Raw genomic sequence first — 137,551 nt, forward strand, 5'->3', positions numbered from 1 at the left:
TGAATACCCTCTGGGACTATGTGATTATAATCCCCAAGATTTGGAAAAGAAGCTATCTGGGTATCAAAGACACTTTAGTTGTCAAGGGGCGATCCTTAGCAGGATCACGAATGAATTCAAGACTCAGACTGGACAAATCAGAATGGATACAAGAATATAACAAATGCTTCACTGGTTATTCAGGTTCCCAAGCAGACAGACTTGAAGAGGCAGCCAGGGCAGGCAATGCCACCTACTGGTCAGCCAAGGTAGAAAAAAGAAACAGCCTAGTGAATTAATTTCTGCCATACTAGGCCATTTGGTGTTGTGACACAGTGGGAAATCTCCTTCTAATTAGTGAAATAAACATTAGATCATCTGCAATAATCTTTCTGGAATATAGCTACTTAATTTTAAAAGAATAAACCAAAGTGCTTATGTTTATCAAAAAAGTCAAAAAGAAAAACCACAGAAACATTCCACAGGATTTCAGAATGAGCCCTCTTTAGAATGCCACTGTCTCTATTTCAGTCTATCTTCCTATTTCAGAATTTCCCCGGACCTCATTCAAATTGGAATTCAATAAACATGTCCCCATTACAAATGAATATTTGATTCTCTGGAAAGGAACATGATTGATTTCATTTTTTAAATCAACACAGTTACAGTCTGAGTTCAATATTGAGGGAAGCCTCATGAGTATTCCTTATTCATTAACTCACAAGTTAATATGTTGAAATTGACTGACTTTATGTATAGGAAAGCATTGAGTAGGAAATATATTAAGGGAATTTAGAATCATCTCTACAAACTCACCCCTTCAGCATACAAATTAGAGTTTTAGTCCAGAAGTGGGCTTCTGAAGCAATATAACTTCCCAATTCATCTCTCAGAACTTAAATATCTCAGAATTTTATAAGTGGTTAATAACCTTCCATGGTCCATGAAACCTCAAATGCTAATGCCATTTTCAACTGGTAAATGGCACACGAAGTATTTGATAACAAGCTGCTACTTCTTAAAATTTTCTTTCATAACATCATAAAAAAGCCTAAAGAACACAGAAATAATCCTTTTCTGAAACATAAACAATAATGACTCCAGAAAGCAAAATACCCACTGTCCAAGTCAAATCAATTAAACTATGAAATCACCTTAACCAGAAGAAGCTTGGAAGGATTCTAAGGCCAGGCCTCATCCTCATTCTCCTAGAAATGGTCAGGACCTTTCTTGTGTTAATCTTTTTCCTTAAGCCATACTAGCAAGAATGTTTTTAAGAAAATCCTGAAAATAATTACTAATATTCATATTTTCAAACCTAAAGAATCACTGAAGTCCTTGAGCATATGATTTCTAACCTAAAATCCATCACATAACCATGTAAATCTACTTTGTGTTGGCCTGACCGCTGTGAAGCTATTCCCTTACTCAGGCTATAGAGAGTAGTTAATTGAATCTATAACTTTGGTCTCCAGAGTTTAATCCCCTACCCAACCTTCTTAGTCAAGTGAGTAGTACATTTTACATTGTTCTGGTAAAATATTAACAGAATCAACTTTGGAGAGAATTCAGGACTTAAAACCAGGTTCAAATCCTGTCTTTGCCACTAACCAAATATGTGCCCTAGAGCAAATAATTTAATTGCTCTGGACCTGTTTTTTCACGTTTAAAGTGGGGGTAATCCTTACCTACTTCAAGGGTTAGTAAAGATGAGGTGAGGTGAGCCATTTCCTGTGCTGGGCACTCAGTAGGCATTCAACAAATATTTGAGTTCCTCATCAACAACTTTTTAAGTGTTCAATATACACCAGGCTCCATGCTAATTGCTGCAGCTACAACAGTGAGGAAGACAGAAATGATCCTATCCTGAGAATGATATTCAAGTACAGAATAGCACAGAAAGCCTACTAATAAAATAATTACAAACAGCGATGTGTTATGATGGAAACAAACAAGGGCTGAAATCGAGAACACAGAGAACAAGGGAAGGGAGAAAATCAAGAAAGCCCTCTCCAAAGAAGTGGCATTTAAACTAACAGCCGAAGGAAGACAAGGACTTGGGCATGCAAAAAGAGGAAGGGTGTTCAAGGCAAAGAAAACAGCAAGTGAAAAAGCTCTAAGAAATGTAAGATTTTGAAAGTGAAAGGAAGTTCAATGTAACCGGAGCATAGAGCTAGGGGGAGTGTGGCAATAGGGTGGACAGGGCTGTAGAGGCTACTAAAGAAACTTGAAGAGGAGGGATGTTATCCCATTAACATGTAGCAGAAAGGATCATTCTCTCATGTCCCAGACAGGGTTCTCATGCTAGTTTAGGTCAGTCTCCCAAGCACAGGCACAAAGGTTTCCCCACCATTCCACCAGGCGTCCAGGGAATCACCTCTTTTTTTCTAAGTCTTACGAGTGTTAGGTCATGTCATTGCAAATAAAGAGGCTGGGAGTGGGGCATCCACAGATATAAGCCAAAAAAGTCTAGGCTTATGGGGTGACACTCCTGCTGGGCAGTTAACAGGCAAGGCTGCTGACAAACAAAATCCTCACCTTTATTCTCAGGTTTTAGGACTCACATTGAATTACACCACTGGCTTTCCTGGTCCTCGGGGCTGTAGACAACAGACTTTTGGGGACTTAGCCTCTATAACCAACTCCTATAATGTTCATATTTATATATTTGTCTTTGTGTGGGTATATATGTGGAGATGTATGTGTATATCTATATTATGTACATCTATATATACACGTGTGTGTGTGTGTGTGTGTGTGTGCGTGTATCTCCATCCTATTGTTTCTGTTTGGAGCTGTATGTGTATCTCCACCCTATTGCTTCTGTTTCCAAGAACCCTAACAGTGCTCAAATACCACCCCTCACTGTGGTCACTACGGGTCTTACTGCTTCTGTTCCATGCCGTGCTGAGAGATCAGGAAGCTTTTGCAGACTTTTGTTCCTGTCTGTCTAAACACTCCATGTGGCCACAATATGCCTATGAAAAAACAAGAAACAGTCTTCCTCTATTTGAATGTCTACAGGCATCATTCTCTCTCCCCATCCTACACACACACACACACACACACACACACACACACACACACACACAAAGTTATTTATAGCCTTTAGCCTACACCTGTGAAAGTTCTTCCTTTTGCCTCCTCCGTCCTTCCAGCTTTCTCACGGTAGATTCTGTGCACCCTACAGTAGCAGAAGATGAATCATCCAAAAACAAGAGTCCCTTCCCTCAGAGACAGAGGGGCTTAATATCAAGCCCTTCCAGAGAAGAAAGAAATGAGACATTTACATTCTCACTTAGGGAAAAAAAAAAAAAGCTGCACCCTCATGTCCTGCCACAGCATTTTCACAGTCCAAAATGGAGGAGGGCAGGAGCTAAAAAAGGAGCAGCAGCCCAGAGATGTGAAGATGTGACAGTGAAACCGAGAGGAAGGGCCATATTGGGGAAGTAGTTTGGAGGCACAATGAAAAGAATTTGCTGATGCATTTGGTGCAGCAGGTGAAGGAGCAGTGAGGGGAATTGTGATGCCATTTCCTGTCAGAGAAAACTGAAGGAAACAAAATTTTTAAGAAAAATCTAAAGTTCCATCCTGGACAGGCTAAAATTTCAAGACAACGAGCGGAGATGTCAAGGAAGAAGTGGAATTGAGTTCAGAGCTCAGAGGAGAGGTCGGGACTGTGGATATATACTGTGGAGTCATAAACATAAAGATGTTAGGCCGGGCGCGGTGGCTCAAGCCTGTAATCCCAGCACTTTGGGAGGCTGAGACGGGCGGATCACGAGGTCAGGAGATCGAGACCATCCTGGCTAAGACGGTGAAACCCCGTCTCTGCTAAAAAATACAAAAAACTAGCCGGGCGAGGTGGCGGGCGCCTGTAGTCCCAGCTACTCGGGAGGCTGAGGCAGGAGAATGGTCTAAACCCGGGAGGCGGAGCTTGCAGTGAGCTGAGATCCGGCCACTGCACCCCAGCCTGGGCGACAGAGCAAGACTCTGTCTCAAAAAAAAAAAAAAGATGTTAAAAGCCATGGGAATAAATGAGTCACCTAAGAGGGTGGGGTGGGGGAAAGGAACCCAGGTCAGAGGCCTGAGGAGCCTCCATAGAGGGAAGTTGAATAAAGAAGAGAGCCAGCAAAGAAAAGAGTAAGAAAGGAGGGATGTTGCTGGAAGATAGTTATGATGTGCCTGTGGACCTTCTCTCAAATATCACAGCGTTCTTTCACCATTCCATGAATTTGCAAGATTTTATTTCTGCATTTTTCTCCAGTGCTACTGCAGAAGAGGTCATGTTTTGCTTTATGGAAAAGAAAGTACTTGGTGTATTTCATTTTTATATTTCCATTTACTTTTCACTGAATAGTTGTTAAGAATTAAAACTAATCAAATTATGTATATAATAACCTATCTGAACCGCAAGGGGGTAGAAATTCTAACTTTTAGGGAAACCACTTTCCAAGGCTAAACTAATTCATTGAATCTATAATTTTTAAAAATCAGAAACATTGTTTTTCAGATGACATATAAGATAAAGCATAAATCGTGTTCAGTACCCTATCTCATACATGAAGGGATGCTCGCTAAGCGAAAATCTAGACAAGGAGAATTAGAGTAGCATTTTTATAAGCTTAGCTTTTTCCAAATCAAAACCACAGCACTTATTATCTCTGAGAGAGGCCAGTTTTCTTAATTGTGCATACCAAGTCCATTCCACAAAAAGCAAAAATGTTCTTTGAAAACCATCGTTTCAGAAGATCCTCGTCTGCAAAACTAGAAGAGGATAAAATACCTAACAAGGGTAAGTAAATAGCTAATATGTATTGGTATCATTGGTAAGCATCAAACACTGCATGTAAACTGATGGGTTAATCCAGAGTGTGTCAATCAAGAAGTCTATTTCACTAAGGTAACCAATTATTCCAGCATACCAAGTTATATTTAGAAAATTGGCTACTTTGTAAAATTAAGAGCTATCCTACTGTCATAGGCAGCTTTTTGCTATACTACCTTATAGTCCATGTTAGCACTTCTCTGATTGTATTAGAAATCTCTTCATGTCTCTGCTTACCTTGATAGATCATAAGTTCTTGAAGTCATGTCTATCTTCTCACCGTAGTGCTAGGTCAGGGCCTTCAGAGACCTCAAAGTAAAGGTCCAGGATTCACCTCCATTAGGATCACCTGGAGGATGTGTCAAAATGCAGATTGCTGGGCTGCCCCCTTAACATATGGAATTAGCATAGTATTTGCAAGGATTTCCAACAGCTCTAATAGGGCTTTCAAGCTGTACCAATGAAGACAATAAATCCCAAAGGCATACTACCTAACAACTATAGGTTGACATTTCTTCTACTTATTGACTTACACTACTGTTTGGAAACTACTGCCACAAAACTTGTTGAATGAAGGAACAAAGAATAAAGTGTCACCCTGGGTAAACCTCCACGTTATAACAGAAACAGCTTATGACTATTTTATATTAAGAGTATTATGGCAGTGCTTATCTATGCAATTTTACTGAATCAAGGCAAATAATTTGGGGATTTTAAATAGAACTTAGAGGTTATACTTTGTATAAAATATGTTAAGAAAAAATACACCAAAGAATGTTAAAAACGTAAAGGCCTAAACAATCACATTTGTTATCCTTATCATTTATTTAAACAATATGAAAGAGTCCAAAATTATTAAAACCCTAACTCTATAATGAAAATAGTCATCACTTTTTTCATGAAAAACTTCTTATTTTAAGGAGTCATATTTTAAATATAATTAATTAGTCAGGCATGGTGGGAGGTGCCTGTAATCCCAGCTACTCGGGAGGCTGAGGCAGGAGAATTGCTTGAACCCTGGAGGCGGGGGTTGCAGTGAGCCAAGAATGCACCACTGCACTCCAGTCTGGGCAACAAGAGTGAAACTCCGTCTCAAAAATAAAACAAAACAAAAATAAAAATAAATAAAACTTTAAAAATATATATATATATAATAGCTTTACAAATAATTCACTTTTTGATCAACATATGACTAAATCTGTACACCTATCAATATAAATGTGGTAAACAATACATTTTAGAATGGTACCAAAATATAATTTACAATTTCATATATTGAGACCCTCAAATTTCAATCTCAAAATCCATCAGTGACAGATTGGATTAAGAAAATGTGGCACATATACACCATGGAATACTATGCAGCCATAAAAAAGGATGAGTTTGTGTCCTTTGTAGGGACATGGATGCAGCTGGAAACCATCATTCTTAGCAAACTATCACAAGAACAGAAAACCAAACACCGCATGTTCTCACTCATAGGTGGGAACTGAACAATGAGATCACTTGGACTCAGGAAGGGGAACATCACACACCGGGGCCTATCACGGGGAGGGGGGAGTGGGGAGGGATTGCATTGGGAGTTATACCTGATGTAAATGACGAGTTGATGGTTGCAGCACAGCAACATGGCACAAGTATACATATGTAACAAACCTGCACGTTATGCACATGTACCCTACAACTTAAAGTATAATAATAATAAATAAATTAAAAAAAAAGTTTAAGTAATGATTTTCATTAAAAAAGAAAAACCTTTTGTTCCCACAAAAATAGAATAGAATATAGTCAATACTATTGCATGGCACAAACAGTTCAAAACATTAAATATTGACTCAAAACTACCTTTAAGAAATTTTTCCAAATTTCTCCTTTTTGTTACTGCTTGAAAAATATCTATGGTTATATTTAAGTCTTAGGAAGACTGTATCCATTTGAATTAAAGATGTCACATTCAATTTTCACACTCCTAGCAGATAATAACCATGAGTCATTTCTTAGAACTACGTTTTCAGGTAACAGAGTAGGAACAGGCTGTGCCATTTTGTACACTTCACAATTTTAGAAACATTTTATCACCATGACATGAGTAAGAACTTATAATTACTTTATCTCCTTCAATCTGTGTCAAGAAGATAATAAATGTGCATTTTATACAGGGCACTAATACTTGGAACTGTGAATTGAATAGCATCTCCTATGTCTTTATTCACTAATAGCTTGGGTAAAACACTTACCTGTCCTTCTAACCTAGTATCTCCACCAGAGTAATGGCAATGCTATTGGTATCCATATATATATTTAGATGTCTCACAGAGCAAAAGGGCCATTATATGATCAATCTTTTACATCTTTGGTTGATAACTGAACTCTTTTTAGAAGAACCATTATGTTGAAAACTCCATTTTGCTGATGAAATTCATTTTGCTACTATGCTAGACAGGCAATGATAACTGAAGGAGACCAGGGAGTCTCTCGAAGTGATGAAGGTCTAGCAATAAATAACATGGAACTGGCTGGGTGCAGTGGCTCATGCTTGTAATCCCTTTGGGAGGCCAAGGTGGGAAGACTGCTTGAGCCTAGGAGTTTGAAACCAGTCTGGGCAACATGGCAAAACCCCATCTCTACAAAAGTACAAAAATTAGCTGGACATAGTGGTGCATGTCTATAGACCCAGCTCTTGAGAGGGTGAGGTGAGAGGATCACATGAGCCTGGGGAGGTTAAGACGGCAGTGAGCCATGATCAAACCCCTGCACTCCCGCCTAGGCAACAGAGTGAGACCCTGTCAATAATAAACAAATAGATAACATGGGACTAAATAAAGTTTTACTTGGAATATGTGTATTTGCTAAAGTTACAAGGGAAAATACTGCAAATTATATATCATTTGAAAAATTATCTCTCTTTAGTTAATTTTCAGTCACAATATTGGATATAGCAGCTCCAAATAGAGGTTACCTGATTATTGCTTTTATGTTTGAATTCTTAAAGAGTTTACATCATAATTATATAATTATATTTTTGAAACATCACAGAAACCCAACATGTACCTATTTGTAATCATCAGACTATGTACACCTGATTAGGGCTCAGCTATGTTCAAGGCCTCATCGAGCTCAACATTATCATTTGCATTTTCTGCCACAATCAAAGAAAACACATTGTGTGCTCCTAGTGGCCACTGCAAGAAGGAAGATGCTGTTTCAATAAAAGGAAATCAAGAACAAACAAAATAATCATCCTCCATTGAAAAAAAAAGCCTACAAAAAAGAGAAAAGGACAGGGTCCTAAAAACATCTAGTGATGCCAATAAAATGGAATGTTTTTTAAAAAGTGATTTGTCTCACTGAAGCTGCAGAAGGGTATCCCACACTTATATGTGACTGCACTAAAAGCAGACCCTTTTTGTGCACTGAGCATTACAAAAAGGCAGAAAGCTCACAAATAGATGCATTTTCAAGTATGGGAATAAAATGACATACAGAAACTAACCTTGTTATCAGTTTAGCCATAGATATGAAAGATAAAGATATTTCAAGGAAAAACCTATTACAGGTAGTATATAGAGTACTTGGGCCCAGTTGAAGCCCAGGTAATGTGATGACAGTAATGATAATGGTCCACTGAATGCTAACAGACAAGTATAGTTACAGCTATACAAGGATATCACAACCTTACACACAAATTCTAGAAAGATCATTGTGAAAATGACATTCCATAAATCACAGGGAATCAACACCAAGTGTGTCTTTATGCATGCCCAAAAAGGAAGGAGAAACTGACATCCATCAATAATGAACAATGACTTATTTCAAATCTAATATCTAGTGCTGATAAATTTATTTTGTTGTTGCTGTTTAAACTAGAATGTTTCTATGGGCCTCCTAAGTCATCTTATGCCTAAAAATAGTAGGTCTTTTTTTGTGTCTTTCCAAGAGAGGTAATATTAAGAATTAATAAGTATTTCAGAGCCTCCAAAACGAACTCACTAAACAAGTACCAACAAGTTACAACCTGAGCTAGATTTTATTTTCAAATGATGAGCAACAGCAATAAGAAAATCCATATTCTATAAGCTACTTTTGTTACACATTAATGACTAAAACAGCTTCTGTGCAGATTTCAAATTAATCAGACAAAGAATATCAGCTTTATGGCATTAAACTCATTTGACAAAGGAGTGGATGGTAGTAAAACTAAAGTTTTATCAGAAAACAAGAGTTATCTAAGCAACAACCCAGCAAGAAAAGAGAACTACTTCTGATTTCCTAGAATACATCCCTAACCGCTTATTATTTCCGATTACCAAGGCAGCACACAGCATTTTTCATCTAACACTTTACAAAGATGCTTGGTCACACCATGCTCTGCTGTATTAAATTATCTTTGTTGAAACCATTCATTTCCATTTCTCTTACACCTATAAAATGTCAAATAAGAGTGATAAGACAGTCATTTACCCTCAATTTTCTCTACAATGTAAGGTTTAGAGGAGTGCATTAGAACTCTAAAATAATAGACTAATATATTTTCTCAATTCTCCCTTCCTCCTTTCTTTCCACTGGAAGAAAATCTATTTCTGACAGTCTCTCTTCTAAAGTTTAAGGAACTAAAAAGTGCTGATGTTTAACCAAAAAAAAAAAAAAAAAAAAAAAAAAAAAAAAAAAAAAGTTCTAAAACAGTTATTTTGAGTAAATATCTTTCCAAAAACTCTACAAAAAAATATAAAATCTTCCCTGGAGTGCTTATAAAAGTAACATAAAAGTAGCTATGGGTGAAAAAAAGAAATAATGTTTTAAGGACTGAAAAAAATCAAATTCAAGTAGTTCTACCCTACCTACTTCTTTTTTTACCCTTCTTTTACACATGCAGAGACACAGCACAGATTTCAACCACAAGTTTTAAGAGCTTGTATAAAGAAGCATACAAGAAAATCAATCAATCTTTGTTTTACAAAAAGAGAAAGTTGGCCATAGAAATCAACATGCCACAGGAATCTTCCTTCCCTTACTCAGAAAATCAAAAAAAAAAAAAAAAAATGCTTCTAGAACAATAAGGGGCATCATTCACCTTTCATTGCCTGAACATATCCTGTTCAAACTAGGATAACACCATGAAGATGCTATGAGGTAAATCATACTCCAATCCTAGTTTACATTAAGGTTTTGAAAAAAAAAAAAAAAACTACAAAGCTATTGAAATCAACTATTTATATGTGAAAAACAAAGCATGGGTATTAATGGAGAAGAAAATCATCTATCTAGAAATACTCCTTAAAACTTACTTTTAAAATCCTTTTGAATGAATATTACAATTTATCCTTATTTAGGTCATTTCTCTTAAGCATACTACATCAGTAACATTAAAAAGTGCCCAGAAATCAAAATTACCAAAATTATATTTCAAAGAATATATTCCATACACACGAAATTAAACCACAGTTAGTAAAGGTGTCCAAAAACAGATCTTATGGGACTTTTAAAAAAAGAAAAAAAAAGAACGATAGGTCGTTTCTTCAGAGGTGGAGTGTCCACATCATAATCCTCTTCGTTTGGCATCACCAATGACTCCCCAAACATCAAAGACAAATTCGTCTGGGAACGCAAAGTCTCCAAGAGTTTCGTCAAGCGCCACAGCAAATTCATCTGGATTAACTTTGTCCTTTCCAGCTTCAAACATTGTGGTGGCTATCAAAAATAATATTAAAAAATTAACGATAAATGAAATAGCATCAAAGGACTGAGAAAAATGGCAACAGGAAAATTATTTGCTAAAAGTAACATACATAAGTATATTTCAAATTAAATGCAAAATTAAATGCAAATTAGAACAGTAAGATACCCTCTCTCACACGCACACATCAAGGTGGCAAAGATACTTTTCAACAGTCTGTCCACTGCACCCAGGTTTGCAGCTGCTACCCTTGCCCTCTACCCAATCTTAGAGCCTGTCAGTTGGGAACCTCTGGCATTCCCAAGAGTAGAACAATATCCCCTGAAAGAAACCCTGTGGCTGTGACTAACCTTAGCAGGAAACTTAAAGAACACCCCTTCCTCAACCTCCTAATAGTCACTACTCTCCCTCCCTCCTCCACCAGTCCCCCACTCCCAGCTGAGGCGGAGTCCAGTCCTCCCTACCCAAAGACAAAAAGACAAAGGATGACAGTTTGCACTGCAGCAGTCAAGCTGGGGAGAAGCAGAGGAAGACATAAGTCCACCTGTGGAACCGAGGTACCTTTTCTGAGCCCCTCTCCAGTTTGGGATAGAACGTGAAAGTGGCGACCTTGTTCAGTTTTTCTACTAAGTTGCCTGGGTCCCATATTCTATGTCTTGGAACCAGCATCTTCAGGAGTACTTAGGACTTGCCCCAGCTGCCTGGGAGCCCAGGAGGCTCAGCAGATTTCCACTCAGCACCCTAGAAGCACCAGCAACCAGAAAGAGACTGTGTATATGTGACGTGGGACTTGGGTGAAAAACCTCCACGTGAAAGGGAAACGCCAAAGCCCCAGGGAAAAGCTCCAGCATCTCCTTTCCTTCCAGGTTAAGGATGAACTAATTCTAGTTTGCATGACTTCTCTGAATGAGCCACAGGGTCTGGAGAGACAAAAGCTATGCCTCTTCCCATCAGTTCAGTCCTAACACAAGGCAGGCTAGGAAGAAAGGGAGGAATGTGGCCTGCAGAAGGGCACCAGGATCAGAGCAGAAGTGGGGTGGGGGTGTGGTGAACTGGTAGAGGGATCAAACCTCTAGTAAGGTAAGGAGGGCTTCTATATGGCCAGGCAGCCTGGCGTGGGGTAGGAGAGTACAGATGTGGTGAGGAGGGCACGGGGATGGGAGGACAGCAGCCACAGTGATGAGAGATTGGTTACACATGTGGAGATGGATCACATACACACATACATACATACACACACACATACATACAGAACAACAGGAATCAGGTTTGTCACTGCTGGAGAAGGATAAATAGGGAAAGGGAGAAAATAAGAATGAACCCTATGGAATTAGAATTGTAGATATCACTGGAAATATATATATCTCCAATTAAGATGTTATAAAATACAGACATAAATGCATACACACACATGCATACACATTCCTCAGTCCTGGAAGCATGACACCCCAACAACAATGAGTACACAAAGCACCCAAATCTTGGTTCTTAAGTACCATTCTCCATTAGAAAGATTAAGACTTCCTCAGAAAATGGTAGATTCCAGGGCTGGAGCAGGCAAAGTGCAATATGAACCAAGAATATCTTGTACCAGAAAGTAAGAAAGTATCAAAAAATGATGGGAACATGTGAAAAGGACATAGACGTCAGAGTGCAAGAGTTCACACTGACCAAATCAGGGATAATTTAAACATCAAAATAAATAATGATGGTAACAGGCTATAACGCCAGTGAATAAAACAGGAAGCCATGAATCCATAATAAAATACACAACCGACTGAAGAGATAGATTAAAGAAAAAATGAAGAAGCTGACTGATTCATAAAGGACTGTATATTTACATAGTTTTAAAATGTCTCCCCACCAATACCTATCAATGAAACAGAATAATTTTACAGTGCAGAAGCCTAACAAACACCACCTTAAGTGATCAAAGTGAACGTTCCTAACAAAAAAAATCAAAAACCTGCGCTTCCCCATAAGATGTAATGAAAAGAATACAGAATCACATTTGTGATGTTCCTGCCAAAGAGGTGTAACCTGACTGTACTTATGAAAAAAGTATTAGACAAAGCAATGTTGAGGAACATTCCACAAAATAACTGGCTTGTACCCTCCAAAAGCATCAAGGTCATGAAAACCTAGTAAAGAACAAAGAACTATTCCAAATTGACACAACATGATAAGTAAATGCAACATGTGATTTGGAACACATTCTTTTGCTATAACAGATATTAAGGAACTTGGTGAAACGTAAATAGAATATGAATATTAAATGGCAGTAATGTATCAATGTTAATTTCATGGTTTGGGTGGTTATGTTATGGTTCAATAGGAGAATATCTTTGTTTTTAGGAAACACACACTAAAGTATTTGGGGGCAATGGGACAGCATTGAGGTAACTGACTCTCAAATAGTTCAAGAGAAAAAAGTCTTTGTGCTGTATTTGTATCTTTTCTGTAAATTTAAGATTGTTTCTATATATATATATATATATGAATGGCAGTGAAGAAATAAGAGAAATTAAATCTCTTCTCTTTATTATCATCACCTCGCTCTCCATCTTGCCCCAGATCTCAGCCATTACTCAGCCTTCTTCATTTACCATCAATCTGGAAGCAAACACTTCACAAAGGAGGGAGTTAGCTGCAGCTGGAACCTCTGCTCCAGCCCAAGGGTCCTGCCAAGTTACCCAGACTCTTCCAAAGTTCCCGAGTTTATTAAAACTTTTTTGTAATGATATGTCAAGGATGGCCAGTATATACTGAAGCAAACACTCAGATACACTGGTTTGACTTCGTAAGTTTGGCTGTTGAAAAATGTTTGGCAACAAGTATCAAAAGTCGTAAAAGTGTTCGTATCCTTTGATCTACCTAGAATTTTTACTTCCGGAAATCTAGACTTCAAAAATAAAATTTTAAAAACAGAAAAGAATTTAGCATAAAGATGTTCCTACAGAATCCAAAAAAAATTCTAAAATGTAGGATCATTAAGTTACCTCTGGTATGATGAAATGTATTATGTGAAATATTTTTAAATCATTTTAAATAATGTTTATGAATAATTGATAATAACTTAGGGAAATATTTTTGTTCTAATATTTACTGAAAAAGCAGTACGTATCTTTTTATTATAATCACAACTATATTTTTATAAAAATATTTATACAGAATGACTAAATGAGGAGGTAGGTGATAATGTAATTTTAGTAAAATATTAATGGTAGAGTCTAGGTGACAGGTATATACAAAAGTATTCACTAAAAAGTCTTTCAACAGTCTATCTGTTTGAAAATTACCATAGCAAAATAATGGAAGAAACCTCTATGAAGCAATGGAAGAAAACTTAGCAAAACATAGTACAAAAATTCAAAATAGAAAAAGCTTTTTTAGTGCTGTGTTTGATGCAGTAAAACTATACCTAACTTGTCATATTTATTCTGTGTGTTCATAGGTATAAGGTATATTTGGGAAATTATTTCCTAAGCCATTAAGGGATGCCTTAATGTCTGTAAGGAATGTTTCATTTCTTTCAACAGACAGTCATAGCACTATAGTTAAGAAAAGAAGAAAGCTGCCCTTAGAGTGCATTTTCACACCATCAGATAAGAAGCCAAGTGCTCAGGGAAGCAGTGCCCTGCAGCATTCCATCAGCATTTCAAACAAGTCTGGAGGTTCTGTCTGTGTCTCTCTTCTCAGAGTGTCTTGCCTTGGAGATCTTATCCACAATCCCAGGTTAAGCATGACCATGGTGCAGAGAAGTCCCAAATCTTTGCCTCCATCCCCAACTTCATTCATGAGTTCCACACACCCATTTCTGAGTAACTGATGGGCAATTCTTCCTAGGTGATCCATTAGCATCTCAAACAACATGTCCAGAAACCAAATATCACTGTGCCTTCTAAAGAAACTGCTACTCTTTCTCTTGTTTCCATCATTTTCTCTTCTCTGAGGTCTTCAGACTGTGCACCAAACACTGTCTCCCTTCATTCTACCTTTGCAACTCTAATTCAATTCTTTCCATTTCATTCCCACTGCTGCCATGTTATTTCCAAGTCCAGTCAGCAAGCCACCCCACGTAGGCACATTGGACTCCCTTTCCTAAAGTACAGCTTTGATCCCACTGGGTACTGAGACAAAAGGACCATGAAGCTCCTCTCCACCTCTGAGATTATCTGTCATTCCCGTATATAAAAATATTCCATCTGGGCATAGTGGCTCACGCCCGCAGTCCCAGCTGCTAGGGAGGCTGAGGCAGGAAGATCACATGAGGCCAGAAGTTTGAGACCAGCCTGAGCAACACAGCAACATCTTGTCTCTTAAAATAATGTACTTAATTTAAAAAAATAAAATCCACCAGGCATGACAGTGCACATCTGCAGTTCCAGATACTCAGGAGGCTGAGGCAAGAGGATCACTTGAGCCCAAGAATTTGAGGCTACACTGAGCTATGATCATGCTACTTCACTCTAGCTTGCACAATAGAATGAGACCCTATCTCTTAAAAAAAGTTTTTTTTCCTTGTGTAACCAATGTTTATCTTTAAAACTCTAAACCCTAGTGGCAGTCTAATCTATAAAACCCTTGGTTCTCACTACACTACACTACATTAATGTTGTGCTCTCATAAATCTGACCACTCAAAATGCTATCTTTGCTGCTTTCTGCCTTTGCCCAGGATAACCTCCTCCTAGCCACCAGTACCACTGTCAAAATCCTTTCTCTCCTTCAAGGCTCTCTCCTCCATGCAATACTTTGTCCACAGCTGGAAGAGATATCTCCATTCTCTAAACCCTTCTGCCAGTGTTTTTCAAGCTTAAATGCATAAGCAAATCGCCTAGGATCTTGGCACAATGCAGATTCTGGTTCAGCAGTTCTGCAGCCCTGAGATTCTGCATTTTCAACTCCCAGGCGATGCTGGTCCTCAGACAACACTTTGAATAAAAAGGTCTTGGACTGCAAATTCAACATTGCTCTGCATTGACATTTATTTTTCTGTGTATTTTTTCTCTCCTACTAACAGAATAAACTCCCAACAGATCTTCAGTAGCTTACTCAGTCTTTTATGCCCATGGTAACTAACTCAGTTTCTCATGCATAATAAATGCTAGTGAATAGGCGGTGCAAGAGAAGGGCTTGTAATTACAGTTACATACGTTTTGCACAGACACAGTTAGCATGCATTGGGGAAAGTGAAGTCCAGAACTCTGGTCTCAGCCAGGATGTAAAAGAAGAGTAGCCAGAATGTAAAGGTGAAGTATTGCTGAAGTAGAACTCCAGTTCAGAACTGTGCTTACTCTACCATTTTAACTCGTTCTCATAGGCTTTGCAGGTAGCATTTATTAAGACAATTACCTAAAGATTATAATGACATATGGGTAACACATGTTAAGGAAGAAAGCTATCTGAGGAAGAAATAAGATGCATACAGATAAAAGACATAAGAAAACATACAAACCATTCAGAAACAGAAACTAACAGTATGGATGATGCTCTTAAATGTTGGGGGAGACAATGACAAGGATGCAGATGTTCACTGATGAACACTGAATCAATTTCTCTCCCTACACACACACACACACACACACACACACACACACACACACATACACACACATCCTTCGCTATAAGAGGGAAAAAGAAACAACTTGGTACATGGTTTTTTTATACCTCAGGAAGCTCAGCAGCATTGTCTAGTGCACTAAGCCTGGGAACTCCATGTTGTAGGTCTGACCTGCACTGACTTGCAATGTCTGCTTTGGGTTTCTAGTCACAAAATGAAAGAAAATGCTGCTTCAAGATGCCCATAGTCTAACCTCACAGTCCAAAATGCATAATCTCACTCATGCATTCTGGCACAATAGAAAAGTGAAAGAAAAAAAAAAAAAAAATTCCCACACCGCCCAGAGCTGCTGATACAGTCTAGTTATACAGCTCCACATGTTCCACCTCTATTACCACTGCCATTACAACTATTAACAGTAATAATCATTAGTGATAATCACTGAATGATAATACCTACATCCATTATTGTTTATGATGTGACAGAAACTTTATACAGATTATTTAATTTGATTCCTTGGCAACCCTATAAGATTATTTTTATTATGACCCTCTTATAGATGTGAAAATTAGGATTCTAAGTTTAATAATTTCCCCAAGGGTCAAAGCTCCAAACTAATAAAATTAGGACTCATGCTCCCTGTGAATTCACTCCTTTTGTGACTCTCAACAGACATTTACCAAGTACTTACTCTCAGAGAGGTACTGTGGTAAGAGCTGGGACTAAAACTGAGTAAGATATGGTATCTGCCTTCAAGAAACACCTGATCTTGTAGAAGAACAAAAAACACCCATTACACAGCTACATAATTGGGTTGGAAATACTGCATGTAATACAGCGCTCTATACATCTTTTAAAAACCAGTAATTTGCTACATGAATTCAAAAATGGAGCATGCAACTAAATATGTTATATATTTTTCCTAATGCATAAAGTATAAACATCACTTTTTTGTTTTATTTCTCATCCTCAGCTGGGTTTGGTAAGCATAGCTTTTAAGACATCTTTACAGGATAAGTAAATGGTAAAATTTGTCCTTTTTGATAAAATATTATAGCTCTGATTTAAGAGAAAAGCAAAAGAAACTTCAGCAAAATAAAACACTTTTTATAAAGATATAGCATATTAACATAAGATAGCTACTAAGATTATTTTCATCTATTGATTACAATAAAATTTCAATATACTGCAATAATAAATCTGAATGCAATCTGGCAAAAAATATTCCAGTAAAAGAGTATTATTTTCTTACAGTATAATGTTTAGAAACACATGAGAAAAAAAAGAAAAAAATAGATTTTAAAAAATAGTAAAATTAATCCCTGCTACTTGGGAGGGTGATGCAGGGAGATTGCTTGAGTCCAGAATTTTGAGATTAGCCTGGGCAACATAGTGAGATCCCATCTCAAAAAGAATTTTTTTAATTGGAAAGAGAATTTTTTTTTTACCACATATAGCAGCTAAGTGCTGACCTCTAGTGGCCATTTTTACTACTGTCACTGAACTACATTTACATTATTATTAATGACAAACCTGTGTTGGTGATACAGATCAACATATAATTTCCATTAACTTTTTAAACAAACAGAACATTTAAATATAAAATATTACTTTATGGCTAAAAATCTTGGTATCAAAGTTTCAGAAATCTTAGTTTTTAACTCATTAGGTGACTTTGGCAAGTTATCAAACTTCTCTGAATTTCAATTTTCAAATCTATAAAATGGCAAATAGCAGGATGTAAAGATTAGTCATCATTATTGTTAGTTTAATCATGAAATATGCCACTACATCTCATTCTATGGAAGGTCTTCGGGCCTTACTTTTCCTAAGACTTTTTATAAATATCAACGCTTTTCAAACAACTCACAAGTCAAACATCAAAAATGCAGTCAAGGTAGAATATTTTCTAACGAAAATTTCTAAAACTTCATTGGCTTTATCTGAAAACAATGACTTTCTACAGTGTTCACTGTTTTGAATTCACTATAAAAAGAAAGTAATCTGGCCGGGCCTGGTGGCTCATGCCTGTACTTGTAGCACTTTAGGAGGCCAAGGCAGGCAGATTGCAAGGTCAGGGGTTCGAGACCAATCTGGTCAACGTGGTGAAACCCCATCTCTACTAAAAGTACAAAAAATTAGCTGGACAAGGTGGCAGTCACCTATAATTCCAGCTATTCAGGAGGCTGAGGCAGGAGAATGGCTTGAACCGGGAGGTGGAGGTTGCGGTGAGCAAGATTGTGCCACTGCACTCCAGCCTGGGTGACAGAGCAAGACTCCATCTCAAAGAAAAAAAGAAAGTGATCTTAGGAAGAAAGGAGAAATGTAATTCTCACTATTAAAACACCATTAGCGGTTCCAAGATGGCCGCACAGGAATAGCTCCAGTCTACAGCTCCCAGAGTGAACAACACAGAAGATGGGTGATTTCTGCATTTCCAACTGAGGTACTGGGTTCATCTCACTGGTGCTTGTCAGAGAGTGGGTGCAGGACAGTGGGTGCAGCCCACCGAGCGTGAACCAAAGCAGGGAGAGGCATCGCAAGCGCAAGGGGTTAGGGAATTCCCTTTCCTAGCCAAGGGAAGCAGTGACAGACGGCACCTGGAAAATCAGGTCACTCTCACCCTAATACTGCGCTTTTCCAATGGTCTTAGCAAATGACACACCAGGAGATTATATCCCGCACCTGGCTCGGAGGGTCCCATGCCCACGGAGCCTTGTTCATTGCTAGCACAGCAGTCTGAGATCGAACTACAAGACCTCAGGGAGGCTGGGGGAGGGGCGCCCACCATTGCTGAGGCTTAAATAGGTAAAGTGACGGGAAGCTCAAACTGGGTGGAGCCCACCACAGCTCAAGGAGGCCTGCCTGTCTCTGTAGACTCCACCTCTGCAGGCAGGGCATAGCTGAAAAAAAGGCAGCAGAAACTTCTGCAGACTTAAACATCCCTGTCTGACAGTTTTGAACACAGTAGTGGTTCTCCCAGCATGGAGTTTGAGATCTGAGAATGGACAGACTGCCTCCTCAAGTGGGTCCCTGACCCCTGAGTAGCCTAACTGGGAGGCACCTCCCAGTAGGGGCTGACTGACACCTCATATGGCCAGATGCCCCACTGAGACGAAGTTTCCAGAGGAACGATCAGACAGCAACATTTGCCATTCTGCAATATTTGTTGTTCTGCAGCCTCCGCTGGTGATACACAGGCAAACAGGGTCTGGAGTGGACCTGCAGCAAACTCCAACAGACCTGCAGCTGAGGCTCCTGACCATTAGAAGGAAAACTAACAAACAGAAAGGACATCTACACCAAAACCCCATCTGGACGTCATCATCATCATCAAAGATCAAAGGTAGATAAAACCACCAAGTTGGGGAGAAACCAGAGCAGAACAGCTGAAAATCCTAAAAATCAGAGTGCCTCCTCTCCTCCAAAGGAATGCAGTTCCTCACCAAAAACGGAACAAAGCTGGATGGAGAATGACTTTGACGAGTTGAGAGAAGAAGGCTTCAGATGATCGGTAATAACAAACTTCTCCAAGCTAAAGGAGGATATTCAAACCCATTGCAAAGAAGCTAAAAACCTTGAAAAAAGATTAGACGAATGGCCAACTAGAATAAACAGTGTAGAGAAGACCTTAAATGACCTGATGGAGCTGAAAACCATGGCATGAGAAGTACATGATGCATGCACAAGCTTTAGTAGCTGATTTGATCAAGTGGAAGAAAAGGTATTAGTGATTGAAGATCAAATGAATGAAATGAAGCGAGAAGTTTAGAGAAAAAAAGTAAAAAGAAATGAACAAAGCCTCCAAGAAATATGGGACTATGTGAAAAGATCAAATCTACGTCTGACTGGTGTACCTGAAAGTGATGGGGAGAATGGAACCAAGTTGGAAAACACTCTTTTTTTTTTTTTTTTTTTGAGACGGAGTCTTGCTGTGTGGCCCAGGCTGGAGTGCAGTGGCCGGATCTCAGCTCATTGCAAGCTCCGCCTCCCGGGTTTTTACGCCATTCTCCTGCCTCAGCCTCCCGAGTAGCTGGGACTACAGGCGCCCGCCACCTCGCCCGGCTAGTTTTTTGTATTTTTTAGTAGAGACAGGGTTTCACCGTGTTAGCCAGGATGGTCTCGAACTCCTGACGTCATGATCCGCCCGTCTCGGCCTCCCAAAGTGCTGGGATTACAGGCTTGAGCCACCGCGCCCGGCCGGAAAACACTCTTTAGGATAGTATCCAGGAGAACTTCCCCAACCTAGCAAGGCAGGCCAACATTCAAATTCAGGAAATACAGAGAATGCCATAAAGATACTCCTCGAGAAGAGCAACTCCAAGACACACAATTGTCAGATTCACCAAGGTTGAAATGAAGGAAAAAATGTTAAGGGCAGCCAGAGAGAAAGGTCGGGTTACCCACAAAGAGAAGCCCATCAGACTAACAGTGAATCTCTCAGCAGAAACTCTACTACCCAGAAGAGAGTGGGGGGCCAATATTCAACATTATTAAATAAAAGAATTTTCAACCCAGAATTTCATATCCAGCCAAACTAAGCTTCATAAGCCAAGGAGAAATAAAATCCTTTACAGACAAGCAAATGCTGAGAGATTTTGTCACACCAGGCCTGCCTTACAAGAGCCCTTAAAGGAAGCACTAAACATGGAAAGGAACAACCAGCACCAGCCACTGCAAAAACATGCCAAATTGTAAAGACCATCGATGCTAGGAAGAAACTGCATCAACAAATGAGCAAAATAACCAGCTAACATTATAATGACAGGATCAAATTCACACATAACAATATTAACCTTAAATGTAAATGGACTAAATGCCCCAATTAAAAGACACAGACTGGCAAATTGGATAGAGAGTCAAGACCCATCAGTGTGCTGTATTCAGGAGACCCATCTCACGTGCAGAGACACACATAGGCTCAAAATAGAGGGATGGAGGAAGATCTACAAAGCAAATGGAAAACAAAAAAAAAGCACAGGTTGCCATCCTAGTCTCTGATAAAACAGACTTTAAACCAACAAAGATCAGAGAGACAAAGAAGGCCATTACACAATGGTAAGGGATCAATTCAACCAGAAGAGCTAACTATCCTAAATATATATGCACCCAATACAGGAGCACTCAGATACATAAAGCAAGTCCTTAGAGACCTACAAAGAGACTCAGACTCTCACACAATAATAATGGGAGACTTTAACACCCCACTGTCAACATTAGACACATCAACGAGACAGAAAATTAACAAGGATATCCAGGAATTGAACTCAGCTCTGCACTAAGCAGACCTAACAGACATCTACAGAACTCTCCACCCAAATCAACAGAATATACATTTTTCTCAGCACCACATTGCACTTATTCGAAAATTGACCGCATAGTTGGAAGTAAAGCACTCCTCAGCAAATGTAAAAGAACAGAAATTATAACAAACGGTCTCTCAGACCACAGTGCAATCAAACTAGAACTCAGGATTAACAAACTCACTCAAAACCACTCAACTACATGGAAACTGAACAGCCTGCTCCTGAATGACTATTGGGTACATAATTAAATAAAGGCAGAGATAAAGATGTTCTTTGAAACCAATGAGAACAAAGATACAACATACCAGAATCTCTGGGACACATTTAAAGCAGAGTGTAGAGGGAAATTTATAGCACTAAATGCCCACAAGAGAGAGCAGGAAAGATCTAAAATTGACACCCTAGCATCACAATTAAAAGAACTAGAGAAGCAAGAGCAAACACATTCGAAAGCTAGCAGAAGGCAACAAATAACTAAGATCAGAGCAGAACTGAAGGAGATAGAGACACAAAAAACCCTTCAAAAAATCAATGAATCCAGGAGCTGGTTTTTTGAAAAGATCAACAAAATAGATAGACCACAAGCCAGACTAATAAAGAAGAAAAGAGAGAAGAATCAAATAGACGCAATAAAAAAATGACAAAGGGGATATCACCACCAATCCCACAGAAATACAATCTACCATCAGAGAATACTATAAACACCTCTATGCAAATAAACCAGAGAATCTAGAAGAAACGGACAAATTCCTGGACACATACACCCTCCCAAGACTAAACCAGGAAGAATTTGAATCCCTGAATAGACCAATAACAGGCTCTGAAATTGAGGCAATAATTCATAGCCTACCAACCAAAAAAAGTCCAAGACCAGATGGATTCATGTCCGAATTCTACCAGAGATACAAGGAGGAGCTGGTACTGCTCCTTCTGAAACTATTCCAATCAATAGAAAAAGAGGGAATCCTCCTTAACTCATTTTATGAGGCCAGCATCATCCTGATACCAAAGCCTGGGAGAGACACAACAACAAAAGAGAATTTTAGACCAATATCCCTGATGAACATCAATGCGAAAATCCTCAATAAAATACTGGCAAGCCAAATCCAGCAGCACATCAAAAAGCTTAATCACCACGATCAAGTTGGCTTCATTCCTGGGATGCAAGGCTGGTTCAACATATGCAAATCAATAAACATAATCCATCATAAACAGAACCAAAGACAAAAACCACATGATTATCTCAATAGACGCAGAAAGGGCCTTTGACAAAATTCAACAGCCCTTCATGCTAAAAACTCTCAATAAATTAGGTATTAATGGGATGTATCTCAAAATAATAAGAGCTATTCATGACAAACCCACAGCCAGTATCATACTGAATGGGCAAAAACTGGAAGCATTGCCTTTGAAAACTGGCAAAGACAGGGATGCCCTCTCTCACCACTCCTATTCAACATAGGGTTGGAAGTTCTGGCCAGGACAATCAGGCAGGAGAAAGAAATAAAGGGAATTCAATTTGGAAAAGAGGAAGTCAAACTGTCCCTGTTGCAGACAACATGACTGTATATTTACAAAACCCCATCATTTCAGCCCAAAATCCCCTTAAGCTGATAAGCAACTTCAGCAAAGTCTCAGGATACAAAATTAATGTGCAAAACTCACAAGCATTCTTATACACCAATAACAAACAAACAGAGAGCCAAATCATGAGTGAACTCCCATTCACAATTGCTTCAAAGAGAATAAAATACCTAGCAATCCAACTTACAAGGGATGTGCAGGACCTCTTCAAGGAGAACTACAAACCACTGCTCAATGACATAAAAGAGGACACATCAAATGGAAGAACATTCCATGCTCATGGAAACGAAGAATCAATATCATGAAAATGGCCATACTGCCCAAGGTAATTTATAGATTCAATGCCATCCCCATCAAGCTACCAATGACTTTCTTCACAGAATTGGAAAAAACTACTTTAAAGTTCACATGGAACCAAAAAGAGCCCGCGTTGCCAAGACAATCCTAAGCCAAAAGAATAAAGCTAGAGGCATCACACTACCTGACTTCAAACTATACTCCAAGGCCACAGTAACCAAAACAGCATGGTACTGGTACCAAAACAGATATATAGACCAATGAAACAGAAGAGAGCCCTCAGAAATAATACCACACATCTACAACTATCGGATCTTTGACAAACCTGACAAAACAAGAAATGGGGAAAGGATTTCCTATTTAATAAATGGTGCTGGAAAAATTGCTAGCCATATGCAGAAAGCTGAAATTGGATCCATTCCTTATATAAAAATTAATTCCAGATGGATTAAAGACTTAAATGTTAGACATAAAACCATAAAAACCCTTGAAGAAAACCTAGGCAATACCATTCAGGACATAGGCACGGGCAAGGACTTCATGTCTAAAACACCAAAAGCAATGGCAACAAAAGCCGTAATTGACAAATGGGATCTCATTAAACTAAAGAGCTTCTGCACAGCAAAAGAAACTACCATCAGAGTGAACAGGCAACCTACAGAATGGGAGAAAATTTTTGCAATCTACCCATCTGACAAAGGGCTAATATCCAGAACCTACAAAGAACTCAAACAAATTTACAAGAAAAAAACAACCCCATCAAAAAGTGGGCAAAGGATATGAACAGACATTTCTCAAAAGAAGATATGTATGCAGCCAACACACACATGAAAAAATGCTCATCATCACTCGCCATCAGAGAAATGCAAATCAAAACCACAATGAGATACCATCTCACACCAGCTAGAATGGCGATCATTAAAAAGTCAAGAAACAACAGGTGCTGGAGAGAATGTGGAGAAAAAGGAACACTTTTACACTGTTGGTGAGACTGTAAACTAGTTCAACCACTGTGGAAGACAGTGTGGTGATTCCTCAAGGATCTAGAACTAGAAATACCATTTGACCCATCCATCCCATTACTGGGTATATACCCAAAGGATTATAAATCATGCTGCTATAAAGACACACACACACGTATGTTTATTGAAGCACTATTCACAATAGCAAAGACTTGGAATCAACCCAAATGTCCATCAGTGACAGACTGGATTAAGAAAATGTGGCACATATACACCATGGAATACTATGCAGCCATAAAAAAGGATGAGTTCATGTCCTTTGTAGGGACATGGATGCAGCTGGAAACCATCATTCTCAGCAAACTATCGCAAGAACAGAAAACCAAACACCGCATGTTCTCACTCATAGGTGGGAACTGAACAATGAGATCACTTGGACACCGGAAGGGGAACTTCACACACCGGGGCCTGTCGTGGGGAGGGGGGAGGTGGGAGAGCTAGCATTAGGAGATATACCTAATGTAAATGACGAGTTAATGAGTGCAGCACAGCAACATGGCACATGTACACATATGTAACAAACCTGTATGTTGTGCACATGCACCCTAGAACTTAAAGTATAATAAAAAAAATAAAATAAATGAAACACCATTACTGCATACTTTTTCAAGAGCTATAACAGACTTCGTATCTGCTCCAAAAGCAAAGTCGTAAAATTTTTAAAAAGAAAAGATGTTATAGAATAAATGACTTAGAAACAATCAATCTTCTTTTCACACATCTCAGGATCTCAATATATTTGAAATGCTAAAATTCTAAAGTTGCTTGGATGATCTCCAAACTCCTAAACTGGTATCATCAGAAAACATTATAATTCTATATACAACTTACACAGTTTCCTTAAACATTCAGGAAGAAACTTGTATGATACAACTTTATACTGAGTTAGGTCAAGACTATATGAGGCCTTATAGGATTCAACGTCTTTTAGAACGTTTATTTTTTTCATGGATAACATCCCAAGGTGACCTATGTTGACACTGGTTGGTAGAAAAGTCATAGTTCACAACTAAACTTTACAATCAAATGCAGCACTTTCATCTTCAGGATTACTCTCTACAAAAATTCATTTAAATTGCCAGGCATGGTGGCTCACGCCTGTAATTTCAGCACTCTGGGAGGCTGAGGCAAGTGGATCACCAGATCAGGAGATCGAGACCATCCTGGCTAACATGGTGAAACCCCGTCTCTACTAAAAATACAAAAAATTAACCGGGCATGGTGGCAGGTGCCTGTAGTCCCAGCTACTCGGGAGGCTGAGGCAGGAGAATGGTGTGAACCTGGGAGGCGGAGCTTGCAGTGAGCCGAGATCGCACCACTGCACTCAAGCCTGGGCGACAGAGCAAGACTCCATCTCAAAAAAAAAAATTCATTTAAATTATTTTCCATTTTCAAATAATAAAACCTCTTAATCCTTTTTTGAGGATAGTGTTCTAAGACACGTTGTTGCCATATTACTTTTTAAATTTTTAAAATATATACTTACATTAATACAGAAAAATGTGATGTTAATGTAATTTGCATTAAGAATTAATATTTCTGAAAGCTAAGAAATACTGAGAATATTTATACATGTAAATATATTTGCCTGTTAAATCAGTACCACACTTGTAATTTATATTTCATGCTAATCAGATCTGAATAATGAAAGAAATTCCTTATTTAACAATGGTTTGCATTCTTCAAATAATTACACTTTACCTCCCTAGGTAACTGACCACATTGCTAATCATGTGTAATGATAATGGCTTTTAATGTCAATTAGAGGAATTTGTTACAGATGACTAATTCACTTTACAAAGAAATTTCTAGTTAATTTACAAAGAATTTGTAAGGAATGTTTAGTGCCCTGAATTTCCTTTTTTTAAGCTGCATTTTCTTTTTTTCCTTTTTTTTTTTTATTTACTTATTTGTTTTTGTTTTTTTAGAGACAGGATCTCACTCTGTAGCCCAGTCTAAAGTGCAGTGGCACCATCCTAGCTCACTGCAGCTTCAAACTCTTGGACTCAAGCAATCCTCCAGCCTCAGACTCTCAAGTGGCTAGGACTTCAGGTGCACGCCACCATGCCTGGCTAATTTTTTTTTTTTTACTAGAGACAGGGTCTCATCTCACTACATTGCCCAAGCTGGTCTCTTTTAGGGTTAGTTTTAGGGTTAGGGCCTCGAGCCAAATATATATGCCTATAAGCAATACTACATCATATCTCTGTTACTGTATGTGAGCATAAATACACCTATGCATATGTGTGTATGTATATGTAAAAATTCATGAATACATACATGTATTTGCTTCCCTCCCATATGGGAAAATACCATTAAAGAATGGCCCACAGCCCAAGACTGTTGTACAAATAAACATTTCTATTCTAAATTTGATTTATGTACATGTTGATGCCTCTAGTTATATGTTACATATTTCCTTATATGTCTAAAAGTATTCATGTTTATGTGTATGTTTGTCTTTATTCCTAGTTAGATCTTTTCCTAGGTCCTGTGTCTGTGATTCACTCCAGACCATAGCATGGATTCTATTGTTCCTTGAGAGGGGCAGTTTCAAAACAGGAGACTGAGGCTGGGCTCAGCAGCTCAACGACTGTAATTCCAACACTTTGGGAAATCAAGGCAAGAGAATGGCTTGAGCCCAGGAGTTCAAGACCAGCCTAGGTAACACAGGTAGACACCATCTCTACAAAAATTAAAATTAAAAAAAATTAGCCAGGCAAAAGGATCGGAAGGAGAAGTTGTCAGACGTTGGTTTTCAGCTTTAACTTCCTGTCTGCACAGAGGAAAAAAGAATCTATAGGAAAATTTTACATTTTTCTCCAAGGAGCAAGGAACAAACTACCAATGTTTTTAAGTTACAGACAGCATCTGTATATCCAGTACATAAATTTTATTTTAAAAGTTCACTCAGGGCCGGCAATGATGGCTCATACCTGCAATCTCTCCCTGCACTTTGAGAGGTCAAGACAGGGGGATCACTTGAGCCTGAGCAACATAGCAAGACCCCATCTCTGCCAAAAAAAAATTATTTTTGAAAAATAAAATAAATAGCCAGGTATGGAGGCACACATCTGGGGTCCTAGCTACATGGGAGGCTGAGGTAGGAGAAGGGCTTGGGCCCAGGAATCAAGGCTGCAGTGAACTATGATTGTGTCACTGCACTCCAGCCTGGGTGACAGAGGAGATCCTGTCTCAAAAATTAAAAAATAAAAGTTCACATAGGCAAGAGAGAAAATAAGAACAGATTCTGTTAAATAAAATTTATAGGAAGCGATTGGTTTGGACTGAGCTCCTGTACTACGCCTAACAGACCAAACCAAAATGGAGTTACTCATGCTGAAGTTCCACTCACTAAGCCAAACTAAGTTGTTTATCTGACCTTCCATGAAATCAGGAGAAAGAGAGGTAATAGCCAAATCCCCAGATGGGCCAGTTTTAGCTGGCATGATAAGGAAATTCCCTCTGGTTTCACCTTTGCAAAGAAAGTAACCTTGCAATGAGAATCCACTCTTTGTTCTGTTTCTGCTTTCTTCAGCCATTTTCTGACTATAGAGTCAACCTCCTCTGCTCAGCTCATCAGAGCACTCATTTTGAGGTGTTGCCTGATACTAGAGTTGCAAATAAAAGCCAGTTGAGATTTTTAAGCTAAACTTGTTTTGTTTTTGGTAATTCTAAAAGGAAAATGGAAAATGAGTGGAAGTAGAAAAGAATAAATGGGCTTCAAACACTCTACTTGCTAGTGGATAAACAAAATAGTCAAGTTTTTACCTTTAAAAAATGTATAAAGTACCTGATTCAAATGCATACCTGTGAATGCATGCAGACATAAACCTCCACACTGGAGTGTACATTTACTTCCTTTTCTCTACCCAGCATGCAACTGCCCTACTTAGTGGGCATTTATCTTGCTTCTGCATGAGAAGGGTCAGGCCTTTTCACACTCTTGACCCTTGTATTTCAGAGTCACTCTCAGTTCCAGAGCATTCAACCCAGACCTAACCATTCTCCTGGCCTCAGGGACTGGCTCACTTGAGCCAATCAGACCAACCAGAAACAATATTGGGCATTTTGTTTGAATGATTTGGAAGAGGTCCTTCCTCCTTCTCATTGTGCTTGATGCCATGAGGATGTAGGGGCTGGAGCAATGGCAGTCATTTTGGCCCCATGAGGGAGAGATTGAAGCTGCCAGGGGATACCACAGGGGCCTGAAATGAAGCCAGGACTGAGAGAAGAGAAATCACATCCTGATGACACCATGAAAACTCAGGATCCAGCCATTATTGAAGCCAAGGTCTAGCTCTGGACTTTTCAATTATAAGAACCAATAAGTTTCTCATTTTTTGTTTCCTTAAGCCAGTTGGAATTAGGGTTTTTTGTTTGGTCTTTGTTTTGGTCATTTGCAACTGGTAGAGTCTTAACTGATAAATCAAGACCCTGACAGCCTAATGATGACACAAGAAATACACAGAAATTCAACTGTTCAACTGCCCTTCTCAGTCATATGCCAAGTGTGTCCTCTTTCTTCATATTTCTAATTCTTTGTTCATAGGGCTTTAGTAACCCTGTTAAAGGGTGCAATTTAATCAATGTACATCTGACATATCAAATAATAATGCCTTTTATATGTATCATCTACAAAATTCATTTTATGTATATTTTCTAAATCCAAAAAAACAACACTAAAGGAGATAGTAGTCACAGTTTAATGACTAAGAACTAACTAAAATGTTTTAAAGTTTACTTGGCACTAAGACCTTATAGCTGGGGTGAGGGCCAGGTCTTCTTTTCAATATTATCTTTATGTCCATTATTCTTTTCATCACACCACAAATATTTTTATCTTCAAAAGTATAATTGGCTATATGTACAAATAAGACATAAACATTAAGCAGATTAAGAGATACAAGACTTTTTAAAATAGTATAATCTTACCTAAATCAATATCTCGAATTCCCATGTACAATTCAAGAACATCATCAATCTTTTCAATTGCCTTTGCTTTGGTTTCAGAAGGCTTTATCAAAAAAGAGAGAAATAAGATATTATATAACAAAATCTCTTGATTGTCAGGGCATACACAAGAGAAAGTCTGATGTGGAGCCAGTTCATGATTGTGTACTTCAGCTAATTTTAATGGAAATATATCTAGAATGTGCTCTGTAACTAAATACATATCAATACAGTAAATACTTATTTTTAGTGTCTGCACTAAGAGTTATGGATTCGAAAAAGAAAAGCCAGGAACACCATCCCCAAGTAGCTAACAATCTAGAAGAGGAAACAGATGTGAAAATAAATAACATGTAACAGTTTTTAAAGGATATAAAACTTACAGAAGCATCACAGGGAAGGAAGCAAATTTATATCGCTAACAGTCATGGAAGACTTCAGAAAGAAGGTGACTTGGCTGAGCACAGTGGCTTTTGCCTGTAATCCCAGCATTTTGGAAGGCTGAGGTGGGAGAGTTGCTTCAGCCTAGGAGTTCAAGACCAGCCCAGGCAACATGGTGAGACTCCATCTCCACAAAAAAAAAAAAAAAAAATCAATTAATTAAAATAATTAGCTGGGTGTGGTGGCACATGCTTGTAATCTCAGCCACGTGGGAGGCTAAAATGGGAGGATCACTTGAGCCTGAGAGGTCTAGACAAGCCTGGGTAATATGGCAAGATTCTCTCTCTACCAGTTAATTAATTTAATTAAAAAGTAACCAGGTGTGGTGGTATGCACCTTTAGTCCCAGCCACTCAGAAGGCTAAAGTGAGAAGATCACTTAAGCCCAGGATAATGAGGCTGTAGTGAGCCATAATTCTGCCACTGCACTCCAGCCTGACAAAAGGGCAAGACTCTGTCTCAGAAAAAAAGAAGGATGTCTTAAGAACTGCGGTGGGTTTTGTTTTTTGTTTTGTTTTGTTTTGTCTTCTTTTGTTTTGTTTTGTTTTGTTTGAGACAAAGTCTCCTTCTGTTGTCCAGGCTGAAGTGCAGTGGTGTGATCTCAGTTCACTGCAACCTCTGCCTCCCAAGTAGCTGGGATTACAGGCGTGCACTACCACGCCCAGCTAATTTTTTGTATTTTTTTAGTAGAGACGGGGTTTTCACCATGTTGGCCAGGCTGGTCTCGAATTCCTGGACTCAAGTGATCCGCCCACCTTGGCCTCCTAAAGTGCTGGGATTACAGGCGTGAGCCACCACGCCCAGCCAAGAACTGTGTTTTCAATGATGAAGAGGAGATAAGCAGGAGAGGACACTTCAAGCAGGATGTAATAGATAGGCAAAGTCTAAGTAAGGTCAGAGAGTCATGTTAGAGGGATGCCAGAAGTCCCATGTAGCTGGAGAACACAGTGACAAATACGACTAGATCTTGAGGGGTCCTGTGTACCATGAAAAGGATTTTGGTCTTTATTGTGCAGGCCGGAGTCTTCAAACTTTTGATGGCTCATCCCAATAGTAAAACATTTCTGAACAAATACCCTTATTGTGTATTTTTAACTTTATTGTATGTATTGTTTACAAATTACAAATGTATTACCGTATTAATATATTGTATACATTACAAAAATACACCAAAAAATGAAATTTTATAAGAATGAGATGATAAAATAATATTTTTAAGATCATTTTTGTGTTATGTATTTTTTTTTCAATGAACTTTTTTTTTTAATTTATTTATTATTATTATACTTTAAGTTGTAGGGTACATGTGCATAACGTGCAGGTTTGTTACATATGTATACTTGTGCCATGTTGCTGTGCTGCACCCATCAACTCGTCATTTACATCAGGTATAACTCCCAATGCAATCCCTCCCCCCTCCCCCCTCCCCATGATAGGCCCCAGTGTGTGATGTTCCCCTTCCTGAGTCCAAGTGATCTCATTGTTCAGTTCCCACCTATGAGTGAGAACATGCGGTGTTTGGTTTTCTGTTCTTGTGATAGTTTGCTAAGAATGATGGTTTCCAGCTGCATCCATGTCCCTACAAAGGACATGAACTCATCCTTTTTTATGGCTGCATAGTATTCCATGGTGTATATGTGCCACATTTTCTTAATCCAGTCTGTCACTGATGGACATTTGGGTTGATTCCAAGTCTTTGCTATTGTGAATAGTGCTGCAATAAACATACGTGTGCATGTGTCTTTATAGCAGCATAATTTATAATCCTTTGGGTATATACCCAGTAATGGGATGGCTGGGTCATATGGTACATCTAGTTCTAGATCCTTGAGGAATCGCCATACTGTTTTCCATAATGGTTGAACTAGTTTACAATCCCACCAACAGTGTAAAAGTGTTCCTATTTCTCCACATCCTCTCCAACACCTGTTGTTTCCTGACTTTTTAATGATCGCCATTCTAACTGGTGTGAGATGGTATCTCATTGTGGTTTTGATTTGCATTTCTCTGATGGCCAGTGATGATGAGCATTTTTTCATGTGTCTGTTGGCTGTATGAATGTCTTCTTTTGAGAAATGTCTGTTCATATCCTTTGCCCACTTTTTGATGGGGTTGTTTGTTTTTTTCTTGTAAATTTGTTTGAGTTCTTTGTAGGTTCTGGATATTAGCCCTTTGTCAGATGAGTAGATTGCAAAAATTTTCTCCCATTCTGTAGGTTGCCTGTTCACTCTGATGGTAGTTTCTTTTGCTGTGCAGAAGCTCTTTAGTTTAATGAGATCCCATTTGTCAATTTTGGCTTTTGCTGCTGTTGCTTTTGGTGTTTTAGACATGAAGTCTTTGCCCATGCCTATGTCCTGAATGGTACTACCTAGGTTTTCCTCTAGGATTTTTATGGTATTAGGTCTAACATTTAAGTCTCTAATCCATCTTGAATTAATTTTCGTATAAGGAGTAAGGAAAGGATCCAGTTTCAGCTTTCTACTTATGGCTAGCCAATTTTCCCAGCACCATTTATTAAATAGGGAATCCTTTCCCCATTTCTTGTTTCTCTCAGGTTTGTCAAAGATCAGATGGCTGTAGATGTGTGGTATTATTACTGAGGACTCTGTTCTGTTCCATTTATATCTCTGTTTTGGTACCAGTACCATGCTGTTTTGGTTACTGTAGCCTTGTAGTATAGTTTGAAGTCAGGTAGCGTGATGCCTCCAGCTTTGTTCTTTTGACTTAGGATTGTCTTGGAGATGCGGGCTCTTTTTTGGTTCCATATGAACTTTAAAGCAGTTTTTTCCAATTCTGTGAAGAAACACATTGGTAGCTTGATGGGGATGGCATTGAATCTATAAATTACCTTGGGCAGTATGGCCATTTTCACGATATTGATTCTTCCTATCCATGAGCATGGTATGTTCTTCCATTTGTTTGTGTCCTCTTTTATTTCACTGAGCAGTGGTTTGTAGTTCTCCTTGAAGAGGTCCTGCACATCCCTTGTAAGTTGGATTCCTAGGTATTTTATTCTCTTTGAAGCAATTGTGAATGGAAGTTCATTCCTGATTTGGCTCTCTGTTTGTCTGTTACTGGTGTATAAGAATGCTTGTGATTTTTGCACATTAATTTTGTATCCTGAGACTTTGCTGAAGTTGCTTATCAGCTTAAGGAGATTTTAGGCTGAGACAATGGGGTTTTCTCAATATACAATCATGTCATCTGCAGACAGGGACAATTTGACTTCTTCTTTTCCTAACTGAATACCCTTGATTTCTTTCTCTTGCCTAATTGCCCTAGCCAGAACTTCCAACACTATGTTGAATAGGAGTGGTGAGAGAGGGCATCCCTGTCTTGTGCCAGTTTTCAAAGGGAATTTTTCTAGTTTTTGCCCATTCAGTATGATATTGGCTGTGGGTTTGTCATAAATAGCTCTTATTATTTTGAGGTACGTTCCATCACTACCGAATTTATTGAGCGTTTTTAGCATGAAGGGCTGTTGAATTTTGTCAAAAGCCTTTTCTGCATCTATTGAGATAATCATGTGGTTCTTGTCTTTGGTTCTGTTTATATGCTGGATTATGTTTATTGATTTGCGAATGTTGAACCAGCCTTGCATCCCAGGGATGAAGCCCACTTGATCATGGTGGATAAGCTTTTTGATGTGTTGCTGAATCCGGTTTGCCAGTATTTTATTGAGGATTTTTGCATCGATGTTCATCAGGGATATTGGTCTAAAATTCTCTTTTTTTGTTGTGTCTCTGCCAGGCTTTGGTATCAGGATGATGTTGGCCTCATAAAATGAGTTAGGGAGGAGTCCCTCTTTTTCTATTGATTGGAATAGTTTCAGAAGGAATGGTACCAACTCCTCCTTGTACCTCTGGTAGAATTCAGCTGTGAATCCATCTGGTCCTGGACTTTTTTTGGTTGGTAGGCTATTAATTATTGCCTCAATTTCAGAGCCTGCTATTGGTCTATTCAGGGATTCAACTTCTTCCTGGTTTAGTCTTGGAAGAGTGTAAGTGTCCAGGAAATTATCCATTTCTTCTAGATTTTCCAGTTGATTTGCGTAGAGGTGTTTATAGTATTCTCTGATGGTACTTTGTATTTCTGTGGGGTCGGTGGTGATATCCCCTTTATCATTTTTAATTGCGTCGATTTGATTCTTCTCTCTTTTCTTCTTTATTAGTCTTGCTAGTGGTCTGTCAATTTTGTTGATCTTTTCAAAAAACCAACTCCTGGATTCATTGATTTTTTTGGAGGGTTTTTTGTGTCTCTATCTCCTTCAGTTCTGCTCTGATCTTAGTTATTTCTTGCCTTCTGCTAGCTTTCGAATGTGTTTGCTCTAGCTTCTCTAGTTCTTTTAATTGCGATGTTAGAGTGTCAATTTTAGATTTTTCCTGCTTTCTCTTGTGGGCATTTAGTGCTATAAATTTCCCTCTACACACTGCTTTAAATGTGTCCCAGAGATTCTGGTATGTTGTATCTTTGTTCTCATTGGTTTCAAAGAACATCTTTATTTCTGCCTTCGTTTCGTTATGTACCCAGTAGTCATTCAGGAGCAGGTTGTTCAGTTTCCATGTAGTTGAGCGGTTTTGATTGAGTTTCTTAGTCCTGAGTTCTAGTTTGATTGCACTGTGGTCTGAGAGACAGTTTGTTATAATTTCTGTTCTTGTACATTTGCTGAGGAGTGCTTTACTTCCAATTACGTGGTCAATTTTGGAGTAAGTACGATGTGGTGCTGAGAAGAATGTATATTCTGTTGATTTGGGGTGGAGAGTTCTATAGATGTCTATTAGGTCTGCTTGCTGCAGAGATGAGTTCAATTCCTGGATATCCTTGTTAACTTTCTGTCTCGTTGATCTGTCTAATGTTGACAGTGGAGTGTTGAAGTCTCCCATTATTATTGTATGGGAGTCTAAGTCTCTTTGTAAGTCTCTAAGGACTTGCTTTATGAATCTGGGTGCTCCTGTATTGGGTGCATATATATTTAGGATAGTTAGCTCTTCCTGTTGAATTGATCCCTTTACCATTATGTAATGCCCTTCTTTGTCTCTTTTGATCTTTGATGGTTTAAAGTCTGTTTTATCAGAGACTAGTATTGCAACCCTCGCTTTTTTTTGTTCTCCATTTGCTTGGTAAATCTTCCTCCATCCCTTTATTTTGAGCCTATGTATGTCTCTGCGTGTGAGATGGGTCTCCTGAATACAGCAGACTGATGGGTCTTGACTCTTTATCCAGCTTGCCAGTCTGTGTCTTTTAATTGGAGCATTTAGTCCATTTACATTTAAGGTTAAGATTGTTATGTGTGAACTTGATCCTGCCATTATGATATTAACTGGTTATTTTGCTCGTTAGTTGATGCAGTTTCTTCCTAGCCTCGATGGTCTTTACATTTTGGCATGTTTTTGCAATGGCTGGTACCGGTTGTTCCTTTCCATGTTTAGTGCTTCCTTCAGGGTCTCTTGTAAGGCAGGCCTAGTGGTGACAAAATCTCTAAGCATTTGCTTATCTGTAAAGGATTTTATTTCTCCTTCACTTATGAAACTTAGTTTGGCTGGATATGAAATTCTGGGTTGAAAATTCTTTTCTTTAAGAATGTTGAATATTGGCCCCCACTCTCTTCTGGCTTGGAGAGTTTCTGCCGAGAGATCTGCTGTTAGTCTGATGGGCTTCCCTTTGTGGGTAACTCGACCTTTCTCTCTGGCTGCCCTTAAGATTTTTTCCTTCATTTCAACTTTGGTGAATCTGGCAATTATGTGTCTTGGAGTTGCTCTTCTTGAGGAGTATCTTTGTGGCGTTCTCCGTATTTCCTGGATTTGAATGTTGGCCTGACCTACTAGGTTGGGGAGGTTCTCCTGGATGATATGCTGAAGAGTGTTTTCCAACTTGGTTCCATTTTCCCCTCACTTTCAGGCACCCCAATCAGACGTAGATTTGGTCTTTTTACATAATCCCATACTTCTTGCAGGCTTTGTTCATTTCTTTTTCTTCTTTTTTCTTTTGGTTTCTCTTCTCGCTTCATTTCATTCATTTGATCCTCAATCGCTGATACTCTTTCTTCCAGTTGATCGAGTCGGTTACTGAAGCTTGTGCATTTGTCACGTATTTCTGGTGTCATGGTTTTCATCTCTTTCATTTCGTTTATGACCTTCTCTGCATTACTCACTCTAGCCATCAATTCTTCCACTTTTTTTTCAAGATTTTTAGTTTCTTTGCACTGGGTACGTAATTCCTCCTTTAGCTCTGAGAAATTTGATGGACTGAAGCCTTCTTCTCTCATCTCGTCAAAGTCATTCTCCGTCCAGCTTTGATCTGTTGCTGGCGATGAGCTGCGCTCCTTTGCCGGGGGAGATGTGCTCTTATTTTTTGAATTTCCAGCTTTTCTGTCCTGCTTGTTCCCCATCTTTGTGGTTTTATCTGCCTCTGGTCTTTGATGATGGTGATGTACTGATGGGGTTTTGGTGTAGGTGTCCTTCCTGTTTGATAGTTTTCCTTCTAACAGTCAGGACCCTCAGCTGTAGGTCTGTTGGAGATTGCTTGAGGTCCACTCCAGACCCTGTTTGCCTGGGTATCAGCAGCAGAGGCTGCAGAAGATAGAATATTGCTGAACAGCTAGTGTACCTGTCTGATTCTTGCTTTGGAAGCTTCCTCTCAGGGGTGTACTCCACCCTGTGAGGTGTGGGGTGTCAGACTGCCCCTGGTGGGGGATGTCTCCCAGTTAGGCTACTCAGGGGTCAGGGACCCACTTGAACAGGGAGTCTGTCCCTTCTCAGATCTCAACCTCCGTGTTGGGAGATCCACTGCTCTCTTCAAAGCTGTCAGACAGAGTCGTTTGCATCTGCAGAGGTTTCGGCTGTGTTTGTTATTGTTTACTGTGCCCTGTCCCCAGAGGTGGAGTCTACAGAGACAGGCAGGTTTCCTTGAGCTGCTGTGAGCTCCACCCAGTTCGAGCTTCCCAGCAGCTTTGTTTACCTACTTAAGCCTCAGCAATGGCGGGCGCCCCTCCCCCAGCCTCGCTGCTGCCTTGCCGGTAGATCACAGACTGCTGTGCTAGCAATGAGGGAGGCTCCGTGGGTGTGGGACCCTCCCGGCCAGGTGTGGGATATGATCTCCTGGTGTGCCTGTTTGCTTAAAGCGCAGTATTGGGGTGGGAGTTACCCAATTTTCCAGGTGTTGTGTGTCTCAGTTCCCCTGGCTAGGAAAAGGGATTCCCTTCCCCCTTATGCTTCCCAGATGAGGCAATGCCCCGCCCTGCTTCAGCTCTCACTGGTCGGGCTGCAGCAGCTGACCAGCCTCGATCATCCGGCACTCCCCAGTGAGATGAACCCAGTACCTCAGTTGAAAATGCAGAAATCACAGGTCTTCTGTGTCGCTCGGGCTGGGAGATGGAGACTGGAGCTGTTCCTATTTGGCCATCTTGCTCCGCGCCCCCCTTGTGTTATGTATTAACGGTACCAAAACATTTTTGTTCTTCCCAAAACAATTACTAAACATTTCAGTAGAAATATTATTCTAACTTTTCGGTTTAATATTTGGTAAATTCTGCTCAGTTTATTTCAATACTTGGCTTTAAATGGCTTCATAGTTGAAAATGGAATTGCCCAAAGATGTTAACTACTCAACTATACATGCAAATGTAGAATTCATGATTTAGATTATAAGAATTTCATGTTACTTTCAATACTGTTATAAATATATATTGTTTTGTAGTCTCAAATTTTGTTAAAATCATGCATTTTATAGCAAATAAAAATCTATTTCCTTGAAGATATTAGTACAACTTTCTCACATCTTTATTTACAAGAACTAAACCTTAAAAACAATAACAGACAATATATTGCTCTTGCCTTCATTACAATGTATCTTGAACTGTCTGTATAAAGTAACAGGCTATGCAAACTAACAGGTATTAACCTTTACATCTATCCAGGCACGTTTTAAGTTATGGTGACAAGTGACAGTACTCCTCATACACAAATGGCCACCAATATTTTACCATTCTAATGTTTCCTATTTGCTACAGAACAGATCTGGATCTATCACCTCTTCTCCATCCACATGCTGTTTGCCAGTGTTTAGTCCTCATCTTTTCTGATTTGCAGAGGTTTCCTATTTTGTCTCCCTGCCTTTGGTCTTCAGCCTCTCAAATCCAAGCTGCTCAACAACCCATCCCCTGGAACCAAGGGATTTTTCTAAAACACAAAACTGATTGTGTTACTCCCCTCATAATTCTTAAATGGCTCCCTCATTATCAACAAGGCCCTTCACATCCTAACCCCAGCCTATGCCTCCAGCCTCATCACCCCTAACCAGTACTTCTAGCACCCCACACTCCAATCTCATGGACAGCTTACAGGTCCCCAAAACCCATTATTGTGCCATGCCTAGAACACTCTTCTTCCCCATTTTGAACTCACTTACTCATTTCTTCCAGAGAGAAACTCTTCCTGACCTCCTTTTTTTTTTTTTTTTTTTTTTTTAGATGGAGTCTCAATCTGTCGCCCAGGCTGGAGTGCAATGGCGTGATCTCGGCTCACTGCAACCTCCACCTCCTGGGCTCAAGTGATTCTCCTGCCTTAGCCTCCCAAGTAGCTGGGATTACAGGTGCCCACCACCATGCCTGGCTAATTTTTATGTTTTTAGTAGAGATGGGGTTTCATCATGTTGGCCAGGCTAGTCTCAAACTCCTGACCTCAGGTAATCCACCCACATCAGCCTCCCAAAGTTCTGGGATTACAGGCATGAGCCACCACACCCAGCCTTCTGACCTCCTTTCTTTCCCCAATCCCTGACAATGGTTGATCAGCCCCTTCTTTGTCATACTGTGTATCCTGCACCTGCTTCCATTAACCCTATCCCACTGGGTTGTAATGGTTTCTTTTCATGCTTCTCTCCTTTTAGAAGAGAAACAGGGTCTTTGTTCTTTGTATCACCAGCACTTAGACTGTGCCTGTCTCAGCAAGCACACATTGAATAAAGTATGAGGTTATGCAAGTGGTTTGTCTCTGTGTGCCCACCTAAATCCCATCTTGAATTGTAATCCCCACATGTCAAGGGAGGGACCTAGTGGGAGGTGACTGCATCATGAGGTGGTTTCCCCCATGCTGTTCTCGTGATAGTGAGGGAGTTCTCACAAGATCTGATGGTTTCCAAAGTGACAGTTCCTCCTGCACACTCACTCTCTCCTGCCACCAAGTAAGATGTGCCTTGCTTCCCCTTCACCTTCTGCCATGATTGTAAGTTTCTTGAGGCCTCCCCAGCCATGCGAAAATGTGAGTCAATTAAACCTCTTTACTTTTAAATCACCCAGTCTCAGGTATTCTTTATAGCAGTGTGAAAACGGACTAATACAGAGAATCTTACACCATTTTCAGAATTTGTGCTAGGTGATTAAGGGAGTGATTTGTTTCAAATCCTATAAATCCTTTAAATCCTTAAAGTGTTTGAAATTAGATTTTAGGTCATTTGTGTCAAATTTAATATTAGCACCAAACTGCTTTTTCCTTTCATTATGAGCTATTTTTAATTGCCCTATTTTACTAAACAAGCTATGAAAATAGGAATGGATTTTTAGATGTTTATCTTTGAATGAATCTTTCCTACCTCCCCAGGTAGATCTTAAGCTGCTCTTTTCCATTGAGGCACCTTTGCCACAGCAGGAGCTTAACAAAGAGGGATGGATGATTTAACCCTTAGAAGATGCCCTTCCTCCTGAAGTGATGTGGCGTTTTTCCTGCTGATCTGCTTCCTCTGTGAGCCGTTTAAAGGTCTGCTCATTTTTCCTCACAGCCTCCGGCAAAAGGCAGAGCTGACATTCTCCCGGCTCCCCACAGCCAGCTCCTTCCCCTCTGTTCTCTTCTCTGATAAATTCCTTTCTTCCACTGAGATTTGCTTATTCATTCAATAAACACTTACTGGCCTTCAGCAATATACCAGGCAGTGTGCTGGGCCACAGAGGGAAAATAAAGGCTCCAAACACCCAGAAGTCACTGCCCTGGGTTTCCTTCACATACCTCATCACATCTCCTTTTCAAAACACTTTTTGCCCTATCAGTTCTCTTCATTGCCATTTGCCTCCGATCGGTCCTTTCATTCTCCCAGAACCCAAGCATTTGACTCAGGATCTTCCTCTGGATCCCCCCAAAACTGATAACACCCTGGGTGACTTGACACTCCTAAGGACAGCCTTGGCCTCATGGGTTCCTTAAGTGTCCGCCTCAACAAACCACCCTTATGACCAACCCTGGACATTGTCACCCAACAAGTTCTGGGATCCACTCTGTGAAACAGCCTCAAAACTGTTCACCTGTCTCTTTTTTCCTTCAAACACACAGGAACCCAGACAGCGTTCACATACAGAGAGACCCTAGAAGGGCCCAGTGCCTTGCCCCTGCCCCCTGGAGCTCACAGGCATCAGTCACCTGCTCGACATCCCGTCTACCCACAGGAGGGCTTTGCCCCCCTTGCCTTTGCTGCTGCTGTGGGCCTGCTGCTTGTCACTCAGAATCCTTACCATCACCACCCCAACCCTGCAGTTTTCTTCCTCCACCCTTCCTGCCTCTAGTTTTCACTTCTCCTTCTGGTGTTTTTCACTCAAACACTAACCTGTATATAGATAAAGTCAGTCAAAGGGAAACACCCTTGCTTTTCTCAAACTAAAAGAAATCATTTATTAAGTCATCAATGCATCAAAGATTTCCATTCCTTTGGTATATCAGGTCCTATTCTAGGTGCTAGGGATGCAGCAGTGAACAAGACATGTGAGCAAAGGAGCTAGACAGTAGACAAAATTAATCAGAGATAAAAAGAGTCCTAGGGTGTTTAGTGCTGATATGGTTTGACTGTGTCCCCACCCAAATCTCATCTTGAATTGTAGCTCCCCTAATCCCCACATGTTGTGGGAGGGACCTGGTGGTAGGTAACTGAATCATGGGGGCAGGTTTTTCCCATGCCATTGTTCTCATGATAGTGAATAAGTCTCACGAGATCTGAGGTTTTATAAAGGGCAGTTCCCCTGCACATACTCTGTTGCCTGCTGCCATATAAGAGGTGCCTTTGCTCCTCCTTCACCTTCTGCCATGATTGTGAGGCCTCCCCAGCCATGTATAACTGTGAGTCCATTAAACATCTTTTTCTTTATAAATTACCCAGTCTCAGGTATATCTTTATTAGCAGTGTGAAAACGGACTAATATAATTGCTTCAACAGAAATTAAGGGCGTGGAAGAGTGGGCAGTGGGAGGGGTGGAGGGAGTTGTTGTTTATACAGGATGCTCGGGAAAGGCCTTTGAGATAGACAATGTGTGGGCAGAAACCTAATGATGGCAGGGGAGCAAGCTATGCAGATAAATGGGCAAAACATTCAGGCAGAGACAACAGCAGTACTGACAGCCTGAGATGGGGATACACCTGGAGTGTTTGGGAACAGCAAGGAGACCAGCATGACTGAAGCAGAGGAAGCCAGGGCAGAGGGGTGGGAATTGAGAACAGAGAAGAAACATGGAGTTCGGTCACATTGGTCATTCTGAGGACTTTAGCTTTTATTCTGAGTGTCATGGGAAGCCACTGGAGGGTTGTAAACAGAAAAGTGACATAATTTCTCCTGCATATTTTAAGGATCATTCTGAAGGTTGTGCTGAGCACAGGTGGAAAGAAGGCAAGTGTGAACACAGGTGTACTAAACAGGTGATTGCAATATCCAGGATAAGATGATGGTGCTTTGCGGCACAGTGGTGGGCAGGGGCGGTGAGAAGTCATTGGACTCCAGTATCTTATAGAGGTAGATTCACTAGGATTTGCTAATGGAAGCAACGTGGGACATGAACGAAAAGAGTCAAAGATGACTACAAGGTTTTTTATGTGAGAAGAGGGGTTTAGGAATATAATCTTTCATTATCAAAATCTTCTTTTGTTGACTCCTACAGGTGGCTCTGAAACTTTTTCTTGGCTCTCAGAGAGCTTTGGTTGACTTAAGTTTTTGAGATAGTCCAGCTGTCTATAGAGTCTAGAAATGTCACCTACAGGTAGTTGAGAATTTCTATAGATCACAATCTCTTCTCATGTCCTTAACTTCTTTATTTCCTTTTTAAATACCTTCAGTATTCCAGATTAGACAATGAATTAAAAGTCTAAGTTTTTATTAGAATGAATGGAATTTTATCCAACTTTGTGAGTTTATCTTTATTTCCAGTTCCAATAATCACAAATATCTCAACATTTCCAAGCAGAACAGGAAGTAAATGAACATAACATACCATTTCTTCCACGGTGGCAGGACCTTTTGATCTCAGGCGAAGTGTTGCCCTTCCACTACCAATTTTTTCTCCTGATGACTTTCCAGCCTTTGACCTCGGCTCTATTTCTACAATACAATGAACAGGGAAACATATATATACGCAGAAAGCATCCCAACAGATTACTGTGAAAGCTAATGTGGTTTATATCACAAAACTATATACAATTGTTATAGAAATTTGATAAAAGGTAGGCCTTCTTATAGAATTTCCCACAGCAAAATAAATTTACTTGCCATCCATTATTCTTATAGGAGAGTTTTTATGAGAGAGTTCTAACTCTAAGAAAAGGGAATATGTGAAATATACAGATGGGAAAGACAAAGTTACAAGGAAGAAAAATAAAACAGTAGTCTTTATAAAAAGAGTAAAGAGGAGTAAGTGGTTTCATCAAGGTTACAAAAAAGAGAAAGAATCATGTCTTGAAAGAAGAGAGATTTCTTCTCCCAATGGACCGATAGAAAAAGAAGAAACAAAACAAAAAAATTTAAAGAAAAAAAAGAGAGAAGAGAGGGACAAGAGCACTATTATTTGAGGATCTACCCTCTGCATGATGCTTTACGTTAAAAAATCCCATTTAATACTCATACCAACCTATGAGACAGGTGATCACCCTCATTTTACTGATAAGGGAACTGAAGTCAGTAAGAAGTGGGGCTGGGATTCAAAACCGGGTCTTGCAGATATAGACCAGATTTCAAAGTCCATAGCTTTCCTGAACAATGCTCCAGCCCACACCTCTTGGAAGCACAAGGGATAAAATCAGAGTTGACATACTAACAGAAATAGGGTCCAAAAGATAAAAGCCTGAAAGCAGGTTCCAAGGAAGGAATTCCTCGCAGCCAGCAAGGACAAGAGCAGGGAGCAAGAGTCCACAAGGAGCCACTACTTTCCTTATGCTTGTTTTTTCTGTTGTGTCTTATCCTGTATTTGCAAACTATGAGTCACCACCAAATATGTTACCAAGCAGTAACATAAATGAGGGAAAGGGAAGGGCAGTGAAAGAGGGTGATTGGAAGAAATGTGCCCTACATAGGCCCCACTCCAATAACTTATTGTGCTGTAAGACATGCGTAGCCAGATCACCCACTTTTTTTTTTTTTTGCAAAGAAACTGGAGACTCAGGCCAGAACGATTACAGTAATCTCATGCCTGAATCTCAGCACTTTGAGAGACCAAAGCAGGCAGACTGCTTGAGCCCAGGAGTTCAAGACCAGCCTGGGCAAAAGGGTGAAATTCCATCTCTGCTAAAAATACAAAAATTAACCAGGCATGGTGGCACGCACTTGTAGTCTCAGCTACTCAGGAGGATGAGGTGGGAGGATTGCTTGAGCTCAGGTGGTCAAGGCTGCAGTGAGCCATGATTGCACCACTGCACTGTGTTGCCTAGGCAACACAGTGAGACTCTGTCAAAAAAAAAAAAAAGAAAGGAAGGAAAGAAGGAAAGAAAAGAAAAGAAAAGAAAGAAGTGAGAGAGAGAGGGAAAGAAGGAAAAAGAAAGAGGATACTCAGAGTTTTGTGTGCATCTCCTGATTTTTAAATTTTTTAAGCTTGGGCAATTAAATCAAACTTTTAAAAACAGCATATTGGCAAAAACAAAAGAGATCTATGGGTTAGATTCCAACCACAGGACACTGATTGATAACCTCTGCAAATACCGTGAACTTCCTCGACCGAGGACTCCACATGGCAGCAGTACAGGGGAAGAGGCAGGTGGGGAGGGGATGCTGCACTAAAGCAAAGGTCTCCAACCTCCAGGGCCGCAGACTGGTACCAGTCCGTGGCCTGTTAGGAACTGGGCCACACAGCATTACGTTATAGCCTGAGCTCTGCCTCCTGTCGATCAGCAGTGGCATGAGATTCTCATAGAAAATGAACCCTATTGTGAACTGGTCATGTGAGGGATCTAGGTTGTGCGTTCCTTATGAATCTAACTAATGCCTGATGATCTGAGGTGGAAGAGTTTTATCCCAAAACCATTCTCTCCTGCCTGCCCCATCTGTGGAAAAATTGTCTTCCATGAAACCAGTCCCTGGTGCCAAAAAGGTTGGGGACCCCTGCACTAAAGAACCGGAGACAACTGAGCACTCCAGTGAGGCATCACAGGACAGGCTGGTGAGTACGAGTAGGCAGTGAGGCCTGTGCAAAGCTCTCATGACACAGACATCAAGTGGCCTGCATTCTTACTTAGAACCTAGGTGATATTGTTTGGCTCTGTGTCCCTACCCAAATCTCATCTCGAATTATAATCCCCATAATCTCCACATGTGGAGGGAGGGATCAAGTGGGACGTGACTGGATCAAGGGATGGTTTCTCCCACGCTGTTCTCATGATAGTGAATCAGTTCTCATGAAATCTGATGGTTTTGTAAATCAGTTTTCCCTGCTCTTGCATGCTCTCTTTTGTCTGTTGCCATATAAGATGTGCCTGCTTCCCCTTCCTGAGGCCTCCCCAGCCATGTGGAACTGTGAATCAGTTAAACCTCTTTTCTTTACAAATTACCCAGTCTCAGGTATGTCTTTATAGCAGTGTGAGAACAGACTAATAAACCAAGATAATTCCCATCTTCAGCCAAGTACTGTTTTGCTATTAGGAATCCACGCCAAAGTGATTAAGGATTTTGCATATTAATTTTGCATATTAATTTTGACCTGTATTCAGGAACAGAATCACCAAAACATAAAACATAAGTCTTCCTCTGAGAATAAAATTATTAAAAATTAGCATGTAATGAGTACACTAGCCCCGCCTAACCAAAAACCTATAAATAGTGGCTGATTATTTGGGGAACATCCAAATGCTAATCCTGGTGACCCACCATTCACAGGAGACCAGAGCTGTATCAGCAAGCCTACAGTATTGGTCTTGCCAGTTATATTATGTCCTGTGTGAGGAAAGAAATAATTCTCATGCACTCAGCATAGAGTTTCGAAAAGAGTACCCAAAGGAAAAGATTAAGTTGACCTGTCATCAGCATTGTCCAGGATTCTGTACTGCCTAGCAATGTAAGTATCCCCAGCCCAGAGTCATGTATATCCCTAAAGTGGTGAAGATAGCCTCGTCTGAACGGTAGCAACCTTAAGACACGCAACGTCCTTCCCCGACCCTACTGCAATTTCACCAAGCAACCTACTTGATACAGTCTGTCTGCCCATATAAATTTCCTGCAGGGTGAAAAATGAACTTCTCATCTACCACATGTGCTTGGTTTACCATTGATTATACTATTCTAATTGTAAAATAATATATTGCCAATCTGACTTTTCAAAAAGTGTCTCTTGTAAGTTTGGTGAGCATGATAGAGCCCTGAAAAACTGAACAACTCTACATACATTGAAAAAAATAAAAATAAGAAGGTTTCTGGGACCCACAAAGCTAAGGACCCAGCCTCTGGAATGTGGGGCTTCACAAAGGTTGTATCATCCCTGCCTAAGAAGTCAGCTTGCCCCTCTACATGATGTTTCTATCTTATCTTGCTCTTACCTGCAACACCGGTAGCCAGAAGGGAAAATGTATGTAGCATAGAACTTTTCATTAATAAATTTTATTTGACAGAGCAGTTTTGGGTTCACAGCAAAACTGAGCAGAAAGTACAGAAGGTTTCCATATGGCCCCTATTCCCACCAGAGAGCCACAGCCCCTCCCATTATCAACCTCCGACACCAGAGTAAGACTTTTGCTACTACTGATGAACCTACATTGACACATTGTAATCAGCCAATGTCCACAGTTTAGAGTTCACGCTTGGTGTTACACATTCTATGAATTTGAATAAATGTGTATTATAATATATATCCACCATTGTATTATACGAAATGGTGTTACTGCCCTAAAAATTCTCTGAGCTTCTCCTATACATCCCAGATTTTTTTTTTTATCATTATGGATTTGCCAAGCCATCATCTCAAAAGTGACATCTCAAAGCTAACCACTTGGTGGCACCAAAGCAAAAGTTAAATTTTAAATTCTGGGTTGGACCAGCCTCCAGAAAGGCGGTTTTCACCTCTAAGGAAACAGAAGCCATGTTTGTCTATGAGCCTATGACCCAGGTACATAAATCAATCTCTTTATACGCAAAAAAAAAGCAGGATGGTCCTGTTCACCCACAGGGGATAAAACAGGTTTCGTGTTTTTGAAATGTTTTGGAGATCGCAAGTATTTACAGTCTGGCCTACTTTTGGGGTGCTGGGCTGTCTAAGCACGTCTGGCCAACCAGGTCAAGCCCTAAATCAGTCACTTCACATGAACGGATCTGCACAAGGCTTCTCTTGGGGCTGAGCTAAGAGAGGGATGCAGTGGATACAGCTGGCACTGGTGACCAGCCTGCACCTGCAGTTAGCTGACTCACTAGATGCACCAGGGCTCCCAGTTGAGGGTACTGGCCATCCGCCTGCCACACATCACTTAGGGCACAGGAACACACAGCGTGTGGGTGCCTAACCGCTCCAACAGTGGAGTTGCACATAGCCTAGAAACAGTCAGGTTTGTTTCCAGACCTTTTTGTGGCAATTGTATCTGTTACTCTAACTAAGTGCTTTAATTTAAAAGTACATGAGCTGATGAAATGAGTGTAAAACAAGGAGTTATTAATGCTATGAAAACTAGGTTGATGGTTGACTGCCGTGGATAGACTCCATAAGGGTAAGTTGCAAAAAAAAAAAAAAAATTAGGTGTGGACAAGATGACTCTAGGAGATTAGAAAAAATATTTTTGGCTGGGTTCAGTGGCTCACGCCTGTAATCTCAACACATTAGCAGGCCAAGGCGGGAGGATCACTTGACCTCAGGAGTTCAGGACCAGCCTGGGCAACACAGTAAGACCTTGTCTCTATGAGAAATTTTAGGCTGGGTGCCGTGGCTCATGCCTCTAATCCCAGCATTTTGGGAGGCCAAGATTGGCAGATCACTTGAGCCCAGGAATTCGAGGCCAGCCTAGGCAACATGGTAAAACCCCATCTCTACAAAAAAATTTAAAAATTATTCAGACAGGGTAACATGCACCGGCAGTCCTAGCTACTCAGGAGGCTAAAGTAGGAGGATTGCTTGAGCCCCAGGACATCAAGGCTGCAGTGAGCTGTGATCACGCCACTGTACTTCAGCCTGGGTGACAGAGCAAGACCTTGTCTCAACAAAAAAAAAGCGGAACGAAAAACAAAATGTTTCATCAGCCAGGCATGATGGGACATGCCTGTAGTCCAAGCTCCTCAGGAGACTACGGTGTGAAGATCATTTAAGCCTGGGACTTTGAAACTGCAATGAACCATGATTGAAAAGAAAAAAGAAAAAAATATTTTTAAACAGCCATCATTTCACATATCTGTTTTTTTTAAATGAAAAAGAACCCACAGCTATGCATTAAAGCTGTGATTATATAAGACAGATATCTTAGAACTCCCATTTGTATCCTCTACTCAAAGAAAAGGCCTTTTACATTAAGAGTGATAAAAGAATGTACACTTCTATGTTTTAAAATATAGAAATGGGAACTTTCTGTACTTTCTGCTCAGTTTTTCTATGAATCTAAACATTGATTTTTAGTTTTTATGTCGGGAGCATGAGTGCAGGTTTCTTACATGCATATGCTGCTAGTGGTGAAGTCTGGGCTTTTCGTGTACCCATCACCCAAATAATAAACGTTGTTCACTATTCACATCTATGTTTTAAATTAAAATGTTTATATACACATGTATCTTTCTTTACAAGAGCCTATTTTAACTGACATTTTCAATAAACAGGCAAACCCCTAGTTTCTGCTATTTGATGAAGTTCAGGTAGAGAGATAGGGAAATGGAAAAGACAGAAAGGTATCTGTCTTCCTGCCAAAAGCCTGTGCCTGGGTCCTAGGGAAAGAAGTGCTGACAGAAGACAAAAGCACTGTTTTCAGGAGTAGAACATCCAACACGGCTTAGCTCCTCAACTGTCGAAGGACCAGGCTGTGAGGAGGCTGGCTATTCTCCCCACTTCTGCACAGAACGAGGCCTTGTTCTGGTCCCACAAGAGCCCTAGTTGGCCCCTAGTATGGAGAAGCACTGACGGGGCATGGGCAGGGGCCATGATTTCAATGTGAAGTGGGCACAGAGGGACACTGCTGTATCCAAGTTGCTCAGCGAGCAAGAAATAGCCCAAAGATGCCCAGAGGGAAGAATGGGATGCTATGGACACAGAGAACGTCAACAACGGTGCCTAACAGGATCACACTTCCTTGGAGCACATGTGAAACCCTTGAGAACATCTGGAAATAGTTGTAAAGGGGGAACATTGTAGTGGGCTGAGGGCCTGTATGAAAAGGAGGTAGGAGAAAAAAATAATCAGTGGCATTTTGGTGATAAACAGGAAACAAACCAATTACTTTCAGTTCCAAACTGTGAAATAAACGTTGTTCTAATATTTCTGATTAGATCTCTGCTGAAAGTGAGACCCTGATAAAATTTTCCTGACTTCTCAAAAGCATATTATCTGGCTCTCTTAAAATATCTTATGAGAACTTTAGTACTGAGGTCTGATTATCTCTACCATCACTCTGTTTTCAAATGTGGTATCATGATGCCTGTAAGTAATGTTCTCAACTGCATTCTGATCACTGATTATCTACTGGTTTACTTATGAGAAAATTTGTATTTTGGTTCAGTCTGTATTGTTATCCATAGTGTTGTGGTTAAGAACATGGACTTTGGAATCAGAGCACCTTAGTTAAAAACCCAGCTCCTCTCCTTGCAAGCTGTGTGAACCTGAGGAATAAGTTCTTATCTACAAAATATTTACACCTATTTACAGCATTGTTTTAAGCACTCAAATGACTACTGTATGAAAGATGTTTTGCCCAGTGGCCTGGCTCATGTTAATAGAACACTGCTGCTAGAGTTTACAATTTGCTTCTGCTGGTGTGTTTCAACCTGGAGAGAGGGAAATGTGCTCTTCTACTCTCTCCTAACGAACTTACATAGGTTTTCTCTCTAAAAAATGAAACATGCAAAGGTTCCTCTTAAAATGTTCAGAAAGCTATCACTTGAAATGCTAGGGGCAAAGGTCTCTTCTTTATTGTGTTTTTTTTTTTTCTTTCTATAAAACAATATGATTTCTACATAAAATTTAGAGGAGGGTGGAAACAACAGATGGCCCCTACCATTGCTCCATCTGAGATCCTCTAAAGTGGATGAGTATAAGCCCAGGCCCTCACAGGGCACTCAGTAATGGGCTCCTTCCAGTGAGGAAGGGGAAGAAGAGCCCACTGAGGGGCCAGAGAAAAGAGTAAAATCCTTGGACTCTGTGGTCTCTGTCCAGTACCCCCCACTGCCCCAATATCCCCTATTAGAGTTTTATCACACCATGTGGGCAAGTGACCATCCATATCACCACTCCATCGCAGAATAGTAAACATGCAGCTCCCTCCCCTAACCACCTATGTAGGGTGAACTCAGCTATCTCATCAAATTCAACAATCAGTTTCTGTACTTTCCATCTCTGAAGTTACAGAGCACCAAGAGAAACATCAAAGGGTGGGCCAGGTGGCAACTCAGCAGCACTCTGCAGGATGTATGCACCAACAATCCTCAGCATTGCAGACCCAGGAATGCTTATTTTTTTCAGTGTTCCCAGAGCTGATCTGAATCTTAAGGATTTATTCACACTAACTAAATTCACAAAGAACAGATCTCACCAAATCAGTTTATTAATCCATAGGGAGAGATGCTATCAAAGGCCCAAGTGGGGTCCCATGCTTCATTCTCACACACCTGAGACTTCCTGGAGAAAGTGATTTATAAGCAGAGACCCGACCATCACAGGTAAAGACGGCAAGGCTAGATGGGTAAAGGGGAGGAGTAGAGAGGGGAAAGTGTTCCAGGCTATATAGTTCAGCAAGTTCAAAGATTCCAAAAGCGATGAATGGAGAGTTTACATTTCCAATCCCTCCCATCTAGGCAACTCTCAGTTCATTAGTTCTCTATCCCTTCCAGAAATGATTCCCTTGAGGTTTTCTTCCCACTGGGTACCTGAGAGGTTTAGTGTGCATGTCACCAGAGCAAAGGACTTTGGCATTAAGGACAATTCTCTCAGGACAAGACTACAAACAGGGAGTTCACAGTTACATATAGTATACAGACATATTTGTTGGATGTGCAGTGTTTTCAGATTTTTTAATTAGTCGCAACTTTTTAAATATTGAGTGATTTCTTATAAAAACTAAAAGTTTAGGTTTCTCTTAGAGAATGACACATTTCTACAAAGCAATAATACTTAGAGTCAACAGCTCTACCGGGGCTCTGCAGCTCTCTGCCCTCATTTTCAGATACCTCTCAAGGTGTAGAGGTTCCCTCTACAGAGGGCAACCTATCAGCCATTATATGCTGTTTCTTAAACTAGCATTATTCTTAAAGATCAATTTTATTTCAAAAGAATAGAAACACACTATATTCATCTAGGGATAGTCAAGGTAAATTATTTGGGGTAAGTCAAAGGTAGTGCCTTTTTAACCTAGCATTGACTATATCCGGGTAACAGCATATAAAATTGTTTATATGTTTTTAATGCTCATAAAACTATTACGAGATAGGTATGATTATTATCCTAATTTCATGATTCAGGAAACCAAGGCTTAGAAAAGTGAAATGATTTCACCAGGGTCATAGACAACCGGGTAAGTGGGCAGAGCTGGACCACAAGGCCAGGCAGGTCCACCCTAGAAATACTACCTCATTTTGTATTCTATTAAAAGTTATGAGTTGCCATTGGTAAATAACACTCATTAGTTATTTTAGTACCCATTGGTCATTTAACGATCACTGTGGTTCAGGGGAAGCTGACTGCTCCTAGCTTCAGATATGTGACACAAGAATGGGCTAAGCTAAACTGATTCCCTTCATCACAGTGATTGTTTCAGAGGCGAGCATGTGACTAAAGGCTGCAAGGTCAGAATCAATCTCAGGACTTTTGCTAGAAATTCTGAGCCAAAGTCTCTCTCCTTTTCTGCTCTGCATGAATAAGAAAGCACGTGGTCCCAGCAGTTGCTGACCACCATCTTGGGACACAGTGTGGAGCTAACCTTAATATGATACCTAAATGATGAAGCAGATACATCAGACAGGACATCAGAGCAGAGAGACAAGGCAAGAAACTGGGTCCTGGTCACATTGTATGGGCCCCACACAGGGTTTTGCTAATGCCAGCATCACTCATGGACTGCTGGTTTGTACGATTCCCGTTTCTGCTTAAGCAGTAACGGTTTAGTAGGGTTTAATAGGGTTTACCATGGTCTCCAAATGAAAGACACCTCACAGATACAGAATTCCGCCCAAGCAGTGAGGCAACCCATCTGAAAAGACCTTCCAATGCTTAGATATACACCAACAGCATTGTCCATAAACACATGCTCCCCACCCCACATCCACCCCCAACCTACGTACACACTCCAGGATAGTTGACATAAAATCTAGCTTGTGTCTCAGAATTTAAGATTTTAACTACTCTCCCTTTTTCCCTGCATCCCTTCTCTCTCCAATATTTCTGAAACTTCTTTAGAATAGGCTTTAAAAAAATACAATTACTAGGGTGCTGAGACAGACCAAAGGCAAGGAAAAGGAGGCATATACTGATGCCACCTGCATGAAGGTGTCAGTTGTCTATTGGATCAAAAGAGCTGCCCACACATGAATGAACCCCACAAGCACACAAAAGTGGCTCAACCACTCCATTGATAAGACAGAACAGGGCGTAATGCATATCAGAAGTGCAATAACTGTGCCGGAAATCTTCTTGTTCTTTAGTTAAGGTGTCATTTAAGAAAGCCCCAATGCTGTTTTCTTAACTCCCTGAAATTGCAGGCAAAAGTTAATGTGCATCTCTGGGGGAAAAGTTCATACCTTTAATCCAGAGGAGACTGTGTTACAAAAAAAGATTACAAACCTTTAGACTCTAATTTGGAAAGGTAAAAGGTCATTCTTTTAACAAAGAATGATAGCTAAAATATTTCGTTTTATCCTTTCACTTATTTTACCCTATAATATGATTTTATCATGGGAATTCAAGAAATAAAAATTATTGTTCACCTTTATTACTGGTTTATTACACATACCTTCCCCTTAGACTTTATAAAGTTAAGAAAAATAGTTACCAAAACAGACCCTGCAAATTTAAAGAGTTGATAACATATTCTACCACATTTCTCACATGGAACTATTTATAATAAAATTGTTTAATGAGGAGCATCATATAGTTGAAAACTGTAAAGCAACTATATGTAGAATAAGTTTCTTCTACTGCCTAGAATGCTAGCTTTCTTTTTTTTCTTTTTTTTTTTTTTAATTTTGAGACAGAGTTTCACTTTGTTGCCCAGGCTGGAGTGCAATGGCACCATCTCAGCTCACTGCAACATCCACCTCCCAGGTTCAAGTGATTCTCATGCCTCAGCCTCTCCAGTAGCTGGAATTACAGGTGCATGCCACCATGCTCGGCTAATTTTTATATTTTTAGAAGAGACAGGGTTTCACCCTGTTGGCCAGGCTGGTCTCGAACTCCTGACCTCAAGTTATCTGCTTGCCCCAGACCCCCAAAGTGCTGAAATTACAGGTATGAGCCACCACACTTGGCCAGCCTTCCTTTTTAAAATAATTGTTTTCTGGTTGTGAAAGTGAATGTGTTTGTTTTATATTTAAAATGTGGAAAATACAAGCCTAAAGAAAAAAAGTCAGCCAGGCATGGTAGGTCACGCCTGCAATCCCAACACTTTGGGAGGTTGAGGCTGACATACTGCTTGAGCCCAGGAGTTCCAGACCAGCCTGGGCAAAAAAGTGAGATCCCGTCTCTACAAAACACTGAAAAATTAGCTGGGTTTGGTGGCCTGCACCTGTGGTCCCAGCTACTTGGGAGGCTGAAGTGGGAGGATCTCTTGAGCCCTGCAGTGAACTGTGACTGCACTACGGCACTCCACCCTTGGACAGTGAGACCCTGGAGGAAGGGAGGGAGAGAGGGAAGGAGGGAAGAAAAAGGAAAAGGGTAGGGAAAGAAAGGGAAGGAAAGAGCGAGGGAGGGAGGGAAAGGAAGAAGGAAGGGAAAGGAAGGGAGGAAAGGAGGGAGAGAGGGAGGGAGAAGAAAGAAAAAGGAAAGAGAAAGAAAAGTCATCCATAAACTGACCACCTTGGCCGGGCACGGTGGCTCATGCCTGTAATCCCAGCACCTTGGGAGGCTGAGACAGGTGGATCATCTGAGGTCGTGAGTTCGAAAGCAGCCTGACCAACATGGAGAAACCCCATCTCTACTAAAAATACAAAATTAGTCAGGTGTGGTGATGCATGCCTGTAATCCCAGCTACTTGGGAGGCTGAAGCAGGAGAATTGCTTGAACCCGGGCAACAGAAGTAGAGGAGAGCCGAGATGGCGCCATTGCACTCCACCCTGAGCAACAAGAATAAAACTCTATCTCTAATACATAAATAAATAAAATAAAATAAAAATTACATTATAAGGTATTTTTCTTCTACACTTAAAAATAGATTTTACAAAACTGGGATATTACAGCACGTTGCCTTGTAATCTTTTTTTTTTTTTCCCTGAGACAGAGTCTCGCTCTGTTGCCCAGGCTGGAGTGCAGTGGCGCAGTATCCACTCACTGCAAGCCCTGCCCCCGGGGTTCATGCCATTCTCCTGCCTCAGCCTTCTGAGTAGCTGGGACTACAGGCACCGCCACCATGCCTGGCTAATTTTTCTGTATTTTGAGTACAGACGGGGTTTCACAGTGTTCACCAGGATGGTCTCGATCTCCTGACCTTGTGATCCGCCCGCCTCGGCCTCCCAAAGTGTTGGGATGTTACAGGCTTGAGCCACCACGCCCGGCCGTAATCTGTCTTTTCACATTTTTCTTTTCTTTTTTTCCTTTTTTTTTTTTTTTTTTTTTTTTTTTTTTGAGACGGAGTCTCCCTCTGTCGCCCAGGCTGGAATGCAGTGGCACGATCTCAGCTCATTGCAACCTCCGCCTCCCAGGTTCAAGCGATTTTCCTGCCTAAGCCTCCCGAGTAGCTGGAACTACAGGCGACTGCCACTATGCCCAGCTAATTCTTTGCATTTTTAGTAGAGATGGGGTTTCAGCATAATAGCCAGGCTGTCTCAAACTCCTGACCTCAGGTGATCCACCCATCTCGGCCTCCAAAGTACTGGGATTACAAGCATGAGCCACCGCGCTTGGCCTCACAAACATTTTTCGACATGTAAATCAAATTGCTTATCTGCCTAACTTATCTGAAAACATACTATGATTTTTAATATAATTTATTAGACCCATTTTCCTATAATTAAATGACAATTCCCATTGTAAAAATACTCTTGGGTAGAATATGTATTATTTATAGAATTGCTGTTTTCTAATAAATAACATTATAGTCATACTATTCAGTTAGATTAGAAAAGCCACTTACACTTAAGCATCATTTTTCACCCCTTCATCTCACATTGCTATTTTAATAAATAAGCTTGAAAACAGTTGAAAACTATTATATACCTCCTATTCATGGTTGTTATTAACTCTAAATGCTCCCTAAAAAACATTACAGTTCTGGCCAGGCAAGGTGGCTCAGGCCTATAATCCCAGCATTTTGGGAGGCCAAGGTGGGCAGATCACGAGGTCAAGAGATTGAGACCATCTTGGCCAACATGGTGAAACCCCCTCTACTAAAATTACAAAAAATTAGCTGGACGTGGTGGTGCGTGCCTGTAGTCCCAGCTACTTGGGAGGCTGAGGCAGGAGAATGGCTTGAACCCAGGAGGCAGAGGTTGCAGTGAGCCGAGATCGCACCACTCCACTCCAGCCTGGTGACACAGCGAGACTCCATCTCAAAAAAAAAAAAAATTACAGTTATAAGACATCAATCACTGTTTAGGGTAAATGTCTTGAAAACTATAGCTTACAAAGTTTTTAGTATTATGGATTATAATAATTTCACTTTTCTCAGATTAAAAACTGAGCATTCGATAAAAATTTTTTTAATGAAAGTTTACAACTGGAGTAGAAAGGATCTATATTTAGGTATCCAGCTGGGTCTCTACCTTGAAAACCAATTTATCAATTACACTCAGCACTTGTCTAACACATCTGCCACACTCCACAAAAGGGAACTTAGATTTTTTTAATCTTCTCCCATAGTATCTTTGTGCCAAATGCTAAGCCAAAGTGCAATTGTCGGAAAAACTCTACTACATAATAAAATGATCGACAGTATGCTCTGCCCCTCAAAATTTGTCACTGTGTACACTTACTTTGCCAAACAATACATGAAAGAGAGTACCACTGTCAGATAAAATGCAGTACACCTGAAACTGAACTTTTATCCCTGAATGTCCCCCAAACCATTTCTACATCCCAACTGCCTCATTTCCAATTATAGCATCATTGTTATCACAGGTTCCTAGGATAGAAATCTTGGGAGTGACATGTGCTTCTGAACCTTCTGTCCTCTCCCCTTTAGCTAAGTGTCATCAATCCACCTCCTACCCCATTTTTACCCTTACAATATTACTCACGCTTTTTATTTCCTTTGAATTCCCACTGCTGCCCCTAATCCCAGCCCTGATCATTTCCTCCTGTACTGTTCCAACAGCCTCTTACACGGTTTCTCCTCTAGTCAAATATAGCCACATTGGTCTCCTGGGCTTAATTCCCAAATATCTGCTTCATCATGTCATTCTTCAGTTCCAATATCATCTAAATGATTCCCTATTACTCTCCAAAACAAGCTTGGGTTCCCCACCTAGTTTTCAGAGCTCTTATTAATAGGGTCCTGAGCTGCTTTTGCAGCCTGATTTGCTACAGTCCCTGCAAAGCTAGGTTCCTCCCTGTCCTGAACACTTCTCACAGGAAACCCTCCTTCCCTTGTCTCTCTGTTTCTTCCCACCCTTCAAGGACAAGTTCAAGTGCAATCTTCCAGGGATCTTGCTCACGTAGTCCAGCCTACTCAATGTTGTTTCCCTTCTCCGAACATCCATTTAGATTTCCATAGTGGTTTTAAATTTTACTCCACAATTCTGAATGTAACGAATGCCGAACTGAATCTGACTTTGAGCACCACCCCCCGACCTGGCATGGCACAGGTTTGGTGAGAAATTTAGTTTCGGTTTTGCTTTGAAGGCCTCTCCCCATCTGGCAGGCTTCAGAAGGCTGATGCTGCACTCTGTCCATCATAGACCAGACCATGAAGCTCTACGTCCAAGTCAGTGTGTGCACTCACAGGCCACCCCCGCACCCACACCCAGTGTGTACAAGGGTCTTTCACCTGAGATCGCAAGCCCAGAGCACTTAAAAGCTCTAATATCCTTATGCCATTCTATCAGATGTCCTGTCGCCTTTCACGAGAATGGAACATTGATCCCTGATACTGGTGGGATCTGCCATAAATCACCTGTCTCACAGCTTTCTTTCTTGAGGAAGTTTCTTTCCAATCTTACCATCTCCCAATCCCTATCACTCTCTAAGCCTTAGAACCCCTCCCAATCATGGACAAGTCAGCTCTCAGATAAATGTCACTGTTTAAATCTGCACTATAGCATATATCATGGTCTGCATTATGTTCTGAAGAGGCAGTAACACATAATGTTCAGAGTACAAGCCTCAAGAGCAAACAGGACTGGAGTGCTATGGCCACACTTAGCCCGCCACCGGGCAGCCTTAATGAATTAACTGTCCAAGCCTCAGTTTACTTAGCTGAAAAACCCTCATAGGAATGGCATGAGGATTATTAAGTCAGGCCATAATGGCAGTAATCCTAGTTGTAATGGGTTGCAATTACACAGCACTCTTCTAAGCACATACATACATTAACTCATTTCATCCTCAAAATACTTTATAGTTAACCCAAATCACACAGTTTAAAAGCAGCCAAGAAAGGAATCAAACCCAAGCAATTGAGCTCACAGTCTATGCTCTTCACCACTATACTATATTTCATTCAACAAATGGTAGCTATTATTGTTAGTAGAATTACTTGATTCTTAATGTATCTGCCTCTTTATGTAAACTGTAAGCTCCCTGAGGACAGCAAGCATGCTGACTCACTGTAACAGCTGTTAAGAGAGCTGGCTCTGGAAGCTGACTGCTTGGCTTAGAACTCTGCCTCCCTCCTTCACTAGCTGCAACCTTGGGCAAACTGCTTCACCTTTCAGGGTGGTTGTGAGGACTAAATGATTTCCTACTTAGAAAGTACTAGGAAAAGCGAATGGCAGCTACTATTATGATGTACTGACATATTTCATTAGTTGATATGAGATGTGATATTGTCGTCTGTCTTTCCAGAATCCAAACAGTGCCAGAATTCTCAACAAATACTTGTTGATCACCAATTCAACCACATTGATTTTCCTGTTTCACATGGGTTTATCTTGTTTCTAAAATTATTCCTTAAAGAAAAGGATACACCTTTATAATAACAGTAATAATAACAGATAACTCTTCTTGAAGACTTACTATGTATCAGGGACTGCTCTGTGATTTTTTTCACATTTAATCATTTAATCCTCACAACAGCTCAATGTGGTAGACACATCTTCACATTTTGTATGAGAAGACCAAAGCACAGAAAGGTTAAATAACTTACCCAATGTCACATATCACAAGCCAGTCCCTGGCAGAGCCTACACACTTAACTACTGCAATTTATCGTCTCTTTCGTAACTTTTTTCATATTCCCAGATATATTTTGTAGAATTCAGTATATATGAAAAGGTACCAAAAGTATTGATTGATTGAAATTTTTCCCTAGATATAGCATGAATAATAAAAAGTAATTTTTAAATGTTTGAAATGTCTATCTAAAAAGTCATATAAAACTTAAAAGTCACAGTTTATCTCTTAATATCAAACAGGCTTAGCCTTTGAAGTGAGTCCATCAGTTAAGCTGAATCATGAAGATGAGGTCCGAGTTTTCCAGCTGTGAATGACTCAAAAGACTAAGATGCACTTCACATACTTAACATCCTATTCTGATGGATACACAGCACAGAAATGAACCTTCTAAAAGAAGACATAACCCAATGATCTGTTACAAAATCTAACCCTAAAATAAAGACCATAAATGCTTTAGAAGGTAAGTTTTTTTCTTCCAATTTTCTTCCTGCTTTTGAAAACTCCTACAGAAATATTTCAGGCCTCCTTCCTCAAACCTCTTTCCATAAAGGGCACGCAAGAATCACAAATTGGAAAAATTTGCAGGATAAATGAAGTTGAGACTCATTTAAGTAAAACCGAATCAAAGCTTCATGGATTTGTTGTTTTTCTGCATTTAAAAGACCTTATAGGAAAACAAACGAGTTGGTCTTGTCTGGCCTTAGAGTCGTTTAAATGGAAGAGGGATTTTCATGGCCTTGGGAAAATCTAGGTTTACAGGGCAAACTCTGCATGGTTGAGCTCATTGTAAAGACATGTTCCTTTTCATTGGCAAAAGGAGAAAGGAAGTGAGCCATGCCCTAAAAAATACCACTACAGACATTCCAGTCGATACTTGATAAGGACTGGGAATGCTGCCATCAACTCATGGCTAGAAGAAGGAAAATTTGGATCAGTAACCAGCTGACCAGGAGAAATCATGTTAAGTATGGGAAAGATTTCCAATTCAACTACTAACTTTCAACAAGGGAGTCATTTAAGCCAGTGGCTTTCAAATGTTTTTTTTCTGTGACCCACAGTAAGAAATACATACGTTATATCATGACCCATAGATATACACAAAGATAATAAAACCGAAACACACATATTCATTTGTAACTGAAACAATATTTACAATGTACAAAGCACAATATTTTCAACTCTATTCTAATTTGTGTTCTAAACACACTGGTTGAAACCTACTGGCTGAAAAACAGTAATTTAAATTCTGACCAGCACAGAAGATTTTGAGGGTACATTTTCTAACGGCCTTTATTCCTCCCTCAGAGCCCCACAGCCAACTTGGGAAAGTGCAGTGCAGCATCTGCTCGTGGGACAAGTGACTTGATCTTGAGTACTTGGATAAAGGCCACCCAGAAGGCCATCTCGTCCATGTCTGGCCATTCCTCAGTGCTGGCTCCTCCTTCTCTTTCTGCCCCTTAAATGCTGGTGTTCCCCTCACCGTTCTGTTTTTGGTCCTTTTATCACTCTCAGTGATTCAATCTATTTCCATGGCTTCTGCTACTGATCAAAGAAAATTACTCATAAATCTCATTCTCTAGGCCCCAATTATCGATGCTCATCTACCTCGTGTGTGTGTGTGTGTGTGTGTGTGTGTGTATGTGCGTGTGTGTATTTATTTTTTTATTTTTTGACAGGGTCTCACTCTGTTGCCCAGGCTGGAGTGCAATGGCATGATCTCGGCTCACTGCAACCTCCACCTACCAGATTCAAGTGATTCTCCTGCCTCAGCCTCCCGAGCAACCAGGACTAGAGGTGCTTGCCACCATTTCCAGCTAATTTTTGTATTTTTAGAAGAGACAGGGTTTCACCACATTGGCCAGGCTGGTCTCGAAATCCTGACCTCAAGTGACCCTCCCTCCTCAACATCCCAAAGTGCTGGGATTACAGGTGTGAACCACCATACCCAGCCCTTTTGTACAAGTCCAACTGAATCGTCCCGTAGATTTCAAACTCATTTAGTCCAAAATTATAATTTATTTCCTATCCTATCTCCTTGCCCATATCTATTTCTTTGCCAGCTTTCCTCGTCTTAAAGAATGGCACCATACTCCCTCCCTGAAGCCACAAATCTGAGGTCATCATTTGCAGTCTCTCCTTCCTTTATTTCTATGTCCAACAGGTTACTAACTTAATCTCATTATTCAGTGGTGTGCAGGTAAACATTTAACAATCAGCTCTCCACACTAAAAAAAATTAAAATAAAGAGCCCTGACTTACAGGACTTACCTATTTCTCTTTTATAAATAGCCCATTATAGCTAATTTAAAACAATCAACCTGATGTCAGTGAAGGAGGAGATGTGTACAAATGGCTCCAGCACACCACCATCTATTCCTCCAAACCATTTCTCTTCTCTTCATGCCTACAGGCACTGCCTTAATTCATCTCTCGCACACTGAACAAATGATAGCTATTATTGTTAATAGAACCTTTATGATCTCCTAATCTCTATCTCATATCCCTTTATCTAACAGTCTCCAAAATATCTTTGTAAAATTAAAGACTCATCATGTTACTCCTCTGCCTCTTCATTGCCCAGTCTTTATCTTCATATATAAGGCTCTTGATATATTTGTTCTCTACTGACTCTTGAGCTTCATTTCCTGTGACACCACCACCAATAACCTCTAACCAAAAACACTGGCAAACATGGTGTTCCCAAATATATGATGCTATTCTCTATCTCTGTAACTTTGCTTATTCTGTTCCCACTTCCCAGGACAACCTTCCCCAATTCATCCACTAAGTAAGCACTATTCATCCCTTCAGACTCAATTCAAATCTCTTTCCTAGAAAGCTTTTCCTGGCTGAGCGCAGTGACTCACACCTGTAATCCTAGCACTTTGGGAGGCCAAGGCAGGTGGCTCACGAGGTCAGGAGATTCAGACCATCCTGGCTAAACCCTGTCTCTACTAAAAATACAAAAAATTAGCCAGACATGGTGGCACATGCCTGTAGTCCCAGCTGCTCAGGAGGCTGAGGCAGGAGAATCACTTGAACCTGAGAGGTGGAGGTTGCAGTGAGCTGAGATCACGACACTGCACTCCATCCTGGGCAACAAAGCAAAACTCCGCCTCAAAAAAAAAAAAAAAATAGAAAAAGAAAAGAAAAGAAAAGCTTTTCCTGAACTTCTTAAGTACACTTGATGTCTCCCACCTCTATACATCCAGTATATTTTAGTACCTCTAACAGCCTTTATTAAATTTATTTATTTTTTCATATCCATCTCTTCTCACTAGACATGAGTTCCTAGATCTGGATCTTACTCATGCACGTACCAAGCAGGTGGTATGGTAAAGGTATACAGTAGGCTTTCAATAAATGGTGACTATGATTGTCTAGGGCAACTAATACCCTAAGACAAGCATATACTAATTGCTCGACAAATGTCTGAATGGAAACATATCGGTGTGCCCTTGCTATCTTCCCAAGGCCAGAGGAATGCTAAAATACCAGTACCTTCTAGATTATTAGAAAGCCCAAGATCTACTTCCATAGTCAAAGAACTGGTACTATAATATTTTTCCTATTATCCTCTATAATTTCCTAGTGCTGCCATAACAAAGTACCATAGACTAGGTGGCTTAAACAATAGAAATTTATTTTCTCAGAGTTCTGGAGGCCAGAAGTTCAGGATCAAGGTTTCTCTAGGGTTGGTTTCTTCTGAGGCCTCTCTCCTTGACTTACAGATAGTTATCTTCAAGTTCAAATGGCATCCTCCCTGTGTCTGTGTCTAAATTTCCTCTTCCAATAAGTACACCAGTCATATTGGATTAGGGCCCACCCTAACGACCTCATTTTAACCTAGTTACCTCTTTAACCTAGTTACCTTTTTAAAGGCCTTATCTACAAATCCAATTGCATTCTAACGTACTGAAGATTAGAACTTCAACATGTGAATTTTGAAGGACACAATTCAGCCCATAACAGCCTCCTGCTAGACTATGAGCTCCTCAAAAGGCAGGAGCCATAGCTTAGTCTTCCTCCTTAGTATTTTCTATGCCACGCAGAGTACCTGAATCACAGAAGAGTCTCAATAATTTGTGAGATACATAAATTAAAAATCTTTCTAGAAATGTAGTCACAATTGGTAATTATGGTCCCCTCCAAATCTGATGGCCAGCACCAAGGAAAATGTGACTTTACTCTTTCTCTGAAAGAAAGTTGGACGCTGTCATCATCTCTAGATAGTCCACTGCCAAACAGCTATGTATGTGGCACCAAACTCATAGCAGAAAAATAAAATCCAAGGCCAAACGCCCACAACCATTTACAATACCCTTCTCCCTCCAAATCCATTCCAATACTCCCAGACTGATAGATATCATACATGGCTACAGTCAGATTCAAAATCAAGAGAAAATCAACACTGCTGTCCCTGCAGAACAAGATATAACAGCTAAGGAGAAATAGCAAAATGGGAATCTGCTACTTTTTTCCTACCTATAAGGAAATTTATCCCTTCCTGTTACGTGGGATTTTGGTAGGTCTATCATATAGCCTGCCTTCCCCATTATCAAGATGGGTACAAGACCTACTTACTTGCTCCACCTCTCCACCTGAACCCTGAGTGAAGTGATATGAAAATAGAAAATAATTGCCCGGAGTCAATTCAGCCAGTGCCATGAAGGGTTCCTGGTACACACATCCCTGAAACAGGTTTGGTTCCTGACCTTGTCAAGGCTCGATTGACTGTTTCTGGGACCTACATGGTAGTCTCCAATAAATGCCTTTTTCTGAAATTAGATAGTGTTTATTGCATAGCTCTCCATCAAAGAATATTAACACATATAATGGCCCCTGGAAGTGGAGTGTAGCAAGTGGTGGACCTAAAATATGGAAATGAAGGCAGGCAGTAAGGATTTCCCCACCCACTACAAAGAAGTGGTGCTAGCCAGGCGCGGTGGCTCAAGCCTGTAATCCCAGCACTTTGGGAGGCCGAGACGGGCGGATCATGAGGTCAGGAGATCGAGACCATCCTGTCTAACATGGTGAAACCCCGTCTCTACTAAAAAATACAAAAAACTAGCCAGGCAAGGTGGTGGGCGCCTGTAGTCCCAGCTACTTGGGAGGCTGAGGTAGGAGAATGGCGTAAACCCGGGAGGCGGAGCTTGCCGTGAGCTGAGATCCGGCCACTGCACTCCAGCCTGGGCGACAGAGCCAGACTCCATCTCAAAAAAAAAAAAAAAAAAGAAGAAGAAGCAGTGCTTTCAGTCCTAGTTATGCCATTGCAAAGCAGCCAACTATGCTCCTTCCTCTTGTGATTTGGGATATAGTCCACATGCCTCTCCAGGCTAAGTCTTTAGGGAAGTTGGTAGGAAAATGTCAAAATACTGGTGCATATAGCCATTTCTGACAGCTTTTGTTAAGATCCTATAAGTGACTTAGCTACAGCCAAAGTGGCCTATCTGAATGCAGAGAAAACTCTGCCTCACTAAGACTGGCCCTTTTCCTGGTAGAAATCCAAGAGGACAGAGAGTCAGATAATCATAAAGGACTATGAAATTTGAATTATTGGCCCTGAGTCAATAATAACGCTAGAAAATACAGGAAAAAAGGAAGGAAACATAGCAAAAGATAAGATTAGGACCAAGAGAATTGGGGGAAGCCTGATTCCCCAAGTACCCCCTGATTTATATTCCCCTCTCTGGCAAAGAGCTAAGCACTGGGATGAAGCCAAAGGATGAGGAACAAAGTAGCTTTGTCTTTATCGCAGAGGCAAAACAATAAGCAGAAAAATTCGGGGCTGGAGGATAGGCAGAGCAGCCAGGCTTACTTTTAAGAAAGAAACCCCTCACGCTAGAGCCCAGAGTCAAGAATCAATCCACAGCACGGAAAATGCATAAAGACCAGCAGTTTGAGTAAAACTTCCACAGAAACCTTGGAAAACAAAAACGTATTCCTCCAAAGTCAATCTCTGGTTGTCCTAACCAACAGCACTACCAGAATTCAGGGTGCTCAAATAATATACCTCTATTAGGAAAATCCTACTCAGGGTGCTTTGCAAATGTGTCCATTGATTTCATGAGGCAACAGAAAGCCGGTTCAATAGTAGTTAGGTACATAAGGCAGTGAAGTATACTGACTGTACACGTGTCTACAACATTGAAGGGAAAATCTAATCATGGAACAATAATAGCTAAATACAATGACCTTTGTAACATTTAAGACCATCACCAACCTAGCATCCAAGTTAAGGTATACCACCAACTTTCTACAAAGACATAGGGACCAAAAGATTTAGATGCAGACAATGGGGGGAAAAAAAAACAGAGAAAAATTTACTCTGGAAACAGATTAAATAGTAGAGATAAATACAGAAAAAAATAGATTTCTTGAGTTGTACTAATAGAATGGCTTTGATTTACAAAGAGTCTAAATCAAATAAGAATATTTATCCTGAACCATCTACACCCTGTCAATTTATTTCACCATGCTATCTGGGGAGTCAGGTTACCAAATGAAGCCATCTTGAAAGGAGTTACTGGATAGAAACCTGAGTGCCGCTTTCCTTCCTCTGTGAGAAGTGAGCTCAGATGCTGCAATGCACCAGGCAGAATCACAGCATCTACAGAGGTAGTTCCTGGAGTGCTCCCTCCAGGAGGTACTGGTAAGGCATCTTTTTCTTACACCTTCTGGAAAATTGTCTCCCACAGGTAATATAACCTACACTTGTATTTCTGTAAAATGGTGCAGAATCATGTAGAAGCAGAGAAAAAATTCTAATTCCATATGCCTAGGACCTGTCACTTACTTGCTAAGAGAGAGAAAACGTAATTCCCCAGATCCACTGCATTCTTCCATTATTTCCAATAACTGCCCTGAGAAAATGGCATTAGAGACAAACTAAAAGGAATATTTATGTTCTGTGAACAAAGGAAAGAACATAGTGTGCATGGGGTCATGATGAGTAAGAGCAAGCCTGAGATGATTCTGCTAAAGATATTTTAACACTGATGAATGCTAGGCCTTGGTTTGGCTTATTAAAATAGTTCTGGGTGGTAAGAGAGAAGCTGGCACATTTTTCTGTAGATGAGATAGCCTTGGGTGATTGAACAACAGTTGGAATACAGCTGCCATGGCTAAAACCAAGCAAGTACAGATGTCACCCCAAAGTGGAAATAATTTCATACCATCCCACGCTGCCAAATTCAAATGCCAATGGAGGAAAGATATTGGGGAAGGAGGTCTTTTAAATGGAACAGATAACTATTTTAAATACCATTCTGTATATAACTACAATTTTTGCTGCTGAGATCCATGAGCAACAGTTATTATGGTTTAAAGAGCTCAGTCAAAAATCTTACTGCTCAGCAAAATGAAAACAATACAATGTGCTGTTCTCAGAGATAGGAACAACCACATCAAATTCAGTCACTAGACATTAGACTTTGTAATTTCAAATGTTTGGAAAATGTCCTTTTACAAGGCAATAATTTTCTTTTTTCTTCCTTCAATAGTTGTCTTTCTTATAAGTAGTGCTACCATTTTCTACGTTTTTAACTGATATGTTAGATAAGAAGACACTAAAAGCACAAAGCACCATATCACAGTACTCATTTCCCTTAGAAAGAAAAATCAGGGAAAGGGAACATTTCACACACCCGCCCACCGACCCCTGACTTACCAAATGCCTTCTTAGGTTCTATTAAATTCATGGTGAAGAGTTCCTCTTTTTTTAATTCCTTTAACTTCTTAGCAACATCATAGTGACGCCACCCAACAATATTTTCTCCATTTATGGATTCAATATGATCCCCAACACAGATTGTTTTAATTGAGTCAATAACACCACCATCTTTAATTCTCTGAAAGAAAATTAATGATAACATAATATAAAATAGAACTCTGTAATGAATGCACCAATCTCATCTGATCTTGGAAGCTAAGCAGGTTCGCGCCTGGTTAGTACTTGGATAGGAGACAATAACAGGTGCTACAGGTTTAAAAACAAAATAAAACTGTGTAACAGTACTTTTTATGCTTTTGAGACATATATACAATGTATTGACAACAATGCAGTCTGATGCTCAGTTAGAGAGGGAAGACTGAGCAACCAAGAACCACTATCTTACCTCCAACCATCTTCGTCTTCCTTATCATTCGGAATTCAGCTCACTCACAGTTACCACCTCCTCTGGGAAGCTTTTCCTGACATTCCCCAACCCACTCCCCCAAGAATGGGTAAGGTGCCACTCTCATGTTTCTACAATACGTTTTGCTGTATATGCTGAACTCTAAACTAAGCACTTTACATTTGTTATTTCATTTAATTCTAACAACCTTTATGAGATTCTCATGTCACAGGTCAGGAAGATTAAAGCTTCAGAAGAGCAAGTAATTTGCCAGATTCAACATACCACAGTGTGATTGTTCATTTACTTCTCAGTCTCCATTACTAAACTAATATCCTTGAGGACAGAGATGGTCTTATTACTCTGCATGTCTGTGCCTAGCACAGTATCTGCAAAGTCCCTTCATAAGTGATTACTGAATTATTTCAATTGAGGCCCATCACATAAGAATAGAGCTTGAGCTTTTTCAATTGGCTGCATTTAGTTACAAATGCAAAGACACAAAGAATAATACCATCTTAGCTAAGATGCCTGATACCTAATAAAAGACAAGTATGGTTATCATTTTGGGAGCCAGTAAGGGTGATTTGATGCTATTGTTTCTCATTTATGTATTTTAGATGAAGAGAATCTGGGACCCCAAGGAGAAACTTCAAGTTGGTCTTTCTTTATCTTACTTCTCTATAATACATCCTCAGGGTAGAGTCTCAAAATGGTATCTAGTATTCCCAAGAATTTTTGAAAGGATTTTAGGCACAGGAGCCCCAGAAAACTCTTCCAGAATTGCAGAAAACAGCCCTGCAGAGGATGTACAAGTTCTTCCATGGTGATGAGGAATAGGGCAGAATGAAGGCCATAATCTGTCTCAGAAGTCCCAAATCCTTCATAGGAATCATAGCAACATCAGGAGCAGCTGCTATTGTATACTAAAGGCTGTGTATTCTCCACCCTTGCTAGTTGGAAGTATAACATCTTCTGAATCAGCAGGGTGATTGATCATTGTGTCCAAGAGCTAGGAGAAAACGGATCTCATCTACCTCCAACATCTCCATCATATTGTCATCAGGAACAAGAGTAACTTAGGAAGGTTAAGCATTTTTAACATTTAAATCTCATTATTATAAATCAAAACTCACAATAGATTTCTTTTTTATCCCAAATTTTAAGAATATTGCTATGTTCATTCATTCTAACAGTGACTGTTAACATGCTATATGCAAATGTCACAATAACGCCAACTTTAACAGAGAGCCCACTGTCATTACAAACAGTTAGGCAAGGAAACCACAAGTTTCATAGTCTACCTGACATTGTTTTATTAGAAACCCATATTAAACTTATATCGCTAACAGAAACAATGGGAACCACTCAGTACAACTAGAGTTTCTAAACTGTCACAGAAAAATAAATGAGATTGAAGAAGACTAAAGTCTAAAGAAGAAAAAACTATTAAATACTGTTCCACAATTCGTAATTCATCAAATAATTCAATAATCGATATTAAACTTTGATTTTTCTTCTTAGCTTTTATTCTAATTTATCTCTTGACATATCTTGAATTTATTTTTTTCTTTGGTCAACTACACCATACAAATTTCAGAGTCTCACCACACAGTATTTTTAGCTTAAGATTTAGAGTTACAATTTTATTTTAAATAAGCATTATATAAAAGTTACAGACTTTGAAGACACATCTGAATCTCACCAGTGAATTAAAGGTCAGAGTAACAGAAATGTAGGGTTGCAGAGGCCCATGAGTCGCCTCATCAATCCTAGAGATGCTTCAGCAACCAGAATAGTGCCCAGATAGAGGGAGAGAAAGGCAGTTACCAGAAGTCAGAGCAGGCAGCAGGGTGAGAATCCAGGTAGCAAAAGAAAAGTCACAGCACATGTCACTATCTGAGGCAGCAGATAAGAATCTGGAATGGAGACACAGGAAAATCAATATAGGGAACTTGGAGAAGATGAACCAGATATGGAAGCAAAGTTGAAGACATGGATTATATATTTTATGGGTTACCTGAGCCTTAGCCTCCAAAGTGGGTAGAATAAACAATACGGGAGCAATGGACACAAGTTTCTGAAACCTAATGTGCTTTGATAATCATACAATAACTTGACAGAGATTAATAATATTGCCAAAGGTACTAATGAGATGCAAAGGAATAAGAGGGAAAAAAAAAAGAGGCATTAATGCTATACTTTATTTACTGAGTTATTTATACTATTCTCTATAACACTTAGGAACTTTCACCTGTCTTTGGAGCTTGATGCTGTAAAAGGTAGAGAAGATTTATTTATTTATTGGAAGACAGGATTTACATTATTAAACATAGAGGTTTCCAACCATTTCAGACCATTATTATAATATCTCCCATTATGTTCATCCCATATATTTAGAGAATTCTGCCTTCTCATCACAGATGTCAGCAGAAGTCTAGGGCAGCATACATTCTCCCTAAAGTCTTTTTTTCCCCTTTCAATTCATTTAATTTCAACAATCTGTCAAAAACAGCCAATAAACAAATACTGAATTATATTCTGTTGAGTTTTTTAAAGGCTCTAGACTACAAAAACATCTCGTGTGTCTCCCACCCTGAGCACCCTGCTACTTTTCCATATACCACATGCCATGCATAGACACAAAGCCAGGGGATGAAGCTGACATGGTCTACTTGGAGCCAGTAGACAGGAGGGCGTTGAGTCCTGATGAAGCACTTAGGGACAAAATGTAGTTCATTGTGGGGTTGAAATTCTTCAATATGAAGAAGAAGCAACAATGACCAAGACCAGGAACAGAGTGTTGTTATAGAAGATGGAAAATGTTGTAGCTTCAGAATCAGCAACGTCATTCTTTCTTCCACAAGATTCTTACATCTTTCTCTTTCCGAGACATCTTTCTATTATCAGCTTCAGAAAGTTTTCGAATCACTGCATCCTCCCTCTGCTGTGCTACTTTGTGCTTGAGAACAAATTTCACATTCTTGTATGCAAAGGCTACCAAATATGTACTTTCTAGGGTCATCACACTATGGAAAACAGCAGACTGAATAAGATCCATATGCCATATTCTCCAGTATAACCAGATTCGGATGGCAGACACGACGAAAGCATTCCTGAAAAAGATCGCAAAGGACTTGGCAGAGAGGTTGCCACTGAAATCCTGCAGGAGCAGGTCCTCCTTGGACGACTGTTTGGAGCTGCCTTTGGGAGCTATAGGGGAAAGGGAGGTGAGAACAGGGAAGGTAGAGCTAGCGGCCAAGCCAGGCAAAGGCCCTTGGCTCCGCCCCTGTGGCTGCCTTATCTGATCCACCCTCCCTAAAATCTTAAGCACCAGACTCTGAGCTGCATGTCCAGTCGCTATGATCAGCAACTCTGAGATTTGTGTTGCTGATCCTTCCAACACTGTCCTCAAACCTCGCTCATAATAATAAGCTAACAGTCATACAGTTGTAAATAGTTATCTCATTCAGTCCTCACAATAAGCCTAGGAAAAGGATATTTATCATTCCATTTAAGGAATGAGGAATTTAAGCCACAATAATTACATGGCTTGCCCAAGATAACACAGCTAATTAGGTCTCAAACAGAGATGACATAATTTTTTAAATTAAAAATGTTTTTTAAAAAGGTATAGAACCCAAGTTCTTCTGACCTAAAGTACAAAGTTTTGGGTTATAAATGTCCAAAATGATCTATCACCTTTGAACTCTGAATTTTTTTTTTGACAGCCTTATTTTTTCCATTTTCCATCTCCTTATTTCTACTAAAGCTGTTTTTCATCAACACCTCATCATGGTCTCCAGATCTCAAACATCTGTTTTCACAAATCATCATGTCTATTCTGGCTTTACAGATCTCTGCTCGGATCCTAGCTTCCATCCTATAATCCTCTGCCCCCTTGACTTCCTACATTTCCAGTCTTGCTGATTCTTAGTTTGGGCAAATGAAAAAGTAAAATGTTAGAAAGATGTAAGTATCATATTTCTCGAAATGATCACTCTAAAATGTGGTTGTACTAAAGCAAAAGTATGGCAAATCATAAAGGTCTGTAAGAGATATTCTGAGAATGACAGTTTTGTGGTTAGTCAAACTATTTCAATTTAAAACAAAGTCAGGTGGGTTTTTAAAAATCAATTTAGCTCATTTCTTAATTGCATGTTATAAATCCTTATTTTTATTTTAAATTTGAAAATACAAGTCTCAGCCAGGCGCAGTGGCTCATGCTTGTAATCCCAGCACTTTGGGAGGCCGAGGCAGGCAGATCACCTGAAGTCAGGAGTTCAAGACCAGCCTGGCCAACATGGTGAAACCCTGTCTCTACTAAAAATGCAAAAATTACCCAGGCGTGGTGGCACATTCCTATAATCCCAGCTACTCGGGAGGCTGAGGAAGGAGAATCGCTTGAACCGAGGAGGCAGTGAGCCAAGATCACACCACTGCACTCCAGCCTGGGTGACAGAGCAAGACTCTGTCTCAATAAATAAGTAAGTAAATTAATTAATTAAAGTACAAATCTCTTCTCTTAAACCAGGTGTCATCAAACTATGGCTCACAGCAGAACTCCAGGGTGGTGTGTACCCTCCACCATGGCCACCACCTGTTTTTATATGGCCCATGATTTATGAATGGTTTTTACCTTTTTGAATGGTTCAGAAAAAAATCAAAAGATTTGTGATGTGAAAATTATAAGAAATTTAAATTACAGTGTCTATGAGTAAGGTCTCAGTGGGAAACATGCATGCTCATTCATCTAAGTATTATCTGTAACTGCTTTTGTGCTACACGGGCTTAGTTGAGTAGTTGCAGCAAAGACCATATGACCCACAAAGCACAAAATATTTACCATCTGCACTTTACAGAAAACATTTTCCAGCTAACACAGGTTTCATTTCATGTATGCTCTTAATTTTCTGATTAAGTTATTTATATACTTTTTGTTCTTGGAAATGTTGAGACTTAGATACTAAAATCATGAACATTTAAGTATGTTGTTTTTTCACCTAAAAAGTTTCATCTGGGCCATGTATGGTGGCTCATCCCTGTAATCCCAGCATTTTGGGAGGCCTAGAGAAAGGGATCACTTGAGCCCTGCTCAACTGAGCAACATGGCAAAACCTTGTCTCTACAAAAAACAAACAAACAAAAAAACCAGTTTCATCTGTGTGAACCATACAAAACTATAAAATGCATTTCTCTGCCATTGATCTTTCCTAATTATGTAATGGTTTATTGTTAGAATGATTATTAAAATATTAGCTATTAATTGTGAATACTGCAGACATTTTAAGCATGTCATTATATTTATACCCCAAATAATACTATAATGTAGGTGCTAATGTTCCCACTTGAGAGAAGGCTCAGAAAAGTTTAATGCCTTGGCCAATGTTACACAGCTGGTAAATAAGTGATCTAGCTAAGACTGAAAGCAGGCCTATCTGATTCTAAAGTCCATGCCCCTATGCACCACACTGCAATGCCTCTCTCACCATGGAATGCCCACCCTCATTTGAATACCTACCACACTGTCCTACTCTGACTTTAACCTACTCTTATTTCCAGCCAAGTTAAAAACATATCAAGTGCTCACTTCAGCAGCACATACATTAAAATTATAATCACACAGCATGGTCTCTGCACATGGTGATATGCAAACTCATGAAACATTCCATTTTGCTTATCTTGGCAAAAAGAAATACAGGAAGGATAAAACAGAAATTAATAAAATGGGTTATCTCTAAGGAGTGTGGAAAAGTAATGAGATAGAAGAGTTAGGAGAAGGAGTGACACATCTCTGAATGAATTTTTAAATATAGTTTGATTTTTTTTTTTAAGAGACAGTGTCTTGCTCTGTTTTCCAGGCTGGAGAGTGGTGGCATGATCATTGCTCACTGCAACCTTGATTTCCCCAGGCTCAAGCAATTCTCCCACCTCAGCCTCATGAGTAGCTGGGACTATAGGTGCATGCCACTATACCCAGCTAATTTTTTCCATTTGCTGTAGAGACAGCGTCTCACTATGTTGGGGTCAAGGGACTTTCTATTTGTTGTAGAGACAGGGTCTCACTATGACTGGGGTCAAGTAGACCCCAGTGTCTGTTGTTTCCTCCTTTGTGTTCATAAGTTCTCATCATTTAGCTCCCACTTATAAGTGAGAACATGCAGTATTTGGTTTTCTCTTCCTTCCTGCATTAGTTTGCTGAAGATAATAGTCTCCAGCTCCATTCACGTTCCCACAAAAGACATGATCTCATTCTTTTTTACGCTGCATAGTATTCCATGGTGTATATGTACCATGTTTTCTTTATCCAATCTGCTATTGATTGGCATTTAGGTTGATTTCATGTCATTGCTATTGTGAACAGTGCTGCAATAAACATACACATGTATGTGTCTTTATGGCAGAATGCTTTCTAATCCTCTGGGTATACACCCAGTAATGAGATTGCTGAGTCAAACGGTAGTTCTGCTTTTAACTCTCTGAGGAATTGCCATACTGTTTTCCACAATGGCTGAACTAATTTACATTCACACCAAGAGTGTATGGTGGGTGGTTCCATTTTCTCCGCAACCTCACCAACATCTTATTTTTTTACTTTTTAATAATAGCTATTCTGACTGGTGTGAGATGGTATCTCATTGTGGTTTTGATTTGCATTTCTCTAACGATCAGTGAGGTTAAGCGCTTTTTTTTTAATATGATTGTTGACCACATGTGTGTCTGCTTTTGAAAAGTGTCTGTTCATGTCCATTGTCCACTTTTTAATGGAGTTGTCTTTTTTTTCTGGTAACTTTCCTTATAGATGCTGGATATTAGACCTTTATCAGATACACAGTTTGCAAATATTTTCTCCTATTCTGTAGGTTGTCTGTTTTCTCTGTTGATAGTTTCTCTTGCTGTGCAGAAGCTCCTAAGTTTAATTAGATCCCATTTGTCAATATTTGCTTCTATTCTGATAGCATTGGTGTCTTTGTCATGAAATCTTTGCCCATTCCGATGTTCAGAATGATATTGCCTGTGTTGTCTTCCAGAGGTTTTATAGTTTTGAATTTTACATTTAAGTCTTTAATTCTTCTTAATTATTATATATGGTGTAAGGAGGGGTCCAGCTTCAGTCTTCTGCATACGGCTAGCCAGCATCATTTATTAGCTGCATATGGCTATCCCAGCATCATTAAATAGGGAGTCTTCCCCATTGCTTGTTTTTGTCAGCTTTCGTTAAAGATCAGGTGGTTGTAGCTGTGCAGCCTTATTTCTGGCCTCCCCACGCTGTTCCATTGCTCTATGTGCCTGTTTTTGTACCAATACCATGCTGTTTAGTTACTGTAGCCCTGTAGTACAGTTTGAAATTGGGCAATATGATGCCTCCAGCTTTGTTCTTTTCGCTTAGGATTATCTTGGCTATTCAGGCTTTTTTGTTGGTGTTATTCCATATGAATTTTAAAATAATTTTTTATAGTTCTATGAAGAATGTCATCAGTAATTTGATAGGAATAGCATTGAATCTGTAAATTGATTTAGGTAGTATGGCCATTTTAATGATATTGACTCTTCCTATCCACAAGCATAAGATATTTTTCCATGTGTTTGTCTCTTCTCTGATTTCTCTGAGCACTGTACCAGCTAATACAAAACATACTTACACACAGACCAGTGTTACTATAAAGCAATCACACAAAGAAGCCAACATAATAACCAGCTAATAAAACACAGATAGGATCAAATCCACACATATCAATACTAACTTTGAATGTAAACAGGCTAAATGTCACACTTAAAAGGCACAGAGTGGCAAGCTGGGTAATTGTATGCTGTCTTCAAGAGACCCATCTCACACAAAATAACATCCAAGATTCAAAATAAAGGGATGGAGAAAAAAATGTACCAAGCAAATGGAAAACAGAAAAAAGCAGGGGTTGCAATCCTAACCCTGTTTTGTTTCAGACAAAACAGACTTCAAAACAACAAAAATCAAAAGAGACAGAGAAGGGCATTATATAATGGTAAAAGGGTTCAATTTGACAAGACAACCTAACTATCCTAAATATATATGCACCCAACACAGGAGCACCCAGATTCATAAAGCAAGTTCTTAAAGACCTACAAAGAGACACAGACTCCCACAGAACAATAGTGGGAGACTTTAACACTCTACTGACAGTAGTAGACAGATCATTGAGGTAGAAAATTAAGAAAGATATTAAGGACCTGAACTCAACATTGGACCAAATGGATCTGAAGGACCTCTACAGAACTCTCCGCCCCAAAACAACAGACTATACATTCTTGTCATCACCACATGCCATATACTCTAAAATTGACCACATATTATAACTGGACATAAAACACTCCTCAGCAAATGCAAAAGAACTGAAATCATACCAAACATCTCTTGAACCACAGTGCAATAAAAATACAAGTCAAGAAAATTGCTAAAACCCATGCAATTACATGGAAATTAAACAACATGCTCCTGAATGACTTTTGGGTAAATAGTGAAATTAAGTCAGAAATCAAGAAGTTATTTGAAACTAATGAGAACAAAGATACAACATACCAGAATCTCTGGGACACTGATAAGGCAGTTTTAAGAGGGAAACTTATAGCACTATACTGCCCACATTAAAAAAGTTAGAAAGATCTCAAATTAACTACCTAACATCACAACTAAGAGACTTAGAGAACCAAAAACAAATCAACTCCAAAGTTAGCAGAAGACAAGAAATAACAAAAACCAGAGCTGAACTGAACAAGACAAAAAAAAAAAAAAAAAAATCAAAAGATCAATGGATCCAGGAGTTGGTTTTATGAAAAAAAAAGATAGGCCACTAGCTAGACTAATAAAGAAGAAAAGAGAGAAGATCTAAATAAACACAATTAGAAATGATGAAGAAAACATAACCACTGACCCCACAGAAATAAAAATAACCATCAGAAACTACTATAAACACTACTATGCACACAAACTAGAAAACTAGAAGAGATGAATAAATTCCTGGACACATAGACTCTCCCAAGACTGAACCAGGAAGAAACTGATTTCCTGAACAGACCAATAATGAAATTGAATCAGTAATAAATAAACTACCAACCAAAAAAAAAGCCTAGAACCTGATGGATTCACAACTGAATTCTACCAAATATACAAAGAAAAGCTGGTGCCATTCCTACAGAAACTATTGAGGAGGAAGGACTCCTCCCCAACTCATTCTATGAAGCCACCATCACCCTGATATGAAAACCTGGCAGAGACACAACAAAAAAAGAAAACTTCAGGTCAATATCCTTGCTGAACATTGATGCAAACATCCTCAACAAAATATTTGCAAATCAAATCCAGCAGCACATCAAAAAGCTAATCCAGCATGATCAAGTAGCCTTCATCCCCAGGATGCAAGATTGGTTCAACGTAATCATATCAATAAATATGCTTCATCACATAAACAGAACTAAAGACAAAAACAACATTATTATCTCAATAGATGCAGAAAAGGCTTTTGATAAAATTCAACACCCTTTCATGTGAAAAACTCTCATTAAACTAGGTATCGAAGTAACGTACATCAAAATAATAAGACCAATCTATGACAAACCCACAGCCAACATTATACTGAATGGAAAAAAGCCAGAAGCATTTCTCTTGAAAACCAGCACAAGACAAGGATGTTCTCTCTCACCACTCCTACCTAACATAGTATTGGAAGTCCTAGCCAGAGCAATCAGGCAGAAGAAAGCAATAAAGGCCATCCAAATAGGGAAAGAGGAAGTCAAACTATCTCTGCAGATGACATGATTCTATATCTGGAAAACCCAAAAGTCTTGACCCAAAAGCTCCTTCAGCTGATAAACAACTTCAGCAAAGTTTCAAGATACAAAATCAAGATACAAAAATCCCTACTAGCATTCCTATACACCAACAGCCAAGCCAAGCACCAAATCGAAAGACAATCTCATTCACAATTGTCACAAAAAAAATAAAATACCTAGGAATACAGCTAACCAGGAAGGTGAAAGATCTCTACAATGAGTAAGTATTTTAATGACTTTGAAAATAAAAATTTTGATGGAGAAGCTAAGAAATAACCCTGTGGGGCAGGATGACAATTAGAGGCATCATTACAAGTTCTTTTTTTTTTTTTTTTTTTTTTTGAGACATAGTCTCCCTCTGTCGCCCAGGCTGGAGTGCAGTGACACGATCTCGGCTCACTGCAACCACCACCTCCCAGGCTCAAATGACTCTCCTGTCTTGGCCTCCCAAGTAGCTGGAATTACAGGTGTGCACCACATCTAGCTAATTTTTGCATTTTTAGTAGAGATGGAGTTTCACCATGATAGCCAGGTTGGTCTTGAACTACTGGCCTCAAGTTATCCACCTACTTCAGCCTCCCAAAGTGGTGGGATTACAGGTGTGAGCCACCACGCCTGGCCCAATTCATAACTTCCAATAAACACGTTCTCTAATTCTACCACTGAAAGGATCTAGAAATAATGCACTCCAGTAGCAATGTATGAGCATGGCTAACACTAGAACTTGACTTCAATGTATGAGCATAGCTAACACCAGAACTTGACTATCAATCTCTAGTAAAAATCAGAGCTTCTAAGAGAAATAGTTGATTCTAGGCCTGGGGAAAAGGAGATACAAGAACATCTTGTTGTGTTCTAGAAAGTAAGAACCTACTCAATAAAATGACAGGAGCCATGTCAAAAGGACATGGGGGCCCACTTACAGGGGTTCCTGCAGGCCAAGTCTCAGGAAATTTGAGCATCAATATAATGGATAATAATAGACTATAACCCATTGAGTAAAATATAAAGTCATGTACCCATGTTGACAATAAATAAGGGCAGCTTTTTCCCTATCATAAAATGCTTTCAGAGAAACATATAAGGAGTGATGGAATTATAAAAATCATCATTTTTTCCACCATTATAGGAAAAATTAATTTAGGCAAGACTCATCAACAGATACTAAATTTGTGCCATGCAAGTAAGGAAACAGGATATTTTCATGATATCAAAGCATCTCTCCACAATTACTTATCATAAAGGAAAATAATTTTGTAGTGAAAAAGACTGGTGGACACTACCTCAGACAAGTGACAAAAATTAACGTCACAAACAATGAGACAAACCAGTATCACGTACCTTCTGATGTGCTGCACTGAGAAGGACACAGCATCACTTACGTAATTTTCCTGCCAAAAATGCACAATCTATTTATCAACATGAGGAAACATCAGAAAAACCCAAATTCAAGGACATCCTATAAAAGGCTGAGGAACTATTCTAGATTAAGGAAGAGAAATACATGATCCTAAATTGGACCTGTATGAGGGGAAAATAATGAATACAATTAGGACAACTGATAAGCCTACAATGTGAACTATAGATTAGTTTAAAAGTATTATATCAATATCAGACTGTATGAATTTCATTACTGTACTGTAGTTATATATAAGAGAATATCCTTGTTCTTAGTAATTACACTCTGAAGTACTAAGGGGTAAAGAGTACATATGTGTGTGTGTATAAGACAGAACAAAAAACTCAAACGTGCCAAATGGTAAAAATTGGAGATTTGGATAAATGATGTATGAGAGTTCTTTGTATTATTATTGCAATCTTTATATAAGTTTGAAATTATCCTCTCCCAATTTTTAAAAAATTTCATCAACCATGTGTACAGTGTAATATGCATATCTCTTCTAAGTTGAACAATATGTTGGCAGTTTAGATTATGCCTTGCTTTCTCCTTTGCTAACATGTCCTATGTCTCCACAGGGTTAGTGACTAGTACTCTGAGGCAAGCACATGTTTGACAAAGCATTTTTTAAAAAAATAGAAAGACAAGCTCTGAATGTCAGAGGCGAAGATTTTAAAAATCCACACGTTTGTGAAACTTCCAAGCCCTTCTCTGCTGCCTGTGCCTCATGTCCTGAGCTTCCCTTGGATAATCCCATATGACTTTCCCAGTCACAGATTTTCCATTTGGTCACTCACACAACCTTCAGCACAGTCATATCTTTTGTAGAGCTAAAAATAGCCATTCTATCAAGTGGGAAGCGAAAGTCCCATTTACAGTCAGTTAAGATAACTTCCCTAAGATTATTTAATGGTGATAATGCATCAGCAAATCAAGATTTGGACAAAATAAAGGCATAAAATATTCCCTGTTGCATGAAGTCTATCATTAATTATTAGTTGAGTGAGTAGAAGTGCCAGCTCTGAAGTCAGACCTCATAGATCCAAATCCTGAATTTGTCCAGCTGTTTAACTTTGGGCAAGCTACTTAACCTTCCTGATCCTGTTTCCACATCTGTAAAACAGGGTTGGAAATAGTACCTATCCATGGATCTCATAGGCATCTTTTTGAGCAAAAGAAGCCAAAAATAGTAGAGTATATATGATTATATGAAGTTCATGGCAATAGATGCCAGAATAATGGCTACTTTGCAGAGAAAGATTATTGACTGGGAAGGGGCACAAATGAGCCTTCTGGGTGGCAGAAATGCAATTTATCCTGATTTGGGTGATGGTTAAACAGGGGTGAGTATGTAAACATTCATTAAGCTGTACATTAAAAATGTCTTATACTGCAACAAAAAAAATACAAAGAAAAAACATTACACCAACCAAATAGAATTGTGAGAATTAAGTGAGAAATTGTATGCAAAGTGCCTAGTGCATGCATTCAACATAAGTCCGTTATTATTATAACTATTACAATAATAGCATTGTTATTTTTAAGAGATGAGTTTACTTTTCTCCTCAGTTCTTATTTTCACACCATTTCAAACTTTTCTCTTGCCTTTGAAGCTCTGTGTTGCTCTCTTTGTATCTGAATAAAGAAATTACAGTTGGCCCTCAGTATCCATGGGGGATTGATTCCAGGACCCATCATCAATACCAAAATTCCACTGATGTTCAAGTCCCTGGTATAAAATAGTGTAGTCTTTGCATATAGCCTATCCACATCCTTCTATATACTTAATTTTATTTTATTTTATTTATTTATTTATTTTTTTTTTTTTTTTTGAGACAGAGTCTCGCTATGTCGCCCAGGGTAGAGTGCAGTGGCCGGATCTCAGCTCACTGCAAGCTCCGCCTCCCAGGTTTTTACGCCATTCTCCTGCCTCAGCCTCCCGAGTAGCCGGGACTACAGGCGCCCACCACCTCGCCCGGCTAGTTTTTTGTATTTTTTAGTAGAGACGGGGTTTCACCGTGTTAGCCAGGATGGTCTCGAACTCCTGACCTCGTGATCCGCCCGTCTCGGCCTCCCAAAGTGCTGGGATTACAGGCTTGAGCCACCGCGCCCGGCCCCTTCTATATACTTTAAATCATCTCTAGATTATAATACCTAACACGATGGCAATGCTATGTAAACAGTTGTACCGTATTGTTCAGGAAATAATGACAAGAAAAAAGGCTGCACATGTTCGGTACAGATGCCACGTTTTCCAACTATCTTCAATCTGTGGTTGCTTGAATCCACTAATACAGAACCTACAGATACAGAGATCCAACTTTACATACTTCCTAAAATTTTGAACAGCACTTTTAAAGAAGTGAATAAGGCAGTCAAAAGTATGAACAGCTGGAAATAACACTAATTGGATGGAAATAAGCCTGAAATTCATCAGATGTTAAAACCTACAGACATGGAAAAGCTTACATGGATAATAAGTAGGCACCAGGGTTAGACTTTCCTTTCAGTTAGTTCCAAATTCTAGGGGAAGTTTAAACTAAAGGGAAGAAATTAAGAAAACAGTAAACACAAACTGATGTCTGAACATTTTTTAAACGAAAGTGAAACATTACTAATTCATGCATCCTTGCTGAGCTGGCTCTCACTCTGAAGATCATTTCTAACTTTCTTTGGCCTGGTAGATTTTCTTAAATGTTATCCTCAATTAGGTTACACTGTGATTTTTTAAAACTTACCTTTATAAAAGCATAGCCAGCACCATTATCTGTAATGGTGACACCAAGTGAATCCTCAGATTTATACACATTCACTTCTTTTTTGATTCCTTTCACATGGGCAAATATGAAATCTTCTAGTCCTAGCTGTCCTCCTAGGAGTCTTTCCATGTCAATTCTAGGTGTGTTTAAAGTGCAATATAAGATCTGCAAAGAAAAATAAAATGTCAGGTCCATTTCCACTTGGAATACATCTGACTGTTAATTTATTTATAAATATTTATTGACTGGAATACTCCTCAATTTACAATGTAAAGAGTTACATCATAAAATGTGCTTTTATGTTGGCTAGAGAGATTCTGGGACACAGTTTCAGACAGTAGCATTAGGTAACATGTATTGAGGGTTTCCTGTAGGCCAGGCTTCACGCTAGACAATTTATATCCCATTATCTCACTTAATCTTTACAGTAACTTTATAAAGTTCATTAGTATCACCATATTACAAATGAGGAAACTGAAGCCTGGTAAAAATAAGTAATTTGCCTAAGGTCACACAGCCAGTACTTGTCAGAGCCAAGGATTTGAGTTCAGGTCCCACCAATTTCAAAGTGGTTTATGCCAAGGGACCTGACATTTTACAAGCTGAAATCAAAGGTTATAGTCCCAAAGGTCTGCATCATGCACACACTACAATGAAAATATAGGCAAGCCTATATTTGAAAGTTGGTAAATATATTTTTTAAATATAGACAAATTTATTTATCTTGCATTATAGTGACTAAAAAAAAGCAATTTAATTAGTGAATGAGGTGTTAAAATCAGTTTTTTTTTTTTTTTAACTAAAATGAACTTTAAAGACTATTAACCCAAGCCCTTAATTTTAAAAAAGGGGGATGGGGGTCATGGAATTGAGGTCTGGAGATTTTAAAACAACTTGTACCAATTCGTGTGACGGCAAAAAGAGAGCAAAAAAGAAACCAAATGGTAAAAAGTTGTGTGGGGATTTCAAAGGGGCTTTTTATGTACAGCAAGTCTTTCTTTGACCTCATTTTCCTTCAAAAATATGACTCATTTGACTAAAATGTGCAGTGCTACTCAAGTTTGTCAGCCATAATCTGGGTAACTTGTGGGGCCCAAATTACAGAAGAGAAGCAGGGTTGAAAAGATACCATCGGTTAAGAAGCGAAGTTCAACAAACATGCATTGAGTAGTTTCTATTTAACAAGCCAGAAAAGGGCATTTTAATATGGCTGTTTCATGCCAAAATGACTAAATGAAATTTATCAGGTAATGTCCACCATAGACATTGCAAGCCTCTTCCTCCATCCCGGGGTCCTGACCTCAGGCCTCACTCTCAACCCTCTCCCAGTATCCTGGAGTTTCACACCAGTCCCAGTTCCTACCAGAACCTTGATTGAGCCTTAACACATCCATAATCTGCATCCCGCTCAGAAATAGGGTGCACTTACTACTTACTGAATGGCTTTTTAGGCCATGTCAAAATGTGTCTGAATCAGAAGAGCTTCATAAAATAAAGCTCTCCCTGCTATACAATCAAAGGTTAAGAATGTTCAGCCAAGCTCAGAGCAAATCCCAGAGGTGTGTTAAAGGAGCTAGTGATGAGGACAAAAAAAAGGGCCACTGGCTACAAAATAGTGAATGCCTACAGGGAACAACTATGGCCCCCACCTTGTCCTCTTTTCATCCCAGTCTTTGTTGAGTCTTCAATTTAACCCTTTATGTTCCCGGCAAGTGCAAAATACATTCAGCTTTGTGAATAATAAGTTTTTGCACATATTCTCCAATGTAAAAATGATATTGTTTTCAGGGGGAAAAAGTCAGTTAAGTCAAGAATGGTGCATATTTCTGATCCTGACTGTAAAATCAATGGCATATTAGTTTGCTGACAAAAATCACTGTGAATGGGTAGAGGGGAAAGGGAGTATGTGTAGAAAACAGCTTTTCTGACTCTCCTTCACAAAATGTTGGGAAGTAAGTAGAAGAAACAACGTTTTCTCCTTCTCCGTTTTTTGCCAATGAGTCTCTCCATGGTATTCATAGTGGGTCCCAAACACCACCAGTATAAAAGCAATTTACCCATTAGCTAGGAAAAAAAAAAAAAAAACATTAAAATACAATGATGGTATAACAGGATAGAGAAAAACAAAAAGGAAAAAAAGGAAATCTCACACAAACTGAACTTCTAATGACCAAGCCTCTTCCTTTGCTTCCTTTCTTTCAACTTTTTACATGCTTCACTACAGAGCAAACATTAGATTTCCTGCAGGTAGAAGAACCCTTTTTCCATCGTGCTTCCTCCTGTGCAGAATAACATTCCATTCTAGACAGCCAAAAGTTGGCAAGCAGGGCATCAGTTTCTTTTTTCTGGAAGGAATGGAGCCAGCTATATCTTTCAGTGAATGGAGCTCCATGGGAAGCTGTTTTGAAAACCTGTAGGAATGTGATAGCCACTGCAAGGTAGAATAAGAGCAGCAGGTAACTAAAGCTCCACAACTTCAGATCAGTTCTTCACAGGAGAATAAGAAGCTATCACAGTATCAATGCACAACTATCAGCAAATATACCTCTAAGTATATGATAAAGGTCTAGAAATTCAAGCATCCTCAAAGATTTTATATTTTGAACTGCAAAATAAGGAAGTGATACACTAGTTTCTAAAGAATGCAAAGTTCCTGCTCATCCGCTCATCAAAAGGCAATGAACATTTAAATCAAAAGGAACCTCAAGAATCTACTGTGAGCTTTCATACCCTCCCTCATACTCATATGACAGAGAAGAAAACAATAAAATTAACGGTGAAGTGGCCATATTATCAATGCTCCTCTAAGAAATATTTGCTTCCAGAATCTAAGTACGCTACACAACAGGCAGTGAAGGGCAGCATTTAACTTTTTTTTTTTTGTGTGTGTGTGTATATATATATATATATATATATATATATATATATGTGTGTGTGTATATATATATATTTGTATATATACATAAAACACTCTCTGATGGACAAACTAAACTAAATCAAAAAAGATTTGGAAAGTAAACTCATAACAAGGTATCACAGAACATAAGGAAAAGGACTGATTCAGTAGATGTAATCTTAATGATGTTTTTCACTGTAAAATGAAATCCTTAACACCTTCTGGGGTAATCTGCATTTGTTGCTTTACTGCCATCATTGCCTATTTCCACAACTGATGGAGAACCCATGACTATTTCATTTTCTAGAGCATCACTGCCCAATAGAAATACAATGTAAGCTAAATAATTTTAAATTTTCAAATAGTCACAGCAACAAAAGTAAGAAGTAGCTGAATTAATTTAATTTACAATTATATAACCCAGTATATCCAAAATATTGTCATTTCAACATATAATCAATATAAAAATTATTAAGACAGTTTACATTTTGTTAATTAAGTTTTTAAGATCCAGCATGTATTTACCCTTACATCTCGTCTCGATTTGGAAGAATCAGCTACATTTAAAGTGCTCAGTATCCAAATTCGGCTAGTGGTTACAATATTGGGCAGTTCAGTTTTAGAAAGTCATGTCTTTAGGCTGGGCACAGTGACTCATGCCTGTAATCCCAGGCTTTGGGATTACTTTGGGAGGCTAAGGCGGGCAGATCACCTGAGGTCAGGAGTTCGAGACCAGCCTGGCCAACATGGTGAAAACCCATCTCTAAAAATAAAAAATAAAAATCAGCCAGGCATGGTGGCAGGCACCTGTAGTCTCAGCTACTCAGGAGGCTGAAGCAGGAGAAAGGCGTGAACCCAGGAGGCAGAGGTTGCAGTGAGCTGAGATTGCACCACTGTACCTCAGCCTGGGTGACAGAGCAAGACTCTACTTAAAAAAAAAAAAAACTTTTAATAGGTAGGGATTTTGTCTTATTAGTCTTATTTGTCTTATTGCAGGGGTCCCCAACACCTAGGCTGCAGACTGGTACCAGCCCTTGGCCTGTTAGGAACCAGGCTACACAGCAGGAGGTGAGTGGTGGGCAGGCAAGCATTACTGACTGAGTTCAGCCTTCTGTCAGATCAGCAGCGGCATTAGACTCTCATAGGAGCATGAACCCTAGTGTGAGCTGCACATGCAAGGGATCTAGATTGCCTGCTCCTTATGATAATCTAATGCCTGATGATCTGAGGTGGAATAGTTTCATCCCGAGACCATCCCACTTGCCCCAATACATGGAAAAATTGTCTTCCATAAAACCAGTCCCTGGTGCATAAAGATTGGGGACTGCATGCTTATCACTCTGCCTTATCTATATGGAAGACAGACTAATTAAAGGAGAAAGCTATTGCCCTTTAGGGCCGGAAGATGGAGGGCCCTGAATTGTCATTATTGTGCTAGACATCAACATCTTTGGTATCTATTCCCTTTTCCCCTAATTTTCCTTGGGAAACTTCTCTTCCCCATTTTAAGCCATATGGTAGCTTGAGTGGGAGTGACCACATCCTCAGGTTTAAATTGCTTAATGACTACCAATTTAGGCCAAGAAAATCCAAGAATGAACTTATTGGGGGTTTGGGGAAAGAATTCTCTTCTCTTTTCCATAGAAGCTACCAAATGGTGGTTCTCTCTCCCTCACTTTTTCTAAATTATATGAAGTCTAAAATGACTGCAGTTATCACTGCAAACATTAGAAGAGTGGTCCTGGCAACAACGCTGACATGAGGAAAGCAGAGCCTCCAGCTCCAGTCTTACTTCAAGACAGTCAGGGGTGGACACTGGAAATTGTCCACTCTTTGCCCCTCTTAACACAATTCCCAGATGTGTACAGATTGCAAGCACCTTGGAGGAAAATGACTCACATCCCCTGTTCCAGGCATAAAAGTGAACTAGCCTAAGTGGTGGTTTAGGTGTAAGCATGTGGCCCAATGCCAGCCTATAAGACATAGGAGGAAGATGCCCAGGAAGCTCTGGAAAAGATTTTTTCACGCCTAACAAAGAAACACAGAAAGAGATGGTCCCTTTCTTCCTCTGTATGTTGCTTTATCTGTGTGTGGTCTAGGAATTTCTACCACCATCTTCCTGCCAGCTGAGAAAGATACCAAGAATGGCAAAGCAAAAAAATGAAATAAACCTAAGTCCTTGGTGACATCAGTGAGTTGCTCAGTTAACCAATTTGGAGCCCACTCTACCTCTATTATTTATTTTGAGACAGGGTCTCACTCTGTCACCAAGACTGGAACACAGTGGCGTGATCATGGCTTAATGCAGCCTCAACCCCCCCAGGCTCAAGTGATCCTCCTGCCTAAGCCTCCCTAGTAGTTGGGACCACAGGCACACACTACCACACACAGCTAATTTTTTTATTTTTCACAGAGACACGGTCTCATCATGTTGCCCAGGCTGGTCTCAAACTCGTGGGCCTAAGCGATCCTCCTGCTTGGCCTCCCAAAGTGCTGGGATTACAGGCACAAGCCACCAGACACAGCTATCTTTTATGTAAAATAATAAGTCATCTTGTTTTAGCCAGTTTGAGTAAGTAGTTTTCTGTTACTTGCAGCTGAAAACACACTATCTGATACACAGTTCTATCCCAGAATGTTTAGTTACATGAGTCAATAAATTTCACCAAGTCATCCTGGGTTGGATTTTCTGTTACTTTCAACTAAAAGGTTCCTAATTGATAGAATCATTATGCCTTGTATCTTTATAATTCTTCATAATTTAAAAGTTCTTTCTGCCTACCATCTCATTTTATCCTTTAAAAAATATCTAAAGTACATGGTGAATTGTGTTTCTTTTAATACACTGAGGTATTATGGCATCCTAATTTCATATTCTATCACCCCTAACCAAAATTTCAGACAATCCCTCCTCCTTACTTCCAATATCAGTAAAATAAATAAATTGATAGACTAGAACAGTCTCATATTTGTAATGTGTTAAATAGGAAGAAGAGAAAAAGAAATGTAAGAGATGAAAATAATGGATTAAGAGTTAAGAGTTCTGGATCTAGTTCCAATTATCTCAGGGGGTTTAGTTGAGTCATTTGGCCTCCTTGATCCTTATGTAAATTGTGGAATTATTAAAGTTTGGTCTACATCAAATGGTCATTACAAAAATGACCATTTTTGTAATGTATAGTGTATACTTTTTAAACTAAAAAGCTCTCGGGAGGCTGAAGTGGAAGAATCGTTTAAGGTCAGGAGTTCAAAACCAGCCTGGTCGCCTCAGCGAGACTACATCTCTTAAAATAAAACAAAATAAAAAATTGTCTGACACATGCCTGTAGTCACAACTACTTAGGACTGAGGCAGGAATATTGCTTGAGCCCAAGAGTTCAAGAGTGCAGTGAGCTATGTGCTATGTGCTACTACACTCTAGCCTGGGTGACAAAGCAAGATCTTACCTCTAAAAAATAAGTAAATCAATAAAAAGGCTCAATTTAAAGGTTTTTATTATTATTCCTGCAATACAGGGCTTTTTGAACAATGATATTTATATTTATGCTTGAAAGCTTCTTAAAGTGCATGAACTTTCCTGAAGTATCAGATTTTGCTCCTTTTTAATATCATAACCAGGATAGACTGCATTTCTCCTCATAAAAAAATTATCCTTCAACTTTTGCTGTGGTTGAAGGATAACTTGCAGACAATTTTCTTGCTGTGCATTTATATTAAATTGCTACTTTCTTCAGTATTTTCAAATTCTTACCATATGGTTATGATTATTCATCATTGAAACTCAATATGGCTAGGAAGATAAAAGTATGAACTATCGCACAGAGCCATTAATATCAATTAATATTGCTTTTTCTCTGGTGGCACCATTATATACCCCACAATGTGCTTTGTGAATAGCATTAAATAAATCATTTGTCATTAGCGTTTCAAAAGATATTCTGGTCCACAAACAGGTTAACAAATCTCTCCCAAAACACATCAAATTCATGTTTAAAACTCCAGGAAGTCCACTGCCAAGTTTCTTTTGTTGAATGCTTTCCTTAAACAGGAACTGAGCTGGCCAAAGATTCTACATGTTCCAAAGATCTCTGAACAAATTATGGGCTTATGCAGCTAGAGTTACATTATTTGTATATGTGATTTTAAATATAAGCAGTATTATTATTTTTATATGACTACCCTCCTACATCTCAATCTACCACCAAAATTTTGCTTACTTTTTTATACTATATCTCAAATAAACATTATAGAAATATCAGCCAATGTCATTATAGAAAATAAAGAGAAAGTCCGGGTGTGATGGCTCACACCTGAAATCCCAGCACTTTGGGAGGCCAAGACGGATGGATCATTTGAAGTCAGGAGTTTGAGAACAGCCTGGCCAACATGGTGAAACCCCATCTCTATCTAAAAATTTAAAAATTAGCCAAGTGTGGTGGCGTGCACCTGTAGTCTCAGCTACGCAGGAGGCTGATGCAGGAGAACTGCCTGAACCCAGGAGGTGAAGGTTGTAGTGAGCTGAGATCGGGCCACTGCACTCCAGCCTGGGCAACAGAGTGATACTCTGTCTCAAAAAAAAAAAAAAAAAAAAAAAAAAAAAGGCCGGGCACAGTGGCTCACGCCTGTAATCCTAACACTTTGGGAGGCCAAGGCGGGCGGATCACGAGGTCAGGAGATCAAAACCATCCTGGCTAACACAGTGAAACCCCATCTCTACTAAAAATACAAAAAAAAAAAATTAGCCAGGTGTAGTGGTGGTGGGCACCTATAGTCCCAGCTACTTGGGAGGCTGAAGCAGGAGAATGGTGTGAACCTGGGAGGCAGAGCTTGCAGTGAGCTGAAATCGCATCACTGCATTCCAGCCTGGGCGACAGAGCGAGACTCCATCTCAAAAAAAAAAAAAAAGAGAGAAAAGAAACCATACTTTCCTCAGGAGTTAGTACCACATATTTATACATAAGAAAACCACCTGGATTCTGGTTCCTTTGTTAGTGACTAAGGTTTTATGTGGGTTGTTCTTATTATCTAAGTCTCAGAGACTTTTCCTCAAAGAGAAAAAAAAAATGATTATTTGACCTCCATCTAAATTACTGTCCTTAAAGTTATAGGAATTAAAAACAATCTGAAACTAAGAATAAAATAATTATGGGGGAGAAAAAAAATAGTCATGTACCCTAAGTGCTTGAAGAGAAAGGATCAGCTCTGCCTAAGCCACAGGAACAGAATCACATTGCTCAAAACTCTTCCAAAAAGCTCTGAGTGTCTCATGCTACATAATCATCCCCAAAATATTTGGTAAATGTGTCATATCAAGGAACTTCTAGAACTCAAACTAGTCTTCAATTACATGCATAGGCTGGGCAACTGCTTCTCTCTCTTATCTGTACAGTTTGGATACTGGCTCCCACTTCCAGTGAAGTGCTGTATCGTGTAAGCAAATGAGCTGGGGAGAGGAAGGTCAGCAAGGATTTTTTTCAAAATCAACATTAAGGTCCAAGAAACAATGATTACTCAACATACCAACTACTTTCATGTTACCTCATTTAATTATCAACAACAATTTTATGTGAGATGTATCATAATACCATTTTTTATAGATTAGAAAACAAAGGTTTAGAGGGGAGAATGGCTTGTGTAGGGTCACATATATATAGTAATTGATGCAACTGAGACTCCAACCCTGGTTGTCCAACTCCAAGGTGTTTTCCCAGCAATGCCTCTCTGACACCTATTCTCTGTGTGGGGACGTCTAAGTTACTGGTCACTTCCTAATGCGTTAGCTGAACTAAATCCTTGTGAGTCAGGTCATGAAGACAAGTATCAATATGCCCTGTGCAGAGAAGAAAACCAGCTCAGACATGTTAAGTGATTTGTGTAGGGTCACATAGCTAGTGAACGACAAAGTCAGAACTAGAATTCAGGCTTTTTCTAACCCATGGTACTGTAGCTGTGATGTAAATATAAACTCAGCTTTGAATTTAAAAGTTTTAGAAGACAGGCATGACAGCACACACCTGTAGTCCCAGCTTTTCAGGAGGCCAAGGTGGGAGGATCATTTGCGCTCAGGAGTTCAAGACAGCCTGGGCAACTCAGTGGGACCTCTTCTTTTCTTAAAAAGAGGAGGAGGAGGAGGAGGAGGAGGAGGAGGAGGAGGAGGAGGAGGAGGAGGAGGAGGAGGAGGAGGAGGAGGAGGAGGAGAAGAAGAAGAAGAAGAAGAAGAAGAAGAAGAAGAAGAAGAAGAAGAAGAAGAAGAAGAAGAAGAAGAAGAAGAAGGAGAAAGAAGAAGAAGAAGAAGAAGAAGAAGAAGAAGAAGAAGAAGAAGAAGAAGAAGAAGAAGAAGAAGAAGAAGAAAGAAAAGAAGAAAGAAGAAGAAAAAAGAAGAAGAAGAACAAGAAGGAAGGAGGAGGAGGAGAAAGGAGGGGAAAAGGAAGAAGAGGAGGAGGAGCAAAAAAAATCTTTCTAGAAGTTTTATACTCTATGTGGAGCCAAATACATTGTGTTCATTTAATAAATCCCTCACTTTCTAAAAGGAGCAAGACAGTTTGCATAAAATAACTATTTATAATTAGATTTTAAAAGCCAAACATATTATACAGTAAAAATAGCAATAACATATTATTTAAGTTATTATAAATGATTTTAAAATTTATTCCCACTAGTTTTAAAAATGACTAGTTACATTTGTTTCTTTGTATTATAAACACAGTAATTTAAAATCTCAGCCTATTATTTTCCCAGTATAATGCATGTACTAAATTTCTAGGATTTGTTTTTAAATATGCATCATTTTATATATACAGTGCCTTTGACTTCATCTTGTCAATAGCTACAGTCATCTAGAAACAAGTTTCACAGGCTGGAAAAGATATAAAATTGGCGTCAAGACAGGTATTTAGAAACATGATACCGTATGCTCTATTTAGACCTTCATGAGCATATTGTATAAAGCCCTGTCCTGAACTGTGTAGAACTTTCTATAAATGATTCACTTCTAAATTAGCTGCCCTGGGTCAGCAGTGGCAAGCCTTAAATAAAAGGTGAATCATCACTCTTTGTACTCTTCTCCAGTAGAACTACTTTTTTCAGTATTACTAATGCATAAAATGACAAATAAGAATTCTATCCAAAAAAAGAAAAACAGTCAAATTCATATTTTGAATCTACCAAATGACTTCCCAGAATAACCAAAAGAACATTTTTTTTACTAATGCAATCTAATAAAGGGAACTGTGTATCCAAGAAAATCAAAATCCCAAAGCAATCCTTGAGACACAAGAAAAGGATAAAGAATTGGAATAGGTATTGGTCTTGCCTTTGTGGACATTACACAAATACTAAACCAACAAATAAAATAAATCAAATGCATACAACCATATATATATCATCCTCTCCCACAATCTTTTTACACTCAGAGGAGATACCTGAGCTTAACCTAGTCTAATAATGCTGCAACATTGCATGCCAATTTGAAAGACATCATAAATCACTGCTATTTCCCCGTCAGGTGCTGTTACATTTTCCATGCTTTCTGAACCACTTATCTTCTTAAAAGCCTCCTCTTGTTTAACACTAAACATGGAAGAGATTCTAAACAGGCAAGGAGAGACTATAACAGGGGACATTGTATACGCTGGAATAGGATGGTTTATAAAACATCATAATTATACATTATAATTATTAGTAAAGAGATTAGTAGATTAAATGTTCCAATTTACCAAACAAATATACAAATATAACTTGTAAAAGATTGTCATTAGACCTCAAAAGGATTCTTAAACTTTAAAATTTGTTGGGCAGAAGTTCACAGAGCACTGTGTTCATTTTGGCCCACGAGGCTGAATTCTAACCCCCACAATGAAATGTCTGAAGAGAGTGTGACATTTAAAAACCACCCAAATGAATCATGGAAAATTGGAAAGCAAGCATGGTGAGCCATTCAGGTGTCAAGAGGGAGCGATGAGGGAAAACAGTCTATTCCTTACTACGCCCTACGACAGGAATTCTGACAGAAAGAGATGAGCACTCTATGGGGAAAATATGGACCACCTGAGAAAATATCAAACATCTTGAGAGAGAAAGATGTTTTTTCTAAACTAAAACACTTAAAAGGCATCATAAAAATGTACTACAGGGGCCGGGCATGGTGGCTCATGCCTGTAATCCCAGCACTTTGGGAGGTTGAGGCAGGCAGATGACCTGAGGTCAGGAGTTCAAGACCAGCCTGGCCAACATAGTGAAAGCCCATCTCTACTAAAAAATACAAAAATTAGCCAGGTGTGGTGGCAGGTGCCTGTAATCCCAGCTACTCAGGAGGCTGAGGTACGAGAATCGTTTGAACCTGGGAGGTAGAGGTTGTGGTGAGCCAAGAGTATACCACCGCACTCCAGCCTGGGGGATAGAGGGAGACTCTGTCTCAAAAATAAAAAATTAAAAAAAAAATAAAAAAGTTCTACAGGGTTCCCTAGATGAGGGGGCCAAATGTTTTGGGAGAAAAGGGTGAAGGCAAATTCACTGACCATCTTAGACACTTAAATTATTCATTAGGAAGTTTAAGAGCATAAGAAAATTCACCTATGGGTAGGCCTGATAGGATTGAATCTACAAGTGAGGTTAGCCCTCAATCCGGAGTGTGTGTGAGGATTCTGCTAGGTTCAGACTTTTCCATTTTGAACTATCTCCTGCCCCAGGGATAGAGTAAGCCCAGGAAACTGCGACTAGGAAAAGGTGAAGAGCAGCCAAGAACAGAATTCTGTCACAGACTTGGAGATACCCAGGCATTGCCCTGGCTGACTGACCTTTGCTCAGAGTTATTATCAGCTCCCTGTTCCCTACTCTCACCAAGCAGTTTCTTCCAACTCTCTGCTTGCGAACATCACCGCCATTCCTGCCTGTAAGACTCCCAGTGCTGGGGGAGGCAGAGCACTTAGAAAAGAGAGGAAGAGGACCAAGCAGGGGCAGGAGCTGAAGAAGCTGACAGGCTACCATGGGACTCCATCCTCAACTCCCAGGAATGTGTCACCAAGCCAGAGCCAGGACGAGGAGTACCAGTCTCCTGGCTCCAGTCCAGGTGCTGACACTGAGCCCTTGCTACCTGCTTCTATTTTTATGAGCACACATACTCCCTCTCCCTAGCTTTCCACAAATGCCTATAATGTAAAATCTTCCTTATTGCCCAGGAAAAGGGCTTATATATTGTTGGCAATTAATAATTATACAATAAACTTTCTCACATTATATTTTTCTTCTTTCTCCTTTTCTAGCAAGCAGTTTGGTTATAACTGGGGTAACTCTAGGTCTCAGTTTATCCCTGTTGTTCCAGAGAAATTATAAATACTCTTTCACTCTCTGAAGCATCTAGGTTGGTTTGAAATATCAATTATATGGTAACCTGTTTATATTAAGCTGATCAAATAAGAATGCTCCCATTTCAAGATGCTGAGACTAAGACAGCATGGGATAAAAGGAAAATCATGTGATTTGGATGTTGAGGAAAGGCAGTGGCAGAGTTATTCTATCCTGTGGTATTGAAGTCCTCTTCCCCACATGCCCCAATCCTGGGCTTCTTGGGAGAAAATACGAGTCCCCACAACTTGAGCATAATGACCAAGATTCTAGGAGACTTAATGAGTATGGGGAGAGTTGGATATCAACTCTAAATGTTCAGTGGGGGAAGGAAGTAGAATAACAGAATTATATGCTGAAACAAATTCTGTCACAGGTACTCTCTATGCCTAGAAATACGACAGAAAGAACTACGTGTATTACTAAAAGGTTATTTTTGGCTTAGAAGAATAAGCATTGACAAATGCAATACAAAACAATTCTGAATAAATTGGCATATGTATTATTGCCCAAGTTTAACTGAAATGCTCACTTTAGTTGACTGAAATTGCTTATTAGGTTTATGCTAAATTTGATTGAAATAGCCCTCATCAGAAGAGTCCGGGCTAGTTACTATAAAAGAATCCATGCAGGTAGTTTAGACTGAGGACCATCCACAGAGAGCCCGGGTTAGTTACTGTAACAGAATTCACACAGGTAGTTTAGACTGAGGACCATCTACGGAGATAGATGTTAAATTTGTTCTTATTTTCTGAATGTAGGCAAAGGGTGGGAGAATGAAAACTGTACCTGGTCTAGAATAGAAAAAATATAAGAAAATTTGAGGCAAGGCTCCATGGCTCACGCCTATAATCCCAGCACTCTGGGAGGCTGAGGCAGATGATCACAAGGTCAGGAGATCGAGACCACCCTGGCCAACATAGTGAAACCCTGTCTGTACTAAAAATACAAAAATTCGCCGGGCATGGTGGTGGGCACCTGTAATCCCAGCTACTCGGGGGGCTGAGGCGGGAGAATCGCTTTAACTAGGGAGGCAGAGGTAGCAGTGAGTTGAGACCACGCCACTACACTTAAGCCTGGGCAACAGAGCAAGATTCAGAGAGAGAGAGAGAGAGAGAAAGAAAAAAGAAAAATTTGCAAAAATAAGTGTCATCCGGCATCTTTTTTGAGGAAAAGAGGAGTAACATTTATTGAACCATTGTACCATTGTTCTGGACACCTAACATGCTATTTCATTTAATTCTCACAACAGTCCTATAAGGTAATTCATTGTACATTTAATCAGTGAGAAAATGGCTAGAAGGAGTCATCTCCAGGAATCAAACCCAGGATAGGCCACCCTACCCTGAAACCCTCCTCCCCATCTGATCTCAAAGCCTATGCTTCCCTATCATTCCACCCTAACTTTTGCACCTGCTATAGGACTCTATAAACCTGTCAAATAGTCACAGCAACAGGTGACATTTCAAGATATTACAAAAGCTTGAGACATCATACATTTTTCTAAAATCACTACTCAATTTTACATATTTTTTTAATTTAAAGTTTGGGGTACATGTGCAGGTTGTACAGATAAACTTGTGTCATGGGAGTTTGTTGTACAGATTATTTCATCACCCAGGTATTAAGCCTAGTACCCATTAGTTATTTTCCCTGATCTTCTCCCTCCTCCCATCCTCCACCCTCCACTTGGCCCCAGTTTCTGTTGTTTCTCTCTATGTGTTCATGCATTCTCATCATTTCGCTTCCACATTTAAGTGAGAATATGCAGTATGTGGTTTTCCGTTCCTGCACTAGTTTGCTAAGGATAATAACCTCCAGCTACATCCACATTCCTGCAAAGGGCATGATCTTGTTTTTTTATGGCTGCATAGCATTCCACGGTGTATATGGAATTTACATTTTCTTTTCCAGTTTACTACTGATAGGCATTTAGGTTGATTCCATGTCCTTGCTATTGTGAATAGTGCTGCAATGAAAACACATGTGCACAGGTCTCTACAGTAAAATGATCTATATTCCTTTGGGTATATATCCAGTAATGGGATTGCTGGGTCAAATGGTATGTCTCTTTTTAGGGCTTTGAGGATCACCACACTGTCTTCCACAATGGTTGAACTAATTTACACTCCCACCAACAGTGTATAAGTGTTCCTTTTTCTCTGCAATCTTACCAGCATCTGCCATTTTTTGACTTTTTAATAATAACCATTCTGACTTGTATGAGATGGTATATCACTGTGGTTTTGACTTGCATTTTCTAATGATCAGTGATGTTAAGCTTTTTTTAATATGACTGTTGGTCACATGTGTATCTGCTTTTGAAAAGTGTCTGTTCATGTCCTTTGCCCACGTTTTAATGGAGATGGGCTTTTTTTTCTTGTAACTTTCCTTATAGATGCTGTATATTAGACCTTTTTCAGATGCATAGTTTGAAAATATTTTCTCCCATTCTCTAGGTTGTCTGTTTACTCTGCTGATAGTTTCCTTTCCTGTGCAGAAACTTTTTAGCTTAATTAGATCCAGTTTGTCAATTTTTGCTTTTTCTTGCAATTGCTTTTGATGTCTTCATCATGAAATCTTTGCCCATTCCTATGTCCAGAATGATATTGCCTAGGTTGTCTTCCAGGGCTTTTATAATTTGGGATTTTGTTAAAGTCTTTAATTCATCTTGATTCAATTTTTGTATATGGTGTAAGGAAAAGGTCCAGCTTCAGTCTTCTTATATGGCTAGCCAGTCATCCCAGCACCATTTATTGAATAGGGAATCCCTTCCCTATTGCTTTTGTCAGGTATGTCAAGGACCAGATAGTCATAGGTATGCAGCCTTATTTCTGAGTTCTCTTTTCTGTTCCATTGGTCTATATACCTATTGTTGCACCAGGACCAAGTTATTATGGTTACTATAGCCTTATAGTACAGTTTGAACTCAGCATGATGTCTCCAACTTTGTTCCTTTTGCTTAGGATTGCCTTGGCTAGTCAGGCTCTTTTTTGGTTCCATATGAATTTTAAAATAGTGGTTTTTTAAATTCTGTGAAGAATGTCCTTGGTAGTTGAATAGGGATAGCACTGAATCTATAAAATGCTTTGGGCAATATGGCCATTTTAGTGATATTGATTCTTCCTATTCCCATTTGTTAGTGATATCTCTGATTTCTTTGGGCAGTGTTCCATGGTTCTCCTTGTAAAGATCTTTCACCTCCCTGGTTAACTGTATTCCTGGGGTTTTTTGTTTTGTTTTGTTTTGATGTGGCAATTGTGAATGAAATTGCGTTCCTGATTTGGTTCTCAGCTTGACCATTGTCAGTGCATAGGAAGAACATCACAAATTTAACAAGCCAAACACATGTTCTACTCTTTTGATTACAGTCCTGTAAGACTGATCCTGGGCAACATAGTGAGGTCCTATCTCTACAAAAATTTTTAAAAATTAGCTGGGTGTGGTGGCTTGTGTCTATAGTCCTAGCTATTTGGGGGCTGAGGCGAGTTTAGGAGTTCAAAGTTTCAGTGAGTGCCCGGCACGGTGGCTCACACCTATAATCCCAGCACTTTGGGAGGCAAAGGCAGGCAGATTACTTGAGGTCAGGAGTTTGAGACCAGCCTGGCCAACATAGTAAAACCCCGTCTCTACAAAAACACAAAAAAAGTTAGCCAAGTGTACTGGCATGTGCCTGTAATCCCAGCTGCTTGGCAGGCTAAGGCAGGAGAATCGCTTTAACCCAGGAGGCAGAGGTTGGAGTGAGCTGAGATTACGCCACTGTACTCCAGCTTGGGCAACAGAGCGAGACTCCATCTCAAAAAAAAAAAAAAAGTTGCATTGAGTTATGCTTGTACCACTGCACTTCAATCTGGGTGACAGAACGAGACCCTCTCTCTAAAAAACATTTTTAAAAAGATGGATCCTAAAACTAAAAGTACAAAACCAACAGGAGGTCTTTCTCCTTGTTCACCCTCTTATTGTTTCCCATCCCCACTCATTCCCGCACCTCCCTTTTTATCATCTTCTAACTTCACAGTGTAGGACAATTACTTAACCTCTAGCATCCAGGTATAAAGCAGTGTTGCTGGAGGTGAGAGTCAATACTGGCTTCTAAGGAAAACAGGCGGAAATATCAAGGGGTCTCTTTGGTTGTTAAAATGATTGTATGGCACCACTGGCGTTTGAGGGAAGCAGGGCATGGGTCAAGGATTCTGAATGAATTGCAATTCTTGAGAAGTCCAGCTTGATGAAGAACTGCTTTGCATTCCACATGATGCTCAAATGTCCTATTAGACATTCGTGCTGGAAGGATGGGGGAAAACTATTACTATTTAAGCCTAGCCCCAGTTCTGTGTTACACACACAGTATTTTTTATTCTGAATTTCTATGGGCTGCAATTACCATGTAAATCAAAGGAAGACTGTACTTTGGTATGCAGTGCCTTTCCAAGAGTTATTTATCATTTCAGAAAATCAAGTCATTGACAGCAATGCTGCCCATGTTATTTGGATTTGTAACATAAAACCTTTATATCAGTCTGCTTCTGTTGTTGCACTGTGGTAATTCTATGAGCATTTACAAATATTAATATCTCTTCATTTAAAATGTTGAATATGAAGAAAAAGAGACAAAAACAATCAAATGAATCTCTTTTTTTTTTTTGAGACAGAGTCTTGCTCTGTCACCCAGGCTGGAGTGCAGTGGCACAATCGCAGTTCGCTGCAACCTCCACCTCCCAGGTTCAAGCAATTCTCCTGTCTCAGCCTCCTGGGTAGCTGAGTAGCTGGAATTATAGGCATTCACCACCATGCCCAGCAAATTTTTGTATTTTTAGTAGAGATGGGTTTCATCATGTTGGCCAGGCTGGTTTCAAACTCCTGACCTCAAGAGATCTGCCCGCCTCAGCCTCCCAAAGTGCTGAGATTACAGGCATAAGCCACTGGACCTAACCTGAATCTCATCTTATTCTTACTCTTTTCAAATCCAAATGTGTTCACTACAAGTAGATACAAGCATCTGCTTCATGTTTTTTGTTTTGATTTTTTTGTTTGTTTGTTTGTTTTGAGATGGAGTTTAGCTCTTGTGGCCCAGGCTGGAGTGCAATGGCGCAATATAGGCTCACTGCAACCTCCATCTCCCAGGTTCAAGCAATTCTCCTGCCTCAACCTCCTGAGTAGCTAGGATTACAGGTGCACGCCACCACGCCCAGCTAATTTTTGTATTTTTAGTAGAGACGGGGTTTCACCATGTTGACTAGGCTGGTCTCAAACTCCTGACCTCAGGTGATCTGCCCATCTCGGCCTCCCAAAGTGCTGGGACTACAGGCATGAGCCACCACACCCGACTGCTTGATGCCTTTTAAGAAAACTTATCCAAATACTTGGATATTAAAATCCATATTTGTTTCTCTCTAATATTAGAGTTAAGGAATTAATTATGTGTATAGGTCAAAAACATTGTTTAAAATCCTATTTCAGGACAGTAAAGATGGTATCACAAAATATTTGTTATTAGAGAAAGCCTTTGGATCTGCTAAGGTTAAGAATCACTTGTGTAAAGGAAAGAATACAGACTTTGACATCACATAGACCTCAAGTCAAAGATATCCCTCTGGGTTGTGCAACTTGAGTAATTTACTTTTTTACTCTAAGCTCCAGTTGCCTCTTCTACAGATTATAATAATTTCTGGGGGTTCTGGCAAGAATTACCATTTCAGTTAAGATAGCATAGGTTAAGTGGTAATAGTTGTTCAACAATAATTCCTTGGCCAAGCACGATGGCTCATGCATGTAATCCCAGCGCTCTGGGTGGGTGGATCACCTGAGCTCAGGAGTTCGAGACCAGCCTGGGCAACATGGCGAAACCCCCATCTCTACCAAAAATGAAAAAATAAAAATAAATTAAAAAATTAGCCGGGCACTGTGGTGCGCGCCTGTGGTCCTGGCTACTTAGGAGGCTGAGGTGACAGGATCACTTAAGCCTGGGAGGTGGACGTTGCAGTGGGCCGAGATTGTGCCACTGCACTCCAGTCTAGGGGACAGATTGAGACCCCCTCCCAAATAAACGAAAAAGAAAAGAAAAGAAAAAAACACAGTAATTCCCTTCTCCTCAGTTCTTAAGATATGCTTCCCTTCCTCCACCCACTTTTACATAGAGGCAGGAAAGTGAAGAAAGGAAGGGGAAAGCCCAGAGAACACAGAAGAAGGAAGGAAATAACAGGAATCATGACCAGCATCTAATACTCAACCACACCCAGAACACACTGCTAGTATCAAATGTGAGAAGCTTCAGGTGGTTAAATTAAGGTTCTGGCCCTGGATCATGAGGGACACACTGTTAACACCAATTATACAACCACTACTACATTAATGAAATATATGGATATGTAAACTGTTTTAAGAATACACAATTATCATTTCCTCAACCTTGTTACTGTGTATCCCTTTAAGGCTACTTTAACACTGTAATTTAAGAACCTGTGACTTTTATAGACTGAGATGTAGGGCCTGGATTTTAGTCATCCCTCTCCATGTGCTTTGATTTATCTCCAGGGAGATTTTTATACACATAGCAAATACACATTCTGAATGCTTGAGTTCTTAAGCCTCTTAGCCACAACACTTACAGAGAGTCAAATATGTTTCTAAAAAGCAAACATTCAGGCCGGGCGCAGTGGCTCATACCTGTAATCTCAGCACTTTGGGAGGCCAAGGCAGGCGGATAACCCGAGGTCAGGAGTTCAAGACCAGCCTGGCCAAGATGGCAGAAACCCTCTCTCTACGAAAAATACAAAAATTAGCCGGGCATGGTGGTGTGCACCTATAATCCCAGCTCCTCAGGAGGCTGAGGCAGGAAAATTGCTTGAACCTGGGGCCTAACTCAGTGTTTAAAATTAGTGTAAAGAACACTTTATTATAAATTAGCCGGGTATGGTGGCTCATGCCTGTAGTCCCAGCTACTCGGGAGGCTGAAACAGGAGAATCACTTGAACCCTGGACACGGAGGTTGCAGTGAGCCCAGATTGCACGACTGCACCCCAGCCTGGGCGACAGAGGGCGACTCTGTCTAAAAAAAAAAAAAAAAAAAAAAAATTCTACCACTGACAAAGCTCTAAGTCCCTTCAACTTCCCACTCCACATTTTAATCACCCAAACCTCAGAATAATTTGCACACCCCAAACAGCAGGGCTAGAGTTTCTGAGATGAGTAATCAAGGCCAGTTTCTTGGATCCCAATTCAGACAAGCAGTGACAGAGCCATCCACCTTCAGTTGGCTTCCTCTTTTCTTTGAGTGAGCAACTAGCCCAAAGGTGTTTGCTAGTTACTTCTCTCTGAATAAGCAGCATCAAGGAACATGTTTGGTTATGTCAGGTGATGGATGTTTACACTAAGGAGACACAGGGAAACAAAGGCAGCACAGGAAACCCTTTCAGGAAACAGACTTCTTAGAAATTATTAAAATTTGGTTAATCACCATTAAAGACACAGTGGTAGCTCTCCTTGCACAAGGACTTCCTGGTGGCCCTATGAGACACTGCAAGGATACAGTGACTGCCATTCCCAGGCCTCAGCATTTCTTTCTTTTTTTTTTTTTTTTTTTTTTTTTTTTTTTTTTTTTGAGACGGAGTCTCGCTCTGTCGCCCAGGCTGGAGTGCAGTGGCACAATCTCGGCTCACTGCAAGCTCCGCCTTCCGGGTTCACGCCATTCTCCTGCCTCAGCCTCCTGAGTAGCTAGGACTACAGGCGCCCGCCCCTGCACCCGGCTATTTTTTTCTATTTTTAGTAGAGACGGGGTTTCACCATGGTCTCGATCTCCTGACCTTGTGATCCGCCCACCTCGGCCTCCCAAAGTGCTGGGATTACAGGCATGAGCCACCACGCCCGGCCAGCATTTCTTTCTTACGGCTACTCCTCTTCTTCTCCCACTACCAACCATACAGAATACGATATGCTCCTGAGTTAAAAAAAAAAAAAAAGAAGAAGATAAAGTGGGGGCATATACCCACACAGATATGAACGTTTTACATACATACATACATACACACACACACACACACACACACACTCTTACAAATGTATAGAGTATTTTTCTGGAAGGACAGTAAAGAAAGTGTTTACAGTAGACAGTTCTGGGTGGCCCACATTTTTTGGATGTTTACCATATAAAAATTCAATTTATATACCTTACTTTTTCAATTAAAATAATCATTTACTGTGTAGCTCCACTGTGGACTTCAGCTTTATAGAGAGTCATTTCTGCTAGTAACTTCAGTAAATGAATGCAACACAAAAGCAAGAGATCACTTTCCTTTGGTAACCTCTGGTCAAACATTATGGATGCCCTCATTAACTGAGAGCCAACAGGTTAATGGGAAGAGGAGGACTTGAGAGGTAGGTTGCAGTTAACACTGAGATAAAATCAAGAGATGAAAGAGGTTTCGGTTGGCTGCAGTGGTACACGCCTATAATCTCAGCACTTTGGGAGGCTGAGGTAGGAGAATTTCTTGAGCTCAGGAGTTTGAGACCAGCCTGGGCAACATGGCAAAACCCCATCTCTACTAAAAACACAAAAATTAGCCAGGCATGGTAGTGCGCACCTATAATCTTAGTTACTTGGGAGGCTGAGGTGGGAGGATTGCTTGAGCCTAGGAGGTTGAGGCTTCAGTAAGTTATGATCAGTGAGGGTCTCAAAAAAAAAAAAAAGAGAGAGAGATGAGACAGGTTAGATTAGCAATAGATCTTACGAACTGATTATAGCCCACCTATATCCTTTACCCATAAAGCTTTGAAACAACTATAAAAGAATTCGTGTGATATCACCATCCCAAATTTCCAAACATTACATTTGATGTCAGAAAAGCAGAAAATATACTTTAGCTTCTAAAAATTCTTATTTCAAGTTTATACTACTATGCCTTACTGAATTATATTCATAGAATTCTATTTTCCAAAAGTTCTCATTAAGTTCAAAAATACAACATCTTCATTTTCTATCTCTAATTCATTATCAGCACTTCAGTTTTAAACTCTCTGTCTAGCATGTCTCTAACAAGAAGTGATCTCTAAATGACTTTATTTATTTTTTCTTTTTTTCTTTTTGTTACTGTTTTTTGGTTTTTTCTCACTCTTGTTGCCCAGGCTGGAGTGTAGTGGCATGATCATGGCTCACTGCAGCCTCAACCTCCCTGGGCTCAAGCAATCCTCTTGCCTCAGCCTCCTGAGTCCTGTCCAAGCTTCAACTTGGGACTACAGCTGGGACTACAGGCACACATCACCTGCCTAATTTTTGTATTTTTTTGTAGAGATGGGGTTTCACCATGTTGCCCAGGCTGGTCTTAAATCCCTGGACTCAAGTGATTCACTAACCTTGGCCTCCCAAAGTATTGGATTACAGGCATGTATGTGCCACTGCACCCAGCCTAAATGACTTTAGATACACCAGGGTCTCTACCATTTCAAGGATTTCTATAGTCAATCCACTTGCAAAACACTGTCATAGTCATTGTTGTATGTCCCTCAATACTTTGTACATAAAGATGACAATGGAATATTTTTAATTGAATGCACAAGCTCTAGAGGAACATTCAAGCTAGAAAAGACCTTGGATCTCTTCATTTAATTCAGTGGCTCCCAAACACACAACCTACCAATGGATGACAGGCCAGCCGCCTAAGTATATCAGGGAAGCTTTTAAAAATGACAACATTCTCCGGCCCTAGTCAACATCTGTAGGGGTGGGGCCCAGAAGCCTGTGTTCTTTAAAAAGGTCACCAAGGTGATTCTAAGAGGCAAGTGGCTTTGGGAACCACTGGTCTAGTTCACCCACCCCAACAAGAGGGAAGACTTGCCCAAAGTTGGATAGTGAGGAGGACAGGGCAGCAAAAGGATCAGTAAAGGACAAGGACAAAATGGAAGCCATTTGGCTTCTTCGGTTATAAATGAGCATTGACTATAATAGTTAGAACGTTATGAGTTATCACAGAGTCCCTTTTTATCACAGAATAACTGATGAATAGTTTTTGAAAAAACATACCAGCATTTTTTTGAAGTATACATCTTGGAATATTGGTCCACAGAGTGTTTGTTATGCAGGAAAAAAGGGAGAGCTCCATACTCAAATAAGTGTGGGAAATAATAAGCACCAAGATTCTTGGATTTTTAGATTTTTAGTGGACTTCTCACAGACTTTAATATGTATTATGAATTTATAAAATACAGTTCCCAAAGTTATTTGACAACTGGAGGCATTTTTTCTATAATATGTCAAAGGGATTCATGTTGCTTGGAACACATTTTAGGAAACCTGCACTAGCTTGTCAAATTGTTTGTCACTGAACTGCACTTGACTGGAGGATGGGGCTATGTCATCTTCACCTTTAAGCTCCCAGCATCAAGCACAATGCTGAACTCCTAATAAGTGCTCTGAGTGAATCCTTCAGTTAAAAAAAAAATCAGTTAAAAGTAACTAAAGGTGAGTTGTCTATTTGGTAAACAGGTTCAAAAGTTAGAATACAATGAAGGCTCTTCCAATTCTAGAATTATAACTACCATTTAAAAAATACCTACTATGTGCCAGGTACTGATCTGACATACATGATTTTTCATGTACCCCTCACAACAACCTTTTGCGATGAGAAGTATCATTAACCCCACTTTACAGATGAGGAACAGAAACAAAGAGCAGCCAATAACTTGCCCAAGGTCTCACAGATAGTAAGTGGCACTCCTAACCACTAAGCTATACTATACTTCAACGCTTCCAGACAGAAGGGAGGTTTAAGAGTATATGACACAGAGGAGGTATTAAGAGTGGCCATAGAAATGATGGAACATTTTCCGGCAAAAAGCATAAACATACTTGTTTTCCTCTTGCTTAGCAAAAGCTCCTAGGTCCTTTCTTCTAGGTCCTTAAGGCAATGAAATGTGCATATAAAAAGAAAACTTATATTTATAAGAGTTCAGAGAATAACCCAACAATGTCCATTGCATCCAGTCTCATTGACTCAAGAAGTGCCCATCTCATAGGATGCAGGACTAGAATGTAAGCTCCATGTGGCCAAGGATTATTGTCTGTTTTATTCATTGATGTATCCCAAGATTTGGGGCAGTGACTGGCACAAAGCTAATAACCAATAAGTTTTCTAATGAAGAATAAGATTGAGCATGCCTAATCTACCTTCCATTTTAAAACTGTATTATAATCACTCTTTCCAGTTATAAATTTGTAACATGTACAAATGATAAAAGTAAACTTTTTTGACATGATACACACCTTTTATTAGAGGGTTTTTAGTTCTTTCTTCCCAGTATTTGGTTCTTTATACACATAACAGGAAGAAATATCTCTACAGTGATTTCTTTTGAAAAATTAAAATTCCACTAGTAATTCTAAATTCCCTGACTTGATCATTACATATTGCATGCCTGTATCAAAATCTCACACATACCCCATAAATATGTACAATTACAATGCATCAAAAAAATTCTGCCAGCATTCAGATGTAGGAAAAGCACATCTGGCTCTGCTGAGGGTATAGCTGAGAGGGTTTCTTAGGGATGAAGGGCTCACAGATAGTCCCAGCCATACATTCAGAGGGTTACAAAAAAAACACAGTTGCTTCACTGAACAGACAATTGAAACAAAAAACATAGAAGAGACTTTTCAAAATGGGCTGGAGTCTATTCCAGTAGAGAGAACTGATGATATTTTAAAAGGTAAGACCCCTATTTTATCTGTTGATTTTATTCATTCAATATAAAATTTTAACTACACTTTTGATATTGTCTCATCAGGGAAAAAAAAAATCAAACCCCATCTGATTAAACCTAGAATACAACTATTAATTTATAGGAAATACAGTGACAGGGGATGCCAAACTAGACTACAGGAATGCAATCAGCAAAAAACAAACCGTGAAACACACAGGGTAAAAGATCTGGCTTCTTCAACAAATACACTGGAAAGAGAACAAGACGAAGGGGAATATATAGATTAAGAAAGACTCAAAAACATATTTAAAAGAAGTCTGAATTATGGTGTTTAGGAAAGCATATAAATGATAAAAAACTATATAATGGGATTCATTACCATGAAAGTCAGGACAGTGGTTACTCTTGGGTGCAGGCGGAAAGAGGCACATGGAAGGTCCTCAAGTGGCTGATAAAGTCTATCTCCTAACAGAGGTGTGGTTACAAGGGTGTTCAATTTATCCATTAATTTACACATTTGTTTTATGTGCTTTTCTCTACTTGTGTTATATTTAATAAAAATTTTGTTAATGAGGGAAGAAAAGAAATCTTGGCAAATGTTGATAACTGTCAAAGCTGGGCACATGGAGTTAATTACACTATTTCCTTGATTTTGCATGTATTTAAAATTTCTGTAATAATTTTTTTCTTTTTTTTTTTTGAGACGGGGCTTTTGTCACCCAGGCTGGAGTATACTGGTGCAATCTCAGCTCACTGCAACCTCCACCTACCAAACTCAAGCCATACTCCCACCTCAGCCTCCCGAGTAGCTGGGACGACAGGCTCACACCACGATTCCCAGCTAATTTTTTTTTTGTATTTTCTGCGGAGATGGGGTTTTACCATGTTGCCCAGGTGGTCAAGAACTCCTGAGCTTAAGTGATCCTCCTGCCTCAGCCTCCCAAACTTCTGGGTTTACAGGCGTGAGCCACCATGCCCAGCCATAAGCTTTACTGCATACTAACCGCCAGTCTTTGCCCAGAGTGGCTCTCAATCTTATGGAAGAGACAGACATTAAAGCAACAATGACCATTAAGTCTGATAAGAGTCATAGAAGTTTAGAGGATAGGCACAGAACCCAGTCCTGACGTAGTGAGGAGGCTTTAGGTAATGACTCGCAAGTCCTGCAGCATGAGTAGGAGTTAACAGGGAAAGAGTAGGGGAGAGATTTCCAGATAAAGAGAACAATGCATAAAGGTCATAGAGAACGGAAAATAGTTTCATTTTCTAAACAGCCCATGGAAGGTGTCTGTCATTTACATTCCCCTAAATCAAGATGTCTCAGAATATCTGCCAGGTGCACAGCCCTCTCTGGCAGGACTCCTTATCCACGGCTCCCCTACGTCTGTACTGCATGGACCTGTAGGCTGGACCAGAGACCCACAGGCCCCGGGGTCCTGTCCCACCTGTGCTGTACCCTGACACAACAAAGACTCTTTCTTAGGAAGTTTAATAAGACACACAGGCAGGGCACAGAAAGTAGAGAGGTAAAGAAACACAAAGACACAGGGGGGTGAGGTAATAACGGGAGGAGCAAAGTCAAGAGGATGAGAAGAAAGAATCAGTCAAGAGTAGAGTAAGTAGGGAGGGAGAGAGGCTGAGATGGAAGGTTAAGGACAACTAGACTTGCTCTCAGTTCTCCAGAGTATAGAGCCACTGCTTTAACCTGAACAGAATGAGCAACGTTCCAACTGTCCATGGAACCTGACTGTCCAGCTGTAGAAGCTGTCCTAAGCTTCCTTACCTCCCTATACATTTTAATAATATAGATATTTATATGGACTGAATGTGCGTGTGTCCCCAAGCCTAATCCCCCACCTCCTACCAGGTGATGGTATTTGGAGGTGGGGTCTTTGGGAGGTGACTGTGTCATGAGGGTTGAGCCTTCAGGAATAGGATTAGTGCCTGTATAGAAGAGGCCCTAGAAAGAGCTTCCTTTCCCCTTCTGTCACATGAGGATGCAACAAGATGGCTGTCTATGAACCAGGAATTGGGCTCCTACAAGATACCACATTGCCGGCACATCAATCTAGGACTTCCCAGCCTCTAGAACTGTCAGAAATAATTTTTGTTTATAGGCAACTCAGTTTATGGTAGTTTGTTACAGCAGCCAGACAGACATATACATACATACAAATTGCCCAAGATAGCCTGCAAGAGCCTTCCACTCCACTCAGGATAGCTGGGTTGGTGATTGCAGGTAAGAGAACGTGAAAGGGCTAGCTATTAACCTACAGGTAGCCAGGGTTTGAAGAGGAGTCTACCCCTGCCCAAGGGTGTAAACTTTACTTTAGGGTTGTTCAGATATCTTCTTCAGGGTACTTCTAGCACAACAGCAGTCTTATCCATTTCCTACCCTCCTGACAGCAATGAGGTCTACAAGGCAGCTGGTTGGATCCTCCTCCCACTTCTCAAAATGAGTCATGTTTCTCTTGCCTGAATTTTTCATATAAAAATGAGGCTGGTGCTCAGGAGGGGATATCAAGCCTACGTAATGATTGTGATATATTTATAACTTCTCAGATGGTATGATGTAAATCCAGAAAATACCATTATATTCCATTTAAACTGAATATTATTTAGAAAGAAAATACAGAGAATGAATGGTTGAGCGTGCTTCTACTTTGTAAAACACATGTCAGGGATCCTTGCTGCTTCTGAAAAAGATCTGAGTTATTCTCATTGCTTGCAGAATAAAATCCATACAACTTCAAGGACATTGGTAGTCTTACTACTATCTATGTCCTCAGCTGCCTCTCCTACTATATCCATTATCTACTTTTATTTAGTAAACTTTTAAGGAGCAGCTAAACCACCTAGCTAACCATCTAGGAACAAGATTTAAAAAGGAAAAAAGTCCCAGCCCTCAGGAAGAAATAGAGGAGTCACTAAATTCAATCTTATCTGCAAACGCTATGTTAAAAATCATGCAATAGCGGGCATTCAGATTTGTGAATTCACAGGGTAGGCTTCTTGGAGGAAATTATGGGACTAGAAAAGTGAGTAGGAGTTACTGGAACAAAGAACAGCATGAGAAAAAGCACAATGGAATGAAACAGTTAAATATTGTTGAATGTAAAAGGGATTATTAAGAAGTGAGATTGGAACAGTGGGCATAGAAGAGGACTCAAGAGGCAGACAGGAATATGAGGCATTGTTTGGCTGGTAGTAATTGGTTTGTAAGTAATGGGGAGCCCTTGCAGGTTTTTGTTTGTTTAGACAGTCCTGCTCCGTTGCCCAGGCTGGAGTGTAGTGGCACAATCATAGCTCACAGCAGCCTCAAACTCCAGCTTGAGTGATCCTCCCACCTCAGCCTCTTGAATAACTGGGACTACAGGTGCATACCAGCACCTCTGGCTATTTTTGGCTTTTTTTTTTTTTTTTTTTAGAGACAGGGTATCACTACATTGCCCAGGCTGTTGTCAATCAAACTCCTGGCTTCAAGGATTCTCAATTCTCAGCCTCCAAAAGTGCTAAGATTAGACTGGTATGATCACAGCATTAAAAGACTAAAAGAGGATGAGAGGAGTCAGGGAAACCAAATTAAGGCTGCCTCTTTAGAATCCGCATTGTAATAACCCAACAGTGACAAGTGATAACTGTCAATACCTTCCAGGCAAAGACCACCAGGAATTCTCACCTGCAGTTTATTCCTCCTTGTGAGGAGGGTGACAGCACTCTATGGGAGATTCTGGGGGTTTCAGAAAGAAACATTAGAAAGGATTTGGGCTTGTGTTAGGTGATTTGGGAGAGGGTCCAAAGCATGGGTTTGTTCTGGATAGGGTGCTGTCAGGAAGTGGGTGCAATTCTATGACCAGGAATCTTAGTAAACCTATCTGTAAAGTAGGAGAAATTACCACAGTCAGAGCAGTCTTATCTGCTGTTGACATTCTGTGCAATTATGTGCAACAGAACGCCAAGGCCTTCCTGCAAGTGCCAAGGCCGCTACCAGATGTCAGGGACTGCTTCTCATACTTTTTCTACTCAGTTTTGATGGGCTTACTTCATATTCCTCAGATCTCAATAGTAATATTCATGCCCAATTCCCAATTCTTTCATTTTTTGTAGATTTTTGTAACTTGTTTTTCCAGGGCAGGGGGTGCTATATGCAAGTCAGTAAAATCCTATTTTGCCCTACTCGTCCCAGTTTCTCATGTGTGAACCAAAAAGATAACAGTTCCACTTGCCAGTTATTCGCACTGCTGGGAAATGATAAAGTCTGCAGAACATTTCATGTCTTCTAGAAGTACCACATAAATACAGAATATTGACTTTCAAAAGAGCTCAGTGCTAGTGTCAGCAAGTTCAGAAAAGGAAGCAGTTTCTCGGAAGCCTCAGGAAGCAGCTCTTCATACGCTGTAACTCATTTAGGAAGTGACTTTGCTTGCAAACAGAGCCTCCAGCTTCATAATTTCTAAGATGGATATATTAATTAGCTTGACTGTAATAATTATTTCACTATATCAAAATATCATGTTGTATACCTTAAATATATACATTTATTTTCAAAAAATTTTAAAGATATGAGTGATGTTCCTCACTACCCCCACCTAAAGGCTAGTCTCTTACCTCATAGCAGAACATAAAAAAAATTAACACCTACATAAGATATTAGTATTGTAACCAATACTAAAGCTTTATGCTAAAGACACTGGGTTTTAACTACTGAATTTGTGAGGATCCTTTTATTCAACAAATATTTTTTAAACTCCAACTATGTTTCAGGCACAGTCTAGGCCCTTGAGGGCCACATCAGTAAACAAAGACAAAAATCCTTGCCTTTATGGAGCTTCTATTGGGGCAGGGGGGCAGACCATAAACAAAATCAGTTAACTATACATAGGATAGTATGCTATGGAGAAAAATTAAGCAGAGAAGGGAATAGGGAGTGATGTACCTAGAGGCGATCAGTGCTAGCCTCACCAAGAAGATGACATTTGAATAGACTTAAGGAAGGGCATTCTGTAGGAAGAGGTTCTGGCGGAGGCAAAAACCAAAGCAAAAGTCTTAAGGCTCCAGCATTCAAGGAGACCAGGCTGGCTGGAGCAGAAGGAGCAATTACTTTGAAGAGGTAACAGAGCCCATAGCCCATCATAGTATTTTGGTTTGTTCCAAGTGAGAGGGGAAGCCATGAAAAGTTTAGAGTCGAAAATGAGATACAAATTGTATCTCAGGGACAGCAACTTTTGAGGAGTTTTGCTATAAAGGAGAAATGAGGTGGTAATACAGGGGATGGCAACAGGTGTCAAAAGAAGGTTGGTCTGTTTATGAGAAATAATAGCATGCTTGTGAAGATAAAATCTCACCTTAAAAATCACAATTCTAGGCCAGGTGCACTGGCTTATGCCTGTAATCCTAGCACTTTGGGAGGCCGAGGCGGGCAGATCACCTGAGGTCAGGAGTTCAAGACCAGAGTTTTCACCATGGCCAACATGGTGAAACCCATCTCTACTAAAAATACAAAAATTAGCCAGGCATGGTGGTACGTAATCCCAGCTATTAGGTAGGCTGAGGCAGGAGAATCACCTGAACCCACGAGGTGGAGGGTACAGTCAGCCAAGATTGTGCCACTGCACTCCAGCCCGGGCAACAGAACAATACTCCATCTCAAAAAACAAAAATCAGCAAAAAAAGTTATTTACATCATTATTGAGACAATTGCTTGCTGAGTAAATGGGCTACAAAAACGGAATCTCCTTGGTGTGCATTTCATTTTAATAAGTTACTTCTGTTTCAAAGTGAACCACTGAAATATTATGCATACTATGCTATGATGACCAATACTTTATCCTGCATATAATTAACTTTTTTTATCCAGATGGAAAACTTGCATTAATGTTGGTTACATGCATAAACATGATAAAATACATATATACTGGAGTTATAAAATGTTATAAACTTTGAGGTAACACGTGAAAACACCTCGTGTACATTATCTTGGAAACTGACCTTGCAAGTCAGTGCACTGAAAATGTTGAAAGTGGCTACCAAACTATTGCTGAGACTCTGGAAAACTTGGGAAACAATATATCTTCATGGAAGGGAAAAAAAAAAAAAGATGGGCACAATGGCTCCATGTCTGTGCTATTCAAGAGACTGAGGTAGGAGGATCACTTGAGAGTAGGAGTTCAAACCACCCTGAGCAAGGTAGAAAAACCACATCTCTAAAAAAAAGTTTTTTTAATTAGGCAGATGTGGTGGCACATGCCTGTAGTCCCAGCTACTTGGGAGGTTGAAGCAGGAGGATTGCCTGAGCCTAGGAGTTAGAAGCTGCAGTGAGCTACAATCACACCACTGCACTCCAGCCTGGGCAACAGAGTGAGACCCCATCTCATTAAAAAAAAAAAAAAAAGAAAGAAAAACAGAAAACAAAAAAAAGAATACACTGAGTTCAAATCCAGGCTCTGCCACTTGCTACGTGTAATTCTGAAAAAATTCTGAACCTCAAAGTCTGTTTACTCTCTGTAAAGTGGAGATATTAATAATAATACTTACTTCTTAGGGATTAAGTAGATTGAATAAAATCATGTACCCTGAGCTCAGAATAATGTCATATATAATGATGAGGAGAAGTGTTAATGCAAAATACAGATACTCCTCTACTTACCAAGGTGTTATGTCCCAATAAATCCATTGTGAGTCAAAAATACCATAAGGTGAAAATGCATTTAATACCCCAATAAACCCAGAAAGTGGAAAAATCTCAAGTCCAGGAAGTTACATCCCAATAAATCCATGGCAAAGTCAAAAATCTTAAGTCTAACTATCATAAACCCAGGACCATCTGTAACTAAAACTGAAGTCCCTGGTTACAGGAAAGACATTTAAAGCTGTCAGTTAAGTATACTAACAAGCTCACTAGCTTAGGAATCAGAAGATCCAAGTTTAAATTACAGCCCAGTTTTTTTCTTGCTAGGTATGTGACCTTGGCTAAGGGCCAATCACTTTGCACTTCAGCCCTTCATTTAACTGTTAGGTATTAATAATTTTAGTTACCATGTATTAAGCCCTGACCATAAACTATGCAATCTGATACGTTTACATACAGACTCCACTCTTCACAACACTCTTCAAGACAAGTATTCTAATCTCTATTTTATAGATGGCTAAAACTGAGAGAAGTTAAACTCATTCAAGTCCACACAGCTCATAAATGGTAGAACCTGGGTCCATGTCCAAGTTATCGCGTTTAACCTGCCACCTGCCTCCCCTAGAGATCAAAGGAAAGTGTCCTGTGAAAGTGTTTTTTGAAAAAAAAAAAAAAAATCCTATATAAATGTAAAGTATTATTATTAGTAACCTATATCAATACAAATAATTCACAGATGGGTTTACGATTTGCCCCTTAGTACCTGGGAACTTCGAAAGAACAAAGGGTTACACTTTAAGGTCTTTCGTCTCCTCCTCGATTTCCCTTGAACAGACCTGATAAACAACTAATTAAAGAACTCCAGGTGCCGCTGTATGCCACTTAAAGACAGCTCTCTGCACTACTGCGAGTCCAGGGCAACAAAATTATGTGCTTTTCCTAGAAATGTGGACAAAATATTTTGTTGAGCTAACTTCTCACACCTACCTTTGCAGTTCACTTGGGTTAGCACAAAGAAAGTGATCACATAAACGTTCGCATAAACTAGTGCTTTCGGTCATGCCTGTGTCAAACTTAGTTCCAGGCCCGCATGCAATCTAATTAAAGCAAATTTCAGTCCCGTTTTAAGGATATGATGTAAAAGAGCTGATTTTCCTCATGAAAATTTTGTTAACTAGTCCCATGGGATTAAGTATGAATCTCTAGGTTATCCACTCTTGGAATAACAGCCCAGCTTTTTAAACTTCTTGGAAATACCACCCAAGGATTTCTGGTGTTGATGTTAGAAATGACAGATTGGGGGAAAGTGGGCCTCCGTTTCGTATTACCTGGAAGGCTCTTCAATTTTTCCCCCCATTTAATCTGGGTATCACCTGGAAGGCACTTCAATTTTTTTTTCCGTTAATCTGGGGAGATGACCTGCGTGACTCTCACGCCTGCGGAGGAAACAGGAGAGTAACGTCCAGATGAGGTGGAGGGTATTAACCTGCCCCGCCAGATCGCTAGTCTGGGAAGGTGCTCACACCTTGAACGGCCGGCGGAATCCGGGACATCTGGAGCAAACACATTTGCAAGCGGAAGAAAGGTTGCCTCCCCCAACCCGCTTCCCAAAGGCCAGATCTCGGAGCAAGGGGGAAGGTGACTTCCTCCGGTCGTGCCAACTTACCTTTTCCCTTCCCGGGAAGGCCCACTCACTTCCCCTCGGGACGCCCCCGGCGGACTCAACACGGCATGGATTTCGCGCTCCGGGAAGCGCCGCTCAACCCTCCTAGGCCCACCAAAGTCCGCGCGGCGCGGCGGAGAGGCGGGAGAGCGTGAGCACTTGACGCCTTACCTCCGACGGCGAAATCTCAAACGCGCCCGCGATCTGGGCGTAGAGCTCCTGGATGCTGGAGAAGCCCTCCACTCGGCCCGTGGCGCTCCCGTGCGCCAGCTGCGCGTGGAAGACCAGCCTGCGTGCGGGAGCCCGGGACGCTGAGGGGCTCCCGCCGCCCGCGCCCGTCGGCTCGCCCTTCACCAGCCCGGCGGTCTCCTTGGACTTGGCCTTCTTCTTCCCCCGTAGCCTCAGGGGCATCTTGCAGGGCCGAGGGCGCGGGCCCACCTGCGCTGCCGGCCGCCGCCTCCTCCCTGCCGGCGCCTCGGACTTTGCGCCCCGGGCCCCGCGCAGGTAAAAGCAGCCTCTGGGCCAATGGCAGCCGCGCTTCCGCCTGGCTGCGTCGGGTCGGGGCCCCGACCTCCACCCCTGGACCGGAGCAGCCGCCCGCCTGTCCGCCCGCCCAGCCTCCTCCGGGATGGATCTGGAGAGAAAGAAAGTTACGCGTAGTCCCTCATCCGATCACCAGGTTTATCCCCACTCCTTGTAAAAAATGGCTCGATTTCCGTGAAGGCCTGAGGATGCCGACGCTGCGGAACAGTACGCCTTAGAAGACAAACACGCTGGCCCTTATGTGCTTTTCATAAATCTGTAGTAGGCACCCACGCACGATCTGGCCACAGGCCTTCGAGTCCGTACGTCTGGGGTTTTGGGAATAGGGATTTAAGTAGAAGTCAACCTTCGTCTGCATTTTCTGCGTCTTACACTCTGCAGAGCAGAATTGGAAGAGAAAGTCACATAACCTTGAGCTTGGTGCTACGTCGAATTCATAAACACCCTCAGCCGGGTCCTCGGCCCCTCTGAGTTTTCCTTTTGCCTATTTCCTGGGCCGCTTCCTCTCCCAACATTCAGCACGCCTCCAAAGTCATTTGCCCCAGCTCTGCCCTTCTTAGTCTCTACAGAGGACCTTACCTCATATAGTACAAAGAAAATTGAAGCCATTCGGTGTGAAGTATGAGTTCCCTCAATTCCCCACCCCGCGTTTATTGCATTGTTTTCAAGTCCAGTCCCCTCCAACTACGTTTTTTACAACAAAGCAGAACAGTCTTGAATTATTAGCTACGAAATTTCCTCACTTCTTCTCTGCTCTTAGACGCACTGTGATCAGACTTTGCCCCCACACTCTACTGAAATTTCACTTACTATGCAATTTCAGTGGAGTGAAATCACTATCATATCTTAATTACCAAACACAAGTAATTCTTTTAGGTCTTTATCTTACTTGATCTGCGTTGCCCATTTTATTCTTCTTAAATTTTGTCCTGTTTTAGCTTACTTACCTCTCCTCTCCCCATCCCCCACCCTGCTCCTTGCTAACTGCTACTCTCCAGGAATTGTATTCACCGACAGTTTTTCCTCCACTATCTTCCCTTCTTACTTAGCTTTGCATGTTCTTCCTGTATGGCCACATCAACATTCTCAGTTTCACAGACGTTGCTGTCTACCAAATATCTCCACCTCCAGCTTATTCTACCAGAAAGGGAATGTACTGTAGGAAACTCAAATTGAGGCTAAACAAAACTGACCTCATCATTTCTCCTGAATGTATCTTTTCTTTTCTTTTTTTTTTTTTTTTTTTTTTTTTCTGATTTTAGTTAATAGGATCACCAAGCACTCCCAGACCAGACATTGTGGAGTCGGTGTATCAGGATTTTTCCTTTTCCCTCACCTCTCACATCAATTCAGTCCTGAAAATCCGTGTTTCTCAACTTAAGGTTAGCAGATGTACTGGGGGAGGAGAGTCTTAAGAATTCCTTAGGAGCCCAGCGCGGTGGCTCATGCCTGTAATCCCAGCACTTTGGGAGGTGGAGGCTGGCGGATCACCTGAGGTCATGAGTTCGAGATTAGCCTGGCTGACATGGTGAAACCCCGTCTCTACTAAAAATACAAAAATTACCCGGGCTTGGTGGTGCACACTTGTAGTCCCAGCTACTCTGGAGGCTGAGGCAAGAAAATCGCTTGAACCCAGGAGGCGGAGGTGGCAGTGAGCCGAGATTGTGCCACTGTACTCCAGTCTGGGTGACAAAGCGAGACTCAAAAAAAAAAAAAAAAAAAGCTTTAGGGCTTTAGGATAACTTTAACATTAACATTTTTATGTTTCTGTGACTTAGAAAAGTAATACAGGGACACTGCACTGAGCCAGTGCCGCTGCTGGTGCTTCCCAGGAGAGCCAGGGCAGCTTTCGACTTGGCCCTCATCCAGCTTCAAGTTTCTTCATCAAATCAGATAACAACACGCGAGCTTGTAGCCTTGTCCAGGAGACAGCAACAAAAGGAGCCAAAATAGTTTCTTTGCTGGGATGCTTTAATTCTCCATATGGCACAAAATATTTTCCTGAATATGCAGCGAAAATTCCTGGTAAATCCACACAGAAGCTTTCTGAAGTAGCAAAGGAATACAGCCTCACTAGAGGTTCCATCCTTGAAGAGGATGCTGGGAAATCATATAACACCTGTGCTCTGTTTGCACCTCATGGAACTTTACTAGTAAAGCACAGAAAGGTCCATCTGCTTGACACTGGTGTTCCTGGAAAAATGACATTTCAAGAATCCAGAATGTTGAGTCCGGGCAATAGTTTCTCCCCATTTGATACTCCAAACTGCAGAATGGGTTGGGGCATCTGTTATGACATTGGTTTGCAGAGCTTGCACAAACACAGGCTGCCAGCTGTTGGTTTATCCAGGGGCTTTCATTTCAACCACTGGACCAGCCCACTGGGAATTGCTTCAGGCTCTTGATAATCAGGTGTATGTGGCCACAGTCTCCTGCCCCACATGACAAAGCCTCCTATGTTGCCTGGGGAGGGCTCTCAAGGAAGAAACAATCATGTATTCAGACACAGACCTTAAGAAGTTGGCTGAAATCCGTCAGCAGATCCCTATTTTTAAACAGAAGCAATCAGACCTCTGTGCTGTGGAGACAAAAAAGCTCTGAAGTTTATGTTTCCAACGTGTCACAAAACAAGAAGATATGATTCTGCAACATAATCAACTCCCTATTCTTTAATGAAGATCCTTTTTTTAAATTTCAGCCTTTTCCTTCCCAAGGAGCTCTCTATTGAGATGATAATCCTCAGCAAGCTGATACTTTCCACACCACATTAAATAGTTAAAAAGGAGCCTGGAGCGCAAGAGCTGGCTCTGAAGTTCCTTCCATATTTACGTTGCCTCAGAGCACTTTGTGAAAGTAACAGATCTTGGTATCCTGGTGATTGAGTCACCTAATACAAATATATTTGTGTCATGAACCTCTTATCCCACTTGCTGGAGTTGGAATCCATTATCTAGAAAGCTTGATCTGGTGCCATTCTTTTCCTAGCAGTACCTTGAAGTTCCATTTTTGGTCCTCAAGTAGCTATAGGACGTAAGGTGATAGATCTTTGGTGTTTGCTAGAGGAGGTGGCAGCCCCTCCCTTCCTAACAGCCTTTGGGCTCTTCAAATTTAAGAAGAAGTTCATCATTCAACCCCAGACCCTCCTGGTCTTTGGGGAAAGACTAGGTCAACAATGACCCCCATGGGAGAATGGCAGTGGTGGCATTTGGTAAAGCCAACTTAGTATGAATCTCTGCAAAAGATTTCATAGGGTTGAGTGTCTGCAAGTCCAAAGTCCCTTTTTTTTTTTTTTTTTTTTTTTTTTTGCTTTTTCCCCTAGTAAGACTTTCTAGCTCCATAGATAAAGAATCACTGTACCAAGTGATTCTTAGACTCTTTGGTCTCAGAATTCTTTTACACAGTTAAAAATTAAGGACTGAAGCCTGGCACGGTGGCTTACGCCTGTAATCCTAGCACTTTGAGAAGCGGAGGCAGGCCAGGACCTGGCCAACATAGCGAAACCCTGTCTCTACTAAAAATACAAAAATTAGCATTGCGTGGTGGCACACGCCTATAGTCCCAGCTACCCTGGAGGCTGAGGCATGAGAATCGCTTGAACACGGGAGGCGGAGGTTGCAGTGAGCCGAGATCTCACCACTGCACTCCAACCTAGGCAATGGAGCGAGACTGTCTCAAAAAAATAAAAATAAATTAAAAATTTTAAAAATAAATTAAGGACTGAAGCCCGGCACGGTGGCTCAAGCCTATAATCCCAGCACTTCGGGAGGCCGAGGTGGGAGGATAGCTTGAGTCCAGAAGTTCAAGACCAGCCTGGGCAAAGTGGTGAACTCTGTCTCTACAAAAAAAAGAAAAAAAATCAGCTATGTGTGGTGTTGCATGCCTGTGATCCCAGCTATTCAGGAGGCTGAGGTGGGAGGATCGTCTGAGCTTGGGAGGCAGAGGTTGTAGTGAGCTGAGATCATGCCACTGCACTCCAGCCTGGGTGACAGAGTGAGACACTCACACACACACAAAATGAAGGACTATGTCAGGCACAGTAGCAGGCATCCGTAGTCCTAGTTATCCGAGAGACCGAGGCCAGAGGAACCCTTGAGTCCAGAACCTTGAGTTCAACCTGAGACCCCATGTCAAAAATATATATGTATTATAGGACTGCCATGAGTCTTTATTTATGTATGTTAACAGCTAGTGGTGGGCTGTTAATTGTTTAACCAGCTATTCATGAAAAACCCCAATTTTGCTAATTTTCACTGTGTAGATACTTCACCATGGCTGAGTTCAAGCTAACTACATGACACCTCTAAACAGAGTTGGGAATATATGTACACAATCAGCTCTCAGGAGCTGGTGTAATAAAGACATTGTGTCATTTAACCATTGGAAAACAGCACTGGGTACTCAGAACAAGAGCGAAAAAGACAAATGACTTTAAATATTTTAAATTTGTAATTGACACATAATTGTATGGACTTTTCTTTTTCTGTTGATTTTTTATAGAGATAGGATTTCCCTATGTTGCCCAGACTGGTCTCAAACTCCTGGGTTCAAGCAGTCCTCCCATTTCAGCCTCCCATAGTACTGGGATTACAGATGTGAGCCACTGCACCTGGCCTGTACTGACTTTTTTTTTAAATTAGGTGTACAATTTGGTAAAGTCTGACATATATATATATGGAGAGAGAGAGCGATAAATCACTTTGATGAAGATAATGTACATATTTTACCACATCCTCCCAAAAAAAGTAATGTAATATGTTCTGGTTCATCTGAATAACTCTTTGAAAACAGGATACTACCACAGAGTTTTAGGGCTCAAATTTGCATTCATGGTTATGATTGCTATAGCACTAAATAGTATTACTTTGTCTTGGGCTAATGAGACAAGAGTAGAGAAAACCTGTAATACTAAGCAAATGATGCATTCCTATCAAGTGAAAGCCCAATGACTTCACAATGCATTGTATGAATAAAAAGCTCACAGAAATTTGACTAAAGAAAAGTAGGAAGAGAAGTGAATCATCATAAGGTACATGGCAGGTACATTATCAATATCTGGGAGCATATGACAGGACACCAGAAGGTGTGAAACTAAGAAAAACTTCAAAGAGAAGAGTATCTTTCAGCCATGTCAAAATATCAAATGAAGAGGCCAGTGTATTGACAGGGTGGAAAGGTGGGATTCTGTAATCTTTTGTGTCCTTTCAATTTCTGAATTCTATTTTTTCTTACTTAGAAAGTGAAAGTTCCCCTCAAGGGCTATGTCGAGTTCACCTTTGCTGTAAAATCTCACTTAAGGAACCAGGTGTATTGGGCATGCTCACACAGGAAACAAATGGTATATTCAAGTTAAGGTATTTGGTGATGGTTTAATAAAGAGACTGGGCAGGTGGTGGTCAGAGAGTAAGCATAATATTAGTACCCCAGGGCTGTTTCTTTCTTTTTTTTTTTTTTTTTTTTTTTTTTTTTGAGACAGTTTCACTCTTGTTGCCCAGGCTGGAGTGCAGTGGCGTAATCTCAGCTCACTGCAACCTCTGTCTCCCAGGTTCAAGCGATTCTCCTGCCTCAGACTCCCAAGTAGCTGGGATTATAGGCATGTGCCACCACGCCTGGCTTACTCTTGTATTTTAAGTAGAGACAGGGCTTCACTATGTTGGTCAGACTGGTCTTGAGCTCCTGACCTCGTGATCAACCCTCCTTGCACTCCCAAAGTGCTGGGATTACAGGCATGAGCCACCACGCCAGGCCCCCGGGATTGTTTTTATCCCCAAATCCAAAGAGATGAGGAATTAAAAAGTTCTGTAGAGAGAATTCATTTTAAGAGGAGCTATGACATTTGCTTGAAGGAAACATTGCCAAGGCAATCTAGAAGGAAAGCACTTGGGGAAATTAATACCTTGACCCAATATTACCCTGAAAGCTGGGCAGAAGTTCTGCTCTGGCATTCCTTTAGCTGCATACCACGCAAGGTAGGGAGCCCACAGGGGTAAGGGGGAATGGCCACCCAGAATTCATGCCCTCCTTTCTAGACCACGTTCTACACACCCAGGATCCCTGATTTTCCTGTGCAAGTGGCCCCCAACCTGCCTCCAGAATGTGCATAGACTTCACCAGGGTCCAGGCAGCCAGCATCCCTGTGTCTGAGAGATGGCTGAGGAGCAGCTTTTGGCCAGGGTAAAGTGGGGATTAGAGAAGAACAGAACAGAGCTGGATAGAAAAAGAATGGGGTAGGCTTCAGGCAGAGACCTGTTTCTCCCATGTCGCTATATTCCAGTGTGGAACTATTGAATTGGAGAACTCTGAATTTGGACTTATCCATTCAGATCACTATGAAGCTATATTGGCCAAAATAGAAATATAAAACATATATTATTTGACAGTTGATTACCAAGCAGTTTTAAATAGTTAAGCATACGGTATCTGGGTCTCTATTTGTACTCTTGTCCCAGGTTCCACAAATGTGCCTACCGACCTCATTCCAGTCCCACCCTCACATTATCTACCTAGACTCAACATTGAATTAAACCCAAGGCCAGAGGGAATGGAGTCTCTGCTGATATGGCCCAGGCTGCAGATGCCTCTAGGAGAGAGGAGAGGGTTGGAGGTTGGATCTAGAGATGTAAACAGAAACGGCTGGCATACCAGCCGTTCCTAATACACATCTATTGTACAAAAAACAGTTATTTACAACAAAGTTTTGTTTGTATATATGCTGACTTTTTTCACATATGGTAAATTATGAAATACAGCGAGATAAGTCCTTGATGATAGAAACCATATTTCATATTCCTCTTTGGTATGCTGTCCAGATTCTCCGATAGTATTATATGTATAACAGATATCAGTAAATATAATTGGATAACATTGATTAACCTTTGTTACTACTTAAGATAAATAAATTAAAAACAATTAAAAGTGTTAGGTCTTCATTTTACATCTAGGCTTAGAATTCAACCCATGTTATCAATCTACAATATTTCCACCCAGTATTTGGTATTCCTAACAACCTTAAAGTATCAACTATAAAATCAAGCATGAGTCATTAAAAATTCTATGATTAATGTCTGCCAAAAGCAATATTATTTATAAGACATTGTCTTGTTTATAAGCAATTGTCTTATTTATAAGAAGCTATAAATGAATCATAAGATAAATTTACTAACTTGTTTTTCCCAGCAAATGTAGCCTCTAATTACAACATGTAACATTAGGAGTTCTGAAGGAACACACACTGATCACCTCCCTCTATGCCCCACTCTCCATTATGTATGTATCCAGTAAGCAAATACTTGGGAGAAAATAAACACGGGATTTGTTAAACCATATGCAGTTTTCCCAGGGACTAAAGATAGAATGTTTTATAGTTGCATGGCAACAATGAACAACTGAAGGTGGCAAATGGGGGAGGAAATAACTCTTAGCTGAAATTCAAGTAAATTTTATTATGAGTAATTGGAAATACAGAAATGGAAAATGGAAAGAGGAAAAGGAGGTGGGGTGATAAAGGGGGAAGAATATATTTAATAATAAGAATACGTAGTTGCTCCTTGAGCACCTACTGTGTGTCTGGCTTAGTCCTCAATATTTTACATGCATGATCTCATCTATGTATACTTAGAGGAAACCCTCTGGCATGGACTGCAGATTACTCCACATCTCCAAGGTTATGGTGAATAAACATTGAAGAGAGAAGAACAAATGTGAGCAGTAAGCTAATTTAACACTAGTTCTACAATAACATAAATATGGAAAAACTGCATGAGATTTAAAGCACAGTCACATTCAAAGGTCACACATTTTAATCATTTAAGCACTGTATGCAAAACTAAAACATAATAATAGTAATTGGTTGACATACAAGCCTTTGATGACTCAGAGTTGAACAAATAATTTCTTTTATACAGACCCAAAATACTGGATAGAATTAAACTTTTTTTTTTTTTTTTATGAGACAGAGTCTCACTCTGTCACCCAGAGTGCAGTGGCGCAATCTTGGCTCACTGCAACCTCTGCCGCCCAGGTTCAACTGATTCTCCTGCCTCAGCCTCCCAAGTAGCTGGGATAACAGGCGCCTGCCACCGCGCCCGGCTAGTTTTTTTATTTTTAGTAGAGACGGGGTTTCACCATCTTGGCCAGGCTGGTCTTGAACTCCTGACCTCTTGATTCACCTGCCTAGGCCTCCCAAAGTGCTAGGAATACAGGTGTGAGCCACCGCACCCAGCCCAAGTATTTTCAATGAAAAGAGTAACTTAAAGCTATTGAAGATAATCATTACAGTAATTTTAAGGCCAAGATATAGCAATGACAAAAAGAAATATAGTGTCTTTAAGAAAAAAACATTTCATATAAGAGTAGAAATTAATTATATTATAGACCAAAAACATGAAACCTGGAGTCAATCTTCCTTCCATTTGCTGGGGTAGGGGGGAGGTAAAAGACTGTCAACACCTGAAAGTCATTAGCTGGTAAGGAGATAATTTTCTCCAATTGTTCCATTTTTAACTTGAAATAAATGCAAATTATAGGTTCCCAAACACCGCCAAATATTCATTTGTTCCTCAGTTATACTGGAAAAAGTATGCTAGTAAATGTTATCCAAAAATATTTTGCCACATTTGGTAATTAATTTTAGAACACTGAACTTACCCAGTACATTTTTTTTAGATTAAGAATTTGACCTGAAAACCATCATTAAAATATAACCCTAATAGTTCAATATAACATAATTAAGGTGTTGTTGTAATTTTAGCAGAAGCAGGTCTGAAGTTTATATCTGCCAACCAAAAATGCAGAGAATGTTGATTTATATGGACTAGAGATAACATGAAAATCCAAGTAAAATTTTTCGATGGGCATTCTGCATTCTACTTTTCCTTCAAAATTCAAGCAAACAAATTGAAATGATGAGATGTGTCACTTTTCTATAGTTTCCACAACTATTATAATTGAAGGAAGCTGTTCATTATACCAATTAAGAGCATGAGTTTTAGATTGAACCGAGAGACCTGGTTCAAGTCATTGTGCTGTTTGTACAATGGTAATTGATTACAATATTGGGCAAATGTTTTCATCTCCCCTGGTTAATTTTTCATACTTAAAGATATTTAGTTCTTATAGCTAAAATAAATATTACATAAAACATATTGTAAATATAATTGTATATCAGGTGGCATAGTACCTACCACATAATACATGTTTTAAAATATTAGTTATAATTGCACAGTAGACATTCATAATGAAAATGAATGACATACTCTAAGATCCTGTAGTATCTTCTTTTTTTTTTTTTTGAGGCAGGGTCTTGCTTTATGTCATCCAGGCTGGAGTACAGTAGCACAAACATGGCTCACTGCAGCCGTGAGCTTCTGGGCTCAAGTGATCCTCCCGCCCCAGCCTCCTGAGTACCTAGGACCACAGGTATGTGCCACCATGCCTGGCCAATTTTTTATATTTAATTTTGTGTAGAGATGGGGGTCTTACTCTATTGCCCAGGCTGGATGTACTATCTTCTGAATCAAGTACATGCTCTGTTTTTTATCATAATTTTCATATGGCATATTTCATTGTACTCTTAAGCATTGAAAGTAGGCTATCAGAACATGGAATATATTTAAGTTGTTCAAAAATAATGAATGACAATATTCTAATTCAAGCATTTTGGACTAAGAAAAGTTTATTTAAATCGTGAATATAAGTTATAAGAGAAACGTTAAAAACACTTGCAATCATTTTGAAGTATAGTCAGAAATTTCAATAATTGGCATGCTAATCACATGTTTAATCTGTTCATTAAATCGAGTCCTGAAGTACATGTACTTGACAAATGAATATTTCAAGTTATCAACTAAACTATCACTCTGTGATAAACTGTATTTAATATTTAATTCAGAATAGTCTAGTTTTCTAAAATTATTTCAATTCATTATGTTTCAAAAACATTTTATATAATCTGCCTCCTTGGACGTCTTTCTTAAATAAAAATATCAGTAAATTAATTTCACAAGATGTCTACTATTTCAATTATTCAGCATAAATTAGACAAACATTTGCTAAGAAATTGTTTTCTGTAAGGACTGACCTAAATCTTGGGGAAGAAAAGTCCATTTTCAAGGAAGCTCAATCTAATGAAGAAGATTAACATCATTATTAATTATACAAGGCAGATTGTAATAAGCTCTACAAGGAGATGAGCAGAATAAGAAAATGACTGGTTCTCAAAAACATCAGACATGTCTCACATATGAGCTGGACCTTGATTTTGACAAATAGAAGATGGGAGTAGAATGGGAACCACATGAAGAGAAAAATTGTTGGGCATTCTTTCTTGCAGAGGTGAAACATAAGTAGATGGCTTATGTATGGCTTATCTTACAAACAAGCGTAGAGTTGGAGTTTCAATATGTAAAACGGAAAAGGTAAGTTGATATCAGATTACAAACAGTCATAAATACTAGGAATAAGTTTGAATTTTATTTTTAGCCATTGACAATAACCAATTATATGGTTACTGCAGAACACCAGACCAGCATTGAGTAAACCCAGTTCAAGCTCTACTACCCATTAGTTTGTGGCAAGTCATTTACCAGCATTAGGCAACATTTTCCTCACTTGTTTAAAAAAATATATTACCAAAAGCTAAGTGTTTGACTGAATGACATGATTCTTTTATATACAAGAGTAATATAATTCTGTGATTCAATATAAAGCTATAGAATCATAACTTTTTATCATTCAGGGTCATTTAGAAGGTGAAAATAGATTCTTCCTTCTTAAATAGAAAACCTAGAATTTTTCTATCCTGTGGTTGTTAAAATATGATTTAGTTTTGCTGATACCTGGTTCTAAGTTTGTTACAAACATTTTCTTTCTAGGGATTAAATCACATTTATGTTCCCCCAAAGAAAGTTTATCCCATTCTCTGCCAAGACTTCAGATGCTTTGAAAAAATCCAGAGAGACATCAAAGTTCAAAGCAGAGTACCTGGCATTTAATAAGTGCTAAATACTCATTGAAATGAGGTTTTTTCCCTATTTCTCACTTCTATTGCTAACTTTAACACAAGCCCTTTACTTTCTTAACACAATCATTTTGATTGTCTTCCAACTAGCCTTATTTCTCCTGTGCTGTATCTTTCCTACCCATCTGCCATACGTCTACCTGTGAGTGATCTTGGTTAACTTAAATCTGATTCTGTTAGTCTCCTGTTTAAAACTACTTGTTTTCTGTAGTGCTCAAAGTGTAGTTCCCAAATCAGCACTATCAGCATCACCCAGGAACTTTTGTAAATACAAAATTTCTGATCCCACCCCAAACCCACAATCCATGTTTTACCAAGTCTCCCAGCACTCTGATGCACACTACAGTTTGGGAACTACTGGCTTATAGGATAAAATATAAATACCTAGGATAGCTTACATTCAGCACTGGTTCCCCACCTATTTCTCTACCTCTCTCCCAAATCAAATGATATACTTTAGCTATGTTACAGTCCTAAAAGTTCCTAAACACCACTGTGGCCTTTGCTCATGGAACTCCTAGAAAGCACTTTCCCAACATGGCAGCCTGAGAGTTCCCTGCTCATCTTTCAAAATTCACTCAGGTATCTGAAGTGTTGTGGCAGATATAGCTATACAGAGTTTCTGACAAATCCCAATAGGAGAATCTGGGTGCAGAGTCCTAGGATTTTGGAGTAAGCCATGTCCTCTGCTGCCAACAGGCTTTTTCCCGTTGAAAAGCAGCTCCTGACTTGCCGGTGAGTTCTGGAAGGGACTGACAACTTCATGATAGACTACCAAGTGATTATGTGACTGGAGCTACTCCTCAACCAAATCTTCAAGTTGAAACCTGCATTCCATTATTTAATATGAGTGATATATGCAAGACTGGATCTAGATAATGACTAGTTAATAAAAGAGGAAAAAGTACAGGCCTGCTCTGCATATTATGCTGGCACAGCCAGAAGTAGACAGCTACTACACTCATGGGTGGCCCTGAAAGACATGGTAACAGGAAATTCCCCCTAGGCTATAGAACTTATGGCAGTTCACTTGTCCACAGCAAATAAAAAAAAAAAAAAAAAGGTCTGATATCTATTTACCTTGGCCCTTGATCCTCTAGCTGATAAGGTGAATTGAGGAAAGGGCTGCAACAAGGACCCTAGCCGAATCAGTGAGTTGAAGGGCGTGGAAGATGAGCCCAAAGGCACAGAATCCCAGGCACCACGTAAATACTACTGATCATTCTGGTTTGCAGCTTATACATTAGGCAACTCTTGTGTCAGAGTTTTTACTTTAAATCCTTAATGAGAAGCCTCCTTGGGAGAGGAATACACCAGTCCAACAGTTTTGGAAAGGAAAGAGGAGGAGGAATGAATATCCAAGGACCACAAGTCAGTCTACATTTGTTTCCATCAACACTTCCTGCCACCAAGGCTTTTGCACTGCCCTGATAATACTCTGCAGTCTCAGCATGCACACCCTGAGCTTTTGTCTCCAATTTTGGCAGTGAAGTTGCAGGCAATATCTGTTACAAGGTAATTCTGGAAAAAGTCAAGAGCAGACTTAAAAAGCTTTCCTCTGACTAACCAGCCTACCCTAACACTCAAACTGGTTCAAAACAGCCTTAAATCTCCACAGGGATTCCTAGCTTCAATCTAGCTCTATAGTTTCTACAGGGCTGATTATGCGACAGGGAGCTTGCCACTCCCGCTGCTTTCCTATCTTGGCCAAGAACCAGAAAGCCTCAAATTCTCATGAAACACACTTAACATACAGTTTGTTCTTAAATTTTTAATTAATATTGAATGAATAAATTCTGGCAACTGAATTCTGAAACCAGAATTCTAAAAGTCCACTTTCAAATGAAGAGATGCTATGACTAATAGTAGCTAATATTTATTATTGAGCCAAGCACTATTATAGGTGCTTATTTCTTTAAAAGAGGTAATACATGTAATAAATGAAACAACTATGACTTCCTTCTGTGTTCTGCAAGAAATAAGAAAAAGAAACATACTTCTTCATAATAACTACATACAGTTGAAGTGCTTAATATGTACAATGATTCACCTAATAGGTCTAATATCTTCCAAATATATTCAGTCAACTAATACTCTGATATTTTTCATTTAAAAAGAAGCTTTTAGTGTTTCTGAAAATACATTTTCATGGCTGGGTATGGTGGCTCATGCCTATAATCTGAGAACTTTGGTAGGCCCAAGGCAGGAGGATTGCTTGAGGCCAGGAGTTTGGGAGCAGCCTGTGCAATATAGTGAGACCCTGTCCATAGATAGATAGATAGATAGATAGATAGATAGATAGATAGATAGATAGATAGATAGATTTTTTTTTTTTTTTTTGAGATGGAGTTTTGCTCTTATTGCCTGGGCTGGAGTGCAATGGTGTGATCTCGGCTCACCACAACCTCCGCCTCCCGGCTTCAAGCGATTCTCCTGCCTCAGCCTCCCGAGTAGCCGGTATTACAGGCATGTGCCTCCACGCCTGGCTAATTTTGTATTTTTAGTAGAGACAGGGTTTCTCCATGTTGATCAGGCTGGTCTCAAACTCCCAACCTCAGGTGATGCACCTGCCGCAACCTCCCAAAGTGTTGGGATTACAGGCGTGAGCCACCATGCCCGGCCCCTAAAAATATATTTTTTAAAAAAGAAAAGAAAATATATTTTGATGACTTTGAAAAATATACATGTATGCACATACACCACTTAATGCAAATTAATTTTCTAATTTCTAACTTACTTATAAAAACAATTATTAGACAGTTCTTGGCTGTTGCCTCAGAGATGTATTTAAGTGGCCCATTTATTTCTATCCCAGAAGCACACTGTGGACTGACATAGCAATAATAAAGAGGATACTTACCTAAAGGTCTATGGATTCTAACAGGCTACACATAAATACTATCTGCAGTCTCCTAAAACATTAAGATTATACTGAATGTTTACAAATGAAAACCATTGAATATAACAACTTGGGAAACACTTTCCTCTGTATTATATTTGTAGTCACTGATGATAACCATAAAATTAAGAAACAATATGAAAATAAAATTTAGTCAGATACTTTTTTTTTTTTTTTTTTGAGAGACAGAGTCTTGCTCTGTCGCTTAGGCTGGAGTGCAGAGGCACGATCTCAGCTCACTGCAACCTCTGCCTCCCAGGTTCAAGCAATTCTCTTGCCTCAGCTTCCCAAGTAGCTGGGACTACAGGCATGCACCACCCCGCCCAGCTAATTTTTGTATTTTCTTAGTAGAGACGAGGTTTCACTATACATTGGCCAGGCTGGTCTCGAACTCCTGACCTCAGGTGATCTGCCCGCCTCAGTCTCCCAAAGGGCTGGGATTACAGGTGTGAGCCACCACACCCAGCCTAGTCAGATACTTTTAATGGTATTTTGTTTTCTCATCTATAATCCTTAGAGGTCTAGTTGTGATACTGGCAAACTGAGTAGAAATTTTTTAAAGTCAATTTTAAGTTTATTTTAAAATTTAAAGTAAATTTTTTCTCTGGTTTTTTTTTTTTTTTTTTTTTTTTCCTTTTGAGACAGAGTCTCGCTCTGTCACCCAGGCTGGAGTGCAGTGGTATGGTTATGGCTGGCTGCAACCTTAACCTCCAGGGCTCAAGTAATCCTCCCACCTCAGCCTCCCAGTAGCTGGGACCACAGGTGTGCACCACCATGTCCAACCAATTTTTGTGTTTTGAAGAGATAGGGTTTCATCAAATTGCCCAGGCTGGTCTTGAACTCCTGGGCTCAAGCAATCCTCCTACCTCAGCCTCCCAAAGTGCTGGGATTACAGGCATGAACCACCACACCCAGCCCCAGTATATTTAAAAAAAATTTTAAATGTGATTTATTTGGAAGTTCTCTTTTCTGTAATCAAGGTAAAGCAACCCATCAGAAATGAACTCACTCAAATCTATTTTGAGCTAAAATCTAAAGAAATCTAATGAGAAGCTTAAGAAATTTGTTTCTTACTAAAACACCCATCTCTTTATATATGACCTTCATAAAATCTTTGGTTTATAAATTTATTTTTTCTAATGTTACTAGCATAGGTTTGCTAAAATACTATATAGACAGAATTTGAAGGAAATCTGAATGTTATTGTTACCATTGACACAAGAATTTAATAGGGCAAATTCAATACAAATTTACTTTTCCTATCTATAATTATCTTAAGTTGAAGGGGGAAATAAACTCATCTATAAATTAATCAAAATAATGGTCGTTTATTAGAATTTGTCTTATGACCAAAAAATAGCTATATCTATTGCTGTTCCAACAATCAAATAATGAGTAAAAATTTTCCAGTCAGTAGTTTTTAAATGAATTTAAACAAATTGACATTTAAGTTTTAAAATTTAACAGTTACTACATTTATATCCTTATGAGAATTCTAGGAGTGTTTTTCAAACTGCGAGCTGTTTCACAAATGTAGATCATGAAATAAATGCAGTGGGATGCAATTAGAAAAAAATTAATAAACGAGTAAAATTTTAAAATGTTAGAGTCATTCTATCTAGGAATAGTAAGTAATGGTTTATTAAACTTCTATTTTATATACATATATGTAAATGAAATTATTATTTCCATAGGTAAAAAAAGAGAATTTCATATTGTCATTTTTATAGATCAAAAAAGTTGAGTATGATTTAATATGGCTTAAATATACACTTACATTCACACAAAATGTAAACTAGTAGATAATATTGTAAAATGTTTTTTTTTTTTTAAAGATAATGCAGATCCAAAGAGTGAGCAGCACCAAGATTTATTGTGAGGAGCAAAAGAACAAAGCTTCCACGGTGTGGAAGCGGACCCGAGCGGGTTGCCTGTAAAATGTATTCTTACTGGCAAAGAGTAACAACAAAAACAACCCCCCACACCCAAGAATGCTCTCTATATTACATGGTTCTAGAAAATAGCCTAAAGAGTTTTTATTTCTGAATTTCAGAGTAGTTTTACTTATTTATTAAATTTTTGTGGTTCATTAAATGTTTTACTATGTTATAAAGTGGGTGGATATTTGAAAATGTATTGTAAACAAGCTTTGTAACAAGCTTTTTAAAACAAAGCATTGTAATATAGTCACACTACCTAACTTTAATGCCATGCATCATTTACTGTGATTTCTTAACATTAAAAAGAACATGAAGGGTTTTTTTCTACCCTAACATTATTCATTTTTTATTTTTGTTAGGATATTTGCCGACACTTCCAAAGTTCTTAACAACACAAACTTCTGGTCCATGATTTTTAAAAAAATACACACTAACAAATTAAATTTTACTCTAGTCTATTTTCCCAGGGTGAACTCTGGTATGATCGCTAAAGGTAGTTTCGTCTACAGAAGGATAGACCTCATCTAATGTCATCTTCTTCTAATAGCCGTCGTCAAAATTATAATCAGAGCCAAGGCTAGTAGCTCCTAATCTGATGTCTCCACATCCCAAGGAGACTACAGAGGAGTTAGGTAATATGGATAAGTGATGTTACTTTCAGTATTGGAAATCACCTAATGGAAATCACACACCTAACAGATTATAGAGGTGAATTTTTTTAAATCGAAATCTTAGCCAGGTGCTATAGTTTATGACTGTAATGCCAGAGCTTTGAGAAGCTGAGGCAGGAGGATTGCTTGAGGCCAGGAATTCAAGATCAGCCTGGGCAACACAGCAAGGGCCCTATCTGTACAAACAAACAAACAAACAAAAAATCACATTTTTGTGTTTCTAGCTGTTTACTTCCTGTTTATCAGTAGTTGACTAGCCGTTGTATTATGTTGGATATATTAAAATAATAGTTCTGTTTTGCTCAGAGGCAGGGCCTCACTCTGTCACCTAGGTTGCAGTACAGTGGCATGATCATAGCTCATGGCATCCTCGAATCCTAGGGCTCAGGTGATCCTCCTGTCTCAGCCTCTGAAGTCGCTGGGACCATAGCCATATGCCACCATGCCTGGATAATTTTTTAAAGTTTTTGTAGCAATGGGTTTGCCAGGCTGGTCTTGAACTCCTGACTTCAAGCAATCTTCCTGCCTCAGCCTCCCAAAGCGTTGGGATTACAGGCATGAGCCACTGTGCCCGGCCTAAATATAATAATTCTAACAGCTGTCACCAAATATAAATATAATAATTCTTAATAAATACAGCCTGTTCAGCACACAAAAAAATGTTTCATAGGGGTGGGGGTAAGAACATAATAAAAGGCCTATTTGGGGTAAAAAGGTTAGAACCAAATGCTATGAAATACATTTTTAATGTAGTATACCCATGATCTTTAAAATTTTTATTATGAATCTTATCTGTAATTTAATTTTTATTTTCATTTTCAAGAGGTAAAGCATTTCAAAATTTAAGAGTATGAGGGAAACTATCAATATATGAATCAGCAGCCTGAGAAATATAGAACCATATGTCTTTTAACATCTTCATTTAGGCTGGGCGCGGTGGCTCAAGCCTGTAATCCCAGCACTTTGGGAGGCTGAGACGGGTGGATCACGAGGTCAGCAGATCGAGACCATCCTGGCTAAAGCGGTGAAACCCCGTTTCTACTAAAAAATACAAACACTAGCTGGGCCAGGTGGCAGGTGCCTGTAGTCCCAGCTACTCGGGAGGCTGAAGCAGGAGAATGGCGTAAACCTGGAAGGCAGAGCTTGCAGTGAGCTGAGATCCGGCCACTGCACTCCAGCCTGGGCGACAGAGCAAGACTCGGTCTCAAAAAAAAAAAAAAAAAAAAAAAATCTTCATTTGAAAAAATTTGAACAAAAATAACATTTTAATTTAACATAATTTAAAATGTCTGAGTAAACTTCTCTTTCAACATTATCTCGTCCATACCTAGTATTGTTTATAGAGAACTGTATTCTATTAGGAGGTACATATGATAAGTATTCTCCATTTGCAAATAGGAAATACAAGCCTGAAAAGAAATGGTCTCTGTAGACAGCAAGAGCAAGGATGAGGGGCCAACACTTGACATTTTCTCGTCATATTTTTGGCTGGGTGCGGTGGCTCACACCTGTAATCCCAGCACTTTGGGAGGCCAAGGCAGGTGGATCACTTGAGATTAGAAGTTCAAGACCAGCCTGAGCCACCTGGTGAAACCCTGTATCTACTAAAAATACAAAAAATTAGCCAGCATGGTGACGCACGAGAATCTCTTGAACCCGGAAGGCGGAGGTTGCAGTGAGTTGAGATCACACCACTGCACTCCAACCTGGGTGACAGAGTGAGACTCCATCTCAAAAAAAAAAAGACATTTTCTCATCCCATTTTCTTTATCCGACATCTACATCTACTTCTGCCTTTTTGATATGTATTAGGAAACAACATCAACAGGATTTGAAAATTAGGAAGTAAATTATATATTTTTCTGCTTTTCAGTAAAGGTTCCCATTTCAGGACTTTTGTCATTGCTGTTCCTTTTTCCTTAAATTTTCTTCCAACAATTGCCCGCTTTGAATCATTAAGGGCTGAATACAAATGTCTGTCTTCCCAGAGAGGCTTTCTTTGATGACTCTAGCTAAAAAGTAGCACACTTCTTCCCCCTCCAGTCAGTTTCCATGCTGTTATCATTCTTTTCTTAATGCTTATCATTATTCAAAAAAATGACCGACTTATTTTTCAATGCAAGTAATGTTTTTTAGTGTTTGTCTTCTATGATTAGAATGTAAGGGCTTTAGCGGTAGGACTGTATCTCTAGCACCTACAATGTTATAGCCTTGGCGTTCTCAGTAAATACTTGTTTAATAACTAACTAAAGGTGATTTGATAACTGATAAATTTTGATACCTTGAACTATTTTTGGTTTGTTTGCTTGTTTGAGATGGAGTCTTGCTCTGTCGCCCCAGCTGGAGTGCAACGGCGCGATCTCTGCTCACGGCAACCCCCACCTTCTGGGTTCAAGCGATTCTCCTGCCTCAGCCTCCCGAGTAGCTGGGATTACAGGCACCCGCCACCACGCCTGGCTAATTTTTGTATTTTTTAGTAGAGATAGGATTTTCCCATGTTGGTCAGGCTCCTGACGTTAGGTGATCCACCTGTCTCGGCCCCGCAAAGTGCTGGGATTACAGGCGTGAGCCACCGCACACAGCCTGAATTGTTTTTTCATAAAAGCATTCACATGTAAAAAATAAAATTTGTTAGAAACCATCAGTTTTTGTTGTTGTTGTTGTTGTTGTTTTTGTTTGCTTGGTTGGTTGGTTTCGTTTTTGTTTCTGTTTTGAAACAGAATCTCACTCTGTCGCCCAGGCTAAAGTGCAGTGGTGAGATCTCAGCTCACTACAACCTCCCCTACCACGTTCAAGTGATTCTCCTGCCTCAGTTTCCCAAGTAGCTGGGATTACAAGCACCCACCACCATGCCCAGCTAATTTTGTATTTTTAGTAGAGTTGGGGGTTTCACCATGTTGGCCAGGCTGGTCTCAAACTCCTGACCTCAAGTGATCCAACCATCTTGGCTTCCCAAAGAGCTGGCACGAGACACCGCACCCGGCCTAGAAACCATCTCTATCTGTTTTAAATACTTGTTTAACAACTTAATAAAAGGGATTTGGTAAACTGATAAGTAAATTTGATTTTATTTTTATTCCTAGAACTTTTTTCTCCTTTCAATATAATATGTTTTAAATTTTTTTCTTTTGAGATTCAGGGGATACATATGTGGGTTTGCTACATGGATATTTTGCATAATGGTGAAGTTTGGGCTTCTAGTGTACCCATCACCCAAAGAGTGAACATCGTATCCAGTAGGTAATTTTTCAACTCTTACCCCATTCCCACCTTTCCTCCATTTAGAGTCCCCAGTGTCTATTATTTCCATCTGCAGGTCCACATATACCCATTATTTAGATCTCAAGTATTTTATTTTCTGTTTCTGAATTATTTCACTTTGAATAATGGCTTTCAGCTTCATCCATGTGGCTGTAAAGGACATGATTTCATTCTTTTATGGCTGCATAGTATTCCACGATGTATATATACCACATTTTCTTTGTCCAATCAACCACTGATGGACATACTTAGGTTGATTCCATGACTTTGCTATGTGAATAGTACTGTGATAAACATACAAGCACCAGTGCCTTTTTTAATATAATGATTTATTTTCCTCTGGGTAGATACCCAGTAGTGTGCTAGGTTGAATGGTAGTTCTATTTTTAGCTCACTGAGAAATCTTCACACTGTTTTCCATAAAGGTTGTACTAATTTACATTCACAACAACAGTGGAACCTTTGTTTGTTTGTTTGTGACAGTGTCTCATTCTGTCACCCAGGCTGGAGTGCAATGGTGCAATCACAGTTTACTGCAGCCTCAACCTCCTGGGCTCAAGCAGTCCTCCTAGCTCAACCTCCTGAGTAGCTGGGACTACAGGGTGGGACCACAGCAACCACACCTGGCTGTTTTTTGTTTTGTTTTGTTTTGTTTTGTTTTAGTTGAGACATGGTCTCACTATGTTGCCCAGGCTTAGAACCTTTTTTTTTTTTTTTTTTGAGACGGAGTCTCGCTCTGTCACCCAGGCTGGAGTGCTGTGGCCGGATCTCAGCTCACTGCAAGCTCCGCCTCCCGGGTTCACGCCATTCTCCTGCCTCAGCCTCCTGAGTAGCTGGGACTACAGGCGCCCACCACCTCACCCGGCTAGTTTTTTTTTTTTTGTATTTTTTAATAGAGACAGGGTTTCACCGTGTTAGCCAGGATGGTCTCGATCTCCTGACCTCGTGATCCGCCCGTCTCGGCCTCCCAAAGTGCTGGGATTACAGGCTTGAGCCACCGCGCCCGGCCAGAACCTTTTTTAAATAAAAAATAAAATTCTTTATCAGATACCGTGACCTCCAATTTTTAATTTTTTAAAAAATCACTATTCTACAATATTCCTTGTTAGTAATACAATATTTTAAAGCTACCTAGGACTTAGAGATCATCTTATTAATTTTTTTTTAATCAATGAGTGAAAGCTAAGGCAGTAAGATTAAGCAACCTGCCCAAGGTCACAAATGTTAGCTATTGGCAAAACCTGACTCCTAGTAGTATTATTTCCACCACATCGCTTTTCCTTCCTTCTTCTTCTTCTTCTTCTTCTTCTTCTTCTTCTTATTATTATTATTATTATTATTATTATTATTTTGAGACTGAGTTTTGCTCTATCACCCAGATGAGAGTGCAGTGGCATGTTCTTGGTTCACTGCAACCTCTGCTTCCCGGGTTCAAGCAATTCTCCTGCCTCAGCCTCTAGAGTAGCTGGGATTATAGGTGTGCACCACTAGGCCCAGTTAATTTTTTGATTTTTAGTAGAGACGGAGTTTCACCATGTTATCCAGGCTAGTCTCAAACTCCTGACCTCGGGTGATCTCCCTGCCTCGGCATCCCAAAGTGCTGGGATTACAGGCATGAGCCACTGCACCTAGCCTTCCTTCCTTCTTAAGTGGGCTATATTTTACATAGAACACTCTCTAGTACTATATTATTATGCATTTTAATTATTCCGGCTTATACTTCGGAAGTAAGCAAAATATTATTCATTAAAATAGACAAAGAGATAGCTGGGCATGGTGGCTCATACCCGTAATCCCAGCAATTTGGGAGGCTGAGGTAGGTGGATCACCTGACGTCTGGAGTTCGAGACCAGCCTGGCCAGTATGATGAAACCCCATCTCTACTAAAGATACAAAAAAAAAAAAATTGCCAGTCATGGTGTTGGGTGCCTGTAATCCCAGCTACTCGAGAGGCTGAAGCAGGCAAATCGCTTGAACCTGGGAGGCGGAAGTTGCAGCGAGCTGAGGACGCACCATTGCACTCCAGCCTGGGCAACAAGAGTGAGAGACTCTGTCTCAAAAAAAAAAAAAATAGAGACAGAGAGAGAGATATTCTCTTTCTCTAAAGACATTTGTTAAGACACATTATTACCAGTTAGGGCAACTGAATAAGTGCATGAATATGAACAAAATGCTAAAAGCATTTTAAAAGCAAAACGTGAGAAAAATTTGAAAACAGCAGGAGATACATGTTTGTTGGTTTTTTTGTTTGTTCGGTTTTTTTTGTTGTTGTTGTTGTTTTGACATGGAATCTCGCTCTGTTGTCCAGGCTGGAGTGCAATGACACGATCTGGGTTCACTGCAAGCCCCCATCTCCTGGGTTCAAGCAATTCTCCTGTCTCAGCCTCTGGAGTAGCTGGGATTACAGGCACACACCGCCACACCTGACTAATTTTTGTATTTTTAGTAGAGACGGGGTTTCACCACATTGGTCAAGCTCATCTCAAACTCCTGACTTCAGGTGATTCACCCGCCTCAGCCTCGCAAAGTGCTGGGATTACAGGCATGAGTTACTGTGCCCAGCTGATTTTTTTTACTAATAAAGGAACCCCAATAGTATCAGCTAACTTCTAACCAGAGGACGTGGGACAGCATAGTCAAAGCGGTTTAAAATAATAATAATAATAATAATAATCTGTTAACCAAGAATTCCATATCCAGCAAAATAATCTTTCAGAAATGAAGGCAAAATAAAGACATTCCCAGATAAACAAAAATGGAGAATTTGTTCATAGTGGACCCACCTTACAAGAAATATTTACAAAAGTTCTGCAGGCTGAAAGTAAGTTAGCCCAGACAGTAATTCAAATCCACATGAACACACAAAGGACACTGGTAAAGGTAATTGTGTAATTAAAAAAGACAGTAGAAATGCACATTTCTTCTTCTTTCTTCTCTTAGCTGATTTTAAAAGCGATAGTCGGCTGAGCATGGTGGCTTATGCCTGTAATCCTTGCCCTTTGGGAGGCTGAGGTGGGTGGATCACTTGAGCCCAGGAGTTCAAGACCAGCCTGGACAACATAGCAAGACCCCATCTCCATTTTTTAAAAAAGCAATTTTATAAAACAATATGTATATAATGTATTGTTGGGACTAAAACATGTAGAAATGCAGTATGTTTACCAATAACAGCACAAAGGAGGTGAGTGGGAACAAGGCTGTATTGGAGACATTACTCTGTGTGGTAAATTGAATCCACAAGAATAAATGAAGAGAACCAGAGCTATCAAGAAGGCTAATATAACAAAAAGCTATAAATAAATATTTGCTCTCCTGTCTTCTAATCTTCCCTCTTGTCTTCTTTAAAAGACATAAAATTATAAAATTAATCATTATAACCATGGGTTTATAACAATTATAGATGTAATATGTATAATAATAATACCACAAAAAGGACAAAAGGAAAAATAGAGCTGTATAGGAGTAATGTCTGTATCTCACTGAAACAAACTTATTAGAAACCAGAAGCTAAGCCTCCTAAGATGTACATCTTAAGTCCTTGAGCAACCATTAAGGAAATAATACCAAAAAAGATAATGGGAAAAATCATTAAAGAAATTGAAATGCTACATTAGAAAATACTCACTTCATGCAAAAGAAAGCGGTGAAGGAGGAATAGAAAACAAAAAAGTGAGCATATAGAAAACAAAAAGTAAAAAAGCAGATGTAAATTTCAACTGTGTCAATAGTAACATTAAATGTGAATGGATTAAGCCAATCAAAAGGCAGAAAATGTCAGAGAGTATAACAAAAATGAATTCCAACTCTATGCTATCCATATGGGACAAAATTTGGATTCAAAGATACAAATAGATCAAAAATAGAAGGAAAAAGATGTATCATACAAACAGCAACCAGAAGAAAACTGAAGTGGCTATACTAATATCAGACCAAATAGACTTTGAAACAAAAAATGTCACTAGGTAAAGGTAAAGAGGGGCATTTTATAATGTTAAAAGGGTGAATGATATTTTATAATCATAAACAGATTAATCCATTAGGAAGGTATAAAAAATTGTAAATGTATATATACCTAAAAACAGAACACCAAAATACATAAAGCAAAAAAATGATAGAAATGAAGGGAGATAAAGACAATTTAACAATAGTTGGAGACTTCAATACCCCACTTTCAATAATGGATAAAATATGTAGGTAGAAATCAACAATGAAATGGAAGACTTGATACTATAAACAAACTAGACCTAACTGACATCTATGGAATATGCCACCCAATAATAATAATAGACATTCTTAAGTACACATGGAACATTCTCCAGCATAGACCATACGCTGATGATAAAACAAACCCCAATAAACAAAAATTTTCATGTAATCTTGTTACTTCTAACTAATAAATCTTTTTTGTTTTTTTGAGATGGAGTCTCGCTCTGTCACCCAGGATGGAATACAGTGGCACAATCTCAGCTCACTGCAACCTCCGCCTCCCGGGTTCAAGTGATTCTCCTGCCTCAGCCTCCCAAATAGCAGGGATTACAGGCACATACCACAACGCCCAGCTAATTTTTATATTTTTAGTAGAGACAGGGTTTCATCATCTTGGCCAGGCTGGTCTCGAATTCCTGACCTCGTGATCCACCCGCCTCGGCCTCCCAAAGTGCTGAGATTACAGGCGTGAGCCACTGTGCCCTACCGCATAAATCTTAAAGAATAAAAATAATAAGTTTGACTGGGCACGGTGGCTCATTCCTGTAATCCCAGTACTTTGGGAGGCCTAGGTGGGTGGATCACCTGAAGTCGGGAGTTCGAGATCAGCCTGGCCAACATGGTGAAACCCTGCTTCTACTAGAAATACAAAAATTAGCCAGGCATGGTGGCAGGTGCCTGTAATCCCAGCTACTTGGGAGGCTGACACAGGAGAATTGCTTGGACCCGGGAGGTGGAGGTTACAGTGAGCCAAGATTGCACCACTGTACTCCAGCATGGGGACAGAGTGAAACTCCATCTCAAGAAAATAAAAAAAATAATAAGTTCTATGAGGGTAAGGAACAGGTTAGTTAAATTCACCATTACAACTAACACAGATCTTGGCACAGAGGAGAAATGAATTTTTATTCTGTGTCTATCAAAATTAATACAAAACAATACATTTCCCCTGTCGTTCCTGAATTTGTGCAAAGCAGGAGAAAAGAGGTGTATTTGGTTATCATAAAACTAATACAATTTAGACACAAGGAAAAAATTACCTCATATTCTTGGTTCTGCCCCTAAATGATACCTAGGCAGAAACAACTACTAGTGGTAGAAAACACGTTTCTCATAGGAGGAGGGCATATGGTGCATTTCCACTGTCATGCATTTTATGTATTATGACCTCAATGCTCAAGTTTATGAAGGCC

The 137,551-nt window shown here is 39.8% G+C and overlaps 1 protein-coding gene and 2 pseudogenes across 3 annotated transcripts; 1 reads left to right on the forward strand and 2 right to left on the reverse strand.

The window, feature by feature from the left end:
* Window positions 1-10,188: 10,188 nt before the first annotated feature.
* On the reverse strand, window positions 10,189-112,924 carry LOC105482690 (GIPC PDZ domain containing family member 2). 3 transcript variants are annotated; one of them, XM_011742944.3, is made up of 6 exons: window positions 111,996-112,391; window positions 79,584-79,769; window positions 65,192-65,372; window positions 41,884-41,990; window positions 29,188-29,269; window positions 10,189-10,495 (listed from the first exon to the last, which is right to left on the reverse strand). In XM_011742944.3, the coding sequence occupies exons 1-6, from the start codon at window positions 112,233-112,235 to the stop codon at window positions 10,344-10,346; spliced, it is 948 nt and encodes a 315-aa protein (XP_011741246.2). In that variant the 5' UTR covers window positions 112,236-112,391; the 3' UTR covers window positions 10,189-10,343. The 3 variants fall into 3 exon arrangements, with proteins under 3 accessions (XP_011741246.2, XP_011741244.2, XP_070946852.1); XM_011742942.3 differs by lacking the exon at window positions 29,188-29,269 and having other exon boundaries at window positions 111,996-112,924; XM_071090751.1 differs by lacking the exons at window positions 29,188-29,269; window positions 111,996-112,391 and adding an exon at window positions 88,515-88,599.
* Window positions 65,379-69,068, reverse strand: LOC139361838 (translocon-associated protein subunit gamma pseudogene; annotated as a pseudogene).
* On the forward strand, window positions 112,350-114,968 carry LOC105482843 (omega-amidase NIT2 pseudogene; annotated as a pseudogene).
* The last annotated feature ends 22,583 nt before the right edge of the window (window positions 114,969-137,551 follow it).

The sequence above is a fragment of the Macaca nemestrina genome, chromosome 1 (genome assembly GCF_043159975.1).
Source record: "Macaca nemestrina isolate mMacNem1 chromosome 1, mMacNem.hap1, whole genome shotgun sequence".
Taxonomy (NCBI): Eukaryota; Metazoa; Chordata; class Mammalia; order Primates; family Cercopithecidae; genus Macaca; species Macaca nemestrina.

Bases quoted from the DNA above. Each gene is read 5' to 3' on its own strand.
- LOC105482690 (XM_011742942.3), bottom strand. From the start codon at position 112,235: ATGCCCCTGAGGCTACGGGGGAAGAAGAAGGCCAAGTCCAAGGAGACC. The intron at 41,991-65,191 runs GTAAGTCAGGGG...ATTGTATTGTAG, and splicing joins AGAACCTAAGAAGGCATTTG to AAATAGAGCCGAGGTCAAAG. The intron at 10,496-41,883 runs GTATGTTATGTT...TATTTTTGATAG, and splicing joins CTGCCACCGTGGAAGAAATG to CCACCACAATGTTTGAAGCT.